At 37.4% G+C, this 118348-nt stretch overlaps 2 protein-coding genes and 1 long non-coding RNA gene across 17 annotated transcripts; 1 reads left to right on the top strand and 2 right to left on the bottom strand.

Annotated features, from left to right (window-relative positions):
• Window positions 1-2015: 2015 nt before the first annotated feature.
• On the bottom strand, window positions 2016-12587 carry LOC116419108. Its single transcript, XR_004229373.1, has 3 exons — window positions 12300-12587; window positions 10343-10412; window positions 2016-2376 (listed from the first exon to the last, which is right to left on the bottom strand). It is a non-coding gene; the product is annotated as an uncharacterized LOC116419108 (long non-coding RNA).
• A 29-nt stretch (window positions 12588-12616) lies between these two features.
• Window positions 12617-40938, top strand: ANGEL2 (angel homolog 2). Of its 5 annotated transcripts, none has more exons than XR_004229367.1 (10): window positions 12617-12816; window positions 19482-19810; window positions 23958-24214; window positions 27789-27858; window positions 28121-28539; window positions 30859-30985; window positions 31294-31354; window positions 31920-32080; window positions 35610-37483; window positions 38459-40935. XR_004229367.1 is itself a non-coding variant. In XM_023501960.2 (10 exons), exons 3-10 carry the CDS (start codon window positions 19489-19491, stop codon window positions 35759-35761), a joined length of 1569 nt encoding a protein of 522 aa, XP_023357728.1. In that variant the 5' UTR covers window positions 12656-12816; window positions 16380-16494; window positions 19482-19488; the 3' UTR covers window positions 35762-40938. The 5 variants fall into 5 exon arrangements, 4 of the variants coding, with proteins under 4 accessions (XP_012403327.1, XP_023357728.1, XP_031793206.1 ...); XM_023501960.2 differs by adding an exon at window positions 16380-16494 and having other exon boundaries at window positions 12656-12816; window positions 35610-40938; XM_023501961.2 differs by lacking the exon at window positions 12617-12816 and adding exons at window positions 12912-12964; window positions 16380-16494 and having other exon boundaries at window positions 35610-40938.
• Window positions 40939-41746: 808 nt separating this feature from the next.
• Window positions 41747-85712, bottom strand: VASH2 (vasohibin 2). Of its 11 annotated transcripts, none has more exons than XR_004229368.1 (12): window positions 85548-85639; window positions 84488-84968; window positions 65369-65457; window positions 60132-60188; window positions 59471-59545; window positions 53064-53445; window positions 52746-52861; window positions 50138-50194; window positions 49616-49758; window positions 47973-48080; window positions 47615-47668; window positions 41747-42107 (listed from the first exon to the last, which is right to left on the bottom strand). XR_004229368.1 is itself a non-coding variant. In XM_031937347.1 (10 exons), exons 2-10 carry the CDS (start codon window positions 84761-84763, stop codon window positions 42035-42037), a joined length of 1179 nt encoding a protein of 392 aa, XP_031793207.1. In that variant the 5' UTR covers window positions 84764-84968; window positions 85627-85712; the 3' UTR covers window positions 41747-42034. The 11 variants fall into 11 exon arrangements, 6 of the variants coding, with proteins under 6 accessions (XP_031793207.1, XP_031793209.1, XP_023357731.1 ...); XR_004229370.1 differs by lacking the exon at window positions 49616-49758 and adding an exon at window positions 49109-49226; XR_004229371.1 differs by lacking the exon at window positions 49616-49758.
• Between the last annotated feature and the right edge of the window lie 32636 nt (window positions 85713-118348).

The raw sequence follows: 118348 nt of genomic DNA, 5'->3' as shown, positions 1-118348 counted from the left end.
ACAAAAATACTTAATCTTTACATTCTCCATGAGACCAAACTCTAATACCAGGCCTCATTAAATAAAAAGAGCACTAGATCTGGTCAAGAGATCATGGTTCATATCCCAGCTCTAACAATTATTAGCTATGTGATCTTGGACAAACTTTTTAACTTGTCAATTTCTTCATGTATAAAATGAAGTAATAATACATATAATTCTACTAAACAGAATTGTTGTAAGGAAAAGTCTTTTTACCCTTAAAGCATTATAGAAATGAAAGCTATTTTTATTTTAAAAAACATATTTAACTCTATGAAAAATAAGAGTTGTGGCTGGAAAATTACTGTAACAGTCAAAAAAGTTCTGAAAGGAAAGAAATTAATGTCACCATGACAACTTCAGATATTTTTGTTCAAAGGCTTGTTTGGTTGTGAGGGCACTGATGCCAGAATTTGGGAATATGATGTGCAGGGCACATCATGTGCCCTAAAAGAGGGCAGCATGAATGTGTGGAATCTGAGCGGGACCTCAGTTTGAATCTGATATATAAGTAGGTTTCATGTAGTCAGCATAATCTATTATTTTCCAAAGTTCTATTTTAGTAGAAAAATCAGAAATAGTTTTCATTTTCTAGCATTTTGTCAAGTTAACTGAAATGATCACTAACATGAAAAGCTGTATGGGTCATTTTTGTAATACTTTACAAAATATAGGGATTTTGCTAATAGAGCGGGAGAAATCAATTTTACACTAATGGAATAATTTGCTCATGTCTGAGCTCTTTGGGATTATACTTACATCGACCCACCTCAGCCAACATGATCTTACCTTCATATCTGTTTGACATTTCTGGCCAGCACTCTCTATGTATTAAGTTTTCACTATATTATTTTGTACTTCTTTGTATTCAGCATTCTTTTTCTTGTTGCTTCTATTTCCTCAACAAGATTGGAAATGTAAACCTACTATTTGTGACTTATACTATCTCCTCCAAGGCATAGTTCACCTAGAGCATAAAGTACCCTCTCATAAAAATAGTAAAACTAGTTAAAAAAAAAAAAAATATATATATATATATATCTTCCTTGAGTCAAGATTCTTAAGTCTGAAAATGGTTGTATATCCCACTTATCTAAGAAAAAATCTGCTTCCTCAAGGATTCATGTAACCATTAGAAGAAACCTTGTTAAGAGCAGACCTCATGTCAGTGCCCTATCAGTTTAGATTTGTTAATGGGTCAAAATGAGGCACGCGTAAGTCATTAAACAACTAACAAAAATTAACAAAAACTTTGCCCTAACCCAGAAAGGATATGCAGCAAGAATATAGTGATCCTTAGCTTCTCTAGCCATAGTTCCTTTTTCTCCATATGGAAACTCCCCTGGTTAGCAAGCAGGGTATAGTGACTTGAGTGATTTTTAGAAATCTACCAAGTCAGAGGGTCTGGACTCCACAGGAGTGGGACTTTTTATGCCTTTAGGACCAGGAAGCTGTATTAAGGGAAGCAGAAACCAGTCAAGACTCAGGGACAATTTTGTGGTCTTTTACAACTAAACTCCTTTTCAAGAAAATGGGGCAACTCTAGTCCTATCACATATGACCCCCATAGTACCAAGGTCCTAAGGATCTTCTCAAGCAAAGGAAAGGTATCAAATACACCCCCAAATACTGAGTGATCCAAAATCTGATGAAAATGTAATTAGGAAATATTCAACAAAGTAATTAAAGATACAATAGAACACAGAAAATGTAATATATGATTTTCTAAGTCAATGTGCTACCCAGAAGGGTCCTTATGTATGATTTAATGGCCCCTGTTTCTATTTGAGTTTGACAACACCTTCGATTCTGGAGGACCTTTTACTATTTAAATGCTTCAGAGTTTTTATGGACAATCCTGGCATAGGCAGTACTAAGAGAAAAAGAAAAGGAAAAACAAACAAACAAAAATTTCTCTCCTCCTAAGAGACGACATAAATAAAAAGAAGGGAAGGGGGGAAATGTGGAAGAGGAAAAAATTCAGAAATCCTAAAATTTTTCTCCCCTCCTCCTTCTTCAAAAAGTTCAAATCTCAGATCTTGATGATCTAGTCTGCAATGTGGCTGATGCCACATTTCTGCAGTTCATAGAGGGCCTCCTAATGAAAGGTGGTGATGATAACCTAGTGAGTCAATGAGGCAGACCAGGAACATCAGAGCCACAAGACAGGCTATGGCTCCTTTGGCAAAGGCCATTATGCATCAGGGTTGTCTGTAGTAAAGTGGCTGAGATTGTAAGCAGGGTGCCAAAGTCTTGAAGATCACTCTAGATGATGCTTTCCTTCTGGCCTGCCTATAACAGCAGTACACTTCAAGACTTTGAAATTGCCAAGGTCAGAAATTTCACTCCCTGTACCTAGAAAAGAAACAGAAGACCAAAAAATCAAGGACTCAGATTTGTTTCTTGAGGGCCATATGGCCTGGAGTAATAGGAAAGGGGAGGGCCTAAAGTCCTTCTCCACTTACTGCATGTTCTCACTGGCTATGAGCCAAGGAGTTACCTCACTCTCTCGAATGCAAATTCAGGAACTAGAGATCCCTTGTGTGCTTACTCAGGACTATTTGAAGAAGCCAACTAAAAATAATTACAGAATGTCCATTTGTGTTCTACAAATCTTAATTCTCTCAGAAGCAACTCTATAGCAACTGCCACCTGGGGCCAAAATCTCAGCAAGGTGGTGGGGTCTACACTTGTGCCAGATCCCTTTTTCACATTCATTTATTAATTCATGTGATGAATATGAAAAAGATGCAAAAACATGGAATGACACAAACTGATGCAAAGCAGAATTCAGAAACATATATAATTATTACAGCAATGTAAAGGAAAAACAACAATAACAACAAAAATTCCTTTGAGTGCTACCTAATCACAATAATCAAATATATGGCCAGAAAAAAGATTTGAAAATGCATCTCCCTTCTTTGCATGAAGGAAATTATTGGTATGAAATGTTGTATGTACTGTTGGCTCAGTTGATGGATTGGTTAGTTTTTTCTGATCTGCTCTTCTTCTTTCTTTTTTTATTCTTTGTTGCAAGGATAGGCTCACTGGGGAGGGGAGAGAGGAAGGATATATTTAGAAAATAAGAATGATATAAAAACAAAATATATCAAAAAACAAATTCAAACATAAATATTGATTTTTCAAGTAGTGAGATCTCTATTAGAATAATCAAATGTCAGGTTCATGCCCTTGGTAAAAAGTTAAATTAACTTCTAGTCATTTAGCTTAAAGTTCTTTCTAATATTGAGATATTAATATTTTGATGTCATAGATGCTGGAAGTCACTGAAACGACCAATGCATAAAAACCAACTCTTTCTACACTATACAAAAGTGGATTGACTGTTTTGTATTTTATTGGATGTTGGTAGATTAGATCATTCCAAGATAAAAGGAACTTTAATCAAAGCCCAGAGACTAGAAGTGCCTTATCTGAGGTTACACAGTTCCTGAATTGCAAGGTCAGATTTGAAACTAGTTCCTCTACTATTTCAGGGGTGGCAACTCATAGGGCCATTTATCTATACAGAAGTATTCTTATGGTCTGCTTTTTTATTTAGTTTTAAAATATAGTGTTATTTATATTTTACTGCATTTTTCTTTATTTGGTTACATATTTTCAAACTTTCATCCAGTTTGGTTCCCTTTAGTATTTAGTAGTTCTGCACCAGATTTTGTCTTACAATTAGTACTTGGCATAGTGCTAAAATATATAGAAAGTGTTTAATAAATGTTTGTTGACTTGAATTAAATACAGTGTATTTTTTGTTTTAAATGATCATATTTGGATATCCCTCATAAAATAACATATAAATTTTAGTTTTTAACATCAATAATGCATGTAATAATTATTTGAGCTTCAAAGATATCATAAATTGATTAATTAATTTATTAAATAAACATTTGGAAAAATCTTTTTATAACAAACATTTAAACCAAAATTTATGAATAATACAATGTGTAAAAATCATAGGTTGTGAATCTAAATTGTTATTTAGTCATTCAATTATCAAGTCAATTCAATAGTCAATTAAGTACCTGCTATCTGACAAATACTATATTAAACCCTGAAAATTCAAATAAAAAAGTGAAATTTAAAAAAAAAAAAAAAAAAAAAGAAACTAGTTCCTCTGACTTCAAATCCAGTGTTCTTTTCCTCTATAACAATGGTTGTCAAAGTGTGGTCCAGGGATCCTTGGACCCATTTTAGAAGATACTTGATATCAAAGTCATTTTCATAATAATAGCTAAGATGCTTTAATTTTTAATACGGTAAACATCAATACACACAGACACATATATAAATATATATACACCATACAAACAAAAATTCTTTGGGGTCCTCAAAAGTTTTTAAGAGTGCAAATGGATCTTAAGAGCAAAACATTTGAGAACCACTATTATATAACACACTATTTCTTAGTCATACGCTATTTACAAAACTTGTCTGTTAGACTCATAATTGGCCAGAAAATGAATCCATTTTTGACTATTTCTTCTAATTGCATTTTTAATTTGTATATTCCCTAAAACAACTTTATTATAGTATCATAAAGTAGGGACCACCTTATATAATTTTTAATTGGAAAATGAGACAATTTGCTCATTGTCTCTCTATATATTATATATAAATAGATTTTTAATATTCTTAATTGGAAGTTCATGATACTTTAATAGCTACATTCCTTGCCTAAACCCTTAATCTGTCCAATAAAGAAAACATACCTAAAAGTTATTTTTGGAAAGAACTCTAAAAAAATTCCCCACATCATTTCTGTATTTTAAAAAGGCTGCTTCTTTGTAATAGACTGTATAATGGAGAAATCAAACCAGTAGTCTTTAAGTAGAAAGGACTAAGTGGTTTGTGAAGCATCAAAATCCCCAGAACCTACTGAGTCATTTAACATTAAATGAAGATGAAAATACAATATGGAATTATCTTTAGTATTAGATTCCTACACAGTAATATCTCACACTTGACATTTCCATCTCATTATATTATATTCTCAAATTTGGAATAGAAAATAGCAAATTGCTTTGTTATTATTTATGGAATGCTGACAAAGTATCCAGAATAATTTTTTTAAGCTCAAAACACCAGAAGCAAGTGTGATTTTTGCTCCTGAATATGAGACAATAAGTGTTGACCAAAGTTGTTTATGTTCTTGCTACTTTGGCATCTTGACTCATCTTCTCTTTCTATTTATATTGTAAATCAACAGACCAGCATATGTGTTTATTGACTAATAGTTGTTGACACTGTGTATTATTGACACTAGGGTCAATGATAACACGATTTTGATTTGGTTCCTTAAGTATTACAGCCTGAAGCTGAAATACAGTGGAAAGCAATCTGGGCAAAAGAAATGTAGCCAAGGCCCAAATGTTCATTGGAAAACCAATCTAGCTTTAAGAACCTTCTGCATAATAGATCTAGAAGAGAAACCTGGAAACATTTGGATGAACTGATGGAAACTGAAGTAAACAAAACCTGGAGGACCGTTTATATAATAATAACAATATTGTAAAGAAAAGCAATTTTGCACAACTTAAGAACTCTGATCAATACATTGACCAACTCCAAAGGATGAATGATGGAACATGCTAACCATTTTCTGATAAGGATGTGATAGACTGAGAATGCGGAATTACAAAATGCATATTTGTTTTCTTTTTCTTTTTGTTCAGTTGAGGGGAGGAAGGGGAGATAGGAAAAGCACTAATTAAGCACCTACTATGTATCAGTCACTTTACAAATATTATCTCATTTGATCCTCACAACCCATTATTATTCTTAATTTACCTTGGAGGAAACTGATCAAAGGAGACAATTATTGTAAAACATTTAGTATAGTGCCTGGCACACTGCTAGTGCTATATAAATGTTAGCTAATCCTATTAAGGCAGAAAAAAGTTAATTGCCTTGCCAAGGATCACACAGTTTAGTAGTCTCTGAAGTTGGATTTGAGAGCATGTCTTCCTGATTCCAGGGGTAGCACTCTATCTGCTGTATCACCTAACAACCTTTGTAGAGGTGGAATGAAAAGAAAATAAATGCTTATTTAATTGAAAAAAAATAAAAAACGAAAGATATATAAAAGCACATTTTCAAAATGTGATGCAAGAGAGTGGCAGTGTGGGTATATGGCAAATAATAAATTGGGAGCCAGAATCCTTATTCTTGTTCCTCTTCTGCCCCTTACTATTCTTGCCAGACCACAGTTTCCTCATCTATAAAATGACAGGAATGGACTAGATACTTTCTAAGATCCATTCTATCTCCAATATTCTATAGTTATTTTAGAGCCCTAACTCTAAATCATAGAACTAGGGCAATCTTAACTTTGAACAACATGCTACATCCCTGACTCTTCTCCCTCTGTTGGGATCCAATTCTTCTCTCTTTTCTTTTCCCTGGTCTGCCTCCTTCTAGGGGATCTCAGGTGAGAGTCTTGTGAGAGTCAGATACCTTCAGTTATGCCAGCTTGCATAGAGACAAAGCAGAATGCTAGCATTTAGTAGAGTCACTGTGATGACAACACATCGGTCTCATCAATTAATTCAATTCCTACTTTCTCTCCCTATTAGTAATATTTCTTCTAAAAAATTCTTGTGGAAAAAAAAAGAGAATAGACTCTTAACAGAAGCAAGGATGAAGAGACTAGGGCTGAAGGATATTACTGTCTCTTTGAAAAAAAATGGGAGTGTGAGAAGGGAAACATCTAAAATAGGGATCACCAGCTCTGTTCACAACAGAGTAACACATAATCAAGAAGCTCCCTACTAGTGCTCTGTTCAGCTTTCTTCAGCTTTGACCAATAGTCTCTGATATTTTGTTATCTCAGCATTCTTTCATGTCTTGTATTTCTTGGTTATGGCTGAAACATATAGACTGTATCAGGAGGGGCAACTTCTTGCACACTCCTAGAAGCAGCAGCATTCCAACCTTTTGTTGGGAGTTCTTTTTAAGGATACTTAGATACACTTCTTACTTTTTTCAAAATTTCACTTTTTTTGTTCCCATAATGACCTTGGAGGGAAATATTTCATTGATTTTAAGTCTTCCTAATCCTTTCAACTTGATTAGAAAGGAATCCTGGAAGCCTCTGCCCACTATCAGATATTATCTCCAATTCCCTATTACATTCTTGCAATCCACTGGGTTATTGTCCAAAACTCTGTCTTGGGCCTTTTTTTCTTCTCTTCTTTCTGTGATTTTATCAGTTCTCATGGATGCACTCAGATCTATAGTCTCTTTCTGGAACTTGAGTCCCTCATGATCAAATACCTATTAAACATATCCAACTGGATATCCCATAATTAATTCAATTTCAATATGTCCAAAACAGAACTCATTCTCTCACATACATACACATACACAGAAACACATTCCTCTTCTCCCCACCCAATTCCCCCTCCCCTATTTCTTTATCAGTTTCCAAGTTCTATTGATTCTATCTCCTACTTTTATCCCCTCCTCTACATATTACGAATAGTTTTATTTGAACCCTTATCACTTCTCTTTTGGACTATTTTTTAATTGATTCCCCTACCTCCATCTTCTCCTTTCTTCAATTCATTCCATACACACCTAATAAATTGACATCCTAAATAGAGCATACACGTCTGACCATGTCATCTTTCTGCTCAAAAAGTTTTGTTGGTTCTTTATTGCCTCAAAAATAAAATGCAAACTTCTCTTTTTGATACTTAAATCCCTTCACAATCTGACTGCAACCTTTCTATCTAAACTGATTTTATATTATTACCCCCTTATATTCTCTGTGTTCAGACCAAAATGAACTATTTGCTACTGCCTGTTTCTTCTCTCACTATCTGTGCAGACATTCCATACCTGGAATGCCTCCCATTCTCATTAAGATCCTTAATCTTGCCTCTTAAGATCCTTACCTTCCTTCAAGACTGAACTCATGTGCCACCCTCCCCCCAACACCACCAAAGCTTGTCTTTCCTACAGATACACTTTTTTTTTATCTTCCCTCAAAAATAACTTTGTATTTCCTTAGATACAAAAAGTTATATTCCCCAATAAAATGTCAGCTCCTTGGGAGTTATGATTCTTTTATTTTTGGCTTTGTATTTCACTTCTTAGCACAGTGTCTGTCACATAGTAGCCATGTAATAAATATTTGTGGAATTAGATATTGAATTGAAGTGAAAGTTCAAGCTTGTAACGAACCAGAAATCTGTCAAAAAGGTAGACTTGAAAGCAGGATCATACAAGAGTAACTTGCATTACAAATTAAAAATTTTTGTGTGCATGATAGAAAGGAACTTTGGTTACCATTTGATTCCACAGAAATAATAATCTCTATCAATAATACCAATATTCCTTAATCAAATTAAGTCATCAAAAAGTGTTTTTCAGTATATCCAGAACTATGCTAACATAGTTAACACTATAGAATAAGAAAGAAATTAATGTAAAAACAGGGCCTTTGCCAGAAAAAAAAAAAATTACAGTTTGGTTAGTTAGATAAGACAGACTTTTAGGGGCAGCTAGATGGCAAAGTAGATGGAGCACTGGTCCTGAAGTCAGGAGGACCTGAGGTCAAATCTGGCCTCAAACACTTAATACTTCCTAGTTGTGTGACCCTGGGCAAGTCACTTAACTCCAATTGCCTTAGCAAAAAAAAAAAAAAAGATAAAACAGAATTTTGAAACAATGAATAATGAATGTACAACCAATCAGACATAATCAGTCTCTAAACTGGAACAATTAGAAAACAGGGCAATATGAACCAAAAGACATACAATGAGAAACATCTTTTTATTTCAAATGCATTTTTCTATTATACCAACTTTGTCTTCCCCCAAAATAACTTCTTTAATAGGGCCTAAATAATCTACAAAAGCAGCAAGCAACTATATGAAGTATCTAATCTCTCCCCCACTGTTCTTCCCTTTTTTGCCACCAAGCTTTCTCATTTCCTATAATTCTCATCTTCTGTGCTTTTCAGCGCAACAGCTATTTTCCCTGCCCTCCTTCCCCCCCCCACCCCCCTTCAGTTCATAGGTGTTGCAGTAGGCAAAATGCTAGACTTGGATTATCCACCTAAACTATTTCACTTGGTGATCCCTTTGGCTCCATGGATTCAATTATCATCTTTATATATGTAATTCTCAAATCTATTTATCCGATCCTAATCTCTTGCCTATCAGACAGCTTAAATTGCATGTATTGTAAACACCTTAAATGCAACATGTCCAAAACTGAGCTCAATAGCTTGACCTCCAAATCCATCCCCTTTCCAAACTTTCTATACCCTGAAGGGAAACACCACCCTCCCAATTACCCAAATTCAAAACTAAAATATCATCTTTGACTTTTCATTCTTTCTCATCCCAGATCTTATCATCTCAGCACTCACCCCAGTATCTAACCAATTGTCAAATATTAGTTCTACCTTTGTAATATCTCTCATATCTGCCCCATCCTCTCCTCTGATACTGCCATCACCCTCATCAATTCATACCTGGAATGTTGAAATAACCTGCTGATGGATCTTCCTGCCTCAGGTCTTTTCCTATTCCAATCCATCCACTATTCAATTGTAAAATTAATCTTCCTGAAGCACAGTTCTGACATGTTATTCACTCACTCATTCACACTTCAATGACTTCCTAACACTTCCAGGATCAAATATAAAATCTCTTTTTGGCATGTCAAATCCTTCCCAATCTGGCTCCCTCTTATTTTTCCCGTTCTCCCACAAACTCCTCAATTCAGTGACAATGACTTCCTTGTTTCTGGTCAGTTTCACTGGCTACTCTCCATGCCTGAAATTTTCATCCTTCCCATCTCTACTTCCTGGCTTTGATGGCTTCCTTCAAGGTCTCCCGCAGCATCCCAGATCATCTCCAGTCGTCCTGGTCTATATCTTGTCACTGAACCCAGATGGCTCCAAAAGAGAGTCTGTTGACATGCCATAGTTCAACTTCACTAAAATCCTATTAATTTACAGGTCATGATATCTTCTTTCCAGATGTTATGGTCCTTTTCCAGAAGAAAGGACAAACAAGTCAGCTGAAATCCTACTTTCTGCTAAATGTATTTCCTGATTCCCCCTTAATCCTGCTGCCTTTCTTCAGAAGATTATCTTCAATTTGTCCTCTACACATTTTTGTAAGCAGTGGTTTACACACTGTCTCCTCATCTAGCTCCTGGAGAACTGGGAAGGACTGGCTTTTGCCTTTCTTTGTATTCCCTGTGCTTAGCCCATTGGCTTGGCACATAGTAGACATTAATAAAATCTTATAGACTACAAACAGAAAGATTTCAATTTGAATCCTACCTCAGGCACTTTAATAGGTGTGTGATGTTGGCCAAGTCACTTTCTCCTCTTTCTGCCACAGTTTATTCATCTGTAAAAAGTAAAGAATAGCACCTCACAAGATTATGACCAAATGAGATACATATGTAAACAGTTTAGAAGCAAACTATATAGCTAGCATTACTGTATTTAACCACTCATTTAACAATTATTTTTTGAAGACAGGAAACAAGCATTTATTAAATGCTTAGGCACAAGTATTATCTCACTTGATTCTCATAACAATCCATCGAAACAGGTGTTATTATTAACCCAATTTTACAGCTGAGGAAGTTAAAGCAGAGGTTAAGCAAGTAATTCAGCTAGAAAGTCTCTGAAACTAGGGGCAACATGGAAAGGTAACTTGGAATTAAACTTTAATTAGCCTATAGTGCTAAGTCAGGTATTTATGTTTTGGCTTAACAGTTAAAGATTTTTAAGCAGGAGAATTACTTGGTCAGGCTTGTGCTTGAATCAAGCAATAAACATTTGTCATCTATGTGGCCAGGTATTGGATATTATTTTTGCATCTATATACATGGTTTGTAAAAGTGAGAAAGTAATGTCAGGGAAGCCAATTGGAAATTGATGTCAAAAGTATAATAGATACATTGTAAAACCTTATCACCTTTTAAATGCTTTCCATAAATGAAGGGCTTTATATAATTACTAGGTGGAAAGGGTGGTTCCTTCTTTCCTATCATAGTGGATACATACATCAAAAAAATTTTTTTTAGTTTTTATTTTCAAAATATATGCATAATTTTCAACATTTATCCTTGTAAAAGCTTGTGTTTTAAATTTTTTCTCCCTCCTTTCCCTCTACTCTCTCCCTTAGACAGCAAATAATCTATTATATGTTAAACATGTGCAATTCTTCTCTCCATGTTTCCACAATTATCATGCTGCACAAGAAAAATCAGATCAAAAAGAAAAAAATAAGGAACAAAAACCGGGCAAACAACAAAAAAGTGAAAATACTATGTGGTGATTTACACTCAGTCCCCACAGTCTTCTCTCTGGATGCAAATGGCTCTGTCCATCACAAGTCTATTGGAATTGACCTGAATTATCTCATTGTTGAAAAGAACCAAATCTACCAGCATTGATCATTGCATAATCTTGTTGTTACTACATAAAGATTCTCTTGATTCTACTTCACTAAGCATCAATTCACGTAAGTTTCTCTAGCCCTTTCTGAAATCATCCTGCTGATCATTTCTTATAGAATAATAATATTCCAAAACATACATATAACAACTTATTCAGCCATTCTCTAACCGATGGGCATTCACTCAGTTTCCAGTTCTTCCTCACAACAAAAAAAGCTGCTACAAACATTTTTCACATGTGGGTCTTTCCCCCTCCTTTAATGATCTTTTTAGGATACAGGCCCAGTACTACTGGATCAAAGAGTATACACAGATTTAAAGCCCTTTGGGCATAATTCCAAATTGTTTTCCAGAATGGCTGGAGCAGTTTACAACTCCACCAGAATTTGTTTTATGTTCCAGTTTTCTCACATCCTCTCTAACATTTATCATTATCTTTTCCTGTCAACTTAGTCAATCTCGGTTGTCTTAATTTTCATTTCTCTCATCAATAATGACTTACAGCATTTTTTCATATGACTACAAATGGTTTTAATTTCTTCATCTGAAAATATTCATACTTATATCCATTTATCAATTGGAGAATGGCTTGTATTTGAGTCAATTCTCTCTATATTTTGGAAATGATGCCTTTATCGGAACCCTTGGCATACGTCAAATTTCTAAAAACTTGTTTTCATTAATGTGTGTGCTTCCTCCGTGTATCAGATTGCGACCCCTCTCCTCCCCGTGAATTATTATGGTCAACATTTTCGTTATCAGCTAGCCCGTTTTGGGGTATAATTGTTATGCTGATCCTAGGACTGGCGATAGATAGCCCTCTTCACCTTTGGTCAGTTCCGGCCAAGAGCAGGGCTGCGTCCGACGACAATTGCTCGGGCAATGAGGAAAGGAAGGAAAGCGAGTCTCTTTCTTTTGTATTTTAGCAGTTCGGGCCAGCCCGGCTGCATATGCCTCTCTGTGCCTAGGTTTCAACCACCACATCAAATCATTGTTTCTATCTCTTTAAAGCCCGGATTCGGGCACCCCACCCCTTCAGACACGGCCGGGCAGGCGTCTCACGTCTGGCCAGCTTTCTGCATGTGTTCTAAACGGCACGGCCGGATTGGCTGGGATGAGGGGCAGGCGGCGTCACAGGTTGGTCGCTCTCATTCCAGTCGCGACTACGTTTCCCGGCGTGCTTTGACTCTCGGGCCCGAGTCGGGCCGGAGGGTGATGGGGCTGGGTCGGCTGCCTAGGCCGAGTCCGGGAGAGCGGCCAGAGGCAGCGGGCCTCTGGAAGGAGGATGGAAGCGTGGCGCTGTGTGAGGAGGGGCTACAGCCGCTGTGCCGTGGGGAAAGGCCGGTCAGTGTGGCCGCGAGGAGGCGGGGGCAGCTACGGGGGGCGGGAGCGGCCCGAGGTGTGTAACCCGAGGCGGGGCGGAGGGAGGGGAGGAGGAGGAGGAGGAGGAGGAAGATGATGGAGGCCGCGGCGGGCGGGGGAGCTAAACGAGGTAACTAAAGATCCGCCGAGGTGGAGTGGGGAAGCTCTCCTGCTGAAGGCCGCCTTGGCTCTCTCAGGCCGCAGTCCTTGGGCTCGTCCCCAGACCCTGCTGTGCCTCCCCCCGGGTCAGCGCGCGGGGTGGGGGGGGAGAGCGGGCTGGATGTGACATTACTCTTTTTTGTACTGTTTCCGTAGTGTGGGGAACCCCCCTCCCCCCCCGCCAGCCCTCCCCGGCACCCCCAGCCCTTCAGCTTCGGGAGGGCCGGGGCCGAGGTTGTTTGCCTCTCTCCCTCCCCCAGCCCGAGTTGACCCGGTGCCTTGCGGACACCGATCCGCGCTGGAGCAGAAGCGAGTGGAGGGTCGGGCTGTGACGGTGTGGGAGAAGGGCTTAACAACCCAAGGGACCACGTTTTGGTGGGACCTGCCTACTGACATTAAATCCGTTAATTTTTTTTCTGGCACAGAAAATTTCTGCAGATAGGGATAACTTTCTAAATCACGTCTGCAAGATTGTGGAGTTGTTGGGGATTTTTTTTGGGGGGGAGGCGGAGGAGTGTTTTGTTTTTTCTTTTTGTGGATGTGGAGTCTGTAGTTTCATTTGGATAGGAGACTAATGAATGGGAAACGTTCCTTGAGTTCAGATAAGGTATTAACCTGTGTAATCTGGGGCAATCGCTGTTAAACTTTGCTTTCCTCATCTGTAAAATGGGGAGAGTGACAGCACCTAGCTCCCTCCCCAGGTTGTTGTGAGGATAAAATGAGAATCGCAAAATGCTAAGTGATACACAAAGTAGCATCTACTTTGCAGTTTCTAATAATACCTAGAGAGTAGTTAAGCCACTGGACCAGGTGACGCAGGGAGGGTCTGAGATGATGTTTTTGAATTCAGATTTGACTGTAGTTTAGCACTCTATCCATTGCTCTACCTAGTCGCTTCCGAATTTCTGCTTGGGGGAAAATTGAGATACCAAATTTCTTGTCCAGGGTCACAACAGCCAGAAGGTGTCAGCCATGAGATTTTGGCTGGCAAGTTTTAGAAAAACTGCTTTCGAAATAGATTCCAAAGTAGGATAAGTTCTTCAGTTCAGTTGTTATAGATGTGTTTATTATGATCGACTTTTTTTTTTTTTTTAATAGAAATTTCTTAAGATTATTGCTGTGAAAGCTCTCTGGGAGCCCTAGTACCAGGTCGTGGAATTCTTTCCAATCGTGGAAAGAATTTTGGCTTTATAGATCTTAGGACCTGAGTTTTAATTGCGACTTCTATATGATTTTTGGCCAATTTATTAAAAATTCTCGGGACTTAAGTTCCTCATCTATAAAAAGAAGATCGAATTAAATTACCTATGAGGTAGAGATATCCAACACAAATGGGGCTCTCCAGATTAAAATGTAATTGGGCAAGATTTAATAAAAAAAAATGCAATGTAGCATGGATAATATTCATTTATGGTTTTCTAAGATCTGCAGAGATCTGTTTCTATTTGGGTTTAACTCCACAGCTCTGAGATCCCTTACAGTTATGAAATTTATATATTCTATGACCAGTTCTTTCAGTTATGCATGAATCTCTGATGCTCTATTAATTAATCTAACTTTGCTCTACACTGTGGGGAGTACAAGTAGCCTCTGGTCAAGAACTTTATATTTAGTTTAGAGAAAGCAAATAAATATAAACTAACTAGCCAAACATGATGATAAATAATAATAATCGTCTTTATGTACAACCTACTATGTGTGGAGCTGTACTTTTAAAATATTATCTCATTTGATTCTCAGAACAACTTTCAGAAGTAGGTGCTTATTGAAGAAGTAGAGGTGATTATAAGTAGCGTGACTTGCCCAGGGTAACTTAGACAGTTAATAAGTTTCTGAGGTCAGATTTAAATTTAGGTTTTTCTCACTCTAGGACTAGCACTCTAGGACCACTGTGCCACCTACTTGCCTTAGTGTGTAGATAAATAAATGAATGGGAGTAAATCATGCAACTTCTTTGGACTTCTCTTTCCTTACTTGTAAAAAAAGGTTGATGATATATATTGTACCTCTCAGCTAAAAATTCAAATTAAATAAATGTTCAAATGTTTATCTTATGTATATCATTGTTCTGAGTGCAGAGGATTCACAGGTGGAGGGGAAAAACCTCAAAAGCCAGTATTCCTTTACCAGAGCTTTTAATCTAAAGGGAGGGTAAAACAAGTTCATAAAGTATAATAAAAGGTAGAATGTAGTAAGAGTGAAATCTAGACAAAATATCGTATTTAAGGAATGATCAATTTCGGTTGAGTAAAAAAAAGCAATTTAGGCTTTGCAAGAAGAGCAGAATTACAGTAGGGGGAGATTTTTATGGCAGGAGTTTATTCTAATTGTGCTGGCCTGTCCAAATGCATAAAGGTGAGAAAGGGCAGAAAGAATTGAAGAAATAGTAGAAAGGATCTTTTTTGGCCAGAATGAAGAGAATCAGCTAAGAGTGTATGTACATAATAATAACAATATAATATAATACAAAAGTGGAATGGGCGATCCCATATGGGTTGAAGTAGATGGGCTGCAGTCCTTTCTACTCTCAAATTCTGTGATACCTTCTCCTGACTAATCTTAAATGAAGGTTAGATACGACTGACTACTTGTTTGGAGATGTTATAAGATTCCTATAGAAGTGTAGGTTGAACTGGAAGGCTTCCAATTTATATTCCAGAAAAGACATGTGTAACTTGGAATTGAACTTTAATTAACCTGTGGTGCTAAGTCAAGGGATTTATACTTTGGTTTAATAGTTAAAGAGTTTTAAGCAGGAAAATTACATGGTCAGACTTGTGCTTGAATCAACCAATAAACGTTTATCATCTACGTGCCAGATATTGGATATTATTTTTGCATCTATATGGCTTATGGAAGTGAGAGAGTAATATCAGGGAAGCCAATTAGAAATTGATGTCACAAGTGATAAGAAACGTAATATAGAGTAACTAGAGAAAAAAGGAATTATGTGAAAGATTGCATAGAAGTAAAAGTGATAGGACTTCACAACTAGTTAACAAGGGGACATTCATTACACAGAGGGAGAAGTTCAAGATTCTGAAATTTTGAATTTGTGGTAATTGGATTGTAGTGACTTAATGATATTAACAGAAATGGGAAGTTGGAGGAGGGGTAGATTTTAGTGGGAAGATGAATTCTATTTTGAACATGTTGAGTTTGAAATGTTGAAATATCTAGTCAGACAATTGGAAATGTCAAATTGGATTTTAATGGGAGGGGTGGTTTAGATATAGATATTTGTGAGTCTCTGCATTGTCCTGGAGGATTCCTAGTCTCCAGCCTCAGGTGAGAAAGAAGAGCAAAACCTTGCACCTTCCTGCACTTGTCTGCTGAGGAATGGTTCCTAGGAGCCATCATTGTAATTTCCATTTGCACCATTCAAGGCAACTTCTACCTCCGGCTGCCAGCCAGATCTCCATATTTGGATGTGAAGAACCTCCTGTGAGAAGAGGACCCAACTTCCCTTTGATCTCAGGCCTTCTATCTCCTGCTGAGCAGGTTCGACTTCCATCTCCCCTTGCTTAATCTCCAACTTTTGGAGGGAAGAATAGTGAAACAGGACCTCCCATCTCTGACTGTGTGTCTTCCACCTCCTTGCTAGGTGCTTGTCTCTTGTTTGATCTTCAGCCTCCTTGGGGGAAGTGGAGTAGCACACTTCTGCTCAGTGGATCACACCTGATCATATCCTACACATATCAGTGATTTCCTAACGCCTGTGGAATATCATCTAAACCCCATTCCTTGTTTTTAACCACCTAATTCCTTATTCTTATCCTTCTAAGCCCTCCCACTTCAAAGTCCCAAACAATTACCACCCACTTCTTTCATTGTATCCTCTAGAATGCCTGTTTTATAGGCAACAAATTTTCCTTTATCAGAAATCCTTTTATCTTCATTTCCTTCTATTTTCTACAATTCCTGAAACCTGACTGCACTAATTCTGCTGCCTCCCAGGCCACCTTTTCCAGTACTGGCTCTATCCTTATTCATTCTCCTCAGCTCACTGGTTGGGGGAGTTGGAATATTTCTAACTTCTACTTGCTACTTCTAGGTTCTGTCCCCTACGTCTGTCATTTGATAACCTCTCCTCCTTTTAGATTCAGGCAGTTTATATCAAACTCCCAGGTAAAATCTTGGTATAGCTGTTGTATACAGACTTTCTGGTCATTCCTATTCCTTCTTCAACAAGTTTGGTACATAGCACACAGTTTTTCTCTTCTTCCCAACTTTTGCCTTCATATTTAGACTTTAACATACATATTAACTTTCCCTCAAATCATTGTAACCATTCAGTTCTTCAGCCTTCTCACATATCCCATGACCTACCCTTCTACTCCATCTCAGCCATTCACAAAGATAGTCATACCTTTGATCTTGCCATCACCATCTCCATGTTTAATAATTTTTAAATCTATCTGATTATAATCAATTGGCTTTCCACTTCTTCCCCTCCCCTTCCCAAACCCTACTTTTTTATTTATACTGTGATCTCTGTTCCTTAACCTTTCAGTTCTTCTCTAGGTCATCTCTTTTTCACTTGCTACTCTTTCCTCTTTTCTCTATCTTGGCCCTTTACAATCAGTATACCAGTGCTGAACTCTTGAGTCCCTGATCCTCTTATCATATTACCAGTTGCACGCTGCCAATCCTTAGCCAATCATTGCCACCTTCTACTGCCTGTATTCTTACATACACACGTGCTACTGAATAAAGGAATAGAAAAATCAAAGAACTGCTATAACCGAGTCCACCGCAAATTTATGTTACACAGCCCTTCACTGCTTCAAGGCAATCTTTCTACATCTTCCTTAGCAACTAATATTCTACTATCCCGGAGCTTAGAATTTAACGGGGTAGGAAATATAAAAACAGTATATACAAGGCAAACTATATTCAGAATAAATAGGAAACAATAGGGAAAATTAAGAGAGATTGGAGAAAGCTTCCTGAAGGTGGGGTTTTAGTTGGGAGTTAAAAAAAGCCAGAGATGTCAGTAGTTGAATCTCTAAGGAAGGAGAATGTGTCAGACATGGAGGCCAGCCAGAGAAAATACCTGCATTGAAAGATGGAATGTCTTGTTCGTGGAACAGTCAGGAGGTCAGTGTCCTTGAATCAAAGCGTGTGTATAAGGGGAAAAGGTATAAGGTGATTGAAAAAATGGAAGAGGGCTGTGTTATCAAGATGAATATCAGAGCATTTTATTTTTGATCCTGGAGGAAATAGGAAGTCACTGGAGTTTTTTGAGGAGGAAGATGACATGATTGGATTTGTCCTTTAAGAATATTACTTTAGAGGAAGCTAGATGGCACAGTAAATAGGGAGGACTTGAGTTCAAATCTGGTCTCAGACACTTAACACTTCCTGGCTGTGTGACCTTGGACAAGTCACTTAATCCCAATTGCCTCAGGGGGAAATAAAAGAATATTACTTTAGTGGAGAGGGACTTGGAAACAGTTATACCCATGAGCAGGTTATTGCAATAATGAAGGCATGAGGTGATGAGGGCCTGCACCAGAGAGGTGATAATATTGAGAAGAGAAGGGTGCATATTAAAGAGATGTAGAGGCGAAATGGACAGTCCTTGGCATTAGCCTGGATATGGAAGTTAGAGATAGTGAGGAGTCTAAGATGATTTCTGGGATTTGAGCCTGAGGGACTGGAAGCATAGCATTGCCCTTCAAAGTAATAGAGAAAGTATGTGGGGAAAAGGGGATAGTGTTTAGGAGAAAAATAGTAAGTTGTTTTATACATTCTGAGTTTAAAATATCTACTGAATATCTAGTTTAAGGTGTCCAAAAGACAGTTGGAGGTATGAAATTGGAAGTCAGCAGAGAGATTGAGGCAGGAAAGGTAAATTTGAGAATCATTAGCATAGAGATATAATTAAATGCATAGGAACTGACCAGATGATTTGGACAAGTAGTATATAGAGAGAACAGAAGAGAACCCTGAGGGATACTGATGGTTGGAGGGCAAGCTCTTGGAGGAGGATTCAACAAAGGAGAATAAAGAGTGACCAAGTAAGAGAACCAGGAAAGTTTTGTCCCAAAAGCTTAAGAAGAAAGCAACAAGAAGGAAAGGGTAACCAACAGTGTCAAGAGGCTGCACCAGAAACCTCTTGAGAGTCAAGGACAATGAGGACTGGGAAGGATTTGGCATTCAAATGATCTTTTACAACCTTAGATAGTGAAGTTTCAGTGGAGTGACAAAGTCACAAGCCAGATTGTAAGGGATTAAGAGATGTAAAAAAAAAGTGAAGGCATATATTATAGATGGAGATAGAGGGTATGGAAGGATCAAGTGAAGTTTTTTTTTTTAGGATAGGGGAGACTTGGACATATAAGCTATAAGAAGTGAATCAGACAGGGAGAGATTGAAAATAAGTGAAAGAGATGGAATGGGATCACTTAATAATTTGATATTTTGATTCTCTTAATTGTGACTTACCAAAATGGTACCTTAACTACAATATTTATTTCTTTTAGATATCCCATGTTACCTTATCACCTGCAGAACCTGGGCAGAGACAGGATTACACCATGGGATATTTCTCAAAGATTTTGCTGGAACAGACACATCTCTAGTTGTATGAGGTGGCCTGGAAATGATTCTTGGGCTCCTTATCCATACTTCAGCAGTCAACATTGCCCACTAAATTGGAGGCCACCTTGTTTGTTTCTACCTAATAGAAATCAGTTTCAGCAGTGGAATTGGAGACCAGACAACTTTACACATACATCTTTGTTTCACCTTTCTAGTTATATCATGGACTCTGAGGAAGATAAGCCATCATCCAAACGTCAAAAAACTCAAGGTAAAATTGGTACACTGTATCTTAGAGCAGAAATAACCTTTAATCATTAGGATGAAATTTGAACTTTTTATTTTCTACCCTGGGAAAAATAAAATTAACTCTTGTGTTGGGGCAATTGGTACATGTTTTCCATTGATGATTATTGCATAGAATGCTTTTCTTTCCAAAATTGTTTGAATTTTTATGTTTATTTAATAACAACTATCTGAAGTACAAATGGAATCCAAGCTAACTCTAACTCTTAATTTTTTAGAAATAAATTGTTTAACCTTTATATTTGTAGACTGCCCATTTGCTTGTATGTTTTGTCTGTATGTACATGTGTGTGCATATACATATTCTATAATATTTCCCCAAAAATTAAAGAGTAGGAAATATTTCCTAAATTGAATTTAAAGATTGCCATTTAATTTCATTTGTGCATATACTTCTTGAATCCATACACATAAATATTTGAAAATAGCATAGTATCTTGAAGGTGATAACAGTTTATGCTAAGAAATTAGCCTATTAAAAGTAAGGCCGAGTGAATGTCAAGTGAAGGCTCAGTGCACTGTCTAGACATAGGTCCTTCAACAGCCAAATACTGTTACAAGAAAATATATATGTAATTAGTATAGGTTCATAAATGATGCTCTCAAAATACTTAAAACATTGATATATTTTAAAATACATTCTAATGGGAAAAATGTGCTGTATTTGAAATTACCAACACTGAAAAGAAGACAAATTTCAATTGTTTAGTACTTCTTGCAGTGTAATTTCAGCTATGGTATATTTGGACACATTAGATTTTGGTCCTTGTATGACCATGAATGATACCTATAAACCTAAAGACTTTATTAAGCCATATTAGATTGATAATTTTTTTTTTTTGTACTTTGGGTATCCATTTGTGTCTATTCTCTTCCTTCCACTTTTTAAGGGATTGCCTTAATTTTTTTTAATTACTGAGAAATCACATAATTCTCAGTATAGTTTTCCAAACTCTTATTAAATCCTTTGCAATAAATATGCTATCTATTCTTTTTATTTTTTTTCCTTATAAACCTGGTGTGCTATTAGCTATGATGGTTAAACGTATAGGGAAGGTCACTTAATTTTTGGAAATATTTTATTACAATTTGACTCATTATATCTGACCACACTTCCCCAAGTGTCCTGTTTAAGGGGAAAAATTCTCAGAGGCTGTAGATTTAGAGAAGATTTTGTCCATACCTCATTTTATAGATGAGGTACTTGAGACCCCAGGATTAAGTAACTTGCCAAGGTCATAGAGTAGCTTTTTTTGTCTTGTCAGATATTTCAAGACAGGATAAGGGTTTTCAGGTAAGAAAATAAGAATGCTATTATGATTCTCAGTTTACAGTAAAACTTGAAGAATTTTGTGTAATTATCAAGGCTAATTTGGCATCCTAAACATGGGATTCAGCTTCCCACTTATTTTCCTTTGATCATGGTATTTCTCTTGACATGTATAGATTATATAAATTTTTGTTATATTTCTTTATTAGAGAGCAGCATATCAAGGCTAAGGCCATACCTATTATATTACAGAGGTTCTCATGTTATAACTGAGATATGAAAACTAAGCATTCCATGAGTCAATTTAGATGATTTAATTAAAAAAAAAATGGTCACAATCACCTTGTGTGAACTGTATCTGACGTGGACCTTTCTTTAATACTGTCTCAGAGTTTGGAACAAATTACATTATGCAGAAGGGTTCCACAGACTCTGAAAACTTGAAAATCATTATCATAGTTTACCAGGTAATTCTAAAAGAGGTTGTGAAGGTGGGTTTGCAAATTTTATGAATGGTGAAATCCTTATTAAATTTTCAGTATATGCCCATTCATATTTGAATAAGTCATTTCATCACTTGCTGTTCATTAGTGTCTGCATGACCATAGTGTCTTGCTCTTTACATATTATGCATACATATTACACATGAATACTTTTTTTTGTTGTCCTATGGCTAAATGCACCATAGGCAGTACCCAATTTATGAATGAGTAGAATTCTAGAAATTCATTTTTAAACGAGTTGTTTTGAACTTTGAAAATACTTTTCTATAGAAATAGCATTTAAACTATTTTAAGCAAACAACAAACATTTATTATGTACCTAGAACCACCAGGGAGGCATACAAAAACAAAAATAAAACAATCCCTTTCCCCAAGAAGCTTGCATTCTATTAGGGAGAAAATGTGTATACATATATACGACTTAACTGTTAATGTAGGTAAATTCTATTATAAATAGTTAAAATTATGAATCCAAAGAGTAGGAAAAAAGAAGGGAATTGACTATTTTTTCTTGGGTGCATGATCATAGGCAAATTTTGAATAGGCACAATTTGTTTCTGATATCCTATTCTTTGACTGCATATAATTGTTTAAATCCAAAAGAAGCAGTTATATTTGAAAATTCCTATAATGGAGCTCTTAGTGTTCAAAATATAGTCTACTTAAAACATGAAAATTTTCAGTCACATTAAGAAAAAAAAGATGTAAATTATTTTCCTGGTGTGTATGATTCACTACTCCCTAACCTTTCCAGAAATATTCTCATCTTAAAGAGAGGATGCTTACTAAAGACCTACAAAGGAATCATTGAGATTTTAGGCAATATAACAATGAAGTTAAAAAAAAAAAAACTGGTATAGAGGAAAGATTTGAAAAGTTGGAAGAGGAGAATTATTTTGCCCATTCCTTCTAGGAATAAATTGGTAAGAAGATATAGGAATATCAATTAGAATTTTCTGAAGAAAATGTAATGGCTATCTTGTAAGTTTGTTAATGCCTTGTTACTGGAGGTTGTTAGGCAGGCTGAAAGATCACTTCTTTGGGATATTGCAGAAATTTATTAATGTTTTGGGAAGGGAGTTGAACTAGGTCCCTTCAAATTACTACATTTTGTAAGTATTCCTTAAATGCTAGCTCTTCTAAGATATTCTAGAGCTTTTACCTTTTCTTTGCTTTTGAACTCAGATTCCCTAAAAGTTTTATATTCTTTCAAAACAACTATGGCAGCAGGGTTGCCACTGATGTGGAGAACAGGTCAAAACAGTGGCAGACTTCTGTCAGATTGCTTGTAAGTCAGTGATTGCTTTCATTTATAATAAAGCATATGCTGTAAAGAGTATCTCTAATTAATTTTGTTTTACTAAGTCCACCCACTCTACTTATGAAGACATCCAATCCCTATAGACCAATTCTCTTCTCTCTTTGACGACAGAAAACAAGTAGTATATGCCCAAGAATTAATATTCATCTCAATCAAAAAATAGTTTTGGGTCCAAGGACCTTTTCTAAATTATCTCTGTATTTCCAGTAGCCCCAAGGTCAATGCCTTACACATAAGTGTATGATAAAAGGCTGTCAAATAAACAGAACCAAAGGGTGCCTGCAAAACCCAGAAGAAACATTTTCCTTCTTCTCTACTCCATGGACATGTGGCCTTGAAGTGTCCATGCATGCTGTGGACATTGGCTCAGCAGGGACAGATTCAGACACTGTAACCAAACATGCTCCAGGCTATGACTTCAGGGCTTCTGTCCCTTAAGGTCTCTGGCAGATAGGGGAGAAATCTGCTGAATATTTAGAGTCTGGATTCCTAGGACTACAGTTCCCAAATTATTATAATGTTCCTTTCTAAGGAACTAAGTTTGCCTTAGAAATACTATTTTTTCTAACATTAGAAACAGATAACGAAATTAGGTAGGATGTGCCTATATCTAGTACTGTTTGAGGCTTTGTCTCTTCATCTTGCAGCTTGCCTGATGACTTTAGTGACCATAAGTTGCCACATTTCTGTTTGCTTCATGCCAGATCGATCTGTCCCCGTGGGTGTTAAGCCAGCAACCTGCAGCCATGCCACATCGCTTGACTTTTGCGTTGGTGTGCCCTGATTGCCTTTCTTCTGCCCGGACTTATCAGTCACTGCTTCAGCTTAGCAAACAGCTATTGCCTCAATGGTTTCTTCTTTGCCCTCTCTTCCCACATATTTCTCCCAGACTGTTAGGCCCGGGGGCCATTCTGGCATGAAATCACTTGGGATCTTGTCTTGAGAAAATTTGGGGGGAGGGGGGGTGTTTATGTTTCTAAGATTAATTCTTTATATTCTGTCTGCTGTATTTTGACAGGCGTGATAAAGCGGCATTGGGAATACCTCTGTCAACATAATAAAGAAAACCTGAAGATCCTAGGAGATAAACATGTTGACCAAAAATGTAAAGATGAGAAGGAAAAATTTGAGTTTTCAGTCATGTCCTATAATATCCTTTCACAGGATTTATTGGAAGATAACTCATATCTCTATAGACACTGCCGAAAGCCAGTCTTGATCTGGGGCTTTAGATTTCCCAATATTCTAAGAGAAATTAAGCACATGGATGCAGATGTAAGTGTTCAAAATCATTGAGCATGCCTTATAGAAGAAAAATTTGAATTCTCAACTTTATAAATAATTAAATTGTTTTGCCTATAAATAATCATTTGGTTCTTAGAGTGGGAAAAGAAATTTAATAATGTTTATAAAACTGATTCTTTTTAAAAGTACAAGACTTACAGAAAGATATTAATCATATATTGGCATGTATTGCCATATACTTTTTCCAGAGGAGCTTTTCAAATAAGTATACTCAAAAAATGAAAGGACATTTTTAACAGGGAGCAATTTAAAAAAATGTGAAGAGGTACCGAGCACATATATTCAACCATACATTAATCAGCACTTAATAAATGTTTTTTATGTACCAGGCACTACGCTAATCATCAGAAATATAAAGAAAAGCAAAAACTAGTTTATGTTCTCAAGGGCACAGTCCAGTATGGGGGGAGAGAGGGGTGTGCAACAAGATATATGCAAAATACATTAGAATTAATCTCAGAGAAAATGATTTTTGTTGAAGATGAGACTTTGGTTGATACTTGGAAGAAGCCAGGAAGTTAGGAGGTAGAGGTGGGAAAACATTCCAGGCATGGGAGACAACCAGTGAAAATGCCTGGAGGTAAGAGATGTGGTGCTCTGTTCAAGGAATAGAAAGAAGTGTGGTGTCACTGGATCACAAATTTTGGGAAGGGAAATAAAGTGTAAGAAGATTGGAAAGGTAGGAAGAGGCCAAGTTATAAAGGATTTTGAAAACCAAACAGAGGATTAAAAATCAAAATGTTTTGAAAGCCAAAAACAGAATCATTGGAGAGCTATAATTACAGTTTTTTTGTTAAAATAAGACAGTTAATTTGCTCTTAAAGATTTTGCCATAATATGAACTAGCAATGATAAGAATTTTATTTTTTAAGATTTAGGGCATGCTCATTAATAATTGAAATATTTTATTTAAAAAAGAAATTAATTCTCATCTTTCAAAAACCAAAGCATTTTCTTTCTTAAGTTAATTTTTAATAGTGAGTGGATCATATAAGTCTGTTTTTTGTTTCATATGATCTTAAATTTTATGACTTTTCAGACACTGACCTCCCCCAAAAAAGACCCTATTAACATCTAAACCTGAAGTCTTATTAGCTTCTAATATGATGAAGAAGGTAAAAGCTATTGGAACATAATTGTAAACTGATAGTTTAAAGAAATGAATTAATATTTACATAAATATAAATCTCCCGGATTCTAGAATAGGAATAGGATGTTTAAATAGCTCTATGGTATAAAAATAAATTTAATTAGCCGTAAATGAATTCTTTAAAAACCATAGAACCAAGTGAATTAGCAAGTGATTTCTGTCAGACATTTAAAGAACAATTCTAATACTACAAAAAAAGAGTTTTTAAAAAAAAAAATAGTAAAGAATTCTTCCAAATTATTTTTATGACACAAATTTGGGCCTAATACCTCTACCAGAAAGAGGCAAAGCAGAGAAATAAAACTGTAGACGAGTTTCCTTAATATTGGAGCAAGGTTTAAAAAAAAAATACTAGCAAGAAAATTATCACAATATATTATAAAGATCATATATTATGACTAAGCTGGATTTATACCAGAAATATAGGACTGGTTCAATATTGAGAAAACTATAAGCATAACGTTGACTATTCATAAATCAATAGATGCAGAAAAACTTTTTGACAGATTGTAATACCCATTCCTGTTAAAAAAAAAAAAAAAACCCAAAAACAATTCAAATACTAGAAATGACAAGAATAAATGGAGCTTTCCTTAATATTTTAAGTAGTATCTTAAAATAAAGTAAACATTATCTATAATAGAGATAAATTCTTTCAGTAAATTCAGAGACAAAGCAAGGATCTCCATTATCTGTATTACTATACAATATTGTACTAGAAATATTCACTGTAGCATAGGCAAGCTAATGTGGAGAAATAAAACTGTCACTCTGCAGATTATATTTCCTTAGAGAACCCAGAGAGTTAATAAAAATATATATATATATATATATAATCAAAACAGTGAACAACTTTAACAGAGTTGTAGGAAATAAAACACACATAAATTGACATTTTTGCATATTACAAATAAAACCCAACAAAAATAGAATGAAAAATTACATTTAAAATATGTACAATTATAAAAGAGTCTTCTTGGCCAGGGAGAGAGCTATGTAAACCCAATTACAAAATATTTGCCACAAATAGACATTTTTAAGTAATTGGATAAATATTAATTGTTCATGATTATATAATAAAAATAACAATACTATCTAAATTAATACCTTTTCAGTGCCACACCAATCAGATTATCTGATCATTTATAGAGCTAGAAAAAATTATCATAAAATTCATCTGAAGAAGAAAGGGATCAGGAATATCAGGGAAAAAAGTTTAAAAAAAAAAAAAGAGAGAGAGAGAGAGAGAAAGAAAAGAAAAGAAAGAGGGATTAGCAGCCCTAGGTCTCAAACTATACTTACAAAGCTGGAGTCATCAAAACAATTCAGTTCTCTGATTTCTCTGATTTCAGGTCTCATTTGTAAAATACATTTGACTCAGTTGAGTCAAATTTCCAAGAATAAGAGTTAGTCCCCAAATGTTTAATGCTTAAAGGATATGAATTGACAATTTTGGGAGGAAGAAATAAAAGCTATCAATTACAATATGAAAAAATGCTTTAACTTGAAAAATATGAATTAAAACAACTGAGGTAACATCTTGCACCCATTCAGATGAGCTAAAATGACAAAAAGGAAAATAAGTGCTAGAAGGCATGTAAGAAAATATGTATAATAATGCACTGTTCATGGAGCCGTGAACTAATCCAACTATTATGGAAAACAATTTGGAACTGTGCCCAAAAAGCTATTAAAGTATACATATCAATGCTGTCACTAGGTGCATACCCCAAAGAGATCAAAGAAAGAGGAAAAAGTCTGTATGTACAAGAATATAACTGCTCTTTTTATGGCAGTAAAGAGTTAGAAACCGAGGAGATGCCCATTAATTGGAGAGAATGGCGGGACAAGTTATATATAGGATTGTGATGAAATACAATTGTGCTATAAGAAATTAAGTGAGATGATTTCAGAGAGACCTGGGAAGAGTTATATGAACTAATGCAAAGTTAAAGGAGTCGAACCAGAACAATTTATCAATAACAGCAATATTGTAAAGTTAATCAACTTCATCATAACACTGATCAACATAATCAAATACAGTTCCAAAGGACTGATGATGAAACATGATATCTTCCTTCAAAAAACTGATGAACTCACAGTGCAAATTAAAGCTTTTTTTTTTTTTCTTAGAACATGGCTAATGTGGAAATTTGTTCTGCATGTCTTTATACAAATTTGTAATTTTTTTTTTTTAATTTTTCTTGATAGTTCAGTGGATAAGAGCTAGAGAGGAAAGGAAGGAATTATTAGGAAATGGAAATAAAATTGATTGTGAATCTAAAAAAATTTTTGGAATTTATTTTTAATTATTTAAAGGAATAAAAAATTTTCTTTCTGAATCTTTCCTATTGTGCTGAATTTACATGTTACTTTGTTTTATTTTTCTTCCAGATTCTGTGTTTACAAGAAGTACAAGAAGATCATTATAGAAAAGAAATTAAGCCAAATTTGGAATCATTAGGTATGGTATAATGTTAAGCTAAATTTATATTTTGAACAATTTAGAAATATTAAATTATGGCAATCAGAACTGGGTAAAAATCTAATTTTTCAAAACTATGGTACCATTTATTTAAGAGATATTTGAAGTATTAAGTATATCAAGAAGGCAATGTTATATTGATTTCCCCTTTTCAATTTGAAAGGTCTATATTAATCTTAAAAAATAGTGGAGTAACACAATATTACTTATGTGATTACTAATTTAACTTTATTCTTCATAGGATATCATTGTGAATATAAAATGAGGACAGGAAGGAAACCTGATGGCTGTGCCATTTGCTTCAAATGTTCCAAATTTACACTATTATCTGCAAACCCTGTGGAATTTTACCGTCGTGATATACCCTTATTGGACAGAGACAATGTTGGACTGGTATTACTCCTGCAGCCCAAATTTCATTGTACTGTCTCTCCTATTTGTGTGGCTAATACACATCTATTATATAATCCAAGGCGAGGGGATATTAAATTGACTCAGCTGGCTATGCTGCTGGCAGAGATTTCCAGTGTTGCCCATCAGAATGATGGCACTGTCTGCCCCATAATTATTTGTGGTGACTTTAATTCAGTTCCTGGCTCCCCACTCTACAGTTTTATAAAGGAGGGAAAATTGAATTATGAAGGACTTGCCATAGGAAAAGTAAGTATGCATTCTTTTCTTTTTAAGTTTTGAGTCCTAGAGTATCTCTCTTCCCTCTATCCCCTTCCACACAAACAATATGATATTAATTATACATGTGAAATTATGCAAAACATATTCCTATATTAGCCATATTTCCAGACAAAAAAAAAAAGAAAAAGAAAATGAGAAAATAGTACTTTAATTTATACTCATAATTGATTGCTTTTCTCTCTGAAAGTGAGTCTTTTGAAATTGTCTTGGATCATTATATTGATCAATCTTTCATAGTTGATGATCATTACAATATTGCTGTTACTACATATGATGATCACCCGATTCTTCTTACTTTGCATCAGTTCATACCTTTCTTGCTTTGTTTTTCTGAAATCAACCTCTCATCATTTTCCATAGCACAATAGTATCCCATCATAATCATATGCCACAATTTATTCAGCTATTCCCCAGTTCTTTACCACCACAAAAAGAGCTGCTATTAAGTAATTTTGAATATTTTTCTTTATGTTCCATCTCTTTGGGATGTTGATCCACCAGTTACATTGTTGGTTGAAAGGATATACATAGTTTTATATCCCTTTGGGCATGGTTCCAAATTGTTCTCTAGAATAGTTGGACCATTCACTCCTTCAACAGCTTATTAGTGTACCTTTTCTCCCCTCATCCCCCCAATATTAATCATTTCTGATACATATGATGTGATACCTCAGAGCCATTTTAATTTGCATTTCTCTAAAGAGTATTGATTTAGAACATTCTTTCATTTGACTATAGATAGTGTTCACTTCCTCTGAAAACTACCTATTTATAGCTACTTGTTGAGTAGTTTTTATTTTTATAAATTTGACTCTATATATATTTAAGAAATGGAGCTTTATCAGAGAAACCAGCTATAAATATTTTTATATGCTTCATTGTCTATGATACCTCTTAAAACAATGTATTTTTCCCAGTTCTCTCTTATTTTTACCTTTGCTTTATTTGAAATCATGATTGCTACCCCTTCTTTTTGTTGTTGTTGTTGTAAACTTCAGGTGAAACATATTAGTTTCTACTCGACCTTTATTTTGACTGTATGGATGTCTTTCTGTTTCAAGTATGTTACTTACAGACAATATATTGTTGCATTCTGGTTTTTAATCCATTCTGCCACTTGCTTCTGCTTTATGGGAGAGTTCATACCATTTCCACTCATAGTTATGATTATGTGTATTTCCCTTCATCCTATTTTCTTCTGTTTTTTCCTCTCTCTCTTCCTTTTTCCTTTATCCTCAAAATTACTTGTAACCACTGCCTTTCTTAATCTGCCCTCCCATTTATCATTCTCCACCCTCTTTGAGAGTGGGCTATAGATAGTTTTCTATCAGAATAGACTTGAAAAAAAGATCAGAAAGTAGTGACAAATATTGAAGAGAGGTCAGAGCATTACGATTGAGAAAAGTCTTATCAAATAAAACAAGTAAGAGATCCTTGGTAACTTGGAAGAGAGCCTTCTCATCTGAGTGATGAAATTGGAAATCAGGCTATAAAGATGAGAAGTAAGCAAAAAGGAACATTTTTAACTCCTCAAAAAACTCTTTTAAGTGGTGTACATTTTGAGAGATGGCAGATTAACTGAGTAAATCCTCCAGAATTAGGAATGAAAACTATAATGTGGAAAAAGAAAAGGCATTGTATAAACAAAACTTTTTTTAGGTTTTGTTTATAACTTTTTCATACCTTTTTTTAAAAAATCATTCTCATACTTTAAGAAAATATAAGATAAAAGAAAGTAATGATTTTCTAAATGTAAAATGATTTAAATTGTTTCTAATTTTAAGCAGATAAAGTTTTGAGATGTTAAATTTCACAGGTTGTCCAATAAAGGTTATTTTTCCTATCCTGAGATTGAATTTCATGTTAACATTCTTTGTTTATATAGCATTTTCTTTGAAATTAAAAAAATCATTTGTGAATCTTCACCAAATTTTTAAGACTTTAAGCTTCAATTTGATTTGATTATCCATGGTTCTCAAAAGCTCTGCCTGTCGAGCTAAAATTTTGTCAGGTCTGAGCCATTTAGGTTTTCATTGTGGTTTTGGTGATAGATTATATATATCTGTCATCCTGTGAATAGCCTAGCTAAATTTAAAGAGGCTTATCACTAGGATATTGGCCAACAATTGATGAAATCTTTTGTTCATACAAGCTCATGAAATATTTACTATTTACTAAGGCATAGGGAATGGAGGTTGCCATCTCCACTGGTGGAAGACGTACCTACACTGTTAGAGCCTTAGATCTTTATTGAAGTATTAATAGTTTATTGGAATTTTGTTTTAGGTTTCTGGTCAGGAACAGTCTCCCCGTGGACAAAGAATTTTGTCTATTCCAATATGGCCTCCAAGCTTGGGTATTTCACAGAATTGTGTTTATGAGATACCACAGGTAACAAGAGTAGAAAAGGCAGGTAAGTTTGACAATCCATTAGGCCTTCTTTGTGTTTGATGAAAAATACAGAAACATTATATTTTTCTCTTTTTAGAGATTTCTAAATTGTGTTTAACAATAAAAACTTGAACTGCTATAATAAAATTACATGTGATTTTGGTTATGTTTGTATTTTATTGCTATTCATTAACCTTTTTTTTTTAGCATCACTATATATCTTCTTGGATAAAATAGATAACATCTATCTTAAATATCACTTAAATATGCTAGAGAAAAGTATGAAAAACATATTAACACAGTCGTGTTTTAATGTTTCTCTTCTTATAGAAGAGGATGATGTGACACAAAAACAGTTGGAAAAAACAGAGGTCCTAGTGGCAGCTAAAAAGTGAGTTCTGAAAAACGACAACCAATTTATTTGATTTCTCTTTCTCTGAAGGCATGGGATTACTAGTGTTAAAATACTTTTTTTTTTTTAATCTTACCACTTAAAACTTCTCTTGTTTATGGATAAAATTGAACAAGGAGAGACGTTTGTTGAAATTCACTACCATTTACTTGCCATGTTTAAATAATAACTAAAATTGGTTTAATATCCTAAAACTGGAACTGACTACTGAAGATATTTTGATTAGAAATAAGCTATATAGGGGAGTTAGATGGACACTTAAAAGCTGTTTGACCTTGGGCAAGTCATTTATCCCCATTTGCCTCACAGAGAAAAAGAAATTAGATTTCAGTTAATAATTATATGTAAGCATATATTCTTTTGTTGTTATCAGTGGGAGTTGGGTATACCTGAAGATAATTTATTTACTGAATTGAGGGGTTGTTAGGTGCTTAAGGTTTAGAGATATATATTCTCAATTCTAGCAGTTAAGTAAATATCAATTTAAATAGGAATATGATTAACATAAAACAGGTTGGACACAATTTTTTTTTTTTTAATTTAGATTATCTTCAAACTTGCATCACCATTTTAGCTTGTCATCTGTATATTCACATTATTTTCCCAACACTGGAATTCCAGAAGTAACAACTTGTCATTCAAAAAATGCTGTAACAGTGGATTACATTTTCTATTCTACAGAAAAGGAAACTATTAATACACAAGGTAAAAAAATGTATATCTACTAATGTTTTCACTAAAAAAGCACAATGCTTAGTTTTTTGCGTTTTGTTTTTGTTTTTTTAATAACTTGGTCAGGAAAAAAAAGGTTCTGGGTTTAGACATTAAATAATTCAAAATTTGGTAGCAATTACTCATTTATATTACTTGTCTATTAAATTTTTGATTTAATAACATCCTGGTTGAGTACATTGTAGAGCATTGCAAAAAAAATGATCATTTTGATTTTTCACTTAACCAAATATGACTCTGTCCTTGACATTGTTGATTTTCCATATTATTTTTGTTGTTTCTACTCAGAAAAGGATTTATTTTATTTTTTGGTAAGAAGAGAAAAATTTTTTATACAGACATACTAATAATGTTTTTCTGTAACTTGTTAAATTTTAATCTGATTTTCAGTACATCAAGACATGCTACTTTCATTAAGCAGATTTCATAATCTAGTCCATATTTATTATGGCTTCAGTCCTAACTCTATTACAAGCTTGCTGTTTAATCTTTGATGAGCCATTTATCCTCTCTAGTCTTCAGTCAGTCTATAAAATAATAGGCTAAGCCAGACATCTGGTGTCCCTTTAAGCACTAATACTTGATATTTATAAATTTTCAAGGTATTAATATTGATATGTGAAGTAACGAGGGCAGTGTGCTGGACCTGGAGTCAGGAAGACCTGAGTTTAAATCCCACACAAGATACTTTTGAGTTGCTTAATTCTGGACATGTCATACAGCCTCTCAGCCTCAATTTCCTTATCTGTAAAATGGAGATAATAATAGCACCTACCTTCTAGGATTTTTGTGAGAATAAAATGAGATCTTGTTTGTAAATTTTGAAGCCTTGAAATGCTATAGAGTTTTTTTTAGAGGATAGAGACATATTTACAAAAACAAGGATTGGGAAAGAGGCAAAAAAATGGTGTGTAATTGAACCTAATAGAACAATATTTAAAATGTTTTTAATACTAGAAAAGGTGAATTAGGCACTGTAGTGATTTGTTTCAACAAGTATTTTTACATAAGTGTAAAACTCTACTTGAGCTACTTGAGTTATAAGGACAAAAACATGACAATCATAATGGTCAAACAAAATGCATTTTATTGAAGGGCTAAGAGGAACACAAATATGCAAAGTAAGGAGGAAATGAAGAAAGCACTTAATTCTGAAAATATTTATGCAGGGAATGAGCACTAAAGGCTGTGCAGGTCTAAGAAAATTTCTTAGATACCTGTCCTCCATGAAAATGAGGCAGAAATAGGAGATAATTTGTGCGAGTGAATATATAGATAGAAGATGACATACTAAGTTTTGGAAACAGCAAGCGATCTTGTTTGCCTAGAATGTATAGTATATAAAGAATAGGGAGTGATGTAGAAAAAACTGGAGGGAACACTTAAGGCCAGATTTTAGACTTATATGCCAAGCTTAAAAGATTGTATTTTATCCTAAAGAGAGTGGGGAGCCAACTAAGGTTTTTGAATAGGCAATGAAATAGTCAAATATTGGAAAGATTCAGTTGTTTATATTATAGCAGAATTGGCCTATAAGGTATGGGAGTTGAGGATGGTGGGGAGAACTGCTGTGAGACACTGTTTGAAAAGACATCAATATGGATATTGAAAATCCCTAAGCTTGAAGGCAGAAATTGGAATAGAAAGAATACAAATCAACTGCGGGATCTTTGATACATGAAGGAGAATAAGTGACCTGGAATCCAGTGAGCTACAAGGGTCTGGACAAGTGACTTAGATACAGTAACCCTTTAAGAAGAGGTTATCTAGAGAGGATGTCAGAGGAAAGTCATAGTGAGAAGCAAAGAGTATTCTAACTTCTTCTGATCCATTGAATTGGGTAGATAAGGGCTGAAGGAGACAGCAGCACAAGAAAGAGTTGGAAAGGAAGAGATATTTTCTAGAATAATGCAATGTTAGGTAAACACCAGATATATGGAGGGTTAGAAGAAGAGACTCAAGGAGAAGGGAAGTTTGTTAACAAAGATAAGGATTCAAGGAGGTCCAGAAAAGCTGAGGAAAAGAAAGACTGGGATTACAGAAAGATAGGGTTGAATATTCCTGGGAGAGGTTACGGGTTTTGAAGGAAAGAAGGAATTGGAGTTTGCTGGTGATGGGACAAGGGGATTGAACTAACAATGATGATTATTAAGATAGTATGGCTGCTAAATGTGGCTAATTTATGGTCAATTTGAGCGTTACATTGGTACTGTGAAGGTATGATAGGAAATAGAAGAGGGCCTACCTTATGGGTGTTTTCTAAAGAATTTGTGGAAACAGATGGAAATCAATTGTGTATAATGAGAAAACTTAGAAATTTGTACCAGCAGAAAGCATATCTTTATAGCTGATAGGACAGATCCATCAGAGCTTTGAAACCATGAATCACATTTTATATGGGAAGAGATCTTTGTACTCTGAATAGCACAAACAAAAACATCATCTGTAATATGTTTAGTTCTAGGTACCACATTTTAAGTTGAATATTGATATACTTAGAGGAAAGTAAGAAAGATTTTAATAGAAAGTGTTCTTAAATCCTGTCATATGAGGAATAGGACCTGATTCGTTTGGCTTAGAGAAGGTATCATTTTCAAATATTTGACTGATTGTTATATGGAAAAGCAAATTCTTTATGTCTCTAGAAGGCAGACTCAGCTAGGTGAGGAAGGAAGCATATTTCAGTTCATTATGAGGAATAATTTTCTAATGTTGAGAGCTGTCCAAAAATGGACTCTCCATTAGTAAATGTTTTCATCTAGAGAAATATCAAACCACTTTCAGGAGTGAGAAGGAGAAAGAGTAGGAAGAAGTTGGACTAAGGAACTTCTAAATCCCCTTCTACCCCTATGAATCTGCAGAGTAACTAGTGCTTTGTAAAACATTTATGTCATTTTAAATCTTTAAGGCCTATCCATATCAGAGATAGGTAGCTGTTCTTTCCAAGGTCTGTGGCCCATTTCTCTGTATTTCTCGTTTCTTGTCTTCCTTTTCTCTCTCCTTTGTCATCCTGTGCAAGTGTTGAATTGTGTGGTTAGTACTGGCACTTGTCCCTTCTTGGGTAGGTCTGTCCTCCTTTGGTTTTATCGGTTTTGTCACTTGGGCAGAATGCCACTAGATGGCGCAAAAGGATTGTGACATAAAACCCCACTATTCGGGACGAAAGAAAAAGCCTTCTGCACTGACTTGTGTTACTAAATTTGGTTTTGTGAAATAGAATAGTGAATGGCATTTGTATTGCTATCCATTTTAGATGCCTCTTCTTAAAAATTTTCTTTGTATAAACATTATTAAAGAGTACTTGCAGGACCTGTTATATGAAAAACTTTATGATCATAGATATAAAAATTGCCCAGCAATGATGTTTTATTAATCCTTGAGGATTTCATTATGCTGATCTTTTGATGGTATTTCAAATTTTACCTGATTGTTACTAATGTTTAAGAAAGGATTGTCTAGGTTGTCTAGTTTATAATTTTATATAATTTTTTTTCTTATGTAGGAACAGAAGTTGCTTTTGTTGGTGGCTTGAAACTTCTGGGTAGACTGTCACTTCTTACAGAAGAAGACTTATGGACTGTTAATGGACTTCCTAATGAAAATAATTCTTCAGATCATCTTCCTTTATTGGCCAAGTTCAGGCTTGATCTCTGACATTATTCTTTCATGCAGTCTTCTTCCTTATTATTCCATTCAAGGAATAACAGTTTGCATGCTGATTTTGTGTGCATAATTTCTACAAACATGGTCTTAAGTAATTATAGTAATTTGTGATTTATAAAATATAGATCTAAAGTTTTACATTAATATTCTTTTTTATAAACTATTTGCCAGACTACTAAGAAAGTGGCGTTTTTCTCAGAGATGTAAATGCTTTTTATTGTAAATTTCAGTAAAATTGACTAATTAAAAAACAGTTCATTTTCTTTAGTTGTTTTAGTCAAAAAAATTTGTAAATACTTGAAGCAAATTTTGCTTTGAGCTCAAAATAACTTTCCTTTGATTTTGGTGAGCAGTGTTCTTTCAGACTACAACCAGTATCTTTCCAGGTATCCTCAATGTTATCAAGAGATTCCCCTAATTGTAGAGCAGTAATTAATTCAGATCTGGAAATTACGGGGAAGTTATATTTACAAATAGCCAACAAAGCATGTTAAGCAGCTTTTTAGAAAGGACTTGAAGTGATTTTTTTTCTTAAAAACACAAACTCTGGTTCTTTTATTAGCATTCTTAGTCTTTAGTGTATGACTTCATTTTGTGAAGGAAATTGGAAAACTCCTTAAAGGGACCAATTGCTTTACAGGTATTCCAGAAATGAGCCTAAAAGAATGAACACCTCAGATTAAACAGATCCGTGTTCTAGGCCACTTACCTGCAGTTGAACTGTTCCAGGTTTTCTTTTGTTTTAGTCATTTTCAGCCCATTCCTCCATCTCATTTTAAGAGGAAAACTTGCTTTTATTCAACTAACTCAACATTTAATAAACATTCACCAGCAGAACTGCAGCTTCTGCCTTCTGCAGATATTACAGCTACCAAATAGATTGCTTTTTCTTGCTGCTGCCTCAGATATATGAGGAAACTTGTGAACCTGTGGATAGTGACAATTTTGTGACCTAACAATTTTTCATTGCTTTTTTAAATTACTTTATTGTTTACTCATTTATTCCTAATTTCTTGAATGTTTTTGTTTAGATGAACCATACATCTGCTTTTTTAAAAAGTCATGTTTATTGCATACATTGTTGGATCAAATGAATGCTGAAAATAGTTTTCTAGGACTATTGAATTCAAATAGAAAAAAATGACTATCGAAGAGAAAATCACCCTTTTTGAAAATCTGAATCAAAGGACCTGTACTTTAAGTCTTATTTTTATGGTTATCTTTTTTATCATCACTTTCATTTCCAAATATATCCTTTCCAACTCCCTTACCTAAAGAAGAATACTTTGTAACAAAGATTGAAAAAGGAAGAGGAGAAAAAATTATTTCAGTAAAACAAAATAATATCACAAGATGCTATACTTTTATATTAGTCATTTTGTACTTGTTATAAAAATGAATTAATGATTAATTTCCTTTATATACGATATTTCTGCCAAAAGATGAAAGCAGTAGAGGAAAAGTTTGTACTCTTAAAAACCATTTAGTTTATTGAGTTTTTTAAAAATAAGCTAGAAGACATACCCAAAGGAAAGTAGCATGTGAGAATTTGCTCAGTAAAAAATTTTACCAAACTATTACTTGGTCATGTTTATAATTTTCTGGTAATTTAAAAGTAATATATTAACTGCATTTCTAGGGGTTTCTACATTTCTTTTGTGCTGTCAACTTCAGAGCACTATTGAGATACTACATATTATGCAGCTAAATACAGTAAGTATTAAATCAAAATGTCATTATATTGTTTTGGTTTTGCTAAAGAAATGATGGAAATGAATCTGACTCATCACTGATTGTGGATGGATATGAATGAACTAACAAAGAATCTCTTAATAGATTTCTTGCTGTTTTGCTGTCAAATTAAGTTTAACTAAAGTTGTAATATACAGTTTTCGATGTTTTTCAGAGTAGTGTAGCTTTAGACGTTTTCATGGAATACTTTATTTTGTCAGATTTGAGATACAAAGTCACACCTAATTTTAGAATCCTCACTTTGTAGAATGAACTATTTCCTATTTTTTGAATCAAGTCAAAGGCTTTAAGTAAATTATCCTTAAGAAGAAATAATTATCTACTTTTCTTGATTATCCTGATTCTTTTGGTAAATAGACGTTTCATCTCCTAGAAATTGGGTCTTGTCTTCACTGTCTAAAGGCAAAACCTGATAATACTGAAACAAAATCCTAGTAGATGATTTCTGATTTCATATGCTTCCTTAAGAAGAAAATACTGTGAAACATAATGTACAGTTTAAGTGAAGAGGAAACTCATGGCTTAGAGAAAATGTGTAGGCTTTTACTTTTTGGTTTCAGGCTATTATACTTGTCAATTAAAAATTAACAATAGCCTTCATTCTTTTTTTTTTTAATTTATGTTATTGTTTATTATTACTTTTAAAGGGCTTAGTATTCCAATGTACAAGCCGTGTTTTATTAAAGAAGAAAATAGTGTAAGATATAAAATTTATGCTCATTGTTTGAACTGTCAATCCAGACTCCTAATAATCTTCATCATCATCTACCAAATCAATGTTAATTAACACGGTATTTTAATTTAAAAAGAGGAAAAAATCTCTCTGGGAAGTAGGAAATGTCAGTTAAATAGAAAAAAATACCATGTTGCTTTTTTTCTTTGTGAAATATAGTCTTTATGGTTGAACATCATCTCTTTTTCTTTAAAACTTTACAGATATGAAATAGTCTTCATTCTTAGTGGTTGACTGTCCCACTAAAACAACTTAGATAACCTGTTGAACTGTATTGTTTCCCAAATTGGAAGGTCAGTGATTTGCAAGGGATCTGTGGATACTGTAGTTACACTGTTAATATTTTGTTGATGATTTTACCAGTGGAGAAAGTATGGTCTTTGTGAATGTAGTAGACTAGCCAGCTTTCCCATCACCCTATTAATCTCTTGCCCTCTCAGCTTTTAAGATCTATGATGATGCTCAGTGATAGCTGAACTATTGGAATATTTAGTTGGAAAGATAATTTGCATGTAAAAAAGAGGTGGGACAGATAAAGGTAAATAAATGATAAAGAGTTTTGAGAATTAACAGAATATCTGAGATTCGCATAAAGCTTAAGGGATAGTGAATCATATTCTGCAGTAAGATAAAAACAAATCAAGCCAATTCACATTTTTATAAGAAATAAACCCCTGAACTTCCAAGACATTTTTATTAAAGTACCATGCTGTATAGAAACATACAATTGATAATAAAAGCAAAACCTGAAACATGCACCTGTCTGGTATTCCCTAAAATACCATTATACAGGTTTTCATTTATCTAGAAAAATATTCACTCAAACAATCACAATTTTTCTTAAGTATTAAAAAATGCATTTGCCAGAACAAAGTCCAAGAGAATAAACAAGATTCTGATTTTACTTAAAAAAAATAATACAAGTTTTCACATGGATATACAGCTTATAAAACGTCAGGTGTAAGAAGACTGAATTAAAATTTAAAAGCTTTATTTACCAGTATTAATAATATTTTTAAGAAATAATTGACTTAGAAAAAGTGAAATACACATAATTTTAGAATAATAGAAAATACTAAATATCACTTATCGAAATCAAGTGCACTCAAAACAGTACAAACCATATTTAAAATCAGGGTTTCTGATACACATACATGTATTTCCATGATACAGTTTGACAAATTTCTCTCTAGATTAATAATTGGTTTTGTTTACAAGATTATAAAACCTTGAGAAAGATATTTTGCTATACCTTAGGCTGTAGGCAATTAAATAAAAATTAATTTGAGGTAAGACATGATTTTTTTTTACCCATTTTAATATTTTCTAAAAGTAAATTGATTTTCATCTTTGACCTGGGAACATCAATACATACAAGTTTGGTGGTTCAAGCTGTTGAGACTTTTGCTTTGTTCAAGCCTCATTATGTAGTTCATAAAAAGGAAAAGCCTGTGAATTCAATCCAACTATTTTTGAATTTCCTCAGTTAGAAAAAAGCAGAATGCAATAGAAAATCACAGTGATATATTGATTTAAGATATACTGCTGATTAAATAATATTCTAAATGTATGTACTACTTACACATTTACATTATTAGCTGGCCCTTACTTTGGGAGAGTGAATCCCCAAAGTAAGGAATGAATGTGAAAGAGATAATTTATCAATTGACTAATTCAACAAGTTGGCAGTTTGAAGGATTTCATGTCATCAGTATATTAGAATCAAAATACATTCTTGTTTCTTTTTCCCCTTCTGTCATTAAAGACAGTCTGTGTCACAATTTGGTATTGCTTCATATCTCCCTCTTAATATGAGTTGACAGCATAACAATGTTTCAGTAAATCTCATTATAAATTCCAGAAGAATGGCTTGCAATTTTTTAGAAATCATACACTCTTCATTCTACAAATCTTCAAGTGATGTTGAAGAATGTACAAATTGCAATTATGAGGTACCAATTCTACAGGATTGTTTATGAGCTAGTTACTGATTACTAAAATCTGAATTTTAAGGGCCATTAAATTCATAAACTTGTCTTTTAAAAGGCATTGAATAGTGACATTTTAAAATCTTTGACCTGATAGGTGTTTCAGAAGAATGTGTGGTTTTATTTTGCTGTGACTTTTTAAGAATAAGTTTTGTGATTATCTTATGCCATATGATTTAGCTCTCCCAATCAATAATTGCCATTAATTCCAATTTGTTGGAAGTAATCTTATGTATATTTTGAATATAAAGAGTATATTTCTCAAAATCAAGCTTTATGTTGATAAAGGATAGATGGTTTTCATTTTACCTACTTTCTTGCTCTTCTTGCCAAATGAAAGAAAGTAGAAGGGGGAAAACCCTTTTACTAAAAATAATTTCTCTACAACAGCAAAATTCATCTTTAGCTGTTATCTACTAATATTGTATGCAAGTTATAACAAGTTATTTAGAAGTACTCTGTAAGTCAACGGGCTGCAAAAACTATATTCTCTAGCCAAAAGTTCCCAATCTTAAGGCTAGAAGTTAATGGATAATGTTGAGGTTAAATGGATAAAGATAGCACTCTTAGGGATTTCAATATGCTGGAAAATAAATACTTAGTAAATGTTCTTCATTTTCATCCTCAAAGGATTGTTTTAATCATATTCCTAAAGTCATTATTTTTGAGTAAGTAGATGAAATGGCATTTATGAGCAAGGGTGAAAAAAGATCATATTGCCACGTGTGGTCTTAATATAAGACAGGAAAAAAAAAATCTATGCATTTAAAAGCAGTAAATCCTTTAAAGACAAGGCCTGGCTCAGTATCCAAATTAGATAAAACTTGAAAAGAAAGGTCAGATGATGCTCAAACCAATCAATTCATTTTTGGCTTTGGCCTGCTAAGAATATATGCTACTGTCAGAGACAGTTCTAACAGCACCAACTCTACCTCAAAGAGCTCCCAGAGCATGAGCTTTTTCTGGGAATCTGTAATGTTAGTCACAGAAAATAGAGCAGTGTTTTGTTGTTGTTGTTTAAATCTATTTGTCAGGGAATGCCTTTAAGGAAGAGAGACAGGATAGTCCTGGAGATTTGTTTCCAATGCCAGTAGAGTTCCGTTGCTTTTGAAGAAAATACGTGCATATAATAATACCTTAAATTTCAATATGGGCATGCAGGATGAGTGCCTCAGAATACAAGGAAATCTCTATTATATAAATGTTAGGGGAATAATACAAATAGATTACCAGAAAAATTTAAATACCATCAAGTTTGCATATCTACCAGGTATTGAGGTAATATAAATGCTTTTAAAAACCACACCCAGCTCTGCTTCAGTTATTGCTGAATATTGCTAATACTGATCATGAGTTAACCCTTCTGTGTGTGTGCCAATACTGTCCAAACACCAAAAAAAGGGAGAAGAGACTTCATAAACACATCTCTAAGATTACCAGTGTAGCACAGCATTCAGCGCCAGTTAAAGAAAAGAGAAAAACTATATGGATCCGCCACTGAAGTAGTTGTCCACTCATTTAGGAGTAAAGGAGTTAGTCCAGCCCCAGGTAGGGCTTATCATAATCACAATTATTATGATTTTTTTTTTTTTTTTTTGCTTTTTCATGTTGCCACTTGATAAGTTTTTTTTTTTTTTTTTTTTAAAGTAAATATCACCCCTTTATACTTTTTCTGGGCGACTTTTTAAAAATACAGTTCACAGGATCTTGATAAAGAGTTGCAAATCCTCCTGAAGATGCCATGTGCTGGGTAAAGTGCAGACAGAAGCACCACTGGCCATTATGGCTTAGTTAAATTCGGATCTGATAACCTACTTCATTCAGAGTACTGAGGTCAGTCACCTTCTTATTTGGGAGTGCTGGCCTAAAAATAAAAGAAGGAAAGGGGAGAAAAGTAGTTCAGTATCTTCTAAAAGGGCTGTGCTCTTGATGCCTTCAGGCACTTATCTACACCCTCTCCCCATTAGTGCCTACCAGTGATTTGAGGTTCATTCTAACAAAATTTCAATGTCATTATACATTTTCACATTTAACAATTCTACTTTTCCTAAGACTAGTCACAGTAGCTAAAACTTAGTCCTAGCTACATATCCTTGTAAAGACCTTAAAAATAAAATAGGTTTTCATGGAAATTATAGAATGAACCAAATTTTGCTTGAAAAAATGAACATAACTTTCTCGTATTCCTGATGATGTTTAGGGGAACAACAAAGAGAAAGAGATTGTGTACGTATTAGATACTCTTATTGAGACATGGTTAATTTCCTAGATTTAAGAACAAAAGTGAATGTCTTTGAGAGCATAAGGAAAAAAGATTGTTGCTATGAAATTTGCTGCTGTTTGAAAATCATATGTCCATCAACCTCACTACAATATAAGTTCATAAGAAAGAATGATGAACAAATGGATTTAAATGTTGCAGTCTGGAAGAAATTTTTTTTCATTGTGGAACTCTCTAAATGATAAATGTTTAAATAGTGAGTATTGAGAAAGCTCATGAAATCTGAAGAATATTAGACGTTCTGCCACCTTTCTTTAAAAGAGTTTGCCAATCCCTTTCTAATATTTAGAACAAACCTCAGTTTTCCTACTGTTGTCCAACTAAAAGATATGGAGGCCCCTTTCCCCTACTTTCTGATTCTTTGGTAAAAGACATAAAAGTCCGATACAAAGTTTTCCATGAAATTTGTTGATTCTTTTTCAGTATATTCTGAAATTTTCCTGAGAGAGTGAAAAGAAATTTCTGTTGTACATAAACTTAGTTCTGTTTTTTTTTTTTTTTTTCACAAGTACTAAAGGAAGCCCCAAATGAAAGTGTGATGTTAGAGAGTTCCTTATAGTGAATGGTTTCCTCTGGTATGAACATGGGTGATGCTATTTCTTATTGATGGAAATAGAAATAGGGAAGCAGCTAGGCTTCAGTACTTCCTGCCTGGACTTGTAGAAACAGAATCTTACCTGTCCACTGAAAAGTGGGGGGCGGGGGGGGGGAAAGAGGCAGGGTAACTCAACAATTTCTGTTCTTATTCTTCAAAGCAACTAAAAAATGCATTCCCTCTGGAAAATCTTTCTAATTTAGCCCCACCCCTAGTGTCTACTTTTCCATCTTGTTATAATTTCTGTATATTGACATGTTACAAGTAGCAGCTTCATGTGTTTGTCATTCACCTTCCTCACAGGTGGTTGAGAAGATCAAAGGAGACAGTGAATGTGAAAATGCTTGATAAATTGTAACAAACTTGCAAGAGTTGCAGATGTCTGTCTTCACACACACAAAAAAAAGGAGTTGCCAACAATAGGACATTAACAACTTGCGATTTTTTTTTTCTAGCAGAGATCTGCTAGTTTTAACCATTAAGTCTCTAATGTATCCATTGCTTAATCAAATATAAATGGCCTTTGTATTTTCTAATCCTCCAACTTCCTCCATTAGATGACCATTGACCATATTTCAGAGCTGTTCATTGACAGTGTTGAATTAGTGTCAGTACAAAAATAAGCACATTTTTGGCAAGTCCTTTATTTTATTCCAAGAAGGACAACTGACTTTCATTGAAATTAGTCAGATTTGGACGGTCTGGGTATTCCTTTGAGATTACTACTCTTAATTCATTTCCTTAGTAAGGCAACTTGTGACCTTAAACTATACAGGAACCATGATTCCTCGTCTCAATTCTAAGCACATGCTTGGTTTTCTTTGTGATTGAGCACAAGGTTCTCTAGAAACCTCTTAATTTTGTTCACTTCTCCTGCTAAACTTTCACATTCAGTAGGGAAGGGAAAAGGAATAGGCATTGATATAGCACCTACTTTGTGCCAGGACCTGTATGCTAACCACTTTTTACAAATATCTCATTTGGTCCACACAACAATCCTGAGGGGTGGGTGCTGTTATTATCCCCATTTTCGAGTTGAGGAAACTGAGGCAAACAGAAGTTAAGTGATTTGCCCAAGGCTACACAGGTAGACATCATCTGAGGCCAGATTTGAACTCAGATCTTACCAACTCCAGAGCCCAGCGCCCTATCCAGTGCGTCACCAGCTGCCACATGGCATATTACTGGCCTGTTAACTGCTCACTCTCCCTCACCCTATCTCTGTCAGACTACCTACAGTTTGTTAAAAGTAATGTGAAGACACCTGAAATGGATAAACAGCTCTGGATAAAAGTTTCCTTCTGCCAAACCCTGCCCTATGCTTGGAATTTGCAACCTAGTGACCTGCCATCAATAGGATATGAACTACTAATTGTTTCTTGAGTAAATGCAATAAATTCGTAAAGAACATCTGTTCTTTTTGTGGCCAGCAGTGCAGATCTTTTAAGATGACAGAGCCAAACAAGTGCAATCTGAGAGGGGGGAAGGGGAGAAATGAAAACCCTCTCCCTACAAGTCTGGCTTTACTAGTCCTAGCAAGCTAAGGTAACCTGTAGACACATTCTTCATGAAGGCTTTTTCCCAGTTAACTTCACTTGCCAATGATAGCACCTTTATGTTCTTCTCCTTTAGCATTACATTAGTATGTGCTACATGCTGCTTTGTGTTCTGGAGGTGTGTGTGAGAGAGAGAGAGAGAGAGAGAAGGCCATGTTTGGTACTGCTCATATGTTCATTTCCTCTATCAAGGGCTGGCCTTAGGCACAATTGTGAAGTAGAATTCGTCTTTGGAATTTCAGCTACCACTGTCTAACCTATCTCAGCCCTTTCTTAATAGTAGCTCTTTCTGCCATCCAGTACTCTCGAGCTCCTTGCTCCCCAATCAAAATGAAAACCAGTTGCCAAAATATGGTCCGGTAATCATTTTATAATTCAGTATAAATTAATTTAATACGGTTTTATGTAGCTGTCTCATAGGTAACTTTGAATCAAAGAAATGAAATCTGTTGGTAAAATTTCAAGCATAAGGAATAAGATAGGCTTAGTTATTTTTCTTAACAGGAGAGCCTTTTTTTTTGGCACCCTCAAAGTATGACACGAGGGTAGCAGTCTCCCAGTTTTCCTGGTGATTCGATGCTAATTCTGCCTCCCTCCCCCACGGCAAGAGCTGTGGTCCCTTTCTTTTGAATCTTTCCCAGAATTTGTATTATAGTGACTGCCCACTATTGCCTAATTGATACTGGCAATATGACTTATATTTGACTATTTGTAATGCTATCTCTGTTAGTGAAAGTAAAGAAATATTAGTGGTGATTAATCACAAAATTCTTTGGTGGGAATGAAATTATTTTCTCCTGGTTACAGCACTTATTGTTTTCTTGATAATAGAGGGAAATTGGGTAATGAAAGATTGCTACTTTGGTGAGTTGGTGACACTGCCCAAATTGAAACAAATTGCTCTTCAACTCTTGCCATCCTATTTACTATGCCAAATCTGAGAGTTTAAGTTATTGTATGAGAAGGCCTCCTTTAATTCCTCCCTTAAATATAATTAGGATCATTACAAATAGATTTATTTTTAAGAATCACAAGTGTTGAGATGATGATTTTAGCTGGGGTTGTACTTAGCCAGGAACCTTTCATTAGATCCAGAGTATTTTTAGGGATCAGTCTAAATTCCCTTTTCCCAACCCCATTCTCCACCCTCACCCTCTAAAAGGAAGAAGTGGAATCAGAAATTTCTTGTGTTTTGTGTTTATGGGGAAATAGGAGAAAACTGACTCTTCTTATAAGCTAATTTACTTATGCTCATTTTATTTGGAGACAAGGGTAAAGTAAACTGATCAGTTTTTAAGGTGTTTGTAGTACTAGATGGATAATTTTTTAGGGAGCTTTAGAAATATGACTATTTGGAGGGGGAGAGAGGAAGAAAGTGGCTGTCTGAAAAGACAGCAGATAGGATGTAACTATTTCTAAACAAGTTGAACAGTTATCAGTCCTACCTTCTGTTATGATTCTGCTATGGTGAAGAGCACATCACAAAGGCAGTCACTCTGGACTGAAGTAGAATAAAACCACTGTGTTGTGGCCACTCCTTGGCCAATTCCCCATTTAGCTCATACCTGCTGCTACCATTATAATGGATTGGACTATTTCAGTCCTAGAAGTTTGTGATTCTGAAACTTCAGATACAAAGTTTGTCCTGAGTTATAAGTGGGAATTGAACAGGTATTCTTATGTATACCATTCTATCATGATATTTCTAGAGTTCAGAAAAAGCACACTGGCAAATGAAATAAGTAAAACACTTTGTAATAATAATTTTACTAAGATTTGCACTCTGGTTAAGCTTCAGACTTAGGAAACTTGGGAGAATAAGGGTTCTGAGCATCAAAGAACCTTCAGAACTAGAAAATTATGTCATGGACACTTCTGATGACATTCACATTTTTTGTTTCTAGGTTGGGGTGGAATGAGAGAAGTTGGTAAAGTGGAGAAGATGAAGTAATTTTAGGGTAAAGAGATGACTATAAAAATTGTAGATTTCTTGTCTCTACCTTCCACCCCTATTGCTACTTCCTCCTTTTTCATAACTATGGCTGAGAGTTTTCTAACCCTCTGATTAGAAATCATTGGAATGACTCAAGTTTTACTAAAAAGTCTGGGGAAATTTTATGGTCCTACTTTCAGCAAATTGGGGGAAAAGGCCTATGTACAGGTAACTTTCTAACAGGTAACCTTTTAGCCTTTGCAACTGTTCATCAAAGGGAACTGTTTAAACCAAAGATATTATCAGTGATGAAAAACCAAGCTGTGGTCCCAATCTTAACCTCTTTTTCTTGGTGGGTCAAATTGGCAGTGGTTAAACTCTAAATTTAAATTATTACATACTTTTAGGGGAAGGATAGTGCAAAGAGCAGCCTTTACGAACCTGGGGAGTGAGATTTCATTCATACCAGTCACGTTCATGGAAAGCCAACCTTTTTCCTTCACATTCCTTTTCCCTCTATGATTATAGGTACAATAGGCACAACAGTAATTTGCTCTGTTAACAGACAGACCTAAGCCAGCACAGGTTTGACCTGTCACATTCCCCAATCTTGGTCTATTCAACTTGTCACTGATTCAGATGGGAGGCTCTGATTAGAGTTATCAGACTGCATGCCAACTTTAATGGCCAGACTCAGTATTCAACTCACCTCCTCTCTTCAACTTGTCACCATGAACCATCTCTATAACATGGTACTGAATGGTGGAGGGCTTTTCAAATATTCATTGCCCTTCTTCACTTGACCTCTGAATCATTTGACCAGCTTAGGAGAGGGTCTGAGCCAGGATAATGCTTTTTCTGAGTATTGCTGAGAAAATTCTCTCCTATTTTCCCTTCTTCCTAATCTCCTAATTCTTCAGGTACACAGTTTTATTTTTAGAATGATAAACAGCAAGGAAGAGGAACAAAAGGTTCCCCTTGCACTGACAGTTAACATTGCACTTACAAAGATGATGGTATGCTAACTTCTGTCTTCTGTAGGTATGGTCCTTCGGTTTGGCTGCATAACAAAGTAGCCAGAGATTAGGGGATTAAGATTTAACCAAAGAAACCCTGGTCTGGGGACATTTCTACCTCTGGGCCCACAAAGGAGAATGACAGTTGGGCCCCATCATGGTAGTAGGGTCGCTACCCTTCACTAAGGGTCAGACTATGAATGTTAAGGTCATCCCAATTTGACCTCATTGATAAAACCAAAACAAAATTTCAACAGCCTCCTAAACCCCACTAGACTCAATGCCTGAATATATTATAATAACTGGGTCAAAAGTTAGAGCTAATAGTGGAATCTATGACTATCTTACTGAATTATAATCTTGTGCTCTGTTATGGTTGGAGGCTTTACTTTCAGGGTAACTTCTGATGGTCTTTAATCACATTTTGGCCAGAGGGGGAAAAGGGAGTGACTCAAACTGTAAGAGAGAGAGAAGAGGAAAGAAAAGAGGAAATGAAGACAAAATTTCCATTGTTTTGGTGACAGCTACCATAAATTACCCTTTGCATCTTAAATGCCCATTTGTTCTTATAAAGAGCATGTCTTTTTTCTGACCAGGGACAACTAGAGCATCCCCTTTATCCTTTAATTAGGAGGGGAGATCTAATTAACACTCAGATCCATGACAGGCATCAGTGGCTAAGAAGAATAATGCTAAAGAGGAAATATTTGGCACTTTTGAAAAAAACATGTATTTCTGCAACTGTTCTTTGCCTCCTTTAGGAACTCTGAAATGATGGAATTGGACTAGACGAGTCCTCAAGGTTCTTCTAGCTTTAAATCTGTGAGTCTATGAGCCAAAGGGTGAAACCTTCTGTTTGGTGTAGAAAAAGGTTAAAAACACTTCATGGGGGTGAGGGCAAGGAGGGAAAATTGAAAAAAGTGGAGGGGACAGAAATGTGATGAGAGTGACCTTAGCTTCTCTCTTCCAACCAGCTAATACTAGCCCAGCAGATGCTAACAAATCTCCCTGTCATCTGACCTCCTGTGTCAAGAATGGGACACTGATACCATTTTCCAGAAGGAACACTGAGACAACTGTGGAAAGGGCAAGGAATCTGGAGCTGGAAATAGACCCAGCTGGATAAGGACATGGAGCCATTTGTATTATCTGCATACCCTTACAGGGGACATGGCATATAGCAGATGGGTTGTGCCCAGTGATTCTCAGCATAAGTTCTAACATTTAAAAATTATCAGATGCTCTGTGAATTGCTGAAATAATTACACATTGAAAAAAGAGTGCCTGAACCCCTCCAGATTTGAACATCCCAGAGGGGCTCAAAACCTTCTGGAAAGCTGGGTCAGAAAGAAATCTGAGCTGAGCAGGAGTCAGAAGGCCTGAGTTGTAGTCCTGGCTTTGCAACTGACTAGACCTTATATGAGTCACATAATTCTTCTGAGCCTCAGTTTCTTTATCAGTAAAATAGGGCAAATAATACCTACCCTGCCCACCTTACAAGATGGTTGTGAAGATCAAATGAGAGAATGCATGTAAGGTGCTATATTATTTTGTCTCATCAGAAGCAACCATCCCTGGAGAAAATCCTGCTTGATGAAGGAGCTGGGAAAGAAAGTCCTCTTTTAATGGTAGCTCACTCTATGGCAGTGCTAAAGATGGAGGAGCTATTGATGAAGTCATGGGGAAGGGACACTTGGTTTCTTTCAGAAGATTGATTCAAACCCCCATCTTTCCAAACCATTCCCAGGTTTGATCTCAGATTCTTTTGACTCTAAATCTGAGGTTCTTTTTCACTGTACCCCTTATACTTCACCAACTGTTTTTGTCAGTTTTGTACCTCCAGAGCTTTGCTGCCTTATAGATACTAAACCATGTCAGTTGACTTAAATGGAAAACTGAATTAGGCAGGGCATTGATTTCCAGATTCCTTCAAGTGATAGGTAAAAGGTGAGCTCAGGGGTTTCCTATAGCATTGACTGCCCCGAACTCACCAAAAGCTTCCTCTCCCAGTAAGAAGCAGGGCGAAGCATCATTTTGATATCAAACTCTGGCCAAGTTCAACAAACTTTTTGGATGGGGAAATAACCCATTATCTTCAATCACTGGTAAGAGTTTCTGTGAGAGGTAGCACACCCTAATGGGAAGAACATTGGATTTAGAATCAGCAAAAGCCCAGTTGGAATCTTGTCTCTGGGACTGACTAGATTTGTGACCATAGGCAAAGTATTTAACTCCTCTCAGCCTTATTTTCCTCAAGTATAAAATGGGAATAATAAAACCTCTTGCATCTACTTTTCAGGACTGTCTTGAAAATCTGAGAATGACTGGGAAGCAATTATCAAATCTTTTCTGCTGGTCTTACTTTCCCATCCTTATATCTAATCTGTCTTCTGTTTTTTCTCTTGTTCTTTAGACCCAACATTTTTTAGTTAACCAATTTGAAGTTGGAATCTTGGGGAGAGGGAGGAGGAATTGCTGCTGCTGTTCTCACTAAAAGTTAAAATTGCACTCACAATGATGCTGGCATGCTAGCTTCTGTCTTCAGTAGGGCTAGGCATGGTCCACTTTTGCTGCAGGATTAAAGTCAGAAGTTAGGGAATGGAGTCTTGGGCTAAAGATCCCAACACTGGGTGGAAGACACTGGGCTCATGAAATTTCACTTCTGTACTCTAGAAAAACAATGGGAACTTGGGACTTTCTCCATCAGTATCATTGATAGAAATATGCCAAAGAAAGGAGTCATTTTCTGTTACTTCATCCAATCCCCTACTGGCCCAAATCACAACTGATGACTTCCATCCCACAATCAGACCTTTTTTGTTACCATCTACCAAAAAGACATTTTCTTGTTACCCATAAGCAAATGTAACTTCTACCAGACCTAATGGCCCAATTGTGGTATGTCTCTTAACAGACCATATGACCATAATTACCCTCCCCTTTATATTTTATAATGATTATTAAACCCCAATGAGATGAGATTAGATTAGATATTAAACCCCTGAGATGAGTTGTATCTATCTTGCTATGCCCAGTGCTTTTTTTCATATCAAACTAAGTAATCAGGTTAAAAATGAGATGAGAAAATCCTTATCTAAAAGGCAGTTGTGACCTAATAGAAGTAGTACTGGACTTGCTACCAGAAAATCGACTTTCAAATCATGATTTTTAGCTATGGTAGCTATTTTAGATTTCTGAGTCTTTTAAGAGGAAGGAGGTGGGTTAATATATCTTCCCTATCTATCTCCCAGAGTGATTGTAAGGATCGAATGGGATCATGTATATAAAGAGAGAACCAACTGGACTTTAATTTCTGTGGTGCTAGTCAGACCCTAGAGTCTAATCAATTCGCCTTTAAGTTCAAATGCATTATGTTATTAATGTTAAAGTCTCTGTGAATTCCAGCTAAGTGAACTTGTCATTGGAATCAATCCCCATATTCCTCAATCTATGAATAAATAAGCCTTCTGTGCCAGCTCAAATGCCCTATTCTAGAAGTCATTAAGAAAGGATGAAGAGGATGAGTTTGAGGACTACAAATTTTTGCTACATATTGGGGATCCCAATGAAATTGCTCCAGGTTTCCTTCTAACTGAGGCCATGGACTGTGTATAAATCTATAAACCTGGTTGTTAACACAGGCTGAAATGTCTTCTCCTTTCCTGAAGGGAGCTTTGGGAGCTCCCTTGTTCTCTACACTTGGGTTTAGTTTTGGTTTATTTTTTTCCCCTGACCAAACCTTGGTTTCATTACCATGGTGAGTTCCTTTGAAGTTAGTTGATTTATCTAGGGTCACATAGACTTTGTATGTGATAAAGAGGCCAGGTATTCCTGACTCCAAGGTCAACTCTCTAGCTATTGTACCTACCCCTTTACCCTAACTGATTGAAATCTTTCCAGGAAGCAAAGGACAAATTGTTTAAGTTAGTTCACAAATCACTAGATTTAATTGTCACTTTATTTACCTCCCAAGTGCATTTAGATTTAGTTTTCTAGATGACTCAGAATAGGAAATGGTGAGAGGTTAAGATTGGACGGAGAGGATGAGTTAGCTTAGGCAGCCATCATATTCCTTGTCTAAAAGACCTGAAATCATTCTATTTCCTCTAAAATTCTTGTTTAAAAAGACTAACTTTAATAAACTTTTCTGTTTTCTCATTTCTCCCACTAAAATGATACACAAACCATCCTGTTTCCTTATTCTTTGACTTCAAGCACTAGATACCAGTACTTTTATCCGGAAGATATCTTCCTTGGAGTCAATAGTAGAACTCTCTATTATTCTGTTGAGACTGAAATCATTATTACCCCCTTAGATATTTTCCAAACACTGAGCTATAAGTCTAGATTTCAGGCCCAGATCTTCCACTGGTTAGTCTTGATATCGTGAGCAAGACACTAAATTTCTCTGAGTCAGTTTCCTCATCTATGAAGTAGGGATAATACCCACCCTGCCTACTTTCCTCCCAAGGTTGTTATAAGGATCTAATGAAATGACAGATGAGAGAAATATAAAATATTATGTTTGTTGTATTATTATTAATGACATTTTTCTAGTGTAATTGATTATCATCTTTCTGTTTTGTGAGCTAAAATGGGATACCCCTTTAGTCCCTCAACTCCACCCATTTAAGTCCCTGTGAGTCAAAAATAGATAGGAGGATCACTGTCCTCTATCCCCTCCTTGAAAGAGGGACTAAATGAGAAGGGGTAAATCATGATAGGGATAGGGATGAATACATGAATGTCTGGGTATGGGTCTTGGCTTAAGTTCCCCAAATCAAACAAGAATGGTTTTCAGATTATCCTTTTTTGTTTTTGTTTTTAATATTACCTGTACTTCTCTTTTCTCCATTTGTGCAGATGATTGAGAGCTGACTATTGTCCATACTATAACATGATTCTTTTGTATGGCCATATAGAATGATAAAGATGTTCACTCTACATTGTGTCAGTTAAAGGAAATATACATTCTTCTTTCATTCATCTCTGCTTATGGATATCACCATCTGATTCAAATGCCAGGTCCTGAGAGTAGCTAGCATTGCCCCTGTGGACTAAGAAAGCACTAGATTTTTGAGGCATTAAAGTACCATAAGTGTAACTAGGGGGACTACTCACGATTTGTCTCTCCTCCCAAGCCGTCTTGGAGGGCTTGACTGCCTCCGCCGGGGAGACAATGACTTTCCTCGACTTCTCTCCAGGGGAGGCGAGTGGGCACTTGTGGGTTTCAGGATCTAAGAGAGGGGAGGGGGAAAATGTTATTTCCATTGAGAGAGTGTCTCACATTGGGCCTTCTGGGCAAGCTCCAAGCATCCCATTACATTTGTTTTTGGTAAAGAATGGGAGAATTGAGGTCTATTCCTTTTCCTTAGGTTACATTGCTTCCACTAGTCATGCTGACTTTCTTCCATCATGCCCCCTTGCCCTTATACCTACCTTCATTCTTAAGTCCCTGGCATATTTCTCCAGCTCTTTCCTTAGGTCCGACCTCATCATCTTTGTGACATTGAGAACCAGTTGCTTCCACTCAATGGGCTGGAAGCTATGGGGCTCATGAGGAACATATAGCCCAATCTTGACTTTTTTGACTGTGTGTAGGTATTTCTTGTAGGAGTCTTCAAAGTCAAAGATGAGGTCACTCAGAGTCCGAAAGGTCAGAGGTTTGTCCATTAAATCGGACCTCCGGCTCATGCCCAGTGAACCATAGCGGCCATTACAGTAGATCCCCAGTACAACATGATGAAAGTAATTTCCTGAGAATTGGGTTTTAAAGCTTATGGGGAATCGCTCAATGGACGGCTGCCCATTTGTTAGATATCTTGAATGGTCCAGGTTAAGGAAGAGAATAATATTGAAAAATCATAGAACTATCAACTCTCAGTAAGGGAAAGAATCTATAAGAAATCTCTCAGTCCATCTGTATGCATGGAGGGGTTTTCCATATTTAGAGTTCTTAGCATTGATCCCATCATAGGTTCTCACAAAAAAATAATAATTAAAACCAAAATTCTGTTGAAACAGTTCAATCAAACAACTAAGTGATTGTTTACATCATGGGTCCCATAATGGAACCTTAGAGTTTATCCAATCCATTTTCTTTGTTGTATGGTTGAGGAAACGGACACCCAGAATGGTAAGAGATTTGCTCACTCATATGTCATCAGTTAGTAGCACAGACAAGACTAAAACTCAGATCTCTCTACTCTTGGTTCAGTGTCCCTTCTACTACATAGGGTCATCTCTTACCTGTTTTCCAATCCTCGGAACCTACATAGGTCATGACCAGTTTACCAGGTCTGACAATCATGATGTTCTTTTTTCAAAGGGAGTTGGTTCTAGTGCACAGCCATGTCATTAGCCTACTCTTACCCAGAAAGGATTATACCAGCAGAGAAAATGAAATCATCTTTTGTCCAGTCTTGTTCACTCAGCTTGCTGGGCAAAGACTCTCAGATGGATCAAACAGGGAGGCAGAGGAATCGACCTCTTGACCACTGCCCAATCATCATTTTAGAATTCTCTGGTGTCTTTAAAAGGGTTTGTTCCTTTGTTAGTTGGAAAAGTGCACCTGCTCCAAAGGGTCATTCAGATCAAAGTAGAACTATGCTGCCTAGAAGTTTAGGAGTCCACTTCAACTTTTCCAAAAAGGAGACCCAAGTGCCTAGAAATCCCTTGCCCTTCCAGGCATGTACTGCCCTACTTAGATCTCACATCTATCAGGAAGGACACAGCTGCTGAAGATGATGCTTTTGACAGCAGCTGACATAATTTGGAATATAATAGGGAATCAAAGCTTTATGTGGCATGTGTAAATTTACACAGGGTGCAGCCACAGGACCAAAAAGATTAAGTAAAAAAACGATTATGCTACAATAGCCTGACCTATGATTTCAATTCCCCCCCCCCCAAAAAAACCCCAAGGAAACAAATTACCTAGCTTTCAGATATAGAAAAGTTCAATAATACAACTCAACTAGGTAGAACTTTCAGCTTTATAAAGTGCTTTCCACCTCATACCCCTGTTAGGAAATAATAGTGGGTATCTCCTCCTTAAAGATGGGGACACAGATTAAATGACTCTGATCATACAACACAGCTTAGAAGGTGACTGGTAAAAGTTAATAATAGAGCTACTTAAAGAACACTAGGCTGCTGAGAAAACAAAGGCAGATTCTTAAGCCTTTTCTTCACTCCTGACATCTCCAACTGGAAACAAGACTATGAAGGCTTACCAAAGGGCAAGGAGAAAAGAGAAGGATCTTGTAACCAGAGCCTTTGATGTCTTGGTCCAAGTGTTAATTTCCCTTGAGTCTGACAGCTGTCAGAAACCTAAATGTTTTCTGAGTTATAAGTTTATGAAACCTAGAAGCAACTTATTTATTGTTTTTCGACCCTGTGCATGTATGTGGGTATATATGTTCCTCTCCTGAAAGTCCCAATGTGTTGATCATATTTCCAAGAAACTCCAGAGACTTTAGTGACCAAATACATAATTTCAGCATAATGTATCAGAAACACATCTATTGTGTGAAACAAGGCGTACTTGTATCTGGATTCATCAGCCTGGAAATCTAGGGTTGGCTACAAAGTTCAGTAAATAAACTAGATCTCATGTTCTCCCTCACTCCCCAATTGTTTACACCCATTAATCTTGCATGAGGCTGTGCTAAGCAGCTGTAGTTGTCCCCACTGCACAAAGGGGAAGGGTCCCAAGCCATCTGCTGCTGTCTTCTCAGGCCCAAGCTTATCACTACTGCCTGGCTGCTGTCTTCTTCAACCATGTGGGAGCTGTCTTTTTATTTTAAGAGGGAAGAGATAAGAGCAAGAGAGTCTGTGTCTTGTTTTGCTTTTTTTTTTTTTCAGTGATAAACACAGAGTTGAAACCATTATATCCCACCCCATCTTTCCTTTCAGGCTTATACATTACTTAAAACTATATAGTCAAGCCAGACTGTCCCTTATATATAACATTCTGATAATTATTTCCCAGACTATGTTACTTGTTGTCTCCCATCCCATCCCTACAATATTTTCTGTCCTCACATCTTCCTCTTAAAATTTCTACTTTCCTTCAAAGTCGAGTTCAAATGTTACCCTGATTCCCTTGATTGCTAATGCCTCCCCCAAACCATTTACCTAATATTTACTTTCTATATATTTGGCATCTACTTAAATAGGTACCCTTTTCTCCCATAAAAGGAGATGAGTTCTTTGAGAGATTCATATTGTCTTTGCAGCCCCAGGATCTAACACAATACCTAGCACAAGACAAGCATTTAATAAATACTTAATTGGTTTATGAACCTAGAAGAATTTTACCACAGACCAGAAAAAGAATTGCTGGATATGATTGTTGAGCTATATTTGAAGATTGGTGAAAAAGGATAGTGAAAAATATTAGAGGTGCTCTGGGCTGGAAAAAGGGCAAACAATTTTGTGTTCAAAAAAGAGGTGGAAGGGAGGGGAAGAGAAGATGCTAAGCTAAACTAGATCACTAAGTTTGACTTGAAATACTGGCAAAGTTGGCTGCATGGAGACAGAATAAATAGGGATGAATTCCTTCCTTATCTTACTATCAGATGTTAATTAGTATTAATTTCTCTAATCATATTTAAGAATTCTTATTTGGCATGATGATCTTAGATTCCAATAAGATTTTCAAAGTAATCCTATCTAGGGGGACAAAAATGGGACAGACAAAAATATAGGGATATATATCCATTTAAAGGACCAAAAGCTGGAAGGAGCTTTAGAGATAATATAGCCTTACCATCTCATTTTACAACTGAGGCCCAAAAAAGTGACATGACTGCCCAAGGTCATATGGGTAACAAGAAGCCAAGCCAAGATTTGAAGCCAGGTCTTCTCACACCCAGATTCACATCCAGTGTTCTTTCTCCTGCATGTCAAGAGGTATCATTGAATAATGGAACCAACAGGGGATTTAGGGTCAGAAGATCTGGATTTGGATCCCAGCACAATTAGTGTCTGTATGATCTTGGACAAATTATTAAATTTGGCCTCTATTCTCATATCTATAAATGAGAAGGTCAGACAAGATGGCTTTCAAGTTCCTTTCCAACTCAAAATCTATCATCTGATAGAAAATTCAAACACATTTACACACAGAGCCAATCTACCCCTCCCTTCCCCAATTTTATTATAAGATCCTTGAAAGCATGGACTATTATTTTTCATATTATTGTCCTTATTAACATGATGCTTTGCACATAGCAGATGGTTAATAAGTATTCTCTCAGTTGAAGCAGATTTACATAAAAACTGGCATCTGATTTTTCCAAGGCTGGGTCATTTCCAAATGCTTCATATCCATATAATGGTCATCTTTTTTTCCATTTTCTTCATGGTTCTTTATATCTTGCTCCATCATGTTAGCAATATATCATATTGAGATAGTGCTTTAAAATTTACAGAAGGTTTTGTTTGCAACATCCTTGTGAAGTAAGGAAGGTAAATATAATTTTTCCTATTTTACAGATGAAGAAACTGAGGCTTAGAGAGGCTGACTAACTCATTCATGATCACATTACTAATAAGTTGCAGAGATGAGGCTATGGCTCAAGTCTCCTTGTATTCTATAAGTCCAATGCCTTTTGTCCTCCCTCTCCTACAATGAGATACCTCTTCATTCCTTCCCCAGATGTCTGCCATAAAAGATGGAAGTTTTGACTTTACATTACTTCTCTCTTCTGAGCCAAAACCAGAGTATATTCTCTATTACAAGAAAACCAAGAAGATTGCAAAAAGTGGTAAATGGAAAGACCATGGGGAGCCTTAACTGAATAGCTTGTGTCCTAACCACCATGAACCAAGTACATAGGCCATGGGAGATTCATAAGAATTGGGAGCCATGAGAGAGAGGCAACAAAGCACTGGTGTGCAATTAAACTCATATGGAAACTGTATAAAGCTTCATATCCACTTAGTTTCAAAATGTAGTGTTATCCTGTATAAATATGTATATCTATATTGGACTTAACATATATTTTAACAAATTTAACATGTATTAGAGGGAGGGGATCGGGGGAAGGAGGGGAAAATTTGGAACAAAGTTTTGTAAGGGTCAGTGTTGAAAAATTACCAATGCATATGTTTTGTAAATAACAAGCTCTAACAAAAAATTTTTAAATGACAGTAAAAAAATGTAATGTTATCTATCCTTTATTGTTTTTTATTTATTTTGTTAATTATTTCTTAATTAAATTTTTATATGGTTCAGGCCACATTCAGAAGTGTTGGCAGCTCTTTTATAGTGGTTATAATATTGAACTTATAATCAGGAAGCCTTGAGTTCAAATCTTTTGTCAGATTTTGGCAAACTTTACTTGCCATGTTACCTTGTACAAGATTATTTAATCTCTCTGTGCCTCAGTTTCCTTACCTGTAAAATGAAGAGATTGGATTCAAAATGGCCTTTGAGACTTCTAGCTCTAAATCTATGGTCCTATGATTTCTCATTAGCCCAAGAGCATAGTCCAACTCTCTATTAGCTTCTTGAAACTTGTCTCCTGAAAAAAAAAAAAGTTCCTGTCCTGACATATAGGGAGGGATTTAGTCTGTGCCTCTGGGAGCTCCGAGTGCCGTGGAAGAGACAGCCACTCTCCTAAAAGCTATAAAAAGAAATCTTAAAATCTGGGGAGAAGATCCTAAACCATTTCTGAGACAGTTGGTACAACAGGTTAGGGCTGGCACACCACCCTTAGAGACAGAAACTTGGGACTGAATCCTAGAAACCACTTGGAAGCTTCCTATTTTAACTAATTACTTTTGCTAACTAGGTGCTAAACTCTGTTTCTAAATTGTTGAGGTACTACAAATACTGTCACCCTCTAAATTCAGCACCTTGAGGCAAAGTTCTGCTCATTGCTCCCTAGTTATGGCTCTGCCTCCTAGTATGAGGAGGAAGACACAGCAACTTGTACTATGAGGGCTTCCAGTCCAATGGCAAGGAAAGCATGACCTCTTCCTCCCTCTGCCCCACACTCCCTCATGAGACTTTCCTTAATGATTTCCTACAAATATATGCTACCCCATATGACTAGAAAATTAGTTATCCCTTCCACATTGTTTGGTAGGTCAGCATAAGAATTTAAATGGGAATTTTGGGGGGAGTTTTGTGGAAATTGCGGATGACTTATGAAGGCCAGCAGATGACTCAGAAAATGTTCAGAAACTCAAAAGCAGACAAAATATATGTATAGTATTGTATAATGTCATATTTTATTTTTTAATATCATAATAATTCAGACTTCTTCGGTATGAAGGGAGAGCCAAAATTTTTTATATGAATTTTCCAGATTATGGGAGGGTGAGGACAACTGTGTCCCTATCCCTTGTGATGTGGAAGGGATAACTTTACATTGGTAACTGGCCCAAACACTGGCCTAGATGATGAAGGATGCTAATGGAAATGGTCCAAGGAGCTAAGCACTCCTTTGGACTTGCTTTAGCTCAGGAGATTAAAGTCAAGAAAAACATTAGAAAAATTTAACACTCACCTCCAAGGGATGGGGGCAGGGAAGGCATGAGAACCGAATGAACTGATACATCTTTGCCTATGAAAGCATTTGTTAACTATGAAACACCATGCAAGTATAATACACTATATTATAATGACTGTTGCAAGGATTGTTCTACACCATTCAGGATGCCCATTGGCACATGATACATTATTATAGTATTTTATAGTTTTTTTTACAGCATTTTTAATAGTATTTATAGTTATTTTATTTTTTATTACCATGTTTGATGCCAGCATCTTTGGAGTTTGCTTTTTCTTGGTCTTTTTTTTTTTTTCTATAGATATACAAATAAAAGGATACATGCCCAGGATTACGGCTTCAAGACATTTGATAGGTAAAGATTCTCGAGTCATTTCTTTTGCTGTTTCCATCAACCTGTAGTGAAAAGAACCCCAAAGGATTGCAATATTCATTGCTTTAGCCAGACATTATGTCCTGGTTGGGGAGTCCTGCACTAGGAAGAGGGCTATATACAAAGGGACAAAGAAAGTTGTTTCCGACCTGCACACTTGACAGGAGCGTGCCTGGATATTTCTGAATCTGTATGCATCTTTAGCTCTTGCATTTAGTACTCTTAGATTTTATCCCTCCTGCACATGCAGTAAGGTCAGTAAGTTTTCTCAAGGCTTGCAAAGGAGCAATGGAAAGCTCCAAATAAATCCATGAATATTCTTTAAAAGCTCTGAGCCCTCCCAGAGTAGCCCCACCACTGCCTCATTCTTGGGCTGTGGTCGCAAACACAGTGGCTTTGAGTCTCTGAGTTGGAAGGGACCTTAGAGACCATCTCATCCAAACCCCTCATTTTAAAGCAGAGGAAATTCAGTCCCGAAGGTTACCCACACTCTAAGGTGCCTACTTTACAGTCTGGCAGATATCAGCATGGTTGAGTATAATGAAGACTGGTTGACTGTTTTAGAGAAAGAAAAAGGAGGGATGACCAGAGGTTGGAGATAGCACTTACCCACTCAGTGGTCTCGTTTTTCGAATTTCAAAGAACTGTGTCCCTGTGTGATTGTATCTGCGTAGGATCAATAAAGGGAAAATAACAGCAAGCCCCCAAAATTCCAACATCCCAAAGAATAAAACATCTTTCATTTCAACAAGGAAGCCTATTCATTCTACCACAAAAGAGAATAAGATAAACTGGGAAAAGGTGTTGATGCTTTTTAGGGTTGTCCAGTGGCTTCCAGTAGCCCCAGTCCTGACTTGGAGATCCTACATGATTATAAAATCACGTCAGGATTTAGTTAGGACAACTCCCCGTAAGCCACATCTGAACTGTGCTGAGTTAGTGTTGCCACTAGCTTCACACTTAGCACTAATTCCAAATCTAAGAAAATGCCTGAACCCTTTGAGGGCACCATTCTTTTGGTCTTTTTCTGTATCCCCAGCACTTAGTACAGCACCTAACACTTAGTAAATGCTTGTTGACTAATTGGCTGGTTACCTTGGTTACCCTAGGCAGCGAAAGACTGGCAGAATTATTCTGAAGAAAACAAATGTTCCTGACTGTGAGCTTATTGAGACTGGATTCTGTTCTTTCTCTCTCAGTAAACATAAGAAATCATTTGTGTTTTTCCTTTCTGCCAAAAAAAAGTCAAGAACAAGATGTGAGCCTACGAACAAACATTAATTACAACCACCTTGTGTTGGTTAGACTACATCTGACTGTGTTCACTTCTGGTCACCATATTTAGGAATGGTCTTTCTGAGCTTGAGAGATCCAGAGGAAGACTCTCAGGATAGAGAAGGACCTCAATCTCACACCATAACAAGGACTATTAAAGGAATTAGGGAAATTTCATTTGAGAAAAGATTTAGAGAGGTATATACAACTGTTGATTTTAAGTATTTCAAGAGCTATTGTGGGGGGAAAGGATTCACCTCATTACAAAATGGTCCTAAAAGACAAAACTTACTAAAAACTTTTTCTTTTAAAAACCCCCAAAGTAGTAATTGTTGGGAGGCAAATTTAGGATTAAAGTATATAAAAACTTCCTCACAATTACAATTATTAGGGAGTAGAATAGAAGGTATTGTGGAGTTCCCCTCACTGGAGGTCTTCAAGTAAAGACCAGATGCTGTGGGCAAAAACAAAGGACACATTGTGGAGGATAGTCCTGATTGTTTAACTATTGAGAGACAGTTTGGCTAATCAGAATAAGCCCTAGGCTTAGAGACAAGGGACCTGAGTTCAAACCCCATATTTTACTACTATATAACATTGGACAAGTCCTTTAGGCACTCTAGACTTCAGTTTCTTATCTGCAAAATGAGAAACTTTAAGGTGTTTCTCACTCTAAATCAATGATCTAATTCTATGAGATGGCCTCTAAGAGCCTTTTCAATTCTTTTATTATTCTTTTTTGCTGAGACATATTTATGAAAGCTGGTGTTTTTCTATACTAATGGCACCAGGAGCTGCTGAGAGTACTGGAAGTTCTTAATAGTAGGAAACTCTGGAAGTTCTTAACAGTAGGAAACTCTCCTGAAGACAATAAGGGAGTTACCCATCAGGAATCCATTAAGTTGCTGCTTATTCATGTTCTGCAGTCAGACAACTATCACTTGTTAAATACCTACTGTGCCAAGTACTGAGTTAAGCACTGGACCCCATTAGCACATGCTACGAAAAACTGGGGCAGTGCTTTTAGATGGGACTTCGGGTACATATGTCATACAATACAGATTTCTATCCTGTTATCGAATTATCATTGTGAAGCTGTTTGAGTGATGTAGATTCCTGGTGGTCTAAGTCAGTGGCTGTAACAGAGTTGTTAAGAAACCCCTTTAAATTGGCCGCAGGTTTTAGGAGTGAAAGAATTCACTCATTCCCAAATATTAGTTGCAAAATGAAAGTTTATTGTTAGATAGAAATCAGTTTAACCAGAGATTGACTTCTACAGTTGCAGATCTATGGAAAATGGAGTTTTGCCCTGAGAATGCGGTTCTCAGTGGATAAAAAGTCCTGGCAGCAAAGGGGACTGCCAAGGTCCATCTGAAAAAGACCTTCATTGATGGATATTTATTATATTGAGTGTCTTGGTAGGGGTTGGGACAGCCCGAACAGATCAGAACCAGTAGGGGTTGGGGTAGCCCAAGCAAGTCAGACCTAGTGGGGGCTGGGACAGCCCAGATCTCCTACTAGAATTCAAAGGGATGCTTTTTGACCAGAATTTGCTTCAATTGTGTCCTTCCTCATTTAGCACTGTTAAATGAGATAAGATTTCCTTAAAGCTAAGAATTCTAAACAAACTTTAATTCTCTATATAATATAAGGTTTCAGCTTCATGGACTCTAAGGTCCCTTCCATTGCTAAATAAATTATCTTATTATCTAAGATAAAGAAAATAAATTCTAAATATACTATCTGCACCACCCTAGGCAAGGCATTTAACTTCATGCCTCAGGCAACTCTCTGGAACACAAGTTTCAGAACAGGTGTTAATTTAACAGGAGAATTTCCTTAGTAAAAAGATCTACAGACAGAACCACAAAATAAAAATTACAGGTGAAGTGAGCTTCACGGAAATTCAATTTATAAAAATTCTTAGAAGGAACAATTAATTGAAGAGATTTGGATTATGAAAGAAATCTTCACTTTACTGAAGATTGATTTAATAGCAGGCTTTGCAAGGCAATTAAAAGATATTTTAGTATGCAAAAATCCCAGTCCACAAATCTCTTTGCAAGAAGTGTAAATAAAGCAAGGCACTCTCCCTTCTTAGTTCCTTTTCTTTTTTCATCAAAAGTCTTTGCTTAGGGAAAAGTCACCCATTATTCATTTTAGCTCAAAGCCCTCACCCCTGAATAAAATCTGGGTAGCCTTCCCTCCCAGTTTAAGGTCAGAAAAAGGCTCTGCTTAACACTATCAAATGTGGCACCTTGCTTTCCAATTACATTTCGTGAACATTATTATGGTTACAAAGTATGTGTGCATCTTATTAGATCCTTATATCAACCCTGTGATCTAGATAATTTGAGTATTATTACTCCTTTCCCCTCTGGGGAGGTCCTAGCATGGAAATTTCCTCCATCAGTGCAGATTAGCCAATTGTAATTTACTGGTTTTAGTGCTTTCAGAAAGCACCCAGAAGTGCTTATCCCCTTAATCAGCAGGCTCCCAGTCCATATTAATAAGGATATTGTAGAGTCTTCATGTAATTGTGGATCTAGCAATGAAAAGCACTGATTCATGAGACAGCCTGTTCCATTTCTGGACGTTTTTAATTGTTAGGAAGCTCTTCCTGATACTGAGGCAACATCTGCCTCTCACTGATTCCCATTCATTAGTTCTATTTCTCCTTTAGATCCAATCAAAATAAGTAGTCCTTTTTCCATAGAAGAGCCCTTCAAATAACTGAAGACAAATATTTTGTGTTTTCATATGCCTGCTCTTCCCAAAGCCAAATTCCTTCAATTAATCTTCCTAAAGCAAATTTCAGGTCCTCTTATGATCATGTCCTTTCTCTGGACACCCTCCAAAAATGTGGCACAATGTTGACATAATATCCCATATACAATCTGACAAGTATAAGAGTTCAGTGAGCACTCTGATTTTATCATTACAGAACCATAATGACATTAATTTTTCTGGTTTCTATAGCACCTGGACTTGAAATTAATTATTTAAAAACACATTTTCCCCCACATAAAATGCTGTTGATATAGATATCCCCAATTCTGTAATTCTGTATTTTATTTATTGAACCTAAGTACAGGAAGTTTGGGGGCAGGGAGGTGGTACAGTGGATAGTATTGGACTGGACTGGACTGGAATCAGAATGATTCAACTTCCTGAGTTCAAATCCAATCTCAGACTGTGCAACTCTGGAAATTATTTAATCTCTGCCTTAATCCACTAGAGAAGAAAATGGTGACCCATGCCAGTATCTTTGCCAAGAAAATCCTATAGGGGAGTCACAAAAAGTTGGAGTGGACTGAAGGACAGAACAAGAACATCAAACTGGTAAAATTTTGAGTACAGACCTGGTTAGAGTCTATATAGATGATATCATAGATCAGTTAAATTTTTAATTTCATCAGAAGTTTGGCCAGTAGGCAATGGTTATATTTTGGCCATAGCAGCTAACAAAACTGCCTATACAGATGTTAGAAAAACCTCAAATATCAACAGGGATAATAATAGGAGCTCACATTTATATAAGCACTTTGGGATTTGCAAAGCTCTTTACAAATATTGTCTCATTTGATATTACAACAATCCAGAGAGGTAGAGGCACTATTATTAGGTAGGTGCTATTATTATACTATTTTTACAGATAAGGAAATTGAGGCAGAGAGGAAGTTGCAATTGGCTGAAGCTGGATTTGAATTTAAGGTGTTCCTGAACACAGGATCAGTGCTCTAACCACTGTACCACTTAACTCTTTTTTGAGTACTGAAGTTACAACTTTCACCTAATTAAATATGGTCCACTGTTCCAGTCTATTGAGATCTTTTTGGTTCCTGTTTCTGTCACCTGACACATTAACCATCAGTCCAAACATTTTGTCATCTCTAAACTCCACAAACACATTACCTATGCCAAGATCCAAATCACCAATGAAATGAAAAGACCAGGGCCAAGGAAAGATCATTAGAGCAATTCTACTAGAGACCATTCCTAGGTTGACACTGTTCCTTGAATTACCATTATTTGCATATGGTTAGTTCTGAATTCACCTAAATCTTATCTGACTACATCTCTCCAAGAGACAGACTACATGTCAACTTCCTAAGGTAGGAATCTGAAGTACAGAGATGACTAGAATTTATATCTGACACTAAACATCTGCCATTCTGGGCTAATTTTTCCCCAATCCAAAAGACCCTCAAACTATAGAACTCCAGCTCCCTTCAGAGTTATCCATATCCTAAAGAAGAAGTCAGGTTAACCCCTTTTATAACTCTGAAGGCCAAAGAAGGGGCTAAGTAATAAATGATAGGGGCTATTGGCAGACCTAGAACAAAAGCAGAAGTTGAAAAAAGGGGAGATGAAGAAGAAAATCATGAATAAATACTTGGTTTCAATTATATTCTCTTTAAGTTTCAGTGGATCCAGTGAGAGGATCCATGAGCTTTCTTGGCTGACTTCACCATTTTCCATGAAGCCCTTCTTGAATGATCAGACAAGCTTTCACCCACTTCTCTTATCCCCTTACTCAGGAGGCTCACGGTCCAAGTTCATAAGGATACTGTAGAGTCTTCATGTAATTCTGGATCGCATGAAGCCATTCTGGGATTGACATGGATACCCTGTAGTTTGGAACTGGGGGCACTGAAGGCTGCAGAAAAGGAAAAAAATACAAAGCAAAAAATAGAAAAAAAAATTGTACCAAAGGACAACTCTCAAGCAAGAATTAGAAACTGGGAACTTGTGAAAGGTGAAAGAAGACCTTGCTGTGTTCTCTATTTCACCAAATAAGACTCAGGACTAGAGGTTATAGAGAATAGGAGAGGGTGTAGCATGCATGGGAGCCAAGATGGAAAGCTTGTGATGATATGCACTTGGGGAAACCAGTTGAGTGGATGTCAATAAAATCCACGGATGGATTTGGTCCAATGCCTCTGGAGGGAGTACATTTCATCTGCAGGTCTATCAACAAGGAAAGATCCCAGGCTCAGAGATAGGAGCACATAGATATGAATTCCCCAATAGCAAACTAAAGTACATACCTACACAGTAAAGTCCCAAGGCAAGATGTCCCAGGACTTGGTTTACCTCTGATCCCCATCCCAAAAGGGGAAAACGAGCGAAAGTTCTCCATAGGCCTGCTCAAGCCCTACTTCCTCCATGAAGCCCATCTATTTTAATTAATCAATAAGCATTTATTAATCACTTAACTATTTTATAACTCATATCAGTCCTCAGCATTCTTATTATCTTTATAGTCTTCAATATTCCATCTAACACCAGATTCCACATTTATCTGATCATAAAAAAGTTCTTAAAGGACACCTATTCCAACTCTAACTTTTTACAGCCAGAGAAACTGAGGCCCAGAGATGCTGAATACCTTGCCTAAGGTGATTGTCAGGTGAGATTTAGATCCAGGTTGTCTGACTTCAGAGCTAGCATTCTTTCCACTCTACCCCCAGTGCTTTGTCTTTGTTCTCTGACTACTTGGTATGCCTTAATGTCCTCTCCTAACAAGACTGTGAAATTCTTGAGGGCATGGACCATGCCTTACAATTTTTTTTCTATCTCCCAGAGCACCTAGGGATGGGACAGGACTGAGCCATCTGCTAGCGTTTGGAGGCTGCTGGGGAAGGTCTCCCTCCTCTTAAGTCATCCATCATCTTTTTGTTCTCTCATTCCAACAGAAGTTAAACAGGGTAGGAAAGTCCCTCTGGCTTCCCCTTTCATCTTATCACTGCCCTATCTGCCAATCCTCAGATCTCCTCCATTTCTTTGCCAGCTTGTATTTATTGAGTGTCTACATTTACACAGTCTCTATCCCAGGAAGCATAGGGAATAAGTACAGGAGAAGATAAAGCCTTCAGGGAATCTGAAATATAACCAGGGAGACAGGACACCCCCACACCCCCCCCCACATGTTCTATTCAGTCCAGTTCAGTTTGATGTAATTAACAGTCCAATATTCAGCAAAGCCTATATATGTATAGGACATAACAGGCAGCAAGATGAGGTCCTAACCCCAAATATGTCTGGAAGCAAGGAATGCCAGATAGGAAGGAGCTTAAAATCTTCCTGTTCTGTATTCTTCTGGGCGGTCTGCAACACTCAACTGCAAACCTCCCGGCTAGGCAGGAATATCTTTTGTGGTAAACTTGAAGCACCTGATAAAAGCTCAAATGAATGATGACTGTGATGTTGCTTGAGCACAATGGAACTGGCTGATTTCTGTGTGGGCAGGGAGGGAGAGAGAGAGAGAGGAAAAAGAGGCAGAAAGAGAGAAGGGGGATGAGAGAGAGACAAAGGGAGGGGGAAAGAAAGGGAGAGAAGAAAGGAGGGAGACAAAAGAGAAAAATGAGAAAGGAAGGAAGGAAGGAAGGAAGGAAGGAAGGAAGGAAGGAAGGAAGGAAGGAAGGAAGGAAAGAAAGAAAATAAGAGGAAAAAACTCAGTAAAAGCAAAAGGCATAAGATATTTTCCTCAGAGAAAAGCCACAATGAAAATAAAGTCTTTAGAGGACTCAATCCATAAAAACAGGAATAGGGCTAAAGACAGAACCTTTGATTGTATCAATATAAGAAAGCTTCCTCTACATGTGCATGTCAGCACCTTCTCTGCAATGTATATTGATAAAGAGTTTAGACTATTGAGAGGTTCAGTAATTTGACCAGAATCACAGTCAAGATGTATCAGAGCTAGGACTTGAACGCAGACTTTCCTGGCTTTCTAGCTACTATGTCAGGGTGCCTTTCCTCAAAGAAGGTAGAGATAAAAAATTCCCATTTTTGAGTGGAACTGAGGAATAAGTAGGAACATAACTAACAGTTTTAATGTCTGAGGCAGCTATTAAGAAAACTGCCTCAGATCAGCTTTACAAGACAAATGTAATAGGGGAAAGGGCATCATCTTGGGGTGGAGGTGAGGGGCATAGAGACCTCTCTTGGACATAGAGGAGAGCTCGGTCATTCTGTGGCAAGGTATCTGCCAATTTCCTATTTTAGCTAAAGATTTCTTGCTAACTGGTACAATGGAATGCTCTGCCATTTACAAATTAATCTTTACCACAATTAACCTTTCTGAGTTTCATTGGTAAAATGATGGGGGCAGACTTGATAACCTCTGTAATTCCTTCCAATTTGCTACTCCATGAACCTAAATGCAATTATTTCTATACTGGTGGAGTTCCACTATTGACTGAACTCTTAATTTTAGTGCTCTGGGATAAAGCCCTAATGGCCCCTCCCTAGTTCTGATTCTAAGAATAAGGCTCCTGTTGAAGTGATTCAGAGGTATCACTAGTCACAGATACCTTAAAAATCCATATGGTTAAGTCCAGCTCCCAGGCCACAGAATCATGGGGTCAGTCCCCTTTTGTCCAAAAGTCTTTAAACTTGAGGGGACAAAAGAACAAAACACTCATGCCTCCCAAGCTGATCTGGCATGTCTTTGTCCCCTTCCTGATTTTTACAAGAGATTCTTTTTCCATCTAATCCTTAGGCAAAGTGTGAAAGTAGATGAATTCTAGGGCTGAAGCCACAGTGAGTCTCCCAGGACTGCTTCCTTATTTATTCTCTTAAGAGAAGCAAGTGGCATAATAGAAATTAGTTTACCTTCTTTCTAACTTGAATTAGATATATGATTCAGGCAATTCAACAAGTATTTATTAAGCACCTACTATGTTCCAAGCTCTCTAATGGCCACTTAACCTACCAATTAAATTTAAGTGATAGAATGAGTTAAAGGAACTAGTACTGTTAGAAGAAAAGATTCAAGGGAAACATGATAAGCACCTTCAAGTATATAAAAAGCTGCCCCATGGGAAAAGGAATAAACTTTTTTGAACCCAGAAAGCACTATGAGAAGTAATGGTTGAAAATTGTAAAGAGGTAAATTTATATTAAATGTGATGAAAAAACTCTCTAACAAATGGAGCTATCAAAAAATTGAATGGATTGTTTTTCCATTCACTTAACCTCTGGTATAACAATTCTTGTACTATCCACTCCATAGAGAACCTGTTGGTTCTCTGGATGGATTGGATTGGACACAGATTGGAGTGGGCGTGATTTGGAGTGGCAATGGTTTTGATTGAAGATGGACTAAAGTGGGGATAGATTGGATTGAGGATGGATTAAATTGAGGATGAATTGGAGTGGGAATGGAATGGATTAAGAATAATTTTGAATAGTGTTAGAAAAGTGAGGATGGAGTGGATTGGGAATGGACTAGAATGGGAATGGATTGGAGTGAAGAGAAACTTCTGACAAAGAGGCTAACCAGCAGGATATTACAGTAATCCAGGCGTGAGATAATGACAATGACACCTGTATAAGCTTAGAGAAGATTTTTGTAGGAGATAATGGAAGGCAGAAACAAGAATTGGCAATAGACTGAATACATGAACTGAGTATTAAGGAAGAACTGATGATGACATTAAGAATATGAATGGGGATGACTGAGAGGATGGTGATGCTCTCCATAGTAAAATGAAAATATGGAAGAAATTGGGGGTAAAGTGGGGAGATGGGAAAGATGAAATAAGGATTAATTTGGAAGAAATAAAAAGACTGTTTTACAACATTGAGGGCCCACTTGAAGTTGAATAACATGAATTCATAGTATTCATTTGTAATGGTTGTGAAATTTCCTCATTTCAAGGCCAAGAAACCAGTATCTGATTTATCTTGATTCTTGCCTTGAAGTAGTATGTGAAGGGAACCATTAGAAATAAATTAAGACCAACTGGGAGTACCCTAAGGGAAGGAAATCTATTTTCTCTCTAAGACTGTGAACTTCCTAGAGTATGGCAGGCATGAATTCATCTCACTCAGCACCAAAGAGTATACACAATGAAATCCTGATTACAGTGGATAACTGACTAATAACCGAGATTGACCCTTTCCAAAAGCCTAACCAGAACCTGGCAATAACTGAGAGGGGATGGAATTAAGAAAAATGAAGGGACTCTGGAAAAGTCCTTTTAAAGGAAATTCTAAAGGTTTAATGGGATTAGAAAACTCCAGAATTGGAAGGGACTTCAGAGCTTCCATAAATGCACAAAAATTCTTCTTTAATACAAGCAACAGGTGGTCATGCAGCTCTTGTTCAAAGTAAGTTTTCCAATGAGGGAAAACAGTCCATTCGATTTTCAGATGGCTTCATTTGTTAGAGAGTTTTTTCATCATGTTTAATATACATTTACTTCTTTACAATTTTCAACCATTACCTCTCATAGTGCTTTCTGGGTTCAAAAATAGTTTATTCCTTTTCCCATGGGACAGCTTGTCACATACTTGAAGATGCTTATCATGTTTCCCTTGAATCTTTTCTTCTAACACTACTTTTCCTTTAACTCATCCCTTAGTCTACTCTTGCAGGGCACTGAATGAAAAGTGACATGGGTGAGAGTTTTTCAAACAGATCTCAATGCTTCTATAATCAGCCTGGCCTCAAGTTTTCACTTATGATAGTGAAGAAATTAGGACCAGAAATCAGATATCTATCCCATACCCTATCCTGCTCCATACCATCCATCAGTCCAGTAATTTAAAAATGAACAACAAATAACCCATACATATACCATCTTTTTGCACACCCCACTTTTACACACACACACACACATAGAGAGAGAGAGAGAGAGAGAGAGAGAGAGAGAGAGAGAGAGAGAGAGAGATTGGAACATGTTTTATAATAGAGCAGACCTCACATATGGCTCACCCTCAATAATCAGTGAGATTTCAAGATTTCATCAACTCTTACCTTAACCAATCCACCACATTTTACCTCTTTCTCAGGGATAACAATAAAATCAATATTACCTTTGCCACTATGGAAAAGATGACAATCTACTATCTGTGTGACTCTGAGCAAGTTGCTCAATCTCTCTCAGCCTCAGTTCTTTCATCTGTTACATGGGGATAATAATAGCCTTTATCTTAGAGGGTTGTTGGGAGGACAAAAGCAGGTAACATATAAAAAGCACTTTGCAAACCTTTAAAACTGTAGTCATTATTATCATTATTACTCTATGGCTCTACTCAAAATATTTGTGATTCTATTATAGAATAGAATAAATATAGAGGCAAAAGCTCCCTTCTCTGATTACTCTTCATCCTTCCTCATACTTATCCATATTAATTCCATTCTTCCAATGTGCCTATTTCACTCTTTCTTTCTATTTCAGATACTGTGATTCATTCTCTCTCTTCTCTCTCTCTCTCTCTCTCTCTCTTTCACAGGTACTGTGATTCAGGTACTATTTACTCTTCTTAGCCTCAATTTCCTAATCTACAAATCTATAAAATGGGGTTAACCACACAGAATAGTTGTGAAGATTGGTGGATAGAGTGTTAATCCTGGAGTCAGGAAGATCTAAATTCAAATTTGGCCTCAGATACATACTAGCTGTGTGATCCTAGACAAATCAACTAGCTTCTCAATTTCCCCATCTATGTAATGGAGATAATAATAGCAGCTACCCCAAAGGGTTGTTATAACAATCAAATAAGATTAGTAATTTTGGAGCACAACACCATGACTGATACTATAATATATATATATATACGTATGTATGTATATATCAAGAGCTATATAAATGCTATCATTATTGTTATTATCGTGTATAGTGTATCTATGTTTCTGTGTATGTGCAGCATGTATATATATGCACACATACTTATATATCATTTAACAAACTTTAAAGCACTTTGTAACAAAGTTACAATGGTAACTATTATTATTTTAATGTGTGCTCTGAAACTCACTTTCTATTGTTGGCAACAACCCATCACATTAGATTGATGCTCTCTCCCTGGAAATTGCAAAATATAGATAGATAGATAGAGATAGATCATTTATTGGGCCTGGATCCATTCTCCTGGCTTCTCTTCCCGTTCCTCTGTCTGCCTCCACCCACCAAAATCATCATTTCCTGTACAACACATCAGGACTTGCACAGAGAGTGGGCAGGGACCATTCTTTATCCTATCATGTATAGAGTATAGTCCAATTACTATTTAGCTTCATGTACTTGGGACCTAAGTGCATCAACTCAAACTTCAGCCCATTACAGGCACATTTCTTCCACATGCAATGTAAACTCTTTAGAGAGAGGGATTATTTTATTTTTTGTAGTGCTTGGCACATAATAGGTACTTAAAATCTTGTTGAATTGAATTTCATAAACTATGGAAAATGTATCTATAGGAAGGAAGAAGAGTAAAAAACTTGCTTTGGGCCAACATATTCTATTCTGTTGGGTAGATTAATGCTTCTTGTTGACGTATCTATTTCAAAAACTTCACACATGGCAGGGCCTTTGGTGAGGGTGGTGGAGAGACATGACAGAAGAGCTGAATTATCTCATCTCAATACAATTTACACTGACATCTGGAACAACAGGCTGGAGTTCAGATGCAGGACTAAGTTCTCAATTAGCGTTGGAAGATTCCCAGGGTGAAGGGGCAGGACTATTTTAGGAACAGCTGTCTCACCCTTGCTGGGAGAATATGACTAATTGTGTCCCTTTCCCTCACGGAGAGCTAACTCCCACTACAAGTGATTCCCTCTTTGACTCTCCCTCTCACAAAGGAGAGGATTTCACAAGCCAACCCATTCCTGAAAGGTTCTTTTCCTGGCTTGCTGATTGGTGCCCTTCATAATCAGAAAAAGACATTAGAATTTTCATTAATACTCTTGTGTGTTTCTGTCTCTGTCTCTCTCTCTGTCTTTCTTTCTCTCTCTCTCTCTCTCTCTCCTCTTTCTGAAGTTGGAGGCTGGGGGTGAAAACGGAATAGAGGAGAGGCTGATGGAGGCAAGAAGAAGGGAAAAGTCTCTGTTTCAATGATCAGAAAGATAGGAAATAAAACCCTTAGCCCATAAGAAGACACAATGGTGGTCATTGATGTTTTCGTTAGTCTTCTATTCATTGAGGAGTGAAGAGAAATCAGAGATAGCAACTTGCTCTGGTGTCCTGTCCCGACCCCCATGACTAGCCTGGACTTAATGCTGAGGAGCCCAGCTGGTGTACAGTCTTATTTCTAGACAGTAGAAGGCTCTGGCAATGAAATCATTATCAGCTTGGGAGCTTAGTGACTAAGTTAACAAAAACAACAACAAGCATTTTTATAGTGCTTCAAAGTTTGCAAAGTACTTTATCTTCATTATCTCATTTAAACTTTGAACCATCCCTACATATTACAAATAAATGTGCCATCATTCTGGGGTGTAAAGGTGGCATTTTAGGGAGATATTTAAAGAGAAGGAAGAGTGACTCTTATGGTCAGTGACTCTAAAATCGGCTACAAGTCTTTTGGGAAAGAAATGGAGTAGCTCTGAAGCAAGTAGCTGACTCAAGTGAGCCTTCAGGACACAGTGCAGCTATATCTGGTCAGTAATCCAAGAAATATTGCTTTTCCAATGTCTGGAGAATGAGGATGAGGAAAATTTCAGTGTAATATGGTTTTGTGTTCTTAATAATAATGGTAGCTCCCATTTATGTGGCATCTACTATTGCCAAGCAATGTGCTAAACACTTTACAATTATTGTCTAATTTGATTCTAACAACAGCTCTAGGAGGTAGATGCTATCATTAGTCTCTTTTTATAGTTAAAGAAACTGACAAAGAGATTAAATGACTAAAGTGACACAGCTAATAACTATCTGAGGCTGGATTTGCACTCAGATCTCTCTTGACTCCAGGCCCACTCTACCTATTTTGTCATTTAGCTGCCTAAATATCTTATGTGTCATAATCATACCTGGGACCAGCCAAGGGTATCTATAATGACATAGTAATTCAGGCACAGTGTGGACTGAATATAAATGAATGAAAAAGTATTTATTAAGCACCTACCATGTGGGAGACACTGTTCTAGTTGTTCTAGATGTACAAACACAAAAGTAAAGCAATTCTTGCCCCCAGAGAACTTATATTTTAACAAAGATAGATGATACATTTAGTTAGGGTAGGTAAGGAAATTTGGATCTGGGGAGTCACAGGGAAAGTTATTGGAACCCTAAATGGTGATTGTGATGGTAGCATCAATTTGGTTACTGTTCCTAGAGCAAGAAATGGAAAAGGGTGAGGACAGAATGCTATAGGAGTAGTCAAAACTTCACATGGAAAGAAGGGTAAGATGGATTCATGGACAGATGGAGCTGATGGATGGATGGATGGATGCAGCCAATGAATAGAAGGATAGAGTGAATGCATGGATGGATGGATGGAGCCAATGAATGGGATGTGAAGCATGATTTGTGACTGGTATAGATACAATGAATGGATTAAGTGAGTTTGTACTCATCATTTTTATGAAAATGATAGAAGATTCTGCTGCCCTGTACTTCTAGCAGCATATTTTTTTAAATTTATTTTTTTATTTTTTAATAATTATAACTTTTTATTGGCAGAACCCATGCCTAGGTAATTTTTTACAACATTATCCCTGGTACTCACTTCTGGTCCAACTTTTTCCCTCCCTCCCTCCACCCCCTCCCCAGGATGGCAAGCAGTCCTATACATGTTAAATATGTCACAGTATATCCTAGATACAATATATGTGTGCAGAACCAAACAGTTCTCTTGTTTTCTAGCAGCATATTTGAGAGATATTACACTACCTACTTCTCAGGAATAGCATGGAGATACAATGTAAGAGTACTTTATGAAGATAAGTTATATTTCTCCAAGTAGTTATTATTATTATTCCCTAAGTTCAGAATTAGGGGAGAGAGGGAAGCTCTCTGTCAGAAACTGAGAGAAGAAGCAGGGTTGAATTCCAATGAGATGATGTTCAGAGGGCAAAAAGCCATTTTCTTCCAACCAGAGAGGAGCCCGGTGCACTCTTGTCCTAAAAGTCATTGAGAAAGGGATGTTTGAGGGCTTAACTTAATTGGTCCTAATAATAGCTGTTTCCCTATCACATTCTCTTCCTCTGTGACTGAGTAGTTCTTCATTGCAGATGATCTTTCCAGGCTGCAGCAGTCAAATGCAAATTGAAATTGGTATCCAGATTGCCTGGTTCCTTTCCCCTTACATGACCCCATGCTATTATAATACTAAATAGACACAAATTTAAATAGAAATGGGGTTCCTTAATCTGTACATAAGGAGCCCTTTGAGTCACATATTGACTTAGTTTTAAAATGTAATATTATCTATGTTTCACTGTATTTTTATTTATTTTGTTAAACATTTCTCAAATACATTTTAATCTGGTTCAGGCTGTATTCGAGACTTTTGTGGCCCACATTTGATCCTCTGACTACATGTGGTACTTCTGCCCTAGGACATACAGTCCTGCCTGGAAATGCCCTATCATACCACAACATCTCTACTCTGCAAATTTGTGCTCAAGACCTGGGAACGAGATTGGGAGTCAGGGAGTATGGTCAGGAAGGTCTGTAGAACAAGGCACAAACAAGCATATGGGGAGAGTTCCAATCCTTCAGTCTAGGCAAACACAAACTGACCTGTTAGGAGAATATAAGGAAAAATTATCTCAAAGTTAAATGGTGTGTGAACATAATGGCTCAATAATGGTGGACAAGACCTTTAGAAGCTGGCATTCTTTAAAAAGAGTAAAGAAAGCAAAGTCTTTCTCATCTTGAGAAAGAAAACAAGAGACAAGGAAGAAGAGGCATCTCTGAAAGCCCGGGAGGGCAGCTGAAGAATGTCCACTGTGACCACATGCTCATTTTAGACAAAGCTTCTGGCCCCAGGGCAGTCAGGAATCTGAGCGTCTGACAAAGATAATCTGCTAGCAACTGGAACTAGTGTCACCACAAGTGCTGGCAGAAACAGGGCCAAACCAAAGAAGCAACTGAGTAACAGGGAGAGGTTAAAAGAATGGGGGGTAGTGGCAAAGAGATTGAAGAAAGGGAGGAAGAATGAGCTGACTACCACAAATTGACTGCAAAGCTCTCTCTCCACTCCTACCCAGGCAGACCTCATCCCTTCAAAAAATATGAATAATCTTTCAATGTGCTCATCAGTCCTATTAATTCCATAATGTCCTGAAGGAGGGCAGTTATGGTCCAGATAATCTTGCCTTGGACAAATCTGTTCTGAAGGACTGTGTTCATTCAGTTCTAAGGATCACATTTTAATAAAACTATTGGTAAATTGAAGAGCATCTAGCTTGTCCAGGAGATAACTAAGGTGATGGCAAGGTTAGGAATCACATATGAGAACTGTTCAAAAGAACTAGAGATAGTCGAGGATAGAGATACTTAAGCTGTTGGAGGCTGGGGAACTGGGAGTGGAGAAGGAAAGAACTCTTCAAGTATTTGAAGGATGGCACGAGACAGAGGAATTAGGCTTGTTCTGCTCAGTCCCAAGAGTGGTGGCTGATGAGAATTTTAGCTCAAGATAAGGAAAAACTTCCAGATAATTAGAGGTGCCCCAAAGTGGAATAGTTTGGAAATAGTGAGTTTCTTCTTGCCAGAAGTGTCTAAATGGAAATGGGATGACCATTTTATAGAATAAACTTCTATTAGACTAACTCTAGTTTCTCCACCTATGATAACAGAGAGAATTTTGATTCTGTGATTCATTCATTTATCCATTCAACAAACTTCATGCTAAGTTCTGAGGATATGAAGATATCTAAGACATAGACCTTACCCTCAAGGAGCTTACAGTTTAATAGAGGGAATTCCATGCACACTAGTAACTATGCAAAATGTAAGCAATGTGCTATCAGAAAACTGAGGAAAGAGAAATCATTTTCATTTATGGGAAAGGAGAGGTCATGAAGAGCATAGCACCTAAGGTGATTTTTGAAGGAAGGAAAAGACATTAAAATCTAGATGGAAAGGATATCTATTCCAGGCAAAGCAATGAAATGAATATGTGAATAAATGAATGAAAATATATATTAAGTACTTAAGGTTCATCAAGCATTGTGTTAAGTACTAGAAATATAAATAGAAAAGTCAAACAGTTCTAATTTACCATCTAATTGGGGAAGACACCACACAGAAGAAGGCTCCACTAAAGAGCAAATTGACGAACTTGTGAGTCCTAATATAGGGCAGATGGCAAGGTCCAAGGGTTCCTGGGGCACTGTTAAGTCAGATGATATTATCTGGGAGACTAAATGGCATAGTGACAAAGCAGATGGTAAAGGCAAATTGTATTCCATCTTATAGGAAGGCACGTAGTTAAGAGTTGATGATTCCCAGTTCATCTAATCAGTATGGGTAGCCAAGTCCAAGCAGCAAGGGGGCTGAGGTTGAGGGGCCTGGCTTACCATCTTTGGAGAGAGAAGAGTGAGCCAGAGGGTTGGAATAGTTAGGACTGGTAGAGGATGGGAAGTCAGTGCCAACATCCAGCTAATGTGGGAGAGGGATGAAAGGGAAAGAATCATTGACCAGAGAGTCAGGAAAAGCTTTGCACACTGGCTGCTCTTGCTAGATTCTCAGGATGGGTTGTGGACCTGGCAGTACAAGAAAGCTGGGGAAGTCATTCAAGTTCTCACTGCTCAAGGCAACTTTGTATAACTAGGAAGAGCCAAATTGAATTGGTACAGCCAAATTGAATTGGTACAGAGAGCTTCCTCACCAGGGATTTTGCTATATCAGTGAAATCACAAGTCCAGCCCCTATCCTTGTAATCACTGAAGCCATGGGAATGCAAATAATCCCCGAGAGAGAAAATGGAGAGAAGAAAAGAGGACTAAGAGCAGATCTCCACCTGTAAAGGGAAGAAAGGAAAACAAGAAACTAGCAAGGTAGATAGAAAAGGTTTAATGAGAGAGTGAGGAGAACTATGTCATAGCAATCAATATCGCAGAAGCCATGGGAAGAAGAGACATCTAGAAGGAGCAGATGGTTCAGCGTCACATGCCACAGAGAAGTCAAGGAGGAACGAAGGGAGGTTAGATCTCAGATCTCATTTAATCTGAGATCCTATGACTCTGGTCATTTAGAATTTTAAGTAAGAAATCAAGGGGAAATTTTAGGTTCAGAACTATTTTCCCAGCTTGGTAGAAACTAGTGTGTAGCCTGAGAGAAACAGGTCAGTGTCTCGCTGATTCATGGGGATATACCCAGTAAGGAACAACCCAACCCCAGACTGCAGCCAAGTCTTGTCCTCCCTGTTCTTTACTTGTCAGGCTCCTGCCAAAAAGCAGGCAAATGTATTTTCCAATGCCCCCAAATGGTCTTTAATAGACAAAGACTTTTTTTCTGAGCCAACAGTATTGATTAAACTGCTAGGTCTGGAAGTGGAGAAGAGGAAACTGATCTTAAATTGCATTAACCGGAAATATAGTATTCAGGTCATGATATATGTAATGGTCCCACCAGTCAGACCCCATCTTGAGTATTGTGTTCAGTTTGGGGATTTCATTTTCAAAAGAAAAAAGCCAGGCCTTCAGTGCTCCATCATGGCATAGATATGACCATGAGAGCTTGAAGATTATGCAGAAAAAGGACAAACTCTTGTAGTTCTTACCAAGCTGGAAAGGTTGCAAGGATGGGCCCGCAAAGGTCTCTATTTGTCTGTCCTTTAAGGACTAGCCTTGCTAACGTTAGAGAGGCCAGAAGGTTGCATGTAAACTTATGAATTGTTTGAACCATAGAAAGTCAGGAAATTATCTATCTAAAGTTAGGCACAGGGAGGAAACAACTTTTTATGATGGAGTAAAGACACACAACAAATTAATCATGGCTAAGTGGTGTGGTGGACTAGAGTCAGGAAAATCTGAGTCCAAATTTAACTTCAGACACTTACTAGCTATGGGACCCTTTTGCCTGTTTGCCTCAGTTTTCTCATATACAAAAATGGAACTGGAGAAGGACATGGCAAACCACTCCAGTATCTTTGCCAAGAAAATTTCACTGGGGTCACAAATAGTTAGACACGACTAAAATGACTGAACAACAAGAAGAAGTAATGAAAAATTTGATTACCTCCAGAGGAAAGAAAATAGGGTAGTAAGGGCATCTAGAAACTCCATCATGCAAGAGGCATTGGAGGAACCGGGGATGATTAGAAGGAAATTAGGGTATAAATTATAATATATAAGAGCTGTAAAGAACTTTAGAAACCATTTAGTCAAAGCTTTACATTTTACAGAAGAGGCCTAAAGATCTTAAGCTACCAGCTTAAGGTTATGGAGTTAAAAATAGCTGACATTTCCATAGCTCTTTACATACATTATCTCCTTCCATCCTCAAAATAACTCTAAGACAGAATACTAATATTATCCTCATTTTTATATTAGAGGAAACTGAGAATTAGATAGGCTAAGTGGCATAGAGTGAGTCCTGGAGCTAGTAACTAGCAAGGCTGGTTAAAGATAGATCTGGCTTTAATGCCTGTGAGATTTTTCTTGTATATCATTGGGGCAAAACTCAATAGATTGGGGGCACCTAAACCCTCCATGAGATCCTTGCATGTTCACATATTTCTTTTTTTTAAAAAATACATCAATACACCAAAATCTGATGGGAACTACATTTTAATTTAGTTTAGGCAGCGCTCCAGAGTACTATGGGATCTGTGTTTGCCATCTCTGCTATAGGGCACTGCCTAATTAAGTGAAGCTAAGTACCCAGGTGGAGAAGGACTGGTGGGTTTCATGTCAGAGAACCTAGATTTAAACCCCAACTTCGTTAACAATTCCCTGGATGATCTCTGCCAAAGTCACTACTTCTTTGGACTTCCGGTTCCTCACTTGTCAAGTGAATGGGCTAGACTGAAGTCCTTGGAGCTCAAATCTGTGATCCTGACTCTTAGCTTGCTACTTTTCCCACTTACTACATTGAATAAAATGTCTTCATTTGTATCCCTGTGCTAAAAAAAAAAAAAGAAAAAAAGAGGTGTCAGACACTGCCTGCATGCAGTCCTGATTGTGGCTAGAACCTAATGGGTTATTGGAAAATATTTAACAAATTGAAGATACAATAGAACATAGATAATGTTAATTTGTGGATTTCCTAAGTCAATATGTGACCTTCAAGATAATTTAGTGGCCCTTTCCTATTTGAGTTTCACATTTGCTCTAGAAATATAATTATAACTGTCAAATTTCATAACTGGAAGGGTCCAATAGAGATCATCTGCTCAACCATTCAATTGAATCAAGGGCCAACTTTTCCATTCACTGTGCTAATGCTAGGGATACAAAGTCACAAGTGAAACAATGAAGCTTACATTCTATTAGGAGAGATTACATGAGCACATGAAATTATTTGCAAAATATATGAAAAGCAAACAAGGTAATTTGTTGGATGTGGGGGAAGAAAGAAGGGAAACAATAAACATTTCTTAAGCACCTACTATGTGCCAGACACAGTTTTCAAGACTTTACAAATATGCTATTTGATTGTCACAACAACCCTGAAAGGTTGGTGATTTTACAATTAAGTAAACTGTGGCAAACAGAGATTAAGGGTTCATACAACCAGTAAAAGTCTGAGACTAGGGTGGATAAGGGAAGGAAGTTATTAGCAGGGAAGGAAGTCAGGAGTGGGTCTCATTTAGGAGGTGTCATTTGAACTGAATTTTGAAGGAAACTAAAGATACCAAGAGATGGGGAGAAGAGGGAAGCATTCCAGCCATGGGGTGGGAGAGGTAACAAGAATACAGTGTGACAAGAAATGAAATGTTGCACAAACAGGTTAATTTGGCCCATGAAGGAGAATAATACTCAATACATAAGACTGTAGAGGTAGGCTGACACTATTCTGTGAAGGATTTTAAATTCTAGACTGAAATGTTTGTGTTTCATCCTAGAGACAAAAGAGAGCCACTGAAGGTGAGTAACAAGACCTGTGACTTAGGAAGGTTGTTTTGGCAGCCTGATTTGAGAGGAAAGAGATGGGAAGCAAGTAAACCAGCTGAGAGGCTGTTGCAATTGCCCAGAAAAGAGATGAGGAGATCTAGAACTAGATAATGACTGTTAATGGAGAAGAAGTGACAGATGATATAAAGGTAGAATGGATAAAAATTGACAGGTGTCTGAGGATGTAAAGAAAGAAAGAATTGAGGACAATCCTGAATGCTTGATGGTGTTCTCAGCAGAAGAAAGGAAGCTTGGAGGAGAAAAAATGAGCCACTGTGTTTGAGACATGGTGAATTTGTGATTATTCCAGTATATCCAGGTAGAAACGTCCACTAGACAGTTGCTTTTGGATAAATGGAGCTCAGGAGAAAGATTTGAATGAATTCTATAGATACAGGAATCCTCTCCATATAGAATCAGGGATGGGAAATTTCTGGTCTGTGGGTTGTATAGGGTCCATAAAAAACATTTAGTAAAGCAATTGCAGATGATGATGAGCTAGCTAGAAGATAGGTACAACAACCTCCCCTGCTCAAGTTCTATAAGTTGATAACTTTGTATGGTCCATGAATGGTGTTATAAATATCCAACTGGCCCTTGGCAGAAAAAAAGGTTCCTCACCCTTGATACAGATCATTAAACTGATGGGAACAGCTGAGGTCTTCAAAAGAGTGTATTTCTAGAGAGAATAAAAAAGAGCCTGGAATACAAACTTGGGTACAAATACCTTTTGGGAAAGAGGAGATGAATGATGACCTAGCTAAGGAAACTGAGTCAGAGCAGCCAAAGATGTTAGGAGAATTAGGAGAGTAGTGTGTTGGACAGTCAATAAGCATTTATTAAGCACTTGCTATGTTCCAGGCACTGTGGGAAGTCCCCACAGTGGGGACACAAGGAAAGGTAAAAGCTATGTAAAAACAAGACATAGGATAAAAAAAAAAATAGAGGCAGTCTCAGAGGGCAGACATGAAGATTAAAGAGAACTGTAGAAGGTGGAATTTTAGCTGGGATTTGAAGGAAATCAGGCAGTAGAGATAAGAATAAAGAGATTAACAGTCATGGGGGATGAGAAGTGAAGATTTAGAGATTTGGCAGATGGAGTATCTTGGGTAAGGAACAGCAAAGAAATCATTGAATTGTAAAGTATAAAGAGTGTTAAGATTAAAGAAGCCTATGTTATGAAGACCTTTATAAGCCAAGCAGAGGGTTTTATATTTGATCCTGAAAGTGATAGTAAGCCACTAGGGCCTGCATTTTGGAAGATCAATTTGACAGCTAGGTGGCAGATGGACTGGAGATTAGTGGAACCAATGAATGGAAGTTCCCTAGAACCATATTTTGTGAAATATATAAACTATGTGTTTATATACATAAAATACATGCAAAGTAATATAAGATATGAGTTTTCTAACAGCTCAACTTTGCTTAAGGCACAAGAAGTTCTTCTCATTGCCTCTATAAGAGAATATAAAATCCTTAACTTAGCATTTAAGGAAACTCCAATTTAGATTTCCACACTCATATCATATTAGTCAGCTTCCCCTGTATGCATGTTCCTGCTGATCTGAACTACCAAATTGTTCTCTGACTTCCCATAGACATTCTCCCTAACTGGAACCCACTTCTTCCTCATCCCCACCTGACTTTCAGATGCCACCTTTTTCAGGTAGCCACTTTAGATCTCCCAAGTTAAAAGTCTTTCCCTTTCCCTAATGTTCTTAAGACAATGTCCCTTGTCTATAACAGATCTCCTTGCTCTTACCATAATTTTTGTGTTGTATATGTCCTTGTTTACATACATGTCTACATATACTTTGTCTATATCCATGTCATGATCCTTCCAGTAGAATGTAAACTATTTGAGGACAAAAACTTGTCCATTTTTATCTTTGTCTCCTCAGCACTTAATGGAATGCCATAGTCTGAAGAATTAAAGTTGTCAGCTGTACATAAGACAATGGAGAGGAATAGGACAGACATATATTGGTAGAAATGTCTTACTGAAGAAATTGTACACAAGAGACAGCAAAAAAAAAAAAAAAAAACAATAGATAAGTGTATTATAAGAAAGGTAGAATTGAATAGGTTACATAAAGAGAGTGATGGTCAGTGTTAAATTTGATGACTTCCATCCAATTTAAAAAATCCTAGCATGTATAATGGACCTCTCAGTGGAGGATTTATGGGAGGACATGTAAAAGAATTTCTTGGGATCACAAAGCATAGATGGATTGCAATCTCAATTGTTGGAAGGAATATTCACATTGATAAGATCATAAATCTATCAAAATATTGGAATATCATAGGATCATAGATTTAGAGCTAAAAGAAACCTTATTGGCTATCTAATACAATCCCCTAATTTTACAAATGAGGAAACTGAGGACAATAAGAGATTAAGTGATTTGTGCAAGATTGCATAGCCATTTAGTGGCAGAGCTGGGCAGAACCCAGTTCTTCAGTGTCCAGCACACATCAGGCACTCAAGTTGAATCAAATTGGCCACCAGAGTTAAACATCATCATTAACTACTGAACAGTGGAACAAAAACAGGGCTGTCTTTGAAATAGTGTACTCCCCATTACTAGAAGGTATTCAATCTGTCAATAATGCTATTAGAGTGAAATAACCTGGATTCTAAGATTCTTTCCAAAGGTTCGGAACTTAATGAATCCTAGAACCAAACTCTAGGCTTATTCTAGTGGTAGTGTCCTTTCGTGCTAGGAGATTAGACACAGCAAACACTACCAATCACGCCTTAAACCTTACTCAGGCTCTGTAGGAATAAACAGTATACACTGAAGGAGGAGGGAAGAGAAGGAGGGGATAATCTGATATACTCATAAAGCAATCCCACTTCAGTCATTTGCTTCCTTTCACCCAAGGTTGCGCCAATACTATTCTCTTACAAGTGGTTTAGTATTACTAGGGCATCACCAGGCCACTTCAGATCTCTGGTCTCTGACATGCCCATTCAGTCACCTTTCATCTAATCTGTATACAATTTGTATTTATCTCACATGTTGCCTTCTTCTTATCCTGCTTCGGCCAATAGGTGAGCTCCTCGAAAGCAAGGAGTGTTTTTACTTTTCTTTGAATGCTTAGTATAAAACCTGACATGTAGTATTTAATAAATGTTTGTTAGTCCATTGATCTTCAGATTTTTTTGCAGGCATTTTCCCCACCTCACTCTGTCCCCCCCTAGCCAATAAAAATACATCCTGGTATTTACTGAAAAATCTATTTATCTACAGTCCAAATCCTAGTGAAGCCACAGCTTCATTCCAGATTACCCAGAAGAGCTAGGAAGATGAGGGTTGCTCTTTTCTAATTTCCAGGGTGAATGCCACTGTCATGCAAAATTGGCACTAAGCATAGAAATGATTCACGCTGGGGAAACCTGACTGAGTGACTACAAATTCATTCATCTCCTGCTAAATCATTTGCAAGAGGGAGGAAAGAAGGACGAATAGCAGTAGGGCTGTCTCCCTTGGGGAGAGGGGGGCGCTCTGTGTTATTGGCTTAGGAGGTATTGAGTGGTGTCCATAGTTTATTAGCTCTCGTAGTGGACGGGGGAGGGGAAAATGTAAGTGGGGAGTGAATGTCCATGCTAAAGAAGATAGCTCCTGCTCAAGGCACAAGCACGCTCAGACATAGTCTTTCCGGAACTGGAATCCCTGATCAGAAAGCCTCTTTTCTTCCATGTCTTTTCCCAGTTCTACAGCTTCCATGACACCCATGCCAGTGAGTGTAAGGTGGGGGCGGGGAGAGGGGTAACGGTGGAGGGGAGGTGTCATAAAGAGAAAAAAAACCATCTCGAAAGGTTTCAGACCGATCCAGTCAGTTGGGGAGGGAGAGGGGAGAGGGAGTGAGCAAGGTTACTTACTTTTGCCAGGAAGACTGCATTCCTGATGGACCCCACCATTTCTCCTCCCTTGGGGTGTACCTTTGCCACGTGCATCCACATCCGTTCCCAGGTGTGGGTGTCAATCGGGAAGCCGCTCTTGTTGACATGGAAGAGCACCCCTCCTTCTTTGTCTTCCTCCTCCGACCCCCCATTGTTGGCGAGGCACACAGATCGTACGTGAGTGCTCCTGGACCGCATTCCTTTGCCACTCTTGGCGTGGGGGCAGTGGTGAGCGCTGGATGTGGAGCCAGTCATGGTGGGGTGGAAGGAAGGTTGGGGGAAAATGTGGGGAGAAGTGAGAGAGTGAGCACCCTCGGGGAATGTCTGGTCACCGGGATCAGCGCCCCATAAATAAGGAAGCTTTCTCCATTGCACTCTTGGCTGCCGCAGGAAGCAGGCAAAGGAGAGACTACTATTAACAGAGAGATGGCAGCTGGACCTCTTCTCTTAGGGACTGTGCCTAAAATCAGCAGAGACAGAAGAGACATACCGTCAAGTGGAGAAGGAGGCGAAGGGTAGATTTGTTTTGTCAGGGGGGCGGGGGCTGTACTATGCTCGGCGTCCTCGCGCTGGGTCCAAGCATCCTTGCATTTTCAAAAAGCTGACAGCCGGAGGGGGCGGGGAAAAGGGAGAGACTTGAACACAACCTCCCCTGCATCACCGAGAGGGTCCGCTCCACAATCGAGACAATGCACCGCGCCCCCTTTCCCCGCCACACACAGGTGGACAGATAGATAGATCGGGACAGAGACGCAGGTAGACGGGAAAGGACAGGAAAAATAAAGGCAGTCACGGAAAGTGAATGAGGGACATCCCGGGAGTCCAAGTGCACGGTTTCAAACCCCACTGCGAGCCCAGATGCTGCCAACCGCGAAGCCAAGGCAACAGCACGTGAGCGCCCCGGACCGTAGAGCAGAGGCTCGGCAGTGTCGGACAACCCCCCCCTTTTCTCCCAACGACCCTCCCCAGTTCTTGCAGGTGAAGTGAACGGACAGTCTACGGTTGTAGCAGCGAATCCCTCCCCGCCCCACCCCCTTACCTCCCAATTCCAACGCAGGAGGCTCGGAGGGACTGATGGAGTGGAGAAGGGAGACGCTCCGGCCTCTTTAAGCTCTTACCTCCGGGCAGTGGGGGTTCATTGCAGCAAAGACTCTCCGGGCGGCTGGGGCTGTTGCTGCAGCTGCTGCTGCTGCGGCCGTCGTTTCATTCCATGTTCCATTATCGAATGTTATTTTGTGACATATAACCATGTCACCGGGCCGCCGCCGATGTTCCGAATGTGCCCATTGGCCCGCGCAACAAAGAGGGGCGGATCCCCGGTCCACAGCTCTACAACCGGACGCTTCGGGGTACTCTTATTGGCTCAGGGAGATCCCCGGGAGGGAGGGAGAGACAGAAAGAGAGCCGGGCCTCCACGCGAAATTGGATCGCTTTCGTACGCTGCACATCCCGCTCCAGCTAGTGTGGATGAGAGGCGGCAGCGTGGGGCTGATGTACTTACGACTGAGTTTTCTCCTGGGGCTGCAGTGACGAGAGGAGAGGAGAAAAGCTCCACGCGAGAAGGGACTCCCTGGGCTCGGAAAGGGTGGCGGAGGGGATGGTAATATTGTATGCATTGGAGTGGACTCTGACCTCAGCGGGATGAAGGTTCAGCAGTGACTCTTGTAAAAGATAAATGTAAACAAGTTCATTATTATAATTTTCATATCTTACGTTCAAATACCTAAAACCAGTCAAGAAGTCGTGGGGAATGATATCCCAGAGACCACTGCCAACTAAAGCGCTTTAAATCTGAGTTTATCTGGGAGATGACTAAAAACCATTACAGTGAATTCCCAATGCCTATATTTTTGCCCGCCTGCATTTTGGATTTCCTTCACAGGCTAATTGTACAATATTTCAGAGTCTGATTCTTTTTGTAGAGCAAAATAACGGTTTGGTCATGTAAAAAAAAATCTGAGTTTATAGGCGCGCATTCAGTCCCGGGAAATCAGCCAAAAGGATACTCAGCCAGGTTGATAGGTCCCTAGTTCTGACTGAGGTTTATCGGCCTTTGCCTCCGAGGGAGACTTCGGAGCCTCTCAAGTGAAGTTCTGAACACTCACTATCAAATAGACCCTTTTATCTTAACTTTTGTCTTTTTTTTTAAGTGCAATCTGTTTTTTGCTCTCATCAGGGTCAAATAAAATGCCTCCCATCGCCTGCACAACCCTCCAAAGTTGGTGTCAAAAGAATATATGAAAATGTGCCCAGTGCAGTATCTTATTAGGAATTAGGAATTGAATGAATGAATTCAACTAATATTAAGAGCTTACTACGTAAGAAAAAGTGTGGCAGAGTAGCCTTAAGTGAGCTGGAGTCGGTAATATTTGGGTGTCAGTAGCTTGTATATGGCACACGCTATTAGCTGTGTGACCATGGGCAAGTCATTTAATTGAAACTCAGGTGACTTCTTGAAGCTTCTCTGAGTTAAAAGATTGCAATCTGCTTTAGTAGAGGGTACAAATCACACACCCTGGCTAGATTTGTACAAATTCTTGCAGGCAGATACAAAGTTTTGACAAGATCTGGACCCCCCCCCCCCACACACACACACACTCTAATGGACTTTACAGTTTAATTACAGTTTAAGGGTACAAAGACACATTGCAGAAAATGATTTACTGCTTTACAAGAGGTGTCCCACAGATGATATGTGAAGTCCCCTAAGGGATAAATGAATCAATAAATGGAGCTAATAATTTCCCAATGGCATATAAATCTTGATCCTAGTCAGAGATACATTTTAAAAGGGGACTATTGCATGACTGCATGTAGTAGGAATCCCCCCCCCCAATTCTGTTTGAAGTCTTCAAAGCCCAGAGTAGTGACAACATACCTTCAAGTTTACTAGATTCCTTCCTAAGGGTTGCCAGTTGGAAATTAATAAGAGTATTTGGTAGTTAAGTAGAAAATGCATTGGACTTGAGGAGAACTAGATTCTAGTTCTTGGTCCTAACCAAATGAATAACTTTGAAAGACTTGTTATGCTGCTGGGTCTCAGTTTTCCCAATTCTAAAATGGATAAACCATTCCTAGTCACTGACTGAAGTTAAATAAGGACAGAGAGGCACTGTAGTGTGAAAAACAAACACCAGTCAGAAGCAATGGGTTCCAGTAATTGGTTCTGACATTTGTTATTTGTATGACCTTGGCTAAATTATTTAACTTTTCTGAACTGCAAATTGATATTTCCCTTCCCTACCACACAGTGTTATAGTTAGGATTGAGGGAGATAATGGAATTCAATCACTTCCATGTGCAGAGTACTTCTTTAGCCATTGGGAAGATAACAAATTTAGATAAGGCCCCAGTTCTCAAACTTCCATATTCCTTTGCTCTTATAGATACAGGTTTTCTCAGCTCAAACATTCATTTCTCCCTTAGTTTCTCTCTGTCTTCCCCTCCCAATTCCCCTTTGTCTTCCATTTTCTCCTAATCACCCCCTACCAATATATTATCAAGAAATCCTTTGTGTGGAGGGTCTTTATAGCATATGGTTAAAGACCTGAAATCTGTGATCAGAAACTTGGCCCAAGAACTTCTTACAAGAAAATCCAGACTCTTAATCACAAGTGATCAAACTCATCTGTGAATATTGAAAGATACTTGGCAAAGGTCAACTTTTGGAGTACTTTCCCAGTATGATCTTCTTTTAACCTACCTCTAAACAATTGTTATTCCCTTATAATTAGGTTTTTCCTGAATGAAAACCCTTGGACTAAAAAGAACCTTAAAGAGACACTTTAGCACAAACATCAATTGATCAATCAATTACTCAGCAAACATTTGTTGTCTGCTATATGCCAGAGTTAAGTGAACCTCCCTATATTGTTTTGGCCTTTCTGAATATCCTCAGTCCTTAGCACTATGCTTTTGGCACATGATAGGTACTTAATAAATGCTTGCTGACTTGACCTGACAAATGATTCATATAACAGTGTCTATACTAATCAGAAATCTTTGAGGCCATGTATACCTGACATCTGATTTGGCTGCTTGGCAAAAGTGGTGGAAAAGGAAGCATCAAAAACCATTTGAGGCTGGAAAATAAGTTAGAAAAGACCCTTTATTCTGAAGAATCGTCTATCTTAAGGTATTTTCAATAAAGAATATTCAAGTGAACCAAGACTACAACCCTGCTGTTTCAGACTCTGATAAGAACATCTCACATCTATGAGGTACTTTAAAGTTTAGAAAGCACATTGCCCTCAACATCACACTCCTACTTAAGAGGTAGAGGGGCAAATATGTGTATCCCCATTTTGCAAGTGTTGAAAATGAAGTAGAATTGTTATTAATATGAGTGACATGGCCATTTATACACATTTAGATAAAATTGGGCTGTTTTCTTCAACTGGAGACGTTTATGGCATAATGCTTGTTCTCTGAAATTAAATTCAAATCAATATAAAAAGTCCTGGGTTCTGTGCTGATCAAACAGTGATGGAAATCAACAATCCCTGTCCTCAAAGATCTTGTAATCTAACAAGAGGGATATGAAATATATACAAATAAACATGGGCAAATACTCTTCCTTCTATTGGTATAGGGAATCCCCAAGTAAGGAAACTCCCTTTCCAAATGCAGGTCAGCATCTGCTCTTCAATTGAATATCATAAAGAATTATCTGTCTGAACCCTATTTGGGGTTTTCTTGGCAAAGATTATTTCTAAATTAGCTACATATAGCTTGTGGGTTTTTTGGGGGATGGTTGTTTTTACAGTTTTTTGGCAGATTGTCTCCCACATTACATTGTGAGCTTTTCTGGAGCAGGGACTACCTTTTGCCTTTGTTTGTGTCCCCATCACTTAGCATAATTCCCAACACATATTATTGTTATTCAGTCTTGTCTGACACTTCATGATCCTATTTAAGGTTTTCTTGGCAAAGATATGAGAGTGGTTTGCCATTTCCTTTTCTACCTTTTACAGATGAGGAAGCTGAGACAAAAAAATAGACGGCTAGTAGATATCTGAGGCCAGATTTGAATTTGGGTCTTCCTGACTCTAGGTTCAGCACAGTATACACTATGTGATCTAGCTGCCCCACTATAGTAGGTATTTAATAAACATTTATTGACTGATGTGTTTTAGATATTTTAGCATTTTCTGTTGAACTTATTGAGGACAACTGGGTGCTAACTCAACATCTATCTTGTGTAGTATCTCCTCCTGCCCTTAACATAGCATAAATCCCTTATTCTAATTTTTGGGGGGCTTAGAATCCATCATCAGTTTTAAGAGGGTCTGGACATCAACGCTCCTGACACAATTCTTAGTGGAGTCTCTTGTATTCATTCATCCTGGATGTTTCTAAACCATTCCACCTACATTCTGGCCATCCTCCCCCTCCCTCTTCCACTGGAATTCAGACTCTGCTTCTGGGAACTTGCCTCAAATAGGTAAACTCTAGCACTATCTAGTCCAGAACCAGATTATCACCCCACTTTCTGGTTCCCTTCTACCTCCTCCTCAAGTGTTCTTCCATTAGAACATAAGCTTCTTGAAGGCAAGTTCTACTTGGTTATTTTTATTTATATTCCTAGCACTTAGTACAGTGCTTGACACTTAGTAAATGCTTAATACGTGCTTTTCATTCATCTTCAGTTACCCTTATTTCCAATTTCTTACTATATCTCTTTTAACTCTGAGTTTCTTTGTGAATTTTCTGTGCGCCCACTTTTGTTTGTCAACTCTTTATCATTCACATTAAAATCATTTCTGCTTGTGCTTCAGAATTTCTTGAGGGTTTCCTATCTCTCTTGGGTTGACTTTCCCTTTAGAATATTGGACTGGTTCTACCTTTCTTTTCTATGAACCTTCTGAATCTCCTCTTACAAAATCTAGGGTTCATGGCAGTTTTCTTTTCTAAATTTCTTAAATTTCAGGAAAGCAAATCTTACATTTATTAATCTTAGGGAGGAAAGAGAGAGGGAAGAAAGGGAGAGAGGGAGAGAAAAAGTGAGAGAAAGGGAGGGGGAGGGAGGAGAAAAAGAGAAAAAGAGGGAGGGAGGAAAGGAGGAAAAGATAAGGATGGAGGAAGGAAAGAAAAGGAAAGGAAGGAAGTGATATAGGGAGAGAAAGGGTGGGAGGGACAGATGGAGGGAGAAAAAGGGGGAGGGATGGAAAGAGAAAGAATGAGAGTGGGAGACAGAGACAGAGAGGAGAGAGAGAGAGAGAGAGAGAGAGAGAGAGAGAGAGAGAGAGAGAGAGAGAGAGGATACAGCGCACCAACCAACACACAGTATCTCTTAGGATACACCAGAGAAATCTTTACCAACATTTTGCTCCTTATGCTAAAATGTTCACTTTCACTCTCTGCCTCTGCTCTATTTTTATTATCCTTTAAATCCAAAATAAATGTTGCCTTCTCCATAATGAAGCTGATTCCCTTAATTCATGATGTCTTTCCTCCTTGCCCCTCATATAGTGCTTTAGAAATCTTTAGTGTAATCACCATGTAATATTAAAATTTTAAATTATCTGTATTTGTATCATTCTCCTATTAAACTGTAGACTCCATGGGGCTCCTGTATTATCGAAACTTTGCATCTCCCCAATGCCTAGCAATGTCTTGCACCCAGTAATTATATTTTATCAGTGTGTGAGGAAGGAAGGGAGAAGGAAGGAAAGAAAAAAGAAAAACTGAATGAAAGGAAAAGGAAGAGAAGCAAAAAGGAAGGAAGGGAAGAAGAAAAGATTGTGTCATTGTTTAAAAAACTGTTCCAGGAGAAAGTAAAATTATAAACGGTTCATGTTTCTCAGGGTAAGGAAAATCGGGGAAATTTGGAGTTCAATTTTAATTACAGATAATTGTTAAATCTCATTTTAACTGAAACATTCTTATTTCCTTCTCCCCCCTTTTTATTTCACAAGAAAGAAAATAAGCATTCTGGATTTTGTGTTTTTCTCTTTTTTCCCATTAGAAAATAAAGAGACATCCCACCAACACTTAACCTCAACATGCTCCAGACCAAGTTTATTATTGCCATTGCTCTTTTCCTTCTGACTCTATAATTGTGGTACCAATGTTCATCCAATTTTCTAGCTATGAAAACTTGTTATTTTGACTTTTCCCTCTTTTGTCATCTCTTGAATTTAATTAGCAAATCAAAGAGTCTATAAGCATTTTTAAATGTTAGATGTGGCAGGCACTTTGCTATGGTCTAGGGATCTTACCAAGTCCCTCTCTTTTCCTGTCACCCTAGACAGAATATTCACTGCCATTGAACTTGGCAACTGAAATATCCCTTTAACATGCCTTCCTTACTCCAAGATCTCCCTCCTTCCAGGCCTTCCTACATACCACTACCATTCTTCTTTATGTTAAAATCTGGTCATGTCACACAACTCTAATCAAAACCCTAACCCTACTGACTAAGATTCAAACTTTGCTTCAGAGCACCAACTTTTGACTGGGCTATGTTTCTTTTCTCTCAACTCAAACTATGTTACAAAGTTTGACTGCCACTGGCTTGCCCACCCACGCCATTTTTCCTAGAGTTCCATCACTGTAGCACTCTTCTCTGGACTGCTATATTATTGTCTCCTCTCTCCTCCCTTCCTATTTTGTCCTCCTCTCAGGTTGAAGGATCCACAAGAACATCGACAGCTATCTCCTGGGACAGTGACTCATTGTGTAGTAAGATCTGGCTACTTCTCTACAATTCCCAACCCACATGGATTTTCTTTGGATTCAAGAATTCAATAACTGTCACTTATCATCTTGCCAGCCTTATCTCATACTATCCCTTTTATGTACTTTAAATTGTGGCTAAATTGGCTACATCATTTCCTATAACTTTCCACATACTTTTTTTGGTATTAAATTTTTGCTCAAGCTATTCCCTGTGCTTGGGAATGACCACCCATTCTCTTCCCATCTCCCTACTTATTGCTTTCCTACCCATCCTTTAAAGCCCAGTTCTAACGTCAACTCCTCTTGATCTCCCAAGGCAGTAATAACAATAGCCTTTTCCACCTTAGATTGCAGAGAATTTCACTCTTATATTCTCTTATGTTCTCACTAATTTGTATTTTAGTAATTTGTAATAGTCATAGCCCCCTACCGATTGTAAGCTCTATAAGGAAAAAAAGCGGTTTGTAAATTTTCTCACAATGCTGTGCACATAGTGCTTGAGAGCTACTTTTAAAACTTCAGGGATTCTTTTTGTGCTGGGGACCCCTTTGGCACTTTTGTCAGGCTTTTGGACTCTTTCTCAGCATCACATTTGCTGTCAACATTCATAATTAAAGAAAATGCGAAATGGTAGCCAGAGATTAGTGAAAATATATTCCCCCTCCCCAAAGTACAAAAATATCCTTTTCCCCCATTTGAATTAGTGCATGCCCTGAAATCTCTTCACAGACCACTTGCCGGGAGTGGTGGAGTGGTATTAGGTACTTCAGGTTCACTGTTTTGAAAGAATTAGAATTTGATTAATTGAATGAAGCATAAAGAACTGGCCCCGGAAAGATACGTGGGTTTTTTCCTACCACAAACAAAACTTGGTAAATTGCTTTCTATTTCTAAGCCTCAAAAGTCCCTCATAATGAAAAGCTGAGATTCGATCTCCAACGTCGCTTGTAGTTCTAGCTCCGTGATTTTCTGATCATCAGCCTCTCACAGGGGTGCTAATGTCCCAAGAAATGGACAGAATGAGGGCAGAGTGGGGTGGGAGGGGGAGAGGAAAAAAGGAGCCAAGCGTTTGGATAATCCACCAGCTGGAGCCTCAACCCTGGATAACTGAGAGTTGCCTTTTTACTCTGAGTTTCGAGTTTCGGGGCTCTTTAAGGACAGTTGGCCATCAGGAGTAGAAATTTAAGACTTTCTTGATTTACAGCGACTTTCTGCCTGGAGAAGGAGCTCAGCATCTGTATGTAATTTTACCGCATTCTATTACAATGACAGCCTTTAGTGAGGAATCTTTTGTCTACTTTCCCGGTAGTCTCTCCGTCGCCTTCCCCTCCCTCCTGAGGAAAACCAGGCATCTTGCAAATCCTTGCGCCTGTAGTGCTTAATCAAGAGGAGCCGGCAAAGAGGAGGGGGTGGGGGTGACTTTGGGACAGCCTGGGCTGCCTCGAAAAAAGTTCCCCTTTTGGCTCTTCGGCACTTCGGGAATACAATAGTCAAGTAAGTTTAACAAGAAAGCGTCTGTGTTCCAAGGGAAAATAGAAACACTGACTCAGGCCTATCTAGGCAGATAAACATGATAGAACATTGGTCACAGCCCAGGCTCACAATAAAGCTGCCTTCATGAATCACCCTCTCCTGGGTGAGGGCTCTGGGGTCCCAGAGAGGTCTGGACCATTAAGGGACCGGTGAGTTCGAATGTCTCTTCTACCTGTAGTAGACATACATACATATACACACACAAACACACACACACACACACACACACACACACACACACATATATATATTAAATAAAATATACATGATGACAAATGTAACCAATTTTATTTTTTTATTAAAGCTTTTTATTTTCAAAAAACATGCATGGGTAATTTTTCAACACTGATCCTTGCAAAACCTTGTGTATCAAATTTCCACCCTTCCCTTCTCCCACTCCCTCCCCTAGATGGCAAGTAATCCATTAATTGCTAAACGTGTTTTAAAATATATGTTAAAAGATATTAGCAAAAAGACTACAGAAAATCATCCCCAGGAAATACATCATGATCAAGTAGGATTTATACCAGGAATGCAGTGCTAGTTCAATATTAGGAAAACTATTAGTATAATTGACCATATTAATAACTAAATTAACAAAAAATGATCATCTCAATAGATGCAGAAAAAGCATTTGATAAAATTCAACATCCATTCCTATTAAAAACACTTGAGAATATAAAAGCAAATGGTCTTTTCCTTAAAATAATCAGTAGCATCTATTTAAAACCATCAGTAATCATCATATGTAATGGGGATAAACTGGAACCATTCCCAATTAGATCAGGAGTGAAACAAGGTTGTCCTCTATCACCATTACTATTCAATATTGTATTAGAAATGCTAGCTTTGACAACAAGAGCTGAGAAAGAAATTAAAGGAATTAGAGTAGATAATGAGGAAACCAAATTATTACTCTTTGTTGATGATATGATGGTATACTTAGAGAACCCCAGAGATTCTACTAAAAAAGCTATTAAAATATATGTTAAATCCAATATATATATACATATTTATACAATTAATGTTGCTGCATAAGAAAAAACAGATCATAAAAGAAAAAAATAGGAAAAAATGCAAGCAGACAACAAAAAAGACTGAAAATGCTATGTTGTGATCCATAGTCAGTTCCCACAGTTCTCTTTCTGGGGGCATATGGCTCTCTTTATCACAAGATCATTGAAACTGGCCTCAATCATCTCATTGTATAACCAATTCTTGAAATGCAACTATTAGAATATTTTTAAAATCAAGTTCAGCAATTGTTTACTTTCTCAGGGAGCAGGAAGGAGAAAGAGTGAGAGAGGGATAGAATTTGGAAATCAATACTTTAAAACATGTTTTAACATATAATTAGGGAAAAATAATATTACATTAAATGAATTTTTAAATCAAGTTCAGGTTAAGGACCTCTGTCCTAGAAGAACCAGGTTGGTGTAATGTAAAAGAGCCTTAGATTTAAGAATCCCCAAACCCAGGTTCTAATGCTAGTTGTATAGTCTTAGGCAAGTCATTTAACCTGTCTGGGCCTCAGTTTCTCCATCTGTCAAGTGAGAGGATTGACTTATATAATAATTCAAGTTCCTTTCAACACTAAGCATCTGGTTGCTTATCAAACAACTGTCAAAATATTTAGAGAATACCATGTGTACCATGTGTCTTTTGTTCTTGAAGAGTAACATGACATCCCAATGCCATGACATGCAAATGAATTGATTTAAGTGAGGGAAGACTGATCATGTGTGGTAGGATTTATAGGAATAGATGGGAAAAGCTGCCCCAGAAGTTTTAGATACTCTTGAAGAGATAGATACTCTTGGAACGTGAGGTCATTGTTTTCTACCCCTGGAAAAAAATGCATAGCAGGTTACATTTAGGGAAATGTCCCCATGCCTATTTGCCCTCAGGGGAAGAACCATCCTACTGGATGTTCAGAGTAAAGAATATCCACCCTATTCTAAAAAAAAAATCTAATAAAAAAGACAAAATAGGCACCTGGCCAGTCAATCATCAATCACTTCAATTATGTCCAGAAAGTAAACTAAATAAGGAAAGTGAGTGTGGGAATGTGTTGGCAGGCTCTAAGCCTTAGTTCATGTTTCCCTATACCAGGTGAGCCACATTAAGTCTTTATAACCATGATTCTTTCTTGATTCCCTAAACTAAGGCAAGGAAGATGAAATCTAGAAATGACAATTATAAATATGCCATCTTCTGTTTCCTTTAAGGAAATCAGTCTTTTTCAGGGGGAGTTGGATGCCTATAATAAGCACCAGGAAAGATGGAACAAGCCAAAAAGTTATAAGGAAGCTTTCATGGATGACTCATGCATACCTGGATAGTTTTTGTAACTGTGGTTAATGAACCATTGAATTTTAGAGCTGGAAGGGACTTTCCATCATCCAACCATTATTGCCTAATACCATGCCTTGAAGATAAAATAAATGTTCATTAAATTAATGAATAGTGCAACCTCTTCAAATGACAAAAAGCTTAAGGTCCAAAGAGGTCAAGTATAAGTCCCTAAAGGTCCTGGATTTAATAAGTGATAAGAGAATGTTTTAAAGTTTGTAGGGTGTTTGCATGTATTATTTCATTTGAACCTCCCAACAATTCTATAAGGTAGGTATGATAGGTGATATTAGCGTTTTATAGATGAGAAAACTGAGGCATATCAAAATCAAATGACTTGCCTATGGCCACTCTTGTTCATGAGAACAAACCCCAAAATCTGAAATAGTTTTAGAAAGAAAGACATTAGATCATTTGATAGCGGGAGCCAGAAAAAAGAGGAAGCTCCCTCTCCTCCAAGCTCTGAAAGATTTGCTTCTAGAACTTTGACAAGGGTATCCAATGACAAATTACATGTTTTTGGAATAATCTTGCTTCGGGGCAACCTGTAAACAAGGAGCATAGAGAGAGGAGCCAGATGTGGGGACCTAAAGCAAAAATATTGGGATGGCCCCAATTCCCTTCAATTGGGGCCTGCTAGAGATGGACAACTAGGTGGTAGAGTGGTGGGCTAGGAAGACAAGTTCAAATTCTTACTTAGGCACTTACTACCTATGTGACCCTGGACAAGTCACTTAACCCTATTTGTCTCAATTTTCTCATCTTTAAAATGATCTGGAGAAGAAAATAGCAAACTACTACTTCTTTGCCAGGAAAACCTTAAAAGGAGTCACGAAGAGTCAGACATGACTGTAAAATGACTAAAGAACAAAAATCCTTTGAATTCATTGCTGGTATTCTCAAAAGGTTTCCGTGATCAGGTCTGGATTCAAATAATCTCTAGTTACATAAAGTTAGAGTTAATGTAATAAATTTCCTGAACAACATCACAAATGATAAATAATGATCCGTATCATATAAAATAAAAAGCAGGATTTGAACCCAAATCTTGTAGGTTCTATCTAGATTTTGAAGTGCTCTATTAATTATTATACTCCAAATCCATTGCACTGGAATCACATAGCTAATTATCATTTCAGAGTCATATAGCTAGTTTTAAGCAGAACTCAGACTAAAACAAATATCTGGTTCTCTCTCTCTCTCTCTCTCTCTCTCTCTCTCTTTCTTTCTCTCTCTCTCTCTCTCTCTCTCTCTCTCTCTCTCTCTCTCTCTCTCTCTCTCTCTCTCTCTCTCTCTCTCTCCCTCCTTCTCCACCATCTCTTCCTTCTCTTCCTCCCCAGTCACAGCATGCTGTTTCTCAGGATGTGTGCATACACATTCCATGGGGGAAAGCAAAGGAGAGGCTTTTCCCATGGGATAATGAGACATATGCTGGGAGGATCTGGCAGGTGGTAGTTTAATACCAGCAGTCTTTGAAGAGTCTACCCCAGAGTTCCCCAGAGGCAACATAAGCCCTTGGTATGCAGCCTAGATGTCTAGAATTAATGACTGTGTGGTTGGCCCATTTGGGGCTGGTTGTTTCCCTCTATGAATATCATGGACCTCAATTTCCTCATCTATAAAAGGAGGAGCTTGGACAAAAAAGAATGACCTTGATAAGGACTGGACCAGTGATTTCATTGGTCTAGAGAACTACTGGGTGGGGAAACACTTTACCAATACCTAATACAATTTTTTTAAATTATAGCTTTTTATTTACAAGTTATATGCATTGGTAATTTTACAGCATTGACAATTGCCAAACCTTTTGTTCCAATTTTTCCCCTCCTTTCCCCCATCCCCTCCTCCCCCCATGGCAGGTTGATCAATACATGTTAAGTATGTAAAAGCACCTAATACAGTTTTTGAAAGTTGCCTAGACCATTGAGGGGTGAGACTTGCCCGGGCATCTATTTTACAGAGGAAAAAACTGAGGCACACAGATTAAGTGACTTGTTCAAATTTACTCAGCTAGTAAGTTTCTGAAGCTGGATTTGAACTAAACTCAAGAAATGCCCACCTGAGTATAAAACACAAGAAAGCTGTCATCAATGAATTGGTATCATCCAGTTTCCCATTTCTTGACATGTTTATCCTAGCTTTAAGGAGAATCTCAGTTCCTGCAGATATAAGTTCCAGGGCATCCAGTCACAAACCATAGCTCTGAGATCTCTTACATCAAATCCTATAGAATGAGGTTGTGTTTCTAAGTCCACAGGATTTAGAGCTAGAAGAAGCCTAACAAACAATCTAGGCCAATCTTTTAGTCTATAGATGAGGTTACTAAGACCCTGAGAAAGGAAGTGGGGCCCTAAAATTATCCAGAGCCAGCATTAGGATCTCCAGATGGAAGAGCTTAAATGGACACTGAATACCTAAATCATTCAAGACGATTGTTCAGAGACTTGAATGTCCTAAAGATGGCTAACACGGTTTTGTTGGCTATGATATGGACAAGACACTTTACATCTCCATGGCCCAGCAATTTTCTATGACAGTGCAGATATATTGTCTATTTGCATGTTGATGGAGGAGTTTCCATCTTAGGAGTTCCTACACTTTGAAATCACAGATCTGAACTAAAAAAAGTACCACCACAGAATTCTAAAATGGAAATAATTTAGAAAACTTTTATTTGAATTTTTTTCTTTTTATAATTTACTTAATATGTACATTTTAGAATTCAGAGAACAAAAAGGAGGTTGTACATGAAGCTGTAAACTTCTATTATGGTATATATAATTCTTTTTATTAAAGTGTATATTAATTTTAATAAGGTAGCAGTCCTGTTTATGTCTTCTTCTAAACTTCCTAGATTCTTCTTTGTTTTAACTTGTTCAGGGTCACATAGCTAGTAAATGTCTGAGGCCATATTTAAACTCAGGTCCTTCTGACTTCAGGTGCTCTGCTTACTGTGCCATGTAGCTGCCCCACTTCTTTATATTTTCAAAAATATTTCATTGATGCTCTTTATATAACCTTAGTAAAAGAAATGAAGACCTCACCAAAGGGCAGGGGACAATATTTGGTATAATTCTCCAAGTATTACTCATTTAATAGTAGTAGTAGTAGCAGCAGCAGCAGCAGCAGCAGCAGTAGTAGTAGTTGTAATGGTAGTAGTTATATTATCAGTAATATTGTTTGTAATAATTACAAACAATACTTCTGATAATATAACTATTATTACAAGCATTGTAAAAATAATTATATTTATAGTAATGTTATAGTGTTATCTATAGTGCAATATTAACATTGATTTAATCGATATAATAATTAAATAATTACAAATAATAATACTTGGAATAATAATAACATTATTATCACTTGGGAAATATCAAAGGATAACAGTAGTGATTAGAGATAAAAGAATATCTTCTGTATCTTTGAAGAGTTGGAAGATACTGTTAGTGAATGTGATTGTTTACAACTCATTGGAAATGCAACTGCAATACTTTATAGTTATTTGTAAAAATTCCAGTGGGTCCATTTTTAGTTAGAGAGAATGAGAGTACAAGGATTCTATCTTCCCTTCAAACCTCCCATTGGGGCTTTATTGACTCCTCTCAGATTAAAGAGCAACTTATCTGTTAGCATCATCTTTCACAGAAGACTTTATTTTATCATTTTAAAACCAGGGCAATTATTCGTGTTCCTGCTGGGTGAGTGAAATTAGCTGGTTGTCTCACTTTGAATCCTAGCAGGGATAAGAGTGTGTCTAACACCCTTGGGGACATTCCTCTCCATTCAGAGTATCAATAGCAAGTGGAGAGAAATGAAATAGGAGATGGCAAAACCCTATTGTTTCTCCTTGGTGGGGTGGGAGTTTAGTAAGAGCAGTGGATAGGGGGTGGCTCTTTGGGGAAAAGGGAATGAGTTGATCTAAAGAGCAGGAGAGCTGGGGAAAGGAGGGAGAAGGCCAGAAGAAAAAGGGGAAGAGAGAGAGAGAGAGAGAGAGAGAGAGAGAGAGAGAGAGAGAGAGAGAGAGAGAGAGAGAGAGAGAAAGAGAGAGAGAGAGAGAAGGAAAAGAGGGAGAGAGACAGAGGCAAGGAGAGAGATGGAAGGAAGCCAGCAGTTAGTGGAGAGACTGCAGTGTTAATGCAGCAGGAGACTGTGACTTGTGGGATGAAACTGTTTGAATAGGAAGGCAAAACCAGTGGAGCTGGGCAGGAAAGGCCATGGAGTGAGCAATGATATTATACTGCAGTGTAGATTAAGCAATAATAATGATTGAGGCCAGCTAGCATCTTTGGGATGTCCTGTGTGGCTATGAATCATGAAGGACCAGCCTCTGGAGACATAAAGTTGAAAGTCATCCAAAGGTCAGTGGAGAGGTTGATGGTAGATAGAAGTTTACAACATCCCAACTAAGAATTGTACAATGACTAATCAAATAATTTCTATATGACCTGAGAAAGTTCCTCAACTGAGTCCTTTTTTATGCTACGGAAAGGAAATGAGGAAATCTACTGTTCAGAGTAGATGAGACAATGGAACTGGTCAAAGGGGAGTAGGCAGAACAAATAAACAGTTCATTTATTTCTATTGTCGACCCGTCTCATTTGATTCTTCTCCTACTGGTCTGGCTGCTTCTTCTCTGTGTCCTTGGTGGATCACTTACTAGCTGTGGGAGTCCCCCAAGGCTCTCTCTCTCTCTCTTAGACAGCTCCTCTTTCCCTTGTATTATATCTCCTTTAGTGATGTCATCAGCTGGTTCTATTATCACCTCTATATTGATGATTCTCAGTTCTGTGAATCCAGCTGTAGTCTCTCTTCTGAACTCCAGTCCTGAAACCACTAACTATTAAACTTAATTTAATTTAATTTAATTAATTAAACTTTATTAAACTTAAACTCAACAAACTGAATCTTTTCCCTAAGCCCAGTCCTTGGGCTTGAACTATTCTGAAGGTTATTATAGCTATTAGTGTTGAGATCATCCTCCCAGTCACTGGTATTATTCTCAATTCTTCACTCTCATACATATCCCCTCATTTATTTGCCAGATCTTGTCACTTTTACATCCAGGACATCTCCTCCCACTGAAGTGTAAATTCCTTGAAAACCTTTTCCTTTTTTCTGTGTTTCAACAGAGCCTAGTGATATAGTATAATTTTATGAGAATACCAAGTTATTAAGTGGGACAGCGCTTCAAGACGTGAAGAATTCATGAAACATTTATCTTGGGACAAAGATTATCATTTATTAGATGAAATAGCTCATGGACTCATGAAATATGACTAAGTGAGGCAGAATCATATATGATTAAACAATGTGCTTCAGGGTGTGGGAACTTTTAAACTCACTTGGGAGAAGGGGCAAGGAAATAAGGAAGGGTCTGAGAAAGAGGGGAGGAATTGGGGAGAAGTTGGAGAGAGACCTAGTGGAGTAAATGTGACTTGTGACCAGGCTCCAATCTGTCTTGATTTGCTAATCAAGATAGTCTCAGCAGTTAGTCTACCTCTGTGTAACAATGGAAACAGGATGGATGGATTAAAGTTACTGATTGAAGATTCCAGTTCCACATCATTGGCCCAGTGTTGGGCCCAATGGACAATAAATATTTGCTGATTCCTTTAGATACCGGAAATCCAACACAAAAAGGGGAAAGCCAAGATTAGGATCAAAGATTTACTCAGAGTCTGATTACCCAAAAGGCATAAAAATGTATGTTAGGAGCTCTCTAAGTGGTTAGCATCTGAAATTCATTTGTAGTAACAGACCTGGATTTTCATCTAGACACCGAGGATTGAAAGATAAGAATTAAAATAGGCCTTCCTTTCAGAGGTTACATTCCAATGGAAACCCCTCTGCTAATGGGTCTCTCATCCCTTAATCACTCCCATGACAGTCTTCTGGGGCCATAAGCAAAACTTTTCCAATTTGGTAACATCCACCAGACTGCACTTTGGTGTTATGGCTTAAAAACAAAAAAAGGGGACAAAGAGGCACAGGAGGCCAGTCTGCCCCTATTCCTGGAATTCTTTTCCTCTTCTCTGTCTCTTGGTTGCCCTGGCTTTTTAAAAGTCTCATCTGAAATCCCACTTACTGCAAAAAGCCTTTTCTGGACCTTCTTCAGTTTCTTCCCTCTGGGATCATCTCCAACCTATTCCACCTATATGTATTTTATCTGTATGGTGTATTGTTTCCCCCATTTAGATGAGTACTTTGTGACCAGGTGCTATCTTTCATTCTGATTGCTTTTATATCCCCAGCACTTGCTAGTATATAGTTGAGTTTTTAAAGTTGTTAACTTGACTTGGTTTGAAATAGAATTACAAAATCTCAGAGTTTGGAAACTGGAGGAACCCTCACAGTTAGCTGGCCCAATCTAGATTCAAAAAGAATTACTACTGTAATATAACTGATAGTCTTGCAATGAAGACTCCAAAGAAAGCTACTAACCATTTCAATATTAATAGCTTTCTACCTTAAAATATAATTTAAAATATTCTAAAGAACTTATGAATAAGATAGATTTAATCATTCAATTTTTAAAGTAATTTACATATGTATATGTATATACTATAAATACATAATATAATACAAATATAAAAATCTTTCCTAGTACAATACCATATTTTGTTTATTTTTGTTTTTAAATATTATAAACTATGTATGAGACAAAGAGCTCAGAATGTTACTACATGAATTATCTGCCAAAGCAGACTAAGGAGGGTCTGAAATAGTGGACTAAATGAAAGGAGTTTCAGTACCTGGGAGTCCCTAAAAGCCTCAATGTGCTTCTCTCATTGAATCTCCATTCAGTTTCTTGTAGACTTTGAGTGCTTGGGGGTCAGCTGTTTCCTTATTTTATCATGGGATTTGTCAAACGTGGATGAGCATATCTAAATACAGGCTATGAGATAGACCCAAAGAACAAAGAAAGATGCTTTGACATGAGTTTAGGATGCTTGCTCTCAGCACTCTAGTCTCATTCCTGTAGATAGAAGTCTTTCCCAGAAGGGCATGGGGCATATATCCCTGAGTAACCTAGGCAAAAACCTGCACTTTTTGTGCATTTCTAAGAGAAATAGAAGGTGGTCTGAGCCTTGAAAGCACAGCCCTCCAATCAGTTTAGAAGAGATTCCCTCAAAGTTGAGAAAAGACATATGCTTGCCTTGGGCAAGACTGGAAAATTGTGCCCCCTGTGTATAACTGTCCATTAAGGGCTTTGAGCTGTGACTGTTAAGACATGCAAATTGATTTATCATCCAGGACCCCTGAAGAGTGGATGTTCTGGCATTGCAACTATGGACATTAACTGCGATTGTTTTTGAGAGGAGCCCTCATTGTGCACCTCCTCCCCTTACCCCACATATCTCACCCTAGGCAGCTCCCTCCCTTGCCTCCCCAGCCCCCTCCCCAAGCCCCCAGTTCTAGCTCTGGGTTATCCTATGCTTCAGGACGTCCCAGAGCTGAAAGGAATCGGGCTGGGACCACCACACAAATGCTAATAGGATAGTTATGTAGTGAATCCTTCATGCTCTTGTCACCCTCCATCCTTCCTCTCTGTCCTTCTCTTGTTACTTCTTTGCATTCTCTCCCCCACTCCCCACCCCTCTCTCTGGCTCTCCTTTGGCTTTTGTGTCCTGAGAAGGGTTCATTGTTTGACTGTTGGAGTACTTGGGCGGAAAGGTGCTATAGAGATTTCTGTGACAAAGAGAAATCAAATCACTACATGGGGGAGCTCTCACCTCCTGGGGGAGGCAGGATCCAATCACATGTTTCTTTGTAACTCTGAGTTTCCCAGTAATTTCACTAGTCCAGCCCAGTGGCATCCCTCTCTCCCTCTCCTGCCCCCCAAGATAGCCTGGTTAGTTTTGTACTCCCATTTTCATGTGCCTAAACTACTGTGGGAAGTGGAGTGTATGTGTGTGTGGGGGGGGGGGGGAAGGGGGATGGAGGGAAAACGGGACAGCAGCACAATAAAGGGCAAACCCAGTCATGAGGGAGACACTTTAGGGGCTATATTATGGTACCCTAGAAGTGGGTATCTCAGGAGAGGTTTGAAATTGTCTTCCTGATTCTAGACCCAGCCCGATGCTTTAGCCATTTTATTAGTTAGTTATTAAGGTAAGCTATTCTGTAGAAAAAGCTAAAGTGAGTAAGTATAATAAAATGCTGATTTTTCAGCTTCAATTCCAGGCTCCAAAATATTAACAGAAGCATCAGGAGATCTCCAGGTTAAGGGCAGAAGCCGCTGAGTGGAGCCTATTTCCTTCCCCTGAGATCTAAAATAGACCGCCATCTGGGGTTTCCTTCAATCCAGGTCTCCAGGGTCCTCAGAGAATCTTTTGGGAACAAGGCTGGCTATTCTCAGGTCCTGTCTCAAAGGAGAGAGGAAGAAAGAGATCACAGAGACAGAGAGTGGAAGACACACACAGGGAGATAAAGAAAAAGAGAAAGATGGAGAGAGACAGTCATATAGAGGGGAGAACAGGGGCGAAGGGCAGAAAGAGAGGAAGAGGAGGAGATATGAAATGGAAATGATAGACTCCAGACACAATACTGTCAGTAGCCACATACAATGTAGAGGTGGGAAACAGAAATCTTAGCTAGGTAGGGTAGTGGATGGAGTCCTGGTCTGGAAGATAAAAGTACTGGTTTAAATCTAGCTTCTGACATATATACTGGCTATGTGATCTTTGACAAGGCGTTCATCCCCCAGTGCTCAAGCATCTTTATAAGATGCAGGAAAAGTGCCAACCTGCCCTTTGGCAGTTTCCTCACCTGAGAATTCCCTATGTGACTTATGTCCCGATCCCTATTTTTAGACATAAGGCACATTTTCAGTCGACTTTATTTCACAGTATGCTTGGTCTGTGCATGAACCTACCCCTTCATTTTGTCTGTAACCTCTTTTCAGAAATAAACCTACCTTTTGCCAAAGAGAATGGCCATTGAGAAGTCTTCACCCGCCCAACCTCAGCATTTGGTGCCCACAACAATCTCATTTGATGCTGACCCTCCATCCCATTACAATTATGGGGGAACCAAAAGGATGCCTAATGATTCATGTCAAGTGCTTCCAGCCCCGCTCCATCCTGCCTGAGGAGCTCTAGGGAAGATCCAAGAGAGCGATTGAGCCCAATGGTGAGCACTCTCCCACTCATGGAACTGATTCAATGACTGCTCTCTACCTGTGCTGGGAAGTTAGATGCATCAAAGAAGAATTAGATTAGAATTCCTCAAGGAGTTTTAGGAAACATGTGTCCCTACACATGTTCTGGAAATAGTTAAGAATACTTGATTTTCCCAAATCAGGGAATGGAAGAAGCCCTTTACCTAGAATGCTTTTACCAGATTGTCAATGACTCTTTGCAGGTACAGTTGCAAACTGGATCTTCAAGTACTGAACCTGAGAATAGGGGGTGTTTACTGTGCCAAGCCTTGCACTAAGCCTCTGGCTGCCACCCCGAGTGCAAACAAGCACCCTGGAAGGTCTCCAGCAGGCTGTGCAGAACCCAATCATTAGAGTTTATTTTTGTCCCAGTCGCCCACGGATGCAGCGTTTTCCCTCTACCCTGGGGCTAGAGCCTCCCATTCTGGGAGAAGTACAACATTTTATAGAGAAAGAAAGTAAGCCTCAAGAGAGGTCAGACAGTAAATAAATAGCAAAGCCAGGGCTCCTTATTCCTGTTGTCTTAAAAATCCCAGGCAAAATGGGAAAAGATTGACTGAGACAGTAGGGGGAAATCCAAAGTCCAGTACTCATCAATTAGTAGTCTCTTGTCTGTCTACAGGCACGTTGTCTTACTTAGGGTTTCCTCTTATGAGGTCAGTGATCACATATGGTAGTTGAGGATTCTCAATGGTCTGTAAGGTAAGAAAAAAATGCAAGAGATACTCCCAAAAAGACCTAAAGATTTTTTTTCAAAAGTTCATTTTTGTATAGACATTTGAATTATTCTATGAACATGACTATCATCAACACTTGAAAAATAATTACAGTTAGCATTTATGTAATGTTTTAAGATCTGAAAAGTGCTTCATAAGTATTATCTCCAATGTGTAAATATACTTAGAAGAATTGCACATGTTTAACCTACATTGGATTGCTTTGCTGTCCTAGGGGAGGTGCGTGGGGAAGGGAGAGAGAAATATTTGGAACACAAGTTTTTGCAAGGATGAATGTTGAAAACTATCTTTGCATGTGTTTTGAAAATAAAAAGCTGTTATCCAAATAAAACAAAAAATATATGATCTCCTTTAATCCTCATGGTAACCCTAGAAGGTAGGTACTATTATTATCCTCATTTTACAGATGATGAAACTAAGGCAGTCAGAGGTTAATTGATTTGACCAAGGTCATGTGTCTAGTAAATCACGCATCCCTGGAGCAATATGATGAAGTCTATGGATCCCTTCTCCAAATTGTTTTTAAATTCATAGAATAAAATGAAATGATTACAGTTACAAAGGGAACCAATTTTATTGAAATAAAGATATGGCTAGTAAGTGTTGAAGATCACATTTAAACCTGGCTTCCTTCTTTGGACCTGCTAGTTCCAGAGCTTTGTCCTTACCTTGTTGCAAATGTCAGATTTCTCCATTTATCTCTGACTTCTCTCTCTCTGATATGGGTGTTGATGGGAGAGAGAACCCTGGGGATTTTTAATCCAACCCAACTGGTTAATCAACCAATAGGCATTTATTAAGCATTATATACTAGTTACTGTAATAACTATGAAGCATACAAAAAGAAAAAGAGAGGGAAAAGAAGGAAGGAAGGAAGGAAAGAAAGAAGGAAGGAAAGAAGGAAGGAAGGAAGGAAGGAAGGAAGGAAGGAAGGAAGGAAGGAAGGAAGGAAAGAAAGAAGGAGAAAGAAGGGAAGGAAAGTAGGGAAGGAAGGAGGGAGGGAGGAAGAAAGGAAGAGAGGGAGGGAGAGAAGGAAGGAGGAAGGAGGGAGGAAAAAAGGAAGAGAGAAAGAAAAAAAAGAAAAGAAGAAGAAAGTCCCCTTTCTCAAGAAGGAATATGTATATACATAAACAAATACAAATTAAATATAAAATCTTCTTACAAAATAAAAACAATAACTAACTTTATAGATAGTATTTTAAGAGTTATGAAGTAGTTCAGTCATATTATATTTTGATTCTAACAGCAACTCTATGGGGTAGATATGGGTATTATACTTCTTTCATTATACCCTTTGATCCAGCAGTGTTACTACTGGGATTATATCCCAAAGAGATTATAAAGAAGGGAAAGGGACCTGTATGTGCACGAATGTTTGTGGCAGCCCTTTTTGTAGTGGCTAGAAACTGGAAACTGAATGGATGTCCATCAGTTGGAGAATGGCTGAATAAATTGTGGTATATGAAAATTATGGAATATTACTGTTCTGTAAGAAATGACCAACAGGATGATTTCAGAAAGGCCTGGAGAGACTTACACGAACTGATGCTAAGTGAAATGAGCAGGACCAGGAGATCATTATATACTTCAACAACAATACTAGATGATGACCAGTTCTGATGGATCAGGCCATCCTCAGCAACGAGATCAACCAAATCATTTCTAATGGAGCAGTAATGAACTGAACTAGCTATACCCAGAAAAAGAACTCTGGGAGATGACTAAAAACCATTACATTGAATTCCCAGTCCCTATATTTATGCACACCTGCATCTTTGATTTCCTTCACAAGCTAATTGTACAATAATTCAGAGTCTGATTCTTTTTGTACAGCAAAATAATGTTTTGGTCATGTATACTTATTGTGTATCTAAGTTATATTTTAATATATTTAACATCTACTGGTCATCCTGCCATTTAGGGGGAGGGGGTGGGGGGGGTAAGAGGTGAAAAATTGGAACAAGAGGTTTGGCAATTGTTAATGCTGTAAAGTTACCCATGTATATATCCTGTAAATTAAAGGCTATTAAATTTAAAAAAAAATACTTCTTTCATTAATGATTGCTAACTTAATTAATAAAATAATCACCCAGTAACTATATCTCTTGAATTTTTTACATGTCATACTATCTGAGCTTATCAGAGTTAATGAAGGGTATGGATAAGAACCTGTTAATGTCCCAGATTTGTGGGTGTGTACCAACTACACTTCCTATGAAGCTGCTCAGGGGCCCCAGCTAACAGTCACCTTTTGGAAAAGGCTTTTCTTTCTATCATTGTGCTTCAGCTGTGTTCTGAATTTTGACATGAAGGACTGGATGGAGGTTGGAAATATCACCTCATCGAAATGTGCAAAATGTTTGTGGCAGCTTTTTTTGTAGTGTCAAGAAACTGAAACTGAGTAGATGCCCATCAATTGGAGAATGGCTGAGTAAATTGTGGTACATGAATGTTATGAAATATTATTGTTCTATAAGAAACAATCAGCAGGATGATTTCAGAGAGTACTGGAGAGACTTAAAAAACTGATGCTAAATGAAGTAAGTAGAACCAGGAGATCATTGTACATGGCAACAAGAAGATTATAAGATAATCAATTCTGACTGACGTGGCTCTCTTCAACAGTGAGATAATTCAGACCAGTTCCAATGATCTTATGCTGAAGAGAACCATTTACACCCAGACAGAGATCTGTCAGGACTAAGTATGGGTCCCAACATGCCATTTTCACTTCTTTTGTTGTTATTGACTTGAATTTTATTTTCTTTCTCATTTTTTCTTTTTGATCTGATTTTTCTTGTGCAGCCTGATAACTGTAGTAAATATGTATGCCTGGATTGGATTTACATATATTTTACCATGTTTAATATATATTGGATTACTTGCCATCTAGAGAAGGGATTGGGGAAAGAGGGGAGAAATTAGAACACAAGGATTTGCAAGGGTCACTGATGAAAAATTACCCTTGCTATGTTTTGAAAATAAAAATCTTCAATAAAAAAGAAAATAGATGCAAAACAAACAAAAAAAATCCCACATATTATATATATACAACTGGGGCCTTGGGAGAATCTTCAAGTTCCTTTTTATTCTTTCCTTCAATGAAAAATAATAATTTCTGGGGGAAAGAAAATTTTTATTTATCTCTCCATCTCTACGCAAGCTTTAGCTGAACCACCTCAGGGAAGGCATAGGAAATTTCCTACTTTTAAAGAATTTACCCTGCTTTATCTCTTGGGAAAAAGGAACTTCACTGGAGTGACTGAACAAATAGATGATGGCCAAAACACCTTTCTTTTGGGAGAACTAAGGAAAGGTGGGTTCCAAATGCATCTTGTGTTTGAGAATGAGTGAAGAAACACCTTTTTCCATGTATCTAACATGAAATATGTATCTCCAACACAAGACATAGAAAAGAAAGGCCCAGGGAAAGTTAACCGCAAATTCAGGAAACTGGAGAAGATGCTATGTGGGGAGAGATTAGAAAGATAAAGTCTCCAATTTACAAAAATGAAATAAAATCAAGCTTTTAAAATTCATAATAAATTGATTATAAACTTCATCAAATCCCACAATCCTGCATCTGGGGGAGTGTTTAAATTTTAAAATTAGAATTTTAGGATCATAGTAAAGTTCAACTGAATCCAGCAGATAAAATAAGCAAAATCCAGCATCCTCTGAGATAATACAGGCTGAAAAATATAAACAAATGTCTAAAAGGGCCTACGTAACTTGGTAAAAGTTAGCTCCATGAAACTGTTGCAAATAAGGGATGTCTAGAACATCTCCGTGGGGGTCACTGTCCAAAACATAATGACAAGCTAAATGAATCATCTAATTCAGTATGACATTTCTGTTGTGATGTGTCCATGATAATTTCTAGAAAATGAAATGGGGAGAAAGTGCTTTTCTGACAACCTCAGGAAGAGAAGAAATATTTGGATTTTAGAAATTTCCCCCTGACAAAGGCTACACTCAGACTGAGATACAATGGAAAGGGTAATTACCTTTTTCACTGAGTGTTGTCATTTAGGAATAGGTCAAGGGGGAGCTTAATAATGGTACTCTCAGTTGGAAGTCCAGTTTGCCTATTTTGGGGTCAAATTTCATTAATGTCCACGCTCCTTAACAGTTTGATTGTGTCACACTCATTCTGTAGTTTCTTCCCATAGTCCAAAGGTGGAGATAATCAGGTTTCTAATGTAGCTTTATGACTTTCTCCAGCTCAGTTGGAATCTTCCCTTCTTCAGCCAACTGCTGTCTTTGACTCCTAAACCACTGTGTTGCTTTTCCCCCCTTGGGTGACAGACATGCTGCTCCCACTGTGAGGTGAGTGTTAAACTGCCTGTTGCCCTCTTTAGAAACTGATTTCACTAAGAAGAAAGGTGTTGTTTCTAGGTGCTGGTTCTCTCTATTTTCCCAAATGACTGATTCCTCGGCTTCCTTCCCAAACTCCACTCATCTTTCCTTTTCTAAGGGCTATCCCTGCAACAATTCATGAGAAAACAGGAGAGGACGAAAAGCGAAGGTCTCAGTGGAATCCTCAAACTGAGAAAAACCAGTCCTTTTAGAAACCAGCCTCATATTTCTTTTACACTTTTACAGGCTTTAGAAATTCATTTCTAATTTGTTTTTGCCACAGAAACAACTGCCCAGGTATTAGGTTCCTGTAGTAGAGAGAAACAATCAGAGCTGTTGTCTGAATTCTTTTCTACATCAAAGTGGAAGATCAGCCAAAGGGCTTTTCCTTTGGCATTTTAACTTTCAGTGGATCTAAGAAACTACATCTATCCAGGGTATCAGGATATCATTTCTCTTTCAAGGGGAAATGCAAAGATGACCTATTCATACAATAGGAATAACCAGACTGAGATACAATGGAAAGGGTAACCACCTTCTTTGCTGAGTATTGTCCTCTAGGAATAAGACAAGAGATGCTTCGTGTACTTTCAATCAGAAGTCTAGTTTTGGGGTCGGGCCTCAAGAATGGCTGTGGATCTAAGAATTCTGATTATCTCAGGCCCATTCTCCAATTCCTTCCCACTATTCAAATGTGAAGACCATCAGGACTCTACCCTGACAGGCTTCCTTTTCTCCTAAAAATAAATAGCCTTTGTGTCAATCCCAAATGAGCCAATTCAGAAACACATGAAAACTCAAAATAGGTCATTTGAAGGAAGGATCCCAGACATACTATACAAAGGGAATTTCTTAGAGCAGAGGACTTGAACAAGTGTACTGACTCTAAAACTAGAGTTTTCTGTAATCTGAGGAAGGAAGGCAATCATATCATGGGCATCTGGAAAGTCCCTCATGTGGGTAATTATATGTATGTCATCAAGTTCCAGTGAGAGTAACAGCTGATAAGAAAATGGTTCCCGGCTGCACTATCAATAAGATAGCCTTTTTTATGCTGAGTGTCCACATCCTCCACCTGTCTACAGAGGAAGCTGGCTAGTTGCAGTGACTGTGATTACAGAATGGCTCCTGCTACACGAGAAAATATTTGTTTACTTCCTATTGGATTTCAGCATCTCAGAGCTGCAGGGGATTTCTCTGTTGTCAGCCATGACAAATTTAGGTTACTGTTCTGATTGGAGATATCATCATTAGGGCTCAAATGGTGGCAGAATGAACCCCAGCCCAGGATGGATAGTGTTGGAAAACTAACAAGGCTGAGAAAAGACTGGGATTTATATATGGGACAGAGGGTCAGTCCTTCTAGGTATAGGCATGTGGGTGACCATGAGAACATTCTGCAAGGGAGTCAATTTATTATGTTCCAGGAACAGTTCAGATAGAAAGGCTCAAGGAACTCATGTAGAAGAGACAATAAGCAAGCAAATATGTACAAATAAGATATAAACAGGTTAAAAAGAAAATAATTGACAAAAAGAAGTCACTAGGAATATGGAAATATGTTTAAAAGAATTGTACATGTTTAACCTATATCAGATTGCTGTCTTCAGGAGGGAGAAACATTTGGAACACAAAATCTTACAAAAAACAAACATTGAAAACTATATTTATGTGTATTTGGAAAATAAAATACTATTGAAATTTTTTTAATCACTAGAATTAAGGAGGGTTGGAGAAGCCTTTCTGTAAAAGGTGGGATTGAAGTTGGGACTTAAAGGAAACCAGGAAGATCAGTGGTTGGAGTGGAGGAGACAGAACAATCCAGGTATGGGGGATAGCCAAAGAGAATGCCTGGGGCAGAGAGATGGAGTATCTTGTTCATTCAACTATAAAGAGGTCAGTGTTAGCAGAAGAGCAGCTGGTAGGGAAGAAACTGTAAGAAGATTGGAGAGGGGGTACGTGGGGCAGGTTATAAAGGACTTTGAATGTCAGAGAATTTTGTATTTGATGGTGAAGGTGACAGGAAATCAGCAGAGTTTATCAAGTAAGAGGGTGACATGGTCAGACTTGAGTTTTAGGAAAATCACTTGGGTGTCAGAATGGAACTGGAGTGGAGTGGGGAGAGACCCCAGGCAGGTAGACCCACCAGCGACCTACTGCAGTAGTTCCTGTGAGAAGTGATAAAGGTTTGCACTACAGGGGTGATAGTCTCAAGGGAGAGAAGAGATATTGCAGGTTTTTGGCAAGAGCTTGGATATATGGAGTGGGAGGGAGAAGTTCATAAGTGGCCTGTAAGGAGTGTTAGTTAAATGTCTAAAGTCCCAGATGTAAGCTATTTCTCTAATTTGAGACAGGGAAGGCAATTAACTGAGACACAAGCAGAAAAGTAGGGGAAATCTTTCAATTTGATTAAATTCATTAAATTTATTCAGTGTGTATGAAGACTTGGAACAATTGTAGGCATTAGGGATTTAAAAATAGAAATGAAACAGTTCCTGCCTTTCAAAGAACTTACATCCTATAAGAACAAAGCAATGTGGGTACAGATAAATAAATAATAATGTATATGCAGCAAGCATGTGAAAGGTTTTCATCACAATTGGATTTTCTTCTCTACTTGCTACTTGATTTTCTTCTCTCTCCCAAAGAGCTGACTTCTTTGCTGACTCTTTGATGTGATGAGTTTACTAATTTGGGAGCTTTTGGAGACTTCTCACCAAGCGGGGACAAAGAGTTTAATGGCTTGTGATAGACATGAATGAACTTGCATCTACTGTCACCCATGAGTCCTAAGAAGGCAGTTCCCAGATCTTAAGTTGCAAAATTCAGCCTTCCACAGCCAGAGGAGTCATTTCCTGGATGATCAGTGCTAGCTAGAGTTTAAGACTAACTATTAGCACTTTAAAGTTCATAAAGCATTTTACATATGTCGACTGGTTTGAGCCTCACAATAATCCTGTGATGTGGGTGCTTTTATTCTCATTTTACAGATGGAGAAATGAGGCAGAGAGCTTAAAAGTGACTTATTTAAGATCATACAGCTAGTTAGTATCTCCGGGAAAGGGAATTAACATTTATATATTGACTATTATGTACCAGATGCTTTGCTAAGCAATTTTTACGAATATTATCTCATTTTATTCTCATAACAACTCTGGTTCTATTATTATCCCCATTTTACAATTAAGGAAATTGAGATTTAGATGCACAGGGTCACATAGCTAGTGTCTGAAGCTAAATTTGAAATCAGGTTTTATTCACTTTAAGCCCTCTCTCCAGTGCCAGCTGGTTACTAGCTCAGATTCTTTAGTAGTTACAAGTTCAACAGTTAGAGATTCCAAACTTCTAAAGAGAAAATGGGGAGAAAGGCAAATTTCTCGGGAATAACACCAGACTATTGGAGGGAGAAAAATATAGAAGAGGATGATTCTCATGTCTCCCAGAGATAGAAGAGCACTAAGGAACCAAATCTCAATATTAGAGAACAAAAAACCTGGGATTTGCTTCCCTTTATTAATATGTCATTTGGAGAGTATAAGTCTGATGCAAAGTGGAGGATTCTTCTCTATACTAACCTTAAGTTAGTTTTCTTTCCAATGTATAAGTCCTTAGGGCAGTATTGAAATGGATGTTGATTGGACATTTTAGTGAAATGCAGAGAATATTGGGATATTGCTGGTCTAGTAGCTCTAACTCAGTCTCCCTTCTAAAAGATGCCGAAGTACAATACAATGACTCGGAAGGACTGTTTAGGCTTCTGTGGCCTGGGGTTAGGGGAAAAGAGAGACATCAAGGGGGGGACAGAAATGGGGCTTCTCAAAGAGGAAAAAGAATTGTATTAATTGTTTATGGGTTATCCTGAGTCTATTATGTTTTCTGTGTTTCCTGTTGGGGAGGGGGAGAGAAATAAACACTGCCACATACCTGATAATTGTGAGTAATTTTGCTTCCTGCCACTATTTTATCTACTTTTGACCAAATTCTCCAAATCCTGCTCTGGGATCATGTTCTCTTAAACAGTGAGAATTCACTGTATCTAGCTGTCCCAGGACAAATCTAATGTACTTGGTATTTATTTATTTTTTATTTTTCTGTATTTATCATGTAAATACCTCTTTTCAGTACTACTTACTCCCTTCTTACTTCTTGCTCTGAGAACAAAAGAAAAGGAAGGGAACAAATACTTATTATATGCCAGGTGCTTTACAAATATTATTTCAGATTATTTTCACGACAACCCTGTGAGATAAATACTATAATTGTCCTCATTTTGCAGGTAAAGAAACTGAGGTACACAGGTTAAGCGTCTTGCATAGGTCAAACAGCTAATAAGTGTCTGAGATTGAATTTGAGTCGTTTTCCTGAATTCTGGGTCCATCTCTTTATCCACTGTACCACCTAACTGCTTGAATAGTAATTATTTTAATAGCTTTTCCCAAATACATGCAAAGTTAGTTTTCAAAACTCACCTTTGCAAAATCTAATGTTCCAAATTTTTCTCTCTCCCTTTCTCCTCTCCCCGCAAGACTTTTGAGTATATTCTCATACTATTTTTCATGCTGTAAGAAAAAAAAAATCAGATCAAAGTGAGAAATAAAAAAATAAGCAAGCAAACAACAACAAAAGGTGAAAACACTATGCTGTGATCCATGTTAGGGCTGCATAATCTTCTCTCTGGATGCCAATGGCTTTTTCCATCCCAAGTCTATGGAATCACCTCATTGTTGAAAAGAATCAAGAATATCACAGTTGATGATCACATAATCTTGTTACTGTATACAATGTTCTCCTGGTTCTGCTCACTTCACTTAGCCCCTGTTCATGTAAGTCTTTACAGGCTTTTCTGAAATCAGCCTGCTCTTCATTTCTTACAGAACAATAATATTCCATTGAATAGTAATTAAATGAATGCTACCAGCAGAACTGCTTTGTATTTGTATTCCCAGCACTCAGCCAGCTCTACCTGACATAATGAGAGCTTAAGAAATGTGTGTGTTTTTAAATTCATTCATTTCAGTGCTGACACAGGATCTCAGGATGCCTTTAACTGTTTTTTGGAATATTGTGGATCTTAGGAGATCTAAGAACAGTGATGTTCAATTCAGATAAAAATGGATTCATTAAACTATATATAAGAATCCCTGCAGGGCAGCATATCAATATAGAAAACCACATGTTAACATTATCTATGTCCTATTGCATTTTAATATATTTTGTTATTTTTGTTAACTTCCCAATTATATTTTAATCTGCTTTGTGCTGTACTCTGGAGTGTTACCAGCTGTGTTTGATACCTCTGATCTAGACAGAGGTTATATTTAGACCATATTTTGGGATTTTCAAGGGGTTTTAGGTGGAAGTAAATGAATTAAAGAGATGATTTTAGGGAGTTTTTTGAGCTTGGTCAGTGTGGAGCTAGTGTTTGTGGCTCTGGATTCAGGTTACAAATGCAAGGAATTTCTAGGGAGGAAGTAAGTTGACTATCAATTAGAGGTATCAGAGAAGTTCTTATATAGGAGATGGCACTTGAGCTAAGAGCATAAAAAGAATTAAGAGGCAGAAGTGGGGAGACAGAGAATTCCAGGAATGGGAATAATGCAATAGAAATAGAAAAGAGATGTTCACAGACCTTATGGAAAGGCATGGAGACAAGAGATGGAATGTTCCAAGTAGGCAAATTTGGCTTAAACAAATATGGAGTAGGAGGAGCAGGTATTGGGGATCTAATTATGGGGTTCAGGGATAATAGGAAATCCAATTTCTGGCAGGTAAAAATATCCAGCTATTTTACCTCTCATTTCACATTCATTTTTGGTTGTTAGAAGAACTTTTTTTTAATCTTTATTTATTTATTTTTGCTCAGTAGAGCAAAGCTGAGCAGGAATTAAAGATGGCTACCCCATTCCCTTCCTCAAAATGAAGGCTCTGAGAGGAACTTAACAAGGGCAGAAGGAGACTGACACAATGGGAGGAGATTTTAGAATGAGAAGGTCAGAGGGATCAATGGATGTTCCAGGTTGAGGAGTCCATAAACACTAGGGAAGGCAGCTGAGACATGGTGGTAAAGTTGGAAAAGTCAGAAGCAAAAGTGGCAGGGCACTGGGGAATGGAATGAATATTAAAGAGAGAATAGAATGGATGGAAGTTTGTGGACCTCCTCATTTGCCTGTACCCATTCGTGTGTCTGACTTGTTCTAACACATTTGTATAGATGATTAATTAGCATTAATGATATCAAGCAACTTAGAAATAATTTAAATAATCATGTTGGGGTGAGAGCTACCTCAAATATGTTGGGACTCAAAGGGATCCCCCAAATGTTGGGGCTCCAGACCAGTGTTGCTATGTGTCTCAAAAGAATTTGCAGACTCAGACTCATCTCCTAGTCAAGAGGAAAAGTTTAATATAGTTGTGACACTGATTAGAGCAGGCTAAATTTCAAAAGAGGGAGATAGGAAGTGGGGAGAAAGCAGGTATTTTTAAAGGAAAAAGTGAGAGAAACCAGGTGCTTCATGTCATTAATACATTCATTTTATGGCTTAGAGGTGGAGTTGAGGAGTGGTCAGGTTTTTATTTTGTGAGCTCAAAGGGCTTGGGGGGAAGCATTTCAGAAATGTGTTTTTAGGCCTGAAATGTCACTAGATTAAATGGCAGGAATCCTGTACTTTGCCTGTGTTAACTTTAGGTTCTTCATTATTGATGCTCATAAGTGCCAAATATCCTGTTATTGATGGCCAGTAGGCTGTTATCTGATGACCAGCAATCTTTTAGACTCAGCCGTCTGATTGTACAAGGCAAACTAAGGCAAGATAGCCTAAGGAGAGAAATAAATTATTCCTAAATTAAGATATCCTAGAATCCGTACTCCATCATTCCCAAGACCAGATAGCCTGGAGTTTATCACTACATTATTCCTAAGGGCTATACGATATTAATAAGAATAATTATAATAGCCTTTTAAAAATTCAATTCGATTTTGTTTTTAGTTCTGATTTCCTTTCCCTCATTCATTACTCTCTCCCACCCATGGACAAAGCAATAAAAACAAAATACATTACAAATATGTAGTCATTCAAAACAAATAAAAGAAAGATAGAGAGACAGAAATAAAGAGAGATAAAGAGATAGAGACAGAGGCAGACAGAGAGACAAAGAGAAAGAGACGGAGAGGAAGAGAGACAGAACCAGAGGGGGGAGAGAGGAAAATATGCTTCTATCTTCACTATGTCTATTAGTTCTCATTTGAGGTAGATAGCATATTTTGTCATGAGTCCTTTGGAATTGTGGTTGGTCATTATGTTAAAGATACATCATTCTTAAATTCAAGATAAGAGTTGTAAATAGGTCTACGGATTTTCATGATCATAGAGCCAGAGAGGAATTTGAAAGGTCATACATACATTGTCATGTCTTCAGAAAAGATTATTTCTAAATCTTCTCATTTACATAGAGTCTTTTGTGTTCCTAAGAAATCTGGCCTATTGCTTAACAACTGCATTCTACCAAATCTGTGATCTCTTCAACTGGAATTCCTGGTAAAGAAATTCCTCTACAAATGCAGATAGATCATCATCTTTTCTGCAACTAATAATTTTTTAAAGTTGCCAGGACGTTAGGAGTAGTTTGCCTAGTTTCCCTTTAAGGGGACTGGGAGTTGGTTCTCAAGAACATCATGGTTTGGCTTCCTGACTGATTGAGGTTAAAAGACTCAGCCTGGAGGAGAAGGGAATTGTTGTTATTTTGGGAATTCCTAGTACCCTGACAGAAGATCTATCCTTCATATTATTGCAGATTGCTATGTAATAATGAATTCAAAATGAAGTAGCTTTATTTTAATTTAACTAGGAAACTATGTAATTTTTTTGTCTTATAATATTATTCTAAGTTTTAACTGAATTTTTTGTTTTAGGAGTGTTTCATTACATTCTGATCCTGAGCTTGAAGGTATACTCCAGAACACAAGGACTCTGAGAGAGACTGACAGTTTAAAAGATTTTATTAATATACTATATATTTCAT

Source organism: Sarcophilus harrisii, chromosome 4, assembly GCF_902635505.1.
Source record: "Sarcophilus harrisii chromosome 4, mSarHar1.11, whole genome shotgun sequence".
In the NCBI taxonomy this organism is placed as follows: Eukaryota; Metazoa; Chordata; class Mammalia; order Dasyuromorphia; family Dasyuridae; genus Sarcophilus; species Sarcophilus harrisii.
This window is presented reverse-complemented; position numbering and strand designations above follow the sequence as displayed.

Coding starts and splice junctions, on each gene's coding strand:
- VASH2 (XM_031937347.1), bottom strand. CDS start 84,763: ATGACTGGCTCCACATCCAGCGCTCACCACTGCCCCCACGCCAAGAGT. Junction 52,862..53,063: donor CCAGGGACTTAAGAATGAAG/GTAGGTATAAGG, acceptor CCCCTCTCTTAG/ATCCTGAAACCCACAAGTGC. Junction 50,195..52,745: donor CTTGGGAGGAGAGACAAATC/GTGAGTAGTCCC, acceptor TTAATCCTGCAG/CAAAAGTGGACCATGCCTAG.
- ANGEL2 (XM_012547873.3), top strand. CDS start 12,758: ATGGAAGCGTGGCGCTGTGTGAGGAGGGGCTACAGCCGCTGTGCCGTG. Junction 27,859..28,120: donor GCCAAATTTGGAATCATTAG/GTATGGTATAAT, acceptor TATTCTTCATAG/GATATCATTGTGAATATAAA. Junction 30,986..31,293: donor AACAAGAGTAGAAAAGGCAG/GTAAGTTTGACA, acceptor CTCTTCTTATAG/AAGAGGATGATGTGACACAA.